The sequence below is a fragment of the Tamandua tetradactyla genome, chromosome X (assembly GCF_023851605.1).
Source record: "Tamandua tetradactyla isolate mTamTet1 chromosome X, mTamTet1.pri, whole genome shotgun sequence".
Lineage (NCBI taxonomy): Eukaryota > Metazoa > Chordata > Mammalia > Pilosa > Myrmecophagidae > Tamandua > Tamandua tetradactyla.
The window spans coordinates 116,568,608-116,712,786 of NC_135353.1; the positions used below are offsets into that span (position 1 = coordinate 116,568,608).

At 43.8% G+C, this 144,179-nt stretch overlaps 1 long non-coding RNA gene and 1 pseudogene across 3 annotated transcripts; one reads left to right on the forward strand and one right to left on the reverse strand.

Annotated features, from left to right (window-relative positions):
- Nucleotides 1–7,498: 7,498 nt before the first annotated feature.
- Nucleotides 7,499–72,358, reverse strand: LOC143670863 (uncharacterized). Of its 3 annotated transcripts, none has more exons than XR_013169464.1 (3): nt 71,338–72,358; nt 63,125–63,441; nt 7,499–7,598 (listed from the first exon to the last, which is right to left on the reverse strand). It is a non-coding gene; the product is annotated as an uncharacterized LOC143670863 (long non-coding RNA). The 3 variants fall into 3 exon arrangements; XR_013169465.1 differs by lacking the exon at nt 7,499–7,598 and adding an exon at nt 36,879–37,250; XR_013169463.1 differs by lacking the exon at nt 7,499–7,598 and adding an exon at nt 52,727–52,758.
- LOC143671002 (STE20-like serine/threonine-protein kinase pseudogene) lies at nt 31,501–33,180 on the forward strand (annotated as a pseudogene).
- Nucleotides 72,359–144,179: the final 71,821 nt, after the last annotated feature.

Below are 144,179 nucleotides of genomic sequence, written 5' to 3' on the forward strand. Positions count from 1 at the left end.
TCCAACAATCACAGGGAGGTTGGGAAAACAGAAATCAAGGCTTGGGGAAAATAAGTGATCCAGGTGAATGCCATGTCTAGCCAGAGGCAGTGTGAGGGCCCGGGATAGTCTCGTTTGGAAAGTAGAAATAACATGCACATATGATTTGATAGAATTGCATGTTGGGTTCGAGAAATACTGACCTATCCCAGAATTTTTGTCTCCTTCTCTTAGAAACCCATGGTTGAATTCAACCATTATCTGATAACTTACATAACACAATCTGCATCCTGAGGCAAGGGATTCAGAGTGAGAAAAAATTGTTCCATTTCTGAAAAATGTGAACCTGGTTTGACAGGTTTTTAACTTTACCCAGTATTTCAGTTACATTAGACACACACTGGGATCACATGTCAGGTGGTGAGTTTTTCTATAACTGGGGCAAGTTTTTCTGGAAAACGTCAACAGACTAGGACCCTTTGCCCTCCCTACTGAGGGATATTTCCCATATCACCCTCCATCTCACACAAAGCCACACTCTATACATGGTCATGGATTCCCCCACCTGCACAGTATCAACACCCTTGCAGGAAAGCAGCAGACAACAGAACCACTGTACCCAGTGCTGGAAAAAATTCCTTGTCATTGACAGGTCAGATTGTCAGAAACTGGCCTTCCTGCCTCAGCCCTGCTCACTGTTGTTGTCCCCAATGCTCCCATCAGCAGGCAGCCCTGACAAAGCAACATGCCACGGAGTACTGGAACACGGTGGCGCTGCTGCCCAACACCGGGCACAGGCGGCTCTCCTTGGGGGTGAATGCCAGTGATGGGGGGTTCTAGCAGGTGTGCGATTAGATGACTATTAGATGCCCATTTCTTCACCCTGAGGGTCCTCAGAAGTGTAATTTAGGTAAGTAAACTGCCGGAATCTCCAGGGTCAGCACTCTAAGATCTTTTAGGCATATACATGTTCCTAACTATGTAACACTGCCTGGGTTAAGGCAACCCGGGGCTCTTCTCACTCGATACTGAAACAAAACAGCCTGGAGCATACAGTGACTGTATTATTTATGGACTTGGATTGGAAACTCAGCAAATACTCACACTGGGCCAAAAGTTGGAAACAAGCCAAATGGCCTTCCACACTGTCAAACAAAAAGTTGCACGGGACAATGTTAAAAAAGCAAGGGTGACTTTGTTTATTGCCTGCTGGAGCAGGGAAGAGAGACTAGAACTCAACTTTATCCAGACAAGGAGAGCAGGATTTTTTAGGTCAGAGGTAGGCTAGTGGAAAAGTCCTTAGATAATGTTAAGGGAGCTTGGTTGATTACTGGGTAGGGTGAGTGACTTACTGAGATTGCAGTTACCGTCATTTGGTTTGGAATTTGTTTCCTTTTACTGTGATTATGCTGTACCTTGTAAGAAAGGCCAAGAGAGAGGAACAGGGAGATAAGGAACTACCTAATAAGGTGCCTCTCAAATGCCTGGAGACCTTAAGATCCTGGCATGATGAGCATCAGGTGTCAGGAGTTCCTCAGAAACCTGCCTGAAGTTTATACAAGGACCTAGACAAGCTAAAGGGAATTAAAAGGAGTCATGGTCAGAAGGATAATGGATAAAGAAACGGTGGTAACAACATATAATGGGAGATTATTTGGCAATAAAAGGAATGAACTATTCACATGGGCAACAGGTTGTAAGAATCACTTTATCACTGTAGTGTGTTAATGGAAAAATTTTAAAACCATGTAGGAAATGTTTTATAATACCTCGATCCCAATAGTACTGAAAGGTACATTATGTTTATAGAGACAACAGGAAGAAAGCAGATAGGGTTCATTTATTAAACAAATGTATATTGAGCGGATGCTACCAGCCAGCGCTGTCCGGTTCTTGTGCTGACAGGAGCACTGGGGAGCAAAAAGGAAGAAAGACAAGTACAGCTCTTTCCTCAGGAAGGTTCCACTATGATATTTTCCTTTGAGACAAGAGGAGGGAGGGGCAATTTCTCCATTCAACTAGATTACAATTAATTTTTACCACTTCCAGACTAAGCTTCCTTTTATGAAGAAAATGAATAAAAATATCTGAACGTCCCTGTCTAGCGATTTTTATCGCAGGCGGCCTTTGATGTTGTAAATGGGAGTTTGAAAAGCGGGAAATTGAAGTCCCGATGCAGTATGGATCTCATCATGTTTAAAATGCACCTTATAAATGAAAGACCTCCTGGGAAAGGTGTCACAAAGTATTATTAATGGTCACCCCTCGGTGGTGGGATTGTGGATAAGAGAAGCTTTGCTATGATTTATCAGTCTTCTAAATTATCTATGTTGAATGACTTCTATACTAAAAAATATATTGCTAAGAGTCCATAAACCCCAGCACAAAGTTGGGGAAGGATTCTGACAAAATCAAGTAGAGAAGCAGAACAAGACGCCCAGGCAGGGCCCCAAGAGGAAATGCCAATTGGAGAGTGTTGTGGAACGCTCGGAAAGAGAGACCACATAATTCAAAACTGCAAGCCAATTTAGAGTCTTTATTAGCTGGCCAGCGACTGTCTCAGAAACTTCCAAGAAGGAAGATTCAGAAAGCAGCCCCCAGAGGTTTTCAAGGTGTGCTTATAAAGGCTAAAATCCTGTTGTGGTTTTGCAGTTGCTAGCAAGCAAGCGTATCATAGAAGTAGAAAAATGCCATTAGCTGTTGCCAAAACACATCCCGTTCTCTCAGTTTCCTAACATTGGTTATTGTTTAACTCTTGGGGACATTCCGCCCCAATGTTGTGGGGACTTTCCCTGCTTGGGCCTGATTGATTGCTTCTGGCCCTCTACAGAGAGCAACACAGTTCTCATTCCTTGCAGTGAGGGATCCACCCCCTTTATAGTGTGTGTTGGGCGTACGGCTTAGAACTCAGGAACTGGTTTCTGTTTCCTTAAGTGATTCTGGCTTGTTTTTTCCAGCACAAAAGGCGGGGCAGGAGCGAGGCGGACGCCCTCTAAGGTGCACCAGCGCCATCTAGCGGCCACAGAGACAGAACGCGGACATTACAACAGTGCGAACAACCCTTTCTGCTGGTTTCCTATCCACAGCCCTCGGGAGCTTGGGTAAAGAAGCGCAGCACGGAAAGCTAAAACTGGACACTGGACTGGGCCTGGCTGAACTGACTCCCACAACGCCCCAACTAGCAGGAAGCCCCCTTCCCGGCGGCCCCGGAGCCATAGCAACGGCCTGAGAAGGGTCCTCCCCCTCCCCGGGACCGGCCGGGAGGGCGGGGCGGACCGAGGAGGGGCCGGTTCTGCGCGTGCGCGCGGGCGGCCCCAGCGGTCCTGGCGCGTCTTCCTCCTGGAGTCCCCCGGGAGGTGACATTCCCAAAGCTGTTGTAACAGGTCGGGGAGGGATGCGACTCGGCCCGTGGGCCCTGCCGCTCCACGAGCGGGACCTCTGCCAATGCCCTGGCCATTCCCACCCTCCCCCCGGCCCCCCTTGAACACGCTCGTCCAGGTCCGAGTCGTAGTCTGCACCCTCACTCCGCGCACCCCGCTTGGCCACCTCAGCGTCCCCCAGCTCAGTGGAAGGGGCTGAGAAGGGAAGGGTTCAGGATAAGCGGAGGCAGCTTTGCTTTGAAGAACACCAGGTAAATGTGCGGTAGTTGCGGAAGCACAGATGGGAAGGGTGGGTTTTATTTCCCCTTTTTCTTATGGACCATTGAAGTATACAATAACTAATTGATGATTGAGGAGAGAGGACAATGGCAGGACAAAGCCCTTGAGATGGAAGGTCTGGGGCCCTGAGCAGAGGTGGAAGGGCTGGTTTCAGTCAGTAGCATTGTAAGCAGGGAGGTGGCTAAAAACTTGGGGAATGAGGGGTGCCTGATAGGAGAATCTGAGGACCCTGAGCTGTGTTTCTCTCTCCCCATTTAGTTTGTTTTGAGATGTTTGAATTGTGGGCTTCAAAGTTTGAGCTCTGTGACTTTTTCGCTGTTCTGTGTCCAGGTTGTGAGTTCTCTGACCTGTTCTTTCCCGGGTCTGACCCTTGCATGCTCCGTTATTACAGAACAGGTTTGAGTCAGAAAGACAATAGAAGATACAATTCCTGAATCTCGGCCCTTCCCAGCCATCACACAGAGGTTGAGAAAACAATTCAAGGCTGGGGGAAAAGAAGTGATTTCAGGTTAATGCCATCTCTAGCCGGAGGTAACATGTTGGCCCATGAATGTTCCAGTTGGAAATTAGAAATAATGTGTGCATATATGATTTGGAAGAAATACACATTGGATTTAAGTAATTATGTTCTTGTCTCCTCCTATAAGAAACCCAAGCTTTAATTCCATCATTACAGGAGAACTTACAGAGCACACTTTGCATCCTGAGGCAAGGATTCAGAGGGAGAAAAAACATTGTTCCTTTTCTGAAAAACTACAACCTGGTTAGAAGAGAGACAGGTGTTTTTTTTTTGAGAACCCTTCTTATTTATTTATTTATTTTTTTACAATATGAACATTCTTTTTTATCACATAATTGTATATTCATCATCATGATCATTTCTTAGAACATTTGCATCAATTCAGAAAAAGAAAAAGAAAGCAAAAAAGTTCATACATGCCATACCCCTTACCTCTCCCTTTCTTGATCACTATCACTACAATCTAAATTTAACATTTGTTCCCCCTATTATTTAATTTTATTCCGTATGTTTTACTCATCTATTGACAAGGTAGATAAAAGGATCATCAGACACAGGGTTTTCACAATCACACGGTCACATTGTGAAAGCTGTATCATTATACAATCATCTTCAAGAAACATGGCTACTGGCACACAGCTCTACATTTTTTAGGCAGTTCCCTCCAGCCTCTCTGTTATGCCTTAACTAAAAAGGTGATACCTATTTAATGTGTAAGAATAGCCTCCAGGATAACCTCTCGACTCTGTTTGGAATCTCTCAGCCATTAACACTTTATTTTGTCTCATTTCTCTCTTTCCCTTTTCGGATGAGGTTTTCTCAATCTCTTGATGCTGAGTCCCGAGCTCATTATAGGATTTCTGTCCGACATTGCCAGGAAGGTCCACACCCCTGGAGTCATGTCCCACGTAGAGAGGGAGAGGGCAGTGAGTTTGATTGTCGTGTTGGCTGAGAGAGAGAGAGGCTACATCTGAGCAATGAGAGGTTGAGAGACAGGTTTAAACATTACTCAGTATTCCATTTTCCTTGCACCCGCTGGGATCACAGATCTGGTGATGAGTTTCTCTACAAAACTAGGGCAAGTTTTTCTGGACAACTTCAACAGAGCAGGACCTATGCCCTCCCCTCTAAGGGCCGTTTTCAGTGTCACCTCTGTCTGATGCAAAGCAACCCTCCATCATGTGCATATGTTCTCCAACCTGCAATGTATCGAAGCCTTTGCAGGTGAGATGTCGGCCAGAGCAAGAGGCAGGCTGGACCACATGCTGGCCTCGCTGCGGCCACAGCTGCACCTTCGTCTGCGCCCTGGAGGATAGCCTGGCGGCTTATGGCTGTGCAGACTGCATGGGACTGTGAGACCAAGTCTGCCCTTATGTGAAAAAAGTACATGAACTGCCATGAAGAATTCGGTGTGTTGACAGGGTGCCTGGGGCCTGGTGGGAGGCAGAGGTCCCTGCAGAGATTCTGAGTAGGCTGTCGTGTGAACCCCATGCTAGCCAGAGCTGTAGGGTCTCACGTTAGATTGGTGTCATTTGCAATTCTGTTCAGGACACTCCCAGCCACCATCCTGGTGCGTAGGAGGCCTCAATGCACCCTGCTCTCTTTGCAAGATCAGCTGTAATAGGTGTCTTCATAGTAACAGGCAAGGCTGAGTCTTAATGCAAGTTCCTGGAGGATGAAGTAAGTCCCACCATATGGGTCAACCTAGTTTGGGCCAGGAACCCTTTCCTTCTCCAAGATGCCCCTCCGGGAGGGCATGAATGAATGTCTTCCCATCTAGTTTCCCAGGAAAATAGAGAGTGCCCAGTCCAGCATTGGGGGGTCAGACTCCCACCATCAGAGTATGTGACAGCCCATCTGCTTGCCTACAGTGCCAGGGAACATTTGCTATAGTGCGTCAGTTGTATTTTCCCTTCAAAGTCAGGGCTGCTTCAAAGAACCGGCTTCCCTGTGTGGGCTGCAGCTTCTCTCCACCTCTGGGCACTCCAGTGTGCAGGAGCTCAGTGCCATCAGCCCTGGCGACAGGCGTGTCTCCCTGGAGACCAGGGGGCTAGAGGGAAGAGAGGATGTCAGCAGATAGGCAGGCCGTGACTCCAGATGAAAGGAGAGCCGGGGCTCCATCCTGTCTGCCCCAGACCAGGGCCCCTGTCTCACCAGGTGGCATCCTGCATTCCTTCCAGGGGCTCTGAGAGGGGTCTGCTCTGGAAACAGGGGGAACTCCACCCATAATGCTACCCTCTGTGCCTTCAGCTCAGTAACCAGACACCAGGAATTTATGTAGGTTTTATTTCTGGCTCCAACTTGGCTCTGTTTCCTCCCCAAGCACAGTATCAGGCAAGAATACACCTCCTCCCCTCTTGGTCCCCTCTTAGTCAGAGAGGCAGACCCGTTCCTCCCACCTTCATATGTTTATTGATCGCCCGCTGTGTACAAGGCAGTGCACTACGTATTTCATATCCACCAATGAACCAAACCGCGCAAATCCCTGCCCTGGATTTCACGTTCTCTGAAGGGGAAGTGATAGGTGACAGGCAGTAGACCGTCAAGGATTTATTAGTCAACTGCACAGTATGTTAGAAGGTGATAGATGCTGTGATAAATGATATATAGATCAGGACAATGAAATGAGGAACTTGGGCAGCAAGTGAGTGAGGCACGTGCTACAATATTCCACAGTCACCAGGGAGCATTTAATTGAGAAAGTGACCTTTCAGCCAAGAATTGAAGGGGTGGAGGGACTCAGCCATGTAGATATCTGGGCTTAGGGCTTTCCAGACCAAGGTTGCAGCTGGGGAAATGTGTTTGACACAGAGGCTGTCAGACACAGTCCAGACACTGCAAGGAGGCCAGTGCAGCTGGAGAGCAGAGAGGGAGAGGTGAATGGAGGGAGGTGAGGTCAGGGGCTACTAGGTGCTACATCCTGTTGACCGGGGAAGCTTCGATTCTGCTAGCTACACAGAAAGGCACAGCCAAGGGTTATAGGAGCCATATTAAATCTGGGCAAGGCTGTAACATGAGTGTAAAGAGGAACACGGGAACAGAATTCAGCAAAGACGGTTTGGATAAATGTTGGGAGGAAAGCAAGGAGGAGCATCTCCTTGTGAAGGTGAAAGAGCGCGCCTGGACGGGACATACCCAGTCATCAGTGGGCTCACAGCCTTGTCTCTGTGGACATGAGAATCAACCCACCAATTTGCAGGTCGGTACAGAAACCTTAGGTAAAGTCCTGCTCAGCTGTTATCTCTTAAGCAAGTCCTAATTTCAAGACGAAGGACTCCAAGTCCGTTGGCTTCTGGGCACCTGTTCTGAGGTCAGACACAGATTTTCTCAGAAGCCTTGAGCGTTGCTTTGCTCTGCTGGATGCCTGTGCTTCACAGGTGGACATGATGTTGGGGCGAAGATGCCCATCTCACCATGGAACAAAATCCACATCTCGGCACCTGTAATGTGAGCAAAGCGTCTCCTAGTAAGTGGAGAAAGGACCAGCATTGGAGTCAGACCGGGTTGTGACTCCCAGATTCATCCCGTTTTGTGGATTAGTGATTGTCAAAGAAAAAACTGTACCAGGAAATGTAACACAGGCAAGGATATGTTTATTCAAAGCTTACATTCACTATAGAGGGGAGAAACCAGGAGTTTATTGTGTGAGGAGAAACCAAAAGGCTATCACAAGAAGGGAGAGAAAGTGGGCTCAACTCCCCTGAGGCAGAGGGCAGGAGAGTTAAGGTCTGGGAAGAGCTAATGGAAGAGTACTGCAGAGGGGCGGCCAGCGATGGGGGTGTCCCTTACAGGATGTTATCTCCTGAGGTCACTGTGGAGGCCAGGCCGAGCAGGTTCTAAATGGATTCTGTGAGGGCCAAGGTCAGGGCAGTCGGGGGCACAGAGCCAGGAAGAAGCCTGTCTGAAGATTAGTCATGCTATGGGAAGTTAAGGCTGCGTGATCCATAACACAAAGGATAGGGATTTAATAACTTACACTATTTTCTAAGATTGCAAAGTTCAGGTAAAATTCAACACTCCCATGATTTAACCTATTTTAGTTTTTTTCCCCCCTTATTTGTAGATTTGGTAATGTAATACTCATCTCTCAGGATGTGTGGGAAATAAAAACTGCATATGCCTAGAACACATTAGACTGTCAATAACTAGGGTCCGGGAAGATTTGTTCACACTCTGCCCTGTGTTAGCCAAACAACAGTGTGTAGAGAAGCAGGCCAGATTTCCCTGGGAGTCTCCTCTACCGCTCAAGCCAAGGATGGGGGTTTGGGGCAGTGCTGGCAGAATTCATGCCATTTTCATAATTTGTGTTTGTTGTTGTTCACAGGTGCAAGGTGCACACTTAATTTCTTACTTAGGTGTGCCGTGCAGAGAGGGGTTAAAATAAGATGCACTTAATCCTCCCAGATCTGTCTCTAGCAGGTATTGCCCACATAGGATCACACTTTCCATTAGATGTTGTAGGAACTAACATAGTTTGTGCCAGGGTTTATGGCACTTGTTGGGTACACTTAAGGAATGGGTGAAGGTGTCTTCAGATTCTCAGGGAGGATCCTGTTTCGATTTGCTAAAGCTGCCGGAATGCAATATACAAGCAATCCATTGGCTTTTACAGTCTGGATTTATTAACTTACAATTTATAGTTTTTAGGCCATGAAAATGTCCAACTCAAGGCATCAACAAGATGATACCTGGACACTGAAGACATGCTGCTGGCATCCGGGAAACCTCTGTCACATGAGAAGGGACATGGCTGGAGCATGCTGGTCCTTCCCTCCTGGGTTTCATTGCTTTTAGCTTCTGGTTCCAGTGGCTTCCTCTCTAAATCTCTGTGGGACTTCTCAAGTCCCCCAGGTTTATTCTCTATGAGTTTCTCTTAAATTCATCTCTGTGCTTCTAGATGTATTTTCTCCTCTCATAAAGGACAACAGCAACATGATCAAGACACACTCTGATGGGGTGAGTCACATCTCTATTGAAATAACCTAATCAAAAGGTCCCACCACCACTAGGTTTCCACTCACAGGAATGGATTGAAAGAACATGGCCTTTCTGGGGTCCATAACAGCTTCAAACCACGGCAGTCCCACGCAGTGGGCAGGAAGCTGATTCTGTCCCTGATGACTCACAAGGACCAGAAATCAACCCACGTGCAGAGGGAGGACGGCTCAGTGAGTATCTGCTCATAACAGAACATCTGGACGATCCTTTCACTTCTAAGGAATAATTTTCTCCTTAAAAAACAGTCCACAGGTAGCAGTCCACGTGTAGGGCAGTCCAGGTCCTATTAATCTGCTGAGTAAATGATGCCATAAAGTGACAGATTCTTTCCATGTTACACTTACTCTTCTCCATGGCAAGGCTTGTCCTTGATTTGGATCCCTGCACGGTACCAAAATTGCTTTTCCAATTCCAAACTCCATACTCAGATGCAACAGTGGTCCAGTGAAAATGTGTGAAACCCTTGCTGTCTTTATCTCTTTTTTAAAAAAGTATTTTTATTTTGAAATCTTCACACATATACAGTCCATATATGGATGGATACCTGGTGTACAGTCAATGGGTCACAATATCATCACATATTTGTGTATTCATCACCATGGTTGTTTTTAGAACATTTGCATCCCTCCAGAAAATAAATAAAGAGAAAAAAGAAAAGACTCATACATTCCATACCCCTTACCCCGCCCTCTCATTGTCTACTAGTATGTCAGTCTACACAATTCATTTTAACTCTCATCCCACTTATTATTTATTATATATTTTTTTTACTCATCTGTCCATACCCTGGATAAAAGGAGCATCAGACACGAGGTTTTCACAATCACACACGTTGTAACAGATAAATTTTTATACAGTAATCTTCAAAAATCAAGGCTACTGGAACACAGCTGGACTGCTTCAGGTACTTCCCACCAGCCACTCTACTACACCATAAAGTAAAAAGAGATATTTATATGATGCATAAGAATAACCTCCAGGATAACCTCAACTCTGTGTGAAATCTCTTTTGCTGTCTGTGTCTTAAAAGAGCAAAGAAACCCGTCCCAGAAACAGCCTGCTCTAACACTGCATTTCTTGTTAGCTCATTTTCAACCTGAATAAAACGTTTGTCCATTGGAGAATTTTTACTGAATCTCTACCATGTTCCAGTCAGTAAGAGTCTCAAGTGTTAACTGGGCTTTTTCATCCTGGGACTCCCCAGCTGAATGGAAATTGTTCTACTTAACCTGAGAGCTGAAGGGAAGCAGGAATGAGGCAGAAGGAGGGGAGGAGAAGTGCACCAGACAGAGCAAGAAGCCCTGTGAGGTTGTGGAAATGAGAGAGAGGAAGGCGGCTGAGGAACACAGGGGCCTTAGAGTGGCTGGAACACAGAGTGTGGGTGGGACAGAAGGAGGGGCCTGCTCCAGATGAGGTGCTTTGGGGTGAGCAGGCCTGATGGCCCCAGACCAGGGGCCCGGATGTTACCCTAAGAGCAGCAGGCAGCCCCGGCAGAGTTTGGGGCAGGAGGGACATGACCCACTGGATGAGGATTTAAGAAAGGTCCCTCAGGCAGTGGGACAGGGAGGGGGGAATGGGTCAAGGCTGGTGGCAGCAGGACCAGCTGTGAAGTCATGGTTGTCCAGGAGAGAGATGAGGGTGACCTGGAATAGAGAACCGACTGTGTTTGGAAGAGAAATCAGCTCAATTATTTTATTACAAATATTAGGAAGTAGGCACGGTGATGGTGGGGTCTGAGGAGGCAGAGGGAAGAATCAGGGATGGCTTTAAAGATCTCTGGCCTAAGCAGCTGGGTTAGGGACCATAGAGGAGGTGCAGGTGTTGTGCGAAGTGGGGGTGGATGAGCTCCGCTGTGGACACATTTAGTCTTAGTTGTCCTTAGGCCTCTACCACTTTCTACATTTGTGACTTTGGGGAGCTACCGTAAACTCTGTGCCTCAGCTGTCTAACCCATGAGAATGATGACATTTTAGAAAAATGACTGATTTTGGTTTCATTTATTCAGTCTAAGAGCATGTTCTCGTTGTATACAGCAGAGTGCTGGTTTATTGCCAGTTACCTCTGAGGTAAGATGGGATTTTCTCCACTAAGTATATATCTCCTTGGGTTTACATATCAGCTTTGTGTATTTTCCTGAAGCAGCGTGCACTCTCAATACAAAATGAAAATGAAGAAATAAACTCAAGGTGACAGGTGCTTATTATCACGCGTGTGCACTCGAATAGGAAAAATATCAAAAGCCTCTCTTGCTGAGAAGCTCATCTTCCCACCCCACCACCAGCCCTTTGAAATCCTCCAGACTTCATCCTCTAGCCCTTCTGTCCTTCCATGGGGTGGGGGTAGAGCCTTTGGAACTCAGCTTCTCTAATGCTTCCCTTCTCTGTGAAGTCATCTCCCCTTCCCGGGAGGGTACCTTGGACTTGTTCAGTGCAGTCTGCCTGTGGGACGGTCAGTTACACCAAGAGGTCTGTAGTTTAAGAGAGATGATTAAGCTGGATATATGGATCTGGAAATCATCAGTACATGGCCGCATAGTGGGGGAGGGGAGATAAACCAGGATTCTGGATGCAAATCAAGGATCCACCATTTATTCCCTGTGTGACTCTGGGAAGGTTTATCTCTCTGTGGCTCAGTTTTCTTATCTGTAAAATGATGATGATTATGATATTCTGTGACATTTCCCCAATTTTGCATTCTTGATTTATACCACGAAAATGTTACCTTTTCATGACTATAAACTGCATCAGTGTGGTTACTCCCTCAGTAAAATGGTCATCTCCCAGTGGAATGGAATTACGTGTTCAGAAACAGACCCTCTCATCTATGGACAATTCATTTTCCTTAAGGCCCCCGTGTCCACTCACTGGGAGAGAGTAGCCTCTTCAACAAATAGTTCTCAGAGAACTGGATATCCATATCCAGAAGAATGGAAGAGGACCCCATCTCATACCTTATACAAAAATTATCTCCAAATGAATCAAAGACTTAAACATTACAGCTGGGAACATAAAATGTTTAGAAGAAAATGTGCAGAAATATCTTTAAGTTCTTGTGGTAGGAGGTGGTTTCCTAGAATTCTACACTCAGAGCGCAAGCAATGAAAGAAGAAATTGCTAAATGGGATGTCCTCAAAACTGAATACTTATGCACGTCAAGGGGCTTTATTTGCAATTGCGAGTATAGAAGATACATGGTTGTTAGTTTTAGAGATGCCTGTTGCTCATAAAATTTAGCTACTATTAATGAAATTCATATGTAAATAAATTTTAAATTAATTCAACAGGTTTTACCAAATTTTATTCCATTTAATAACACTTATTTCATCTTTCACACTGTAAAAATCCTCTGGGCAGTTTGTAGTTGTTAACGCTAGCTTCTTATCTCTCCTGCAGTGGTTTAATAAAAATACCTCAGACATTTTCTAAAAATATATATAGAAAAAGGGTAATCTCCTTATTTACCTTTAGGCTTGCTTGGTCAGGCATCACAGATAACAGCAATGATGAATTTCACCTGAGCTCTAAAAAGAGCACTGGTTATGAAATCTCTCCCACCATTCAGTGTTCTGGAAAATGGCTTACTCCTAAAGAACTATACCCTTTCTCTATATCACTAGGATAATACTTGCTGTCCAAGCTTTTTAAAAAATTGCCTACATATCGTTAATAAGAATCATGCATTCTATTAATACCCACATGCACACAGATCCACAGGAACAGGCTGCAGAGGTTCTAAAACCCTTAACTTCAGACTCCTCTAGGACTGGGGATAAGGTTTGCTTTCCCAGCTGGTGACCTCCTTTTGCTCTGACAGCAATGGGCTCTGGGCGCAGCATGGTCACTGCTCTGGACGGGTCTGGCGCTCTCTCCCAGCCCTGAAGATGTTCTCAGCACGCCTGGACAGCCTTGGACTCCAGGAGCCTGGAGAGGTGTTGGCAAAAGCTGCTGGGGGTCGCGAGTCAGGGGGCTGCAACATCACGCCTCAGCTCCCCAAAGTGTCGTCCAAGGGAAGGCCTCCATCTGTGCCCCAGCCCTTAACACCCACCACCCTCCCTGCCAAAGGAAGTCCAGGCCTGAGCCTGGGGGCCTGGGCTTGGCCTGGCCATGGGGCGCTATTTTTCTGAGGTGGAAACGCACCAGAAGCCGGTGGATGGCCTTGGGGTGTGGGGAGTTATTCCGTAGCTGTGGGTTTGAGTCATGTGGGCGTTAAATTCATTTCAGAGATGGTGTCCTCATGCTCTCCAAGGACTGCTGCGAGGGTTTAGTGGGCAATAAGTGGGAACCCTTGGTATAAAGAGAGGAAATGGCAGCCACTGGTCATAGTTTTAAGGCACACGCTGCTTTACCCATTGAAAAGAGACCCTCCCAGCCCAGAGACTTTAATGGGGGGGGGTGCTCAGAGAATGAGTATTGGGAAGGTTAGACCTGGTTAGATGCGTCAGGGAAAGGCTGAAAAAATTTTTTCTTAATAAATAAATGCAGTTTTACTGAGATATATTCACACACCATACAAAGCATCCTAAGTATACAATCACTGGCTCACAGAATCATCACATAGTTGTGCATAGAAACCCATGATCAAATTTACAATATTTTCATTACTTCGGATAAGAAATAAAAATTAAAAAGAAACCCCACATCCTTCCATACCCCTTATCCTAATCTATTATTGTCAATGATATAAGCCTATCTTGAGCTTCAAGGTGTCAAATCATTGCTTAAAAGTGGAGAAGGCAGGCATCAATCCTGCTAACTCTCACATGCTAAGCTAGCACTCTACCATTTGAACTAATTCCCCCATGCGGGAAGTATGTCTTGAACACTCATTTACCTGTGACCCGCCAACTCCCCAATTTGCCTCATGAATGATTAGCTCAGATTACAATTTTGTCCCCCTTAAACTACCTAGACACATAAACATTTCCTGTTCAGTTCACTGACGGAGACCGCCCCGATTGCAAAAGTAATCCCAACTGCACGTCACACCACCTCTAACTTGTCTACTCCTCATGGGGAAGTATAAGGCAAAACCAAACTGCTGAGATACTCTGATCTTCAGACCTGGGGTGCTTTCCCGATTGCAACAGCCTGAATAAAATCAATTTCCCAACTAGTTCAGTTCATGTGCTTATATTGTATATCCAATTTCCTATGCAAACTAAAACACAAAATAGACATCAACATTATCAAAGGATATAGCCAGTATTGAAAAACTGGCACTTCCTCACAAAGTTAAAATATGTTACTAACATGTGACCCGGCAGTCCTACTTCTATGTATATACTTAGGGAATTGAAAGCAGGGACTCAGACAGATATCTGTATATTAATATTCATAGCAGCATTATCCAAAATAGCGAAAAGGTAGAAGGGAAATGGTCCTTAATAGACGAGTGGATTAAGAAAATGTGGTATATACACAATTGAATATTATTGAGTCATGAAAAGTAATGAAAGTCTGATATTATACTACAACATGGATGAACCATGAAGACATCATATTGAGCAAATGGACAAATACTGATACTGTATGATCCCACTTATATGAGTAAACTAGAATATGCAAATCCATACAGACAGGAATATTACAGGTTACCGGAGCAGACGTGTGGGGATGGGTGGGAGGTTGGTGAGTAGCAAGTTAATGGTTAGTGTGTACAGAGTTTCTGTTTGAGGTAATTGTAACTATTTTTAAATATTAATGTACTTGCACATTTTTATTTTAAAAAGATACACACAGAAAAGTGTACCGCCCAATCATATAGCACAAAGTGAACACGCGCAGGAAACCACAGACCAGATCAAGAACTAGAATGTTAGCAGCACCCAGAAAACTCCCTCGTACACCCAGACAGTACTCCCGTAAGATTAAACTTTGTTTTGCTGTAATGTATGGGTCAGATTAAATTATCTTAATCAATGGGTGATTTTTGTTGTTAATCACCATAATTGTATTTTGAAAAAATTTTTAAAAATATTTTTATTGAGGAATCTTCACATACATACAGTCCATATATGGTATACAATCAGTAGTTCACAATATCATCACATAGTTGTGTATTACTCATCAGGAACTTCTTTTTTTTCTCATCAGGAACATTTTTAGAACATTTGCATCACTCCAGGAAAAGAAATAAAAAGAACAAAGAAAAAAACTCATACAGCCCATATCTCTTACCTCTCCCTCTCCTTGTTCACAAGTATTTCAATCTACCCAATTTTTTACCCTTTATCCTCCTTTAATTAATTTATTTAATATCCATATTTTTTTACTCATCTGTCCATACCCTGGATAAAGGCAGCCACAAGGTTTTCACAATCACACTGTCACACCGTAAAAGTTTTATAGTTATACAATCCTCTTCAAGAACCAAGGCTACTGGAACACAGCTCAACAGTTTCAGGTGCTTCCTTCCAGCCACTCCAATGCCCCATAAACTAAAAAGAGTTATCTATATGATGCATAAGAATAACTTCCAGGATAACCTCTCAACTCCGCTTGAAATCTCTCAGCCAATAAAACTTTATTTTGTCTCATTTCTCTCCTCCCCCTTCTGGTCAAAAAGGCTTTCTCAGGAGGTGATGGTTAACTTTTGGCAGCGGCTGGTGGTGATGTTAGCACAACACTGGGCATGTAATTACCAGCAATACATTGTTTATATGAAAGTGGCTGAAATGGGAAATATGTTGAATTATGATCACTATAAAAATTTTGTTCAATCACATGGGTACCTCTCCTCATCTGTGCACACTATAACAGAAATGGCAAAAAGAGCCAGTCACAGAAGCCCCTCCTTTCAATGCCTTGAGCCCCGCACCCACGACCCTTCTCTAGGAAGCCCCCACTGACCCGGAAACTCTTCCTCTGGGCTCCGGGAACCTTCTTCCTCCATCAACAGGCCCCTGGGGAGGAGCGCCTTGGGGCCGCCAAGGGACTTTGCCTGGAGGACCCATCTCAGCCCCTTCTCGCCGCGGAGCAGAACTTTACTTCGCGTGTTCGCACAACCCAACCCGTCTCTCACACACGCAAAATCGCCTGTGCCCGAACCCCCTGCCCCACCTGGCGACGAAGGCGGCAATTTAGAACTCTAACGGGTCGCGTCCCTGTGACGTCATGGCCAGCGACCGCACTGTGCTCCTTCCTGGATGTACCTTCTCTAGGCGCTCCGGAGGACTGCTCCTCTCTGTGGTGCTTTCCTTTTTCTTTTTCTTTTTTTTTTTTGCGATATCTTAACGCACTGTCCAGGCCGTCCAAATTTTAAACTGCGCATATGAAATATTCTCTTTTGCCATTTGGGGATGTACATTTTAAAGTGGAGAAATACGATATTTAAACTTCCTCGACGCATTAAGAACTAGGGAGATAACTGCGTTAGACTCTGTTCAAGAGCTTCAGAGTTTCCTCACCCCAAATCCCTCTCCTCTCCCCCCACGAAACAATTCAGAAGAATTCAGGTGTTTCCTAAGAAACTCCATATCCCATATTGAAATCATCAGATTACCTCTTTCTAGAAAGTTTGAGTGTGAGGTCGATGGTGACATGATATATGAATAAACGTTTTAATATGCTGTGTGATTCCTGGTTGGCATGCAGTCATTTCGACGGTGTTGTCAAATACAAGGGTCAGGGTAACATATTTAAAGGAGGAGGGCGTCTTCGCTTGTCTGGTTTGCTGGAGTATGGCAGATTCTGGGCAGTAAAACTCTACTGTGATCAGAAATTTGGTTTCATGTTTACTTCTTGATTTACATTTGCATCCCTGATACAATTTTCCTATATATACAGACCCCTATTTATGGGTAGGATGTGTCCTGACTTATAATTGTGCATGTGTGTTTTCAGAATTCTTTTGCTTGTTGGTTTTGTCTAAAAGGAAACGTTACTGACCTTGCTTGACTGAGCCTCTCAGAGTACCAACAATGGAGAGAAAGGAACAAAAAGACAGAATTTCCATATGGTAACTAGCAGAATTTCACCAACTCCCAATCAAAGGAGTCGTGCCTGACAAAGAAAGTCTTGGCATTTGGAACAACGTTTTTTGCATAGTTTTCTCCTGAAGGTACAGTAAAAACAGTTTTACTGTTTTTAGTTGCATATATGATTACGTTTCCAACTTATTTAAGATTGAGTGTTATAGACAAGCTAACACAGTACAGCGTAGTCATCCATTCTCATTACTGTGGTGCAATACAAACTCAAGTAAATGGGCAGAGCTAAAGCGCATGACAAGGAAGAATTTACTTTTAAAAGTCAAGAGGCCTGATACAATTCAACAAAAATCTGTACTGTATTTACTAGGTTATAAGAATTTTAGTGGTAAAGAGAGCTACGGATAAGGAAGCCAAGGGTGCACACTGTCCAAAACAGGTGACAACATTAAGAGGGAGAGATTGTTCTAATGAGTAGTGCAGAGACCTTTGTATGAGAACACATCTAAGTGGAAAATGGTCACCAACAATATTCAGTCGCGTGACCTTGAATTAGTTACTTAACCTCTCTGATACTCATCTGCATATGATGGTAATAATATTGCATAACATTATATCACCCCTTGTTAGAAGTCGCTCCTGACCACCTGGGATACAGATTTCTCTTCTGTGTTCCAAGCATCTCCTGTTGGCTCACCCCTGTCCTGGCTTTCTTCCTGCTTGTTTCATATATGTGAGCTGTTTGCTGACTGTTATCCTGCATGAAACGAGCCTGTGTGCACCACGTCACCAAAGCCTGGATCCTGGAGCCTGAACCCCAGCAGGTGCTCAGAGCACTTTTATCATAATAGTGCTGATGACATGTGCTACCCACTCCATGCAGTATAGGTATTGTTATACCATGAATGTGTTCATTGGAAAGTATATTGTAAAGGAGTAGATAGAGGAAATCCCTCTGCTCATTTTTCTGTTAACTCAGAGGCTGTTTGTGCCAGTCTTCATTTAGAACCTTTTATACCAGTGTAATACACATCTTCAACACTTCAGAACAAGAAAAACATTGGAGTAATTACAAACCCTGATTTGAAAATTTACTTATAAAATGGAAGTAATCAAGATAATGTTATAATGGAACAGAGTATAAATAGGCCCACACATTTGAATAATTCAGGCAATTCAATGGGGAAAAGATTTTTTTTCAACAAATGGTGTTGAATCATTTACAACCATATGCAATAAAAAAAGAAAAAGCGTGATCAACAGTAACTAACCTACATAGCTGGTGAAATTGGAGAATGGAACAGCTCAGAAAATGGTTCCTATAAAGTTAACATACACTTATCATATGACAGCAAACACACAGCTGGGTACTTATCATAGAGCAATGAAAAGTCACGTTCACACAAAACCCAGCACAGGAATAGTTATACGAGCTCCACCCACACTGGGCCAAAAATTGGAAACAAGCCATATAGCCTTCCACACTAAGAAAAGGTTGCATGGGACAGTGTTAAACAAGCAGCGGTGACTTTATTTGTGGACTGCTGCAGCAGGGGAGAGAGACTGGAACTCAACTTCATCCAGACAAAGGACAGCAGGACTTTTAAGAGTGGAGGGAGGCTAGTGGAAACGTCCTTAAAAAATATTAAGGTGGGTTGGTTGATTACTGGGTAGGATGAGTGATTTACTGAAATTGCAATTAGGACCATTTGGTTTGGAATTTGTTTCCATTTGCTGTGATTATGCCAACTGTACTTTGTAAGAAAGGCCAAGAGAGAGGAAGAGGGAAAAAAGCTACTACCTGTTAAGGTGCCTCTCAAATACCTGGAGAGCTTAAGATCCTGGTGAAATGAGGGTCAGGTATCAGGGGTCCCTGAGAAGCCTGCCTGAAGTTCAGACAAGCTAAAGGGAAGTTAAAGGAATCTTGGTCAGCAGTATAATGGGTAAAGAGATTGTGGTAACTACATACAGTGGCAGATTATTTAGCAATAAAAAGAATGAACTATTGACATGGGCAAAAAATGGGAAGAATCGCCTTCCCTTTGAGACGGGAGGGGTCTGACTTAATTTTTAACACTTCTAGACTATGCGTTTTTGATGAAGAAAAATGAATAAACATTTTCGAAACACTGTTCGAGGATTGTAATCGCAGGTGTCCTTATATGCAGGTTAATGTGCGTTTAAAAACAGGGAAATTGAAGTCACGATGCAATATGAACCTCAATATGTTAAAAATGTACCTTATAAATGAAAAAGCTCCTAAACATGTCACAAAAGATTTTTAGTGGTCATCCCTGGGTGATGGGACTGTAAGATTAGGTTTCTTTGATATACTTTCGTTCTTCCAATTTTCCCTCAGTGACGTTGAATGACTTCTGTACTGAAAGAATATATTGCTAAGGACCTAGACTACCCCAGCACAAACCTGGGGAGAAAGAACCACACGAGCAAGCAGAAATACAAGGGAGGAAATGCCAATTGGAAAGCAAAGGTGTTTTGCCCAGACACTGATGTGCCTAGACAGACCCACTTCACTCCCACAAACTGGCAGAGTGCAGAGCCAGTAAGAATCGGATTCTGTTCACTGAAAAAAGAGTCCGTTTCATTTTTTCGAGCACAAAAGGCGGGGTAGGAGCAAGGCGGCCGCGGTGCACGGTGCACTAGCGCCATCTACCGGCTAGAGAGACGGAGAGCGATTATTGCCGCCGGAAGAACAATTTTTTCCGCTGATATCCGACTCAGAAGCCTCAGAATTTTGGCTGACGAATCGCAGCAGGTAAAGCAAGGACCAGACACTGGGCTGCTCCTGGCCGGACTAGCCCCCTACAACGCCCCAAACAACAGGAAGTCCCCCTTCCCACGGCCCCGGAGCCATAGCAACCGCCGCAGGCTGCTCCTCCTCAGGACCCGGCCTGGAGGGCGGGGCGGGCCCAGGAGTGGCCGGTTCTGCGCCTGCGCGCGGGCGGCCCCAGCGGTCCTGGCGCGTCTTCCTCCTGGAGTCTCCCGGGAGGGGACCTTCCCAAAGCTGTTGTAACAGGTCGGGGAGGGATGTTGCTCGGCCCGTGGGCCCTGCCGCTCCACGAGCGGGACCTCTGCCAATGCCCTGGCCATTCCCACTCTCACCCCGGCCCCAGGTTCCCCCATGAACACGCCTGTCCTCTGCACCCTCACTCCGCGCACCCCGCTTGGCCACCTCAGCGTCCCCCAACTCTGCTGAAGGGGCCGGGGAAGGGAGGGTCTCAGGGTAAGTAGAGGCAGTTTTGCTTTGAAGGGCGACAGATAAACGTGCAGGAGCTGCGGAAGCACAAATGGGAAAGGCGTGGGTTTTATTTTTCCTTTCTCTTTTGGACCATTAAAATATACAGTGACTAATTGAAGATTTAAGAGAGAGGAAAATGGCAGGACAAAGCCGATGAGATGGAAGGTCTGGGACCCTGAGCAGGGGTGGGAGGGCTGGTTTCAGTCAGGAGCACTGAAAGCAGAGAGGTGGCTAAAAACTTGGGGAATGAGGGATGCCTGGATTTGAGAATCAGGATTCTGAGCTATGTATGTGTCTCCCATCCTATTGATGAGTTTTGAGGTGTTTGAATTGTGGGTTTTAAAGTCTGAGCTCTGTGAAATTTTCGGTGTTCTGTGTCCAAGCTGTGAAGTCTCTGAGCTCTTCTTTCCGGGGTCTGACCTTTTCTTACTCAGGTGTTATGGAACTGGTCTGAGTCAGACGGACAATATAAAACCACAAAATCACACTCCCGGTATCTCAGCCCATCATGTTCACGGATTCCCCACCCGCACAGTATCAGCACCCTTGCAGTAAAGCAGAGAGCGGCACCACGTGACCCAGTGGTGGGAAAATGTCCTCATCATCTAAACTCACGTTTTAAGAAACTTCCCTTCGTGCCTCTCAGCCCTACTCACTGCCGCTGACATGAGCTGACAGCCGGGACAAGGCGGGATGACCCCGCAGTACCGGGCCGTGGTGGCGCTGCCCAACCGGGAGCAGACATGGCTGGCCGTGGGGGGAATGTCACGGGTGGGAGCTGCTGCAGCAAGTGTGCGATGACATGGGCCTCGGTGTCGTTGGAACTGTAATTCAGATACAGTAAGCTGCCGAAGTCTCAACGGTCAGCACTGCAGAAACTTTTACACCTACACATATGCCCAGCTATGTAACCTAGCCCGCGTTATGTCCACTCCGTGCCTTCCTGTCTGGCAGTTGAAATAAATCAGCCTGGAGCATACAACGGGTATATATTTATGGGCTTGGCTCAAAAGCTAAACAAATGCTTCTCAGATGACTGGGAGAAATATATATATATTAAGGAAACAAGATATCCAGCGCTTCTTTTGTTGCCTCCCTTAGACCACAGTGCTGTGTGGAAAATGGAAGGGTTTTAAGGACAAAACCGCCGGGCGCCTGTACTACCGGCACCTGAAGGAGGATGTGCTGAGGTCAGAGCCGCCCCCCATGAAGAGAGCTGCTTCCTGCTGGCACCTAGGGGTCCAGGCTGACCCGGGGAACCACAGGGGCTGCCACGTGGGGAAGAGCTCTGAACTGCACTCCCGTTTCCTGCAACTGATGGACACCATGCCCCTTTGCCTCTTCAAGCTTCAAAAGGATAAGAAGAAAGATCGACTTACAGTTGCCCTGGGACTAACCCCCAAAGGAATGCACGTCTACCAGGAGGTGACCCACACTCAGCAGCTGCTCTGTGATTCCCCGGGTCCCATGTGGGGAAACTGGCATTACTGGGGAAGAGTTGGAGACTCAGCCCAAGGGCCTGCCCTGCTGGGGAAGCTGGTTTCCTGCACTGCTGCCCGTTCAGCTCCCAGCACCGGCGGCAGCTCCTCAGCCCCAGCCACCGGCTCTGCCTCAGCCTCCAGCCCGTGCCCCAGCAGCTCCAGCACTTGGAGGTGCAGGAGGGAAGAGGCTCTCCCGCGAGTCCTACATCAGCGACACGCGGGAGACGGACCTGGGCCCACCCACCAGCAGTCCCGGCACTCGTTAGGAGCCGGACAGCGCCCTGCACCGCCCCGCCCGCTCTCCACCGCTCCAGGGTCAGCTGGGGCAGCCCCACCCTCAGGCATCGGGGCTGACCGTTGGCACCCTGTGTCCACGGATGAGCCCTTTGGGATTGAGGTGGCCATAGCAGGGAGCAGTCGGCAGTTCCACCGTCAGCCAGGGCAGCTCTGGCTTAGACAGCGGCAGCAAGGGCAGGGCCAAGGGGACGCCCGGGCCAGGACTGTCCCCCCACCAGGAGCCCTTGCCGTGGGGTACATCACGCGTGGCAACGAGGCCCTGCTCCAGCTGCGCCATGTCAGAGCCAGGGATGACGCGACCAGCTGAGCCAGAGCGTGGGCGACGGCTGCCTCCATGGGCACCACCGCCCCACGCTGGGCCCCACGCTGTCCTCGCCGCGGCCACAGCAACACCTTCGTCTGCGCCCTGGAGGACAGCCTGGTGGCCTGTGGCTGTGAGAACTACATGGGGCTGGGAGACCAAGGCCGTTCCCTATGGAAAGACGTCCATGAATTGCCCTGAAGGATTCAGGGTGTAGACTGTGCCCCTGGGGCCTGATGTGAGGCGGATGGAAGGCTGGGGAGGATTCAAGGCTTAGAGCGTCCTCCATCAGCCCTCACCCTCCCTCTTCCCACATCTGAAATATGTGGGGTTCTTCCACGTTTTTAACCCCATCAGAAATGTAATGGTTGATGCGATAGTGATTTCACAGTCAACCACGTCGCCACATGACGTGACCTACACCGCAGTTGCTGTGTTGAGAACCAAGCTGCATGTTCAAAGGATGATGGCCGTGTGAGTCCCCAGGACTGAGGCTGAGTGTCCAGCCTTAGTGGTCAGACTCCCACAATCATCAGAAATGTAATGGTTGATGCGATAGTGATTTCACAGTCAACCACGTCGCCACATGACGTGACCTACACCGCAGTTGCTGTGTTGAGAACCAAGCTGCATGTTCAGAGGATGACGACAGTGTGAGTCCCCAGGCCTAAGGCCTAGTGTCCAGCCTTAGGGGTCAGACTCGCACCATCAGAGTATGTGACAGACCATCTCCTTCCCTGCAGTACCTGGGAATATTTGCTATAGTGCCTGGTGGTATTTTCCCCTCAAGGTCGGGGCTGCTTCAAAGCACCGGCTGCCTTGTGTGGGCAGAAGCAGCTCTCTCCTCCCCACCTCCGGGTGTCCCAGGGTGCAGGAGCTTAGTGCCATTAGCCCTGGTGACAGGCGGGTCTCCCTGGAGACCAGTGGGCCAGAGGGAAGAGAGGATGTCAGCAGACAGGCAGGCCGTGGCTCCAGATGAAAGGAGAGCCAGGGTTCCATCCTCTCTGCTCCAGACCAGGGACCCTGTCTCACCAGGTGGCATCCTGCATTCCTTCCAGGGGCTCTGAGAGGGGTCTGCTCTGGAAACAGGGGGAACTCCACCCGTAATGTTACCCTCTGTGCTCTTATACCAGACACCAGGGTGTATATGTAGGTTTTAATTTATTTGTGGCTCCTCCTTGGCTCTCTTTCCTTCCCAAGTACAGTATCAAGCAAGAGCACATTTCCTCCCCTGTTCGTCTAGATTGGATTGATGTGTATTTTAAATATTCAGGTGTCTAGAGTATTCAAATGGAAACACTGTGAAGCCCTTGTTGTGCAAGACTTCTATAGCCCCTGACATGAGGAGCCTCTTTGCAGGTCTCTTACTAAATCCTGACTACTGCAGTCCACTTGTGTCACTAATCTTAAGCTCCTTATGGAGATGGAAGGGCAGGGTTTTGAGTGTACTGTGTTTTATGGCTGCTGGACTGCACACCGGAATGGGGGCAGGTTCGTGTTTCTCTGACCTGTAGAGGGTCTCTCCTTTCTGTGAAAGGAACTTTGTGCTTTTGTACTGTGTCCTGTAATAAATAGCCTCAACTGGAAAAAAAATGAAGAAGGAAAATCCATACAGCGTTTTAACTATTTGACCTTGGCCTAACAAATTTAATCATAAATGTTGAGTGTCGAAGTGTTTCAGAAAGTGCCACATGTTTAATTTTCAAATTAGCATGCCAAGAAATAACTTGGGTTTCCAAAGTAAAGCAAAAACATTGAATAAACAAAATTCCTTTAAAATTCAATGTGTAGGATTTGAAATAACACCAGGCAGCCCTCGAGTCCCAGATAACAGGGCTACTGGGCAGCAGCTGTGGATGAAATGGATGCTGCTGTGGACAGACAGGCCTTGTCCCTGAGCTGAGCGAGGGCCCATCCTTCTTTCCATGGACAGAAGCCTCGGGGCCTCACACCCAAGTTGGAGAGGCAGACCCGTTCCTCCCACCTTCATATGTTTATTGATCGCCCGCTGTGTGCAAGGCAGTGCACTAGGTATTTCGTATCCATCAATGAACCAAACCGCGCAAATCCCTGCCCTGGATTTCACGTTCTCTGAAGGGGAAACAGGCAGTAGACCGTCAAGGATTTATTAGTCAACTGCACAGTATGTTAGAAGGTGATATTTGTTGTGATAAAACAAATATAGATCATGGTAATGAGATGAGTAGCTTGAGTAGCAAGCGGGTGAGGTGCATGCTATAATATTCCACAGTCACCAGGGAGCATTTAATTGAGAAAGTGACCTTTCAGCCAAGAATTGAAGGGGTGGAGGGACTCAGCCAGTGCCAGACACAGTCCAGACACTGCAAGGAGGCCAGTGCGGCTGGAGAGCAGAGAGGGAGAGGTGAACGGAGGGAGGTGAGGTCAGGGGCTACTAGGTGCTACATCCTGTTGGGCTGGGGAAGCTTCGATTCTGTTAGTTAAACAGAAAAGCACAGCCAAGGATTATAGGAGCCAAGTTATAAGTCTGGCCAAGTGTAGCGTGAGGGCAAAGAGGAACACAGGGGAGTAGAAGCTAAAGAGAGCTTGGGCAAACTGTTGGGAAGAAAGCAAGAAGGAGAGTCTCCTTGTGAAGGTGAAAGAGCTCACCTGGACGTGACATACCCAGTCATCAGTGGGTTCACAGCCTTGTCTCTGTGGGTGTGAGAATCACACCCACCAATCTGAAAGGTCTGTACACAAGTGTTAGGTAAAGTCTTACTCAGCTGTTATATCTTAAGCAAGCCTTACTTTCAAGACGAAGGACTCCATGTCCATTGGCTTCTGGGCAGATGCTCTGAGGTCAGACACAGATTTTCTCAGAACCTTTGAGCATTTCTTTGTTCTGCTGGATGCCTGCATTTCATATGTGGACATGTAGTGACAAAGATGCCTATCTCATCATGAAACAATCCCTTTTTAGTATATGGTGTACTCGAGTGACTGGAGGGTAGTATATGAACTGTTGCGCTGTGTTCCAGTAGCCTTGATTCTTGACGATGATTGCATAACAATATAGCTTTTGCAATGTGACTATGTGATTGTGAAACCTCATGTCTGATCCTTTGATCCAGGGTGGGGAGAGAGGAGTAAAAAATATGGATAACATATAAACTAGTAATGGGGGGGGCAAAGGTTACAATAAATTGTGTAGATGGAAATAGTAGTGGTCATTGAGACGGAGGGGTAGGGGTATGGTATGTATAAGTTCTTTCTTTCCTCATTTTGTTTCTTTTTGTGGAACGATGCAAATATGCTAAAAAGGATCATGGTGATGAATACACAGCTATGTGATGATAGTGCAAGCCATTGATATGTACAATATGTATGAAATGTTTGCGTAAGATTTATCAATAAAACTATTTTTAAAAAGCTCCCATCCAGGAATTTTGAATGCAGATTAAGCAACATGGCTTTTCTGGGTACATAATAGATTCCACTTGGCACTACCACCACCCCTTTCACGTCCTTCTCACCCTCCATCCTCTAGCCCCTCTGTCCCTCCATGGGGTGGGGGTAGGGCCTTTGGAACTCAGCTTCTCTAACGCTTCCCTTCTCTGTGAAGTCATCTCCCCTTCCCGGGAGGGTACCTTGGACTTGTTCAGTGCAGTCTGCCTGTGGGACGGTCAGTTACACCAAGAAGTCTGTAGTTTAAGAGAGATGACTGAGCTGGATATATGGATCTGGAAATCATCAGTCCATGGCTGCCCAGCAGGGAGAGGATAAGCCAGAAATTTCTGGATTCAAATCAAGGATCCACCACTTATTCCCTGTGTGACTTTAGGCAGGTTAATCTCTCTGTGGCTCAGTTTTCTTATCTGTAAAATGATGGTGATCATAATATTCTTGGGTAATTCCTCATTTTTGCATCCTTCATTTAGACCATGAAAATTTTACCTTTTGAAAACTATAAAGTGCCTTCGAAGTGGGGCTATTTTCTTGGTAAAAAGTTAATCTGTCAGTTGATTCAAATTGACTGTTCAGATATAGACCAACTCATCTACATATAATTGATTTTTGATAAGGCAGACAAGTCCACTCAACTGGGACAGAGCAGCCTCTTTAACAAAGGTTCATGGAGAACTGGATATCTATTTACAAAAGAATGAAAGAGGACCCCTATCTCATACCTTATACAAAAATGATCTTGAAATGGATCAAATACCTAACATTAGACCCAGTAACATAAAACTTTTAGAAGAAAATGTACGGAAAGATCTTAAAGTTTTCGTTCTCATAGGAATCAATTTCCTCAACTTTACACACAGACTGCAGGCAATGGAAGAAGAAATAACTCAATGGGATGTCCTCAAAATTGAATACTTTTGCACATCATAGAATTTCATCAGTAAAGTACAAACGCAGTTACTCAATGGGAGACCATGTGTGGAAACCACATATTGGATAGGGGTTTAATATCCAGAATACGTAAAGACATGCTACAACTCAACAAGGAAAAGACAAACAACCCAATTTTAAAAATGGGCAAAAGACATGGATAGACCTTTTCCAAAGAAGAACTCCATATGGCTCAAAAGCATATGAAAATATGCTCAACTTCACTAGCAATTAGGGAAATGCAAATCAAAAACCACAAAGAGATAGTGTCTCACAACTACTAGAATGGCCATTCCCAAAAAACCCTGAAAACTCCATGTTCTGAGAAAATGCAGAGGAATAGGCACACGGGTTCACAGTCGGTGGGGATGTAGAATGGTGCAGCCCTTCTGGAAGGCAGTTGGGTGGTTCCTCAGGAACCTAAATATAGATTTGCCATATGATCCAGCAATCCCATTACTAGGTACGTACTCGGAAGAACTGAAAACGGGGACACAAACAGACATCTGCACACTGATCTTTATAGAGGCATTATTCACGATTGCCAATAGATGGAAACAGTCTCTGGACAGCTATGGACAATTGTTATAGTACTGCTTTAATAATCCTCCTGAAATTGTAACAAATGTAACTACTTTAAAAATAAGAGAATTACAGAAAAAGTGTTATCAGATTTTCCACACCAATGGAAGTGTTGGTGGTGGGGTGGTTTAAGGGGATCCTGTATTTTATGCATGAGAGGTTTTCTTTAATTTTATAAATCAAAGTTTAATGGCATAAATAAGACCTTTCACAAGAAATTTAGGTATGAATCCAACCTCCATATTTCAGTTAACTTTAAACGTTGTTTCAAAGTATCCTTTCCAAGTTCTGATAATATACCGAAGAGAGCAACCAGTAATTTTTGACTTGTAAAAAATAATTTCAATCTAGGAATTTTATCAAGTTGTAAATGAGGAAACAAGGGAAATGTAAAAATATTCCAAAACCTTAAGCTTCTGCTTATTAGAGGAGTTTGAAAAAAATTAATCATTTTGTGTCCCAATAACAGAATGCCTTTTTTTTTTAAGATAAAAATTCGACAGCAGATGTTTACTAATTAAATCATATTCAGCACAGTATAATTCTATGTATGACACAGCCCTTTTAGATGGGGAAAATAGTGGAAGAAAAGTTCTGCAATTCACAATAGTAAAGTACTAGTAGAGTAAATCCTTATTAAATCCTGTGAACCATGAGTATATTTATGGCTTATAACTTATGCACAGACATTTATTAACAAAGAGAAAGTTAGAAAACATTATCAGGATTAAAAACAAAAAGAACTCAAACAAAAATTTAGGAGTGAAAACAAATTTTGCTTATTCATTCTCCTACATATTTATTCAGTTTGCTGAGTCCAGAAAAATTCTATTAAGAATAATAGGCTGGAATCCCCATTTCACCACAATATTGTCTACTAAGAACAGTAGAGATTTCCATCCCCATCTACACAGGCACTGCCATCTAGTGGCACTTTTCCCCCTGCAATTTCAAAAAAACATTTGACACAGATTTGGTAACAAATAGTAGACACTGATGGTTTGTCAAATAGTAATTCTGCCAAGAAAGCAAATGAATTTTGTACACAAACTCTGTGCCACCAGTCTAACTACTGACTGGTTATTTATCAAAAGAAAAGGTAAAAATATAAATAAACCTCTTAGGAATTATTCTAACTGTATTTAGCGTGAATTTCTTCTGACTTCCCCCTCCACTCCATGCTATCTAGAGATGGCTCTCAGATAATAATGCATCAAAGAAAAGCAAAGAATTGCAAACTTCTATAAGCAATAATAAAACATAATCCTCAAATGCAATAATGATCTGGGTAACCTATGAAATTGAACTCCTGACCTGTCTTTCATGTGGCACACAAAAACAGCCAATGTCATAGAAACAGAAGATAAACTCTTAATGAATACCTTTTTTGTTGTTGTTGTTGTTGTTTTTGCTGGTGAGCTGTATAATTTTTTTTAATTTATGAAGCATAACCACATACAAACACAAACATTCTTACCATATGATCATTCCATTCTTATTATATAATCAGTAACTCACAATATCATCACATATTCATCATCATGATAATTTCTTAGAACATTTCAATCAATTCAGAAAAAGAAATAAAAAGAAAACAGAAAAAAAACATACATACCATACCCCTTACCTGTCCCTTGCATTGATCACTAGCATTTTAATCTACTAAATTTATTTTAACAATTGTTCCCCTTATTATTTATTAATTTTTATTCCATACGTTTTACTCATCTGTTGGTAAGGTAGATAAAAGGAGCATCAGACACAAGGTTTTCACAATCACAAACAGTCACATTGTGAAAGTTATATCATTATACAATCATCTTCAAGAAACATGGCTACTGGAACACAGCTCTACATTTTCAGGCAGTTGCCTCCAGCCTCTCTATTACATCTTGACTAACAAGGTGATATCTATTTAATGCATAAGAATAACCTCCAGGATAACATCTGGACTCTGTTTGAAATCTCTCAGCCATTGACACTTTATTTTGTCTCATTTCTCTCTTCCCCCTTTCAGTCGAGAAGATTTTCTCAATCCCTTGATGCTGAGTCTCAGCTCATTCTAGGATTTCTGTCCCACATTGCCAGGAAGGTCCACACCCCTGGGAGTCATGTCCCAGGTAGAGAGGGGGAGGACAGTGAGTTTGCTTGTCATGTTGGCTGAGAGAGAGAGGCCACATCTGAGCAACAAAAGAAGCCCTCTTGGGGGTGTTAGGCCTAATTTTACGTAGGCTTAGCCTATCCTTTGCAGAGTTAAGTTTCATATGAACAAACCCCAAGACTGGGGGCTCAACCTATTACTTTGGTTGTTCCCACTGCTTATGAAGATATCAAGAATTCTCCACTTGGGGAAGTTGGATTTACCCCCTTTCTCACCATTCCCCCAAGGGGACTTTGCAAATACTTTTTATTCACTGTTCAAATCACTCTGGGATTTATGGGGGCATCACTCTGGACAAACCTACAAAATCTCATGCCCTACTCAAGGTTCCAAGTATTATGGTGTTCAATTAAAGCTGTCCACATAAGTTATATTAGGAAATGCACTAGTCAAAATATAAATTTTGTACAAATACACATTTTTTGCTTTAGTCTCACACATAAAGTTTAAAATATTATCATCTACTTTCAACACGCTGCAGTATTGACAATTCCTTTGTTCTTCTCATGCAAAAAAATTTTCAAATTTGTACATTTAATCACTACCATTATATACTCTAGGCATTCCTAGATTATACCATCTCGATCTTTATTGTCTATCTTTCCCTCTGATTTTATTTGTGCCCCCAGGACTCCTCCCTCGATCATTCTCACATTCAGCTTTATTCAGTTTTCTAAAATTGTTGTTGTGTTACAGTTAGGTAATGAATACCTTTTTTATATAAAGATATAAATAAGAAAGCTAATGTAATTTATAACATTGATCTCAAATTTAGAAATAGAAACTAAAAAAATATTACGAATAAGATATTTTTCATGAGGTACTGCTTTGTAGAAATTACTAGATGTGATCAAAACTAATAGGAAACCGTTATCTCCTGTAATTCCAAAGTCTTTTAAGTGATATGGGTTAAAGAGGCTTCCCAAACTTTTTCAAGTGGGGCCACACACAGAAAATGAGATCTGTACACACATTGGTAAAATATGCAATAGCCTGGTCTCAGTATCTGGTTCACAATCAACGGGAACCTCCATGACAAATGGTCACATTACGAAAGTACTAATACATGAGGCCCAGTAGATGGAGGTGGCTGAAAGGTGCACTGACCGAGAAGTAGACTGGCGAATGATGGTATAAACCTATGATCGAACACGGTGCTGCTACAAGAAGGAACGAAGCTGTGAGGCATGCAGCAATGTGAATGAACCAGTGGGACATTTGGTGAGGCAAAATAAGCCAGAAAGAAAAGAGCAAATGTTGTATGATTTCATTTAGAAAATACAAGAAAACTGGGGCCTAGACTGTAAGCTCTTACAGGAGGCACATTTAATCCGGAGGGGTAATTGTTATTTCTGCTTATTAAGGGGCTGTTTTAAAAATGTATAACCTGAAAACCAAGAAACTGTTGACATTAATTCTGTTGATGAAGAAAAAGAGAAAAACAGAGTAATAACTTTAGAAACAACTATTGACTATAACTTGACATCTGAGGAAGAAAGAGATCAGGAAAAGCAACAAATATTGGAAAATAAGCTTATAAAATCTGAAGAAATTAAAGATACTTCTGTTCAAACACTGGATTTAGTTTCCCAAGAGACTGGAGAAAAAGAGGCAGATATACAGGCAATTGATAATGAAGTGGGTTTACAAAGGAAGACACCCAAGAAAAATTGGGAAAAGATGACAAAACTCAAAAAGATGTCATCAGCGATACAAGCAATGTAGAAACAAATGAGGCAGTAGATGTTGCTCAGAAATCTGTTAAAAGCAAACCTGATGATGCTCAGAATAATGATTGGAAAGAAGTGATTGAAGGAGACAAGAAATTAGTAAGTAAGCTTAAGGAAAGTCCTAAGGCTGGTGGTACTGAGGAAGTTCCTATTAAAGAACTAGTTGAAACTAATGAGATAGATACAAAATTGATAGAAGGTGAAAATGAGAAACAGTTAATGAACAGTTCGGAAAACATATTGAAGACCGATGAGGAACCAATGGTAAATGAAGTTGACATTACTGAGTCAAGTAGCACTGAAGAAATAGATGTCAGAAATGCAGAGGTGTATACTGACAAAAAAAAACAGTAGAAAGTGAAACTCTGAATGATCATAAAGATATAGAGCAAAAAGAAATCCCATATGAAGTGCCATTTAACCCAGAACCTCAAGTTACTGCAGCTTCACAACCCAATGAACCTCAGCCTGTTCCAATACCTAGTATTAATATCAATTCTGAAGATGCAGAAAACAAAGGAGAAATAGGTGCTTTATCAAAAACTGAAACCATGCTTCTCCCAAAATCTGAGACTTAAAGGGAAAATGATACTGATTCCTGCACTGGTTCTACTGCCAATAATAGCAGCGTTGACTTGAATTTATCTATCTCTAGCTTCCTAAGTAAAACTAAAGACAGTGGGTCCATATCTTTACAAGAAACAAGAAGACAAAAAAAAAAACATTGAAGAAAACACGCAAATTTGTTGTTGATGGTGTAGAAGTGAGTATAACAACATCAAAGATAGTTACAGATAGTGATTCCAAAACTGAAGAACTGAGGTTTCTTATATGTCAGGAACTTCGGGAATTAAGATTTCTTCAAAAAGAAGAGTAGAGAGCCCAACAACAGCTTAATAGCAAACTGCAGCAACAACGTGAGCAGATTTTCTGGCGCTTTGAGCAAGAAATGATGGGTAAAAAGCGACAATATGACCAAGACATTGAGAATCTAGAAAAACAACAGAAACAGACTATAGAACGTCTAGAACAAGAGCACACAAATCGCTTGCGAGATGAAGCCAAACGCATTAAAGGAGAACAAGAGAAAGAGCTGTGCAAATTTCCAAATATGCTAAAGAACCGAAAGAAGGAGGAACAAGAGTTTGTTCAGAAGCAACAACAGGAGTTAGATGGCTCTCTGAAAAAGATCATCCAACAACAGAAGGCAGAGTTAGCCAATATTGAGAGAGAGGGCCTGAATAACAAACAGCAGCTCATGAGAGCTCAAGAAGCTGCAATCTGGGAACTTGAAGAACGACACTTACAAGAAAAACACCAGCTGCTCAAACAGCAATTTAAACACCATGAGAAGGAAATGGAACAAATGCAGCGTTACAACCAGTGACTTATTGAGGAATTGAAAAACAGACAAACTCAAGAAAGAGCAAGACTGCCCAAGATTCAGCGCAGTGAAGCCAAGACTCGAATGGCCATGTTTAAGAAAAGTTTGAGAATTAACTCAACAGCCACGCCAGATCAGGACCGTGACAAAATTAAACAGTTTGCAGCTCAAGAAGAAAAGCGGCAGAAAAATGAGAGAATGGCTCAGCATCAAAAACATGAAAATCAAATGCGGGATCTTCAATTGCAGTGTGAAGCAAATGTCCGAGAACTACATCAATTGCAGAATGAAAAATGCCACTTATTGATTGAACATGAGACTCAGAAACTGGAGGAGTTAGATGAGGGACACAGCCAGGAACTAAAGGAGTGGAGAGAAAAATTGAGACCTAGGAAAAAGACACTGGAAGAACAGTTTGCCAGAAAACTGCAGGAACAGGAAGTATTCTTTAAAATGACTGGGGAGTCAGAATGCCTTAATCCTTCAACACAGAGCAGGATTTCCAAATTCTATCCTATTCCTAGCTTGCACTCCACTAGATCATAACAACACAGACCATTTTGTGGTTGGGTTTGGTTTTTTAAATACGTTATTTTGTTTTCTTCATCTGCCATAGTCTATATCAGATAGCTCATAAAGACAATCACCTGCCTAATCTTCTAGGTGTTTTTTTGTTTGTTTTTAAAGCAAAGATGAAAGGAAAAGGAAAGAGGACAGATGCTAGGCCATGTTGGCAAAGTGGCATCTTATAGTAATTCCCTAAGGTGATTTTGTATATAATCTAAAAATTTTGTTCTTTAAACACTGTTACCTGAGAAACTGTTAGAAAAATAATGTTTAAAGTTATTTTTAAAAAAAAGAACAACAAAACTGTTACATCACTAAGTATTAATGAATATCTTTTTACCTGAAAAAAAAGTATAACCTGCTATTTAGAGCTAAGAATGGAGCCATTTGGGTTGGGATTAAGGTAATTCAGAATGCACGGGTAAGGAAGACACTGCCTGTATTTTAGAACTTCACCTACTCTTTGACACCAAAGGAAGAAAGTTTTATAATGTCCAGAACCTAAATATTTCATAGCATATAATCTAATGCAACCTGTCTGGTTAGATCCTTTAAACAATTCCAACACAGGGAGCCCAGAATAAGAATGAGAGTTTTAATCTTGCATAACTTACTGTAATGCCTGGATACATCTCAGAGATATAAATTAGATAATAAAAAAGTATTCACAAAGTCTCTTAAGGGAAGGGAGAAAAATTATGGAAGTATTAAACTTTACCACTGGGGAAACCCTGGATACTGTACCAAACGTTAGGACACCCAAATTAATAGGCCAAATTAATAGTTAACACCCAAATTAATAGTTATACAGAGAACGGTAGGGTTTAACATATGAATATGATTGCTGAAACATTATATCGATATTTCTTTTTGTCTCCAGTATCTTAGAGCTGCTAGAAGAAAAACCTAAAATTGTGAAATTGTAACCCATATCAAACTCTGAAAACTACTCTCCAATTAATTGTTGCGATGTGCTTTGAAATTTATTGTTTTACTGTATATATGATCTTTTGACAAAAACAAAGGTAGATTGTAGTGATTAAATGCACAGCTATATAACATTGCCAAAAAATTATTTTAACCATGTAAACAATAAAAACAAGATACTAAGAAAAAAATGAAAATCCATCTTGATCTTCAGCTCTAAATTTTGCTAATAAAAAAAACGGAGAACACAGGCATCGATCCTGCTAGGCGAGCACTTGACCTAACGCCCCTTATGGACCAGCAAACCTCGTGAACACTAATTTACCTGCGATAAGCCAACTCCCCATTCTAGCTCATGAATAATCAGCTCACCTTAGAAGTTTGTACCCGAGAAATTACCTAGACACATAAACAATTCCTGTTCAGCTCCTTAACTGAGACTGCCCGGGATTGCAAAACCAACCAAAACTGTACTGCACACACCTGTACCTTACTTACTCCTTCCTATGAAAATATAAGGCAAAACTCTGATCTCCGTACCCGTAGTGGTCTCCAGATTGCAATATCCTGAATAAAATCAATATCCCTACTGGTTCGGTGTATGTACATGTATTGTGTATGCACTCGCCTATGCAATGAAAAATAAAAAAAATAGAAATAAACGTTATCAAATTGCAGAATGTAGCCACTGTTGAAAACTGGCGCTTCCTCACAAAGTTAAATATAGAATTACCACATGACCCAGTAAACCCAATTCCAAGTATATGCCCCAGGGAATTGAAAGCAGGAACTAAAGCAGATATATGTATACCAATGTTCACAGCACCATTATTCAAAATAGCCAAAAGGCTGAAGCAAAGTGCCGATAAAGACAATGAGGTATATGCATAATGAAATATTATTCGGTCGTGAAAAGAAACGAAGGTCTGATATATACTACAACATGGATGAACCACGAAGACATAATGTTGAGCAAAATAAGCCAGACACAAAAGGATTAATAGTTTATGATCCCACTTTTATGAGTAAACTGGAATATGCAAACTCATGGAGAAAAATACTATAGGTTATCAGGTGTGGGAGTGTGGGGATGGGTGGGTGGTAGGTTGGTGAGTAGCAAGGTGGTGCTTAGCGTGTACAAAATTTCTATTTCAGGCGGGCCGCGGTGGCTCAGCGGGCAAGAGTGCTTGCCTGCCGTGCCGGAGGACCCCGGTTCGATTCCCGGCCCCAGCCCATGTAAAAAACAAACAAACAAACAAAATATAATAAAACAAGAAAATGTTTCCCTTTCTTCCTCCCTTCCTTCCTTCCATCCTTCCTTCCTTCTCTGTCTTTCCTTCCTTTCCTCAAAAAAAAAAAAAAAAAAATTTCTATTTCAGGTGATGGAAAATTTTCACAGTTTATAGTGGTGATGTTAGCACCAAATTGTGCAAGTAATTACCAGCAATACCTGTATACTTACAACTGATTAAAAACGTGAAACATGTTGCATATATTACCACCATATATTTAAAAAATCTAATAGTATGTACTTCTCATCTGTGCACGCTATAACAGAAACTGCAGACTGAGCCGGTCACAGAAGTCCCTTCTTTCAACGCCTTGGGCCCCGCACCCAGGAGCCTTCTCAGTGAGGCCCCCACTGACCGGAAACTCTTCCTCTGGGCTCCGGGACCCTTCCTCCGCCATCAACACGCTCCTGGGGAGGAGCGCCCTGGGGCCGCCAAGGGACTTTGTCCGGAGGACCCATCTCAGCCCCTTCTCTCCACGGAACAGAGCTTTACTCCGCGTGTTCGCACAACCCAACCCATCTCACTCACTGCTTTTGCCCGAACCCGCTGTCCAACTTGGCGATGAAGGCGGGAATTTAGGACCCAGTTTCTCTCACGGGTCGCGCCCCTGTGACGTCACAGTCAGCGCCCGCATTGTGCTCTTTCCTGGGTGTAGTTTCTCTAGGCGCTCCGGAGGACTGCTCCTCTCTGTAGTCCTTCTATTGTTTGTTTAATATTTTTATTGCGATATCTTCACATACTGTACAATCCTTCCAAATTTAAAATGGTTGTATAGCACATTATCTTTTTGCATTTGGGGATGAGATTTCTTAGTGGAGAAATACGATGCTGAAACTTCCTATGAGCATTGTTTAAGCATCAGAGAGAGACCTGCATTAGGATCAGCGTTCAAAAGCTTCAGAAGTGCTGTAAGGGATGGTGGACTCCTTTCACTCATATAAGGAAGTTATTTAAATCTCGACCTCCTAACCTGGACCACATTCCTGTCAGCATATGTTAATAACGAATTGTTTACGATAATATGATAGATGCTTAGGGTAAGAGGCTTCCTTGATTGGTCCCCCTCTATATAAAGGCAGTCATATGCAAATGAGGGATTCAACATACCCTAATCTGTGATTGGCCAAGTATGAAGTGTAATTGATTAATCTGCTATATATAAGGGCAGTTGGATATGCAAATGACGGATTCAACACACCCTACTCTGTGACTGGTCAAGTATAAAGCTACTGGATTGGACCCCTCTATAGAAAACTGCTCGATATGCAAATGAAGGATTCAACATACCCTAATCTGTGATTGGTCAAATATGAAGCTTACGTGATTGGTTCTCCTCTAATAAGAATAGTCAGTTATGGAAATGAAGGATTCAACATAGTCTAATCGATGATTGGTCAAAAACTACATGAGTGATTATGATAATAAGGTGTAGAAAACTTGCTTTTGATTGGCTCCTTTCCAAGTCTAGACCTTCTAAATAGCCAGCCAAGGGTGACCCGGGGAGGGACTAATTTGCCTTGCGGACAAAGATAAAAGGAGCATGCGCGTTCCTGTACTTAGTGTTCTCCGGCTGCTTTTCATTGCCAGTTCCCTTCTTTCTGAGAAAGAAATAAAAGAGATCCTAGGTATGAGAACTTACTTGAGCTGGTAGCAGGGCTTTATGCAGTCCCTTACTCTTTTTGTACATCACTCCCTCTAAAAGAACGTAAAGAAAAATGTTTTCAAGGAAATCATTTATTTCATATTAAAGTTGTCAGGTCAGTGTAATGGTGGGTCAGTGGCAGAATTTTCACCTGCCATGCTGGAGGCATCTGGTTCGATTAACAGAGCCTGCTGATACCAAAAAGAAAAAAATTGTCAGAAAGCCCTTTTCTGGAAAGTTTGTGAGTATAAAGCCAATCGTGACATGATCTATGAGTAGACATGTTTTAATATGCTGCGTGGTTCCTGGTTGGTATTCAGTTATTTAGACAGTGTTGTCAAATATAAGGGTCGGGGTAACATATTTAAAGGAGAAGGGCGTCTTCCCTTGTCTAGTTTGCTGAAGTAGGGCAGATCCTGGGCAGTAGAACTCTTCTGTGATGGTTTGGTTTTATGATTTTTCCTTGATTTCCATTTACATTCCCGATACAATTTCCCTATATATACAGACCACTGCTTGTGCGTAGGAGGTGTGCTGTGCACCTGTGTTTCAGAATACTTTCACTTACTGGTTTTGTCAAAAAGGAATAGGATATGGCCTTGGCTTGCTTTGCTGTGCCTCTCAAAGTACCAGCAAGGGAATGAAAGGAACATAAAGAAATGCTTTCCCTATGGTAACTAGCAGAATTTCAACAACTCCTTATCAAAGGAGTGGTATCTAAGAAAGTCTTGGCGTTTGGTATAATGTTTTATGAATAGTTTTCTTCTGAAGGTACAGTAAAAAGTTTTCCTGTTTTTAATTGCATTTTGATTAGGTTTCAAATTTATTTATGATTAGAGTGATATAGACAATGCAGCAGAGTCAAGCACAGTCATCCATTCTCGTGGGTGTAATACAACCTCAAGAAAATGGGTGTACCTAAAGTACCTGACATGGAAAAATTTACTTTTGTAATGTCAAAAGGCCTGATGTGTTTCAACAAAAATTTGTATTGCATTTTCCAGGTTATGAAAATGTGAAGGGGAAAGGAGAGCTAAAAGTAGGGAAGCCAAGGGTGCACACTGTATCAAAAGAGGTGACAACATTAAGAGGGAGAGATTGGTGTAAGGAATAGTGCAGAGGCGTTTGTATGAGAACACACCCAAGTGGCAAGTGGTCACCAACAATACCCAGCGATGTGACCTTGAGTTGGTTGCTTAACCTCTCTGATACTCATCTGCATATGATGATAATAAAAACATACCACCCCTTTCTAGAAGGCGCTCCTCATCCTCTGGGATACAGATCTCTCTTTTATGTTCAAGCCTTTCCTACCGCTCACCCCTGTGCTGGCTTTCTTTGTGCTTGTTCATTAATATGTGAGCTGTTTGCTGACTCTTATCCTGCATGAAACGGGCTTGTGTGCACCACGTCACCAACCTTGGATCCTGGAGCCTGGACCGCAGCAGGTGCTCAGGACTCGTTTATAGTACTAGTGCTGATGACACGTGCTGCCCCCTCCATGCAGTGGAGCTATTATTGTACCATGAACGTGTTCATTGGAAAGTATATCGTAAATGAGTAGATAGAGGAAATCTCTCTGCTCATATTTCTGTTAACTCAGAGGCTGTTTGTGTCATGCTTTGTTTAGAACATTATATGCCAGTGTTAATACCCACCTTTCCACTTTCTGAACCAGAAAAAATTGGAGAAATTGCAAACCCTGATTTTAAGATTTACTTATAAACCTGAAGTAATCCAGATGTTATAATGTGGAGTGCAAAAGAGCCTAGAAATAGGCCCACACGTTTGAACAATTGATTTGTGACAAACGGGCAAAGGTGATTCAATGGAGAAAAGATTGTCTTGTCAGCAAATTGTGTTGGATCAACAACCATATGCAATTAAAAAACAAACAAACAACAAACGTTACTAACAGTAACTATCATACATAGCTGGTGGAATTGGAGAATGGAAAATGGTTTCTCCATTTCCTGTAAAGTTAACATACAAATACCAGCAAATACACAGCTGGGTAATTATCCTAGAGACATTAACAGTCATTTTCACACAAAACCCAACGCAGGAATACCAACTCCAATCCCACTGAACAAAAATTGGAAACAAGCCAAAGGGCCTTCAACCCTGTCAAACTGAAAGTTGCACGGACGGTGGCACACAAGCAAGGGTGACTTTATTCATGACTGCTGCAGCAGGGAAGAGACACAAGAACTCAAATATCCCCCAGACAAAAGACAGCAGAATGCTTAATGGCAGAGGTAGGCTAGTGGAAAAGTTCTTAGATAATGTTAAGGGGGGTTGGTTGATCACTGGGTAGGGTAAATGAGTTGCTGAGATTGGAGTTAGGGCCTTTGGTTTGGAATTTTTCTCCTTTTGCTGTGATTGTGTCACCTGTACCTTGTAAGAAAGGCCAAGAAAGAGGAAGAGGGAGATAAGGAACTCTCAAATGCCTGTGTATCTTAAGGGCCTGGTGAGATGAGGGCCAGATGTCAGGAGTCCCTGAGAAGCCTTCCTGAGGTTTGGAAAAGCTAAAGTGAATTAAAGGGAACCTTGGTCAGCAGCATAATGGGTAAAGAAATGGTGATAACCACATATAATGGAAGATTATTTCGCAATAAAAAGAATGAACTATTGACATGGGCAACAGATGGGAAGAGTCGTTTTAATCAGGACAATGTACTAAATGGAAATAAATGTTAAAGCGATTTAGGAAAATGTTTATATAGTCCGATCCTAGTAGCACGGAAAGATACATTGTACTACAAAGAAAGGCACCTGAAAAGAGATAACATGCTCATTTATGAAGCAAATATATATTAAGCACACGCTAAGTGGAGGGTGCTTTTCGGTTCTTGTACTGACAACACTGGTGCGCAAAAGGAAAGCAAAACAAGCACAGGTCTTTTCCTTAGAAAGGTTACACTATGATGTTTACCTTTGAGACAGGAGGTGGGAGGGGCCATTTCTGCGTTCATCTGAGTTATAATCAATTTTTAACACTTCCGGACTATGCGTGTTTTATGGAGAAAAATGAATAAAAATCTTTCAATATCACTGTTCGATGATTGTTATTGCGGGGATCCACTTATGATGGTACATGTGCATTTAAAAAGAGGAAAATTGAAATCACGATGCAATATGAACCTCATTAGGTTTAAAATGTACCTAATAAATGAAAAACTTCCCAGGAAACATGTCACAAAAGATTATTAATGGTCATCCCTGAGTGATGGTATAGTGGATAAGACTTGGTTTCTGTAGTATACTTTCGGATTTCCGAATTGTTTACAGTGACGTTCAAAGACTCCTATGCTGAAAGAATATATTACTGATGGTCCAGGATACCCCAGCATAAATTTGGGGAGAGAAGAGAACAAAAGCAAGTAGAGAACCAGAACTACGGGGGCCCAGGCAGTGCCCCAGGAGGAAATGCCAAATGGCTAGCAAAGCAGTTTTGTCCTTGGCAATGAGGGATCCACCCGCTTTGTCCAAGCGGACCGGGTTTGGGCTTAGAACCAGCGGGAACTGGTTACAGTTTCCTGAAATGGCTCTGCTCTGTTTTTTTCGAGCAGAAAAGGCGGGGCAGGAGCGAGGCGAGTGCCCTGCACGGTACACCAGCGCCATCTAGCGGCCAAAGAGACGGAGGGCGGATGTTGCCGGGTGAAGACCAACATTTTCCATTGCTTTCCTGTCCACAACCTTCGCGATCTTGGCTAAAGAACCGCAGCCAGGAAAGCAAAACCCAGAAACTTCACTGGACTTTACCTAACTGCCCCCCGTAACACCCCAACCGCAAGCCCCCCTCCCCACGGCCCCGGAACTATAGCAACGGCCTGGAGGGCAGGGCGGGCCCAGGAGGGGCCCGTTCTGCGCCTCCGCGCGCGACCCCTGCGGTCCTGGCTCATCTTCCTCCTGGAGTCCCCCGGGCGGTGACCTTCCCGAGGCTGTGGGGAGAGGTCGGGGAGGGATGCTGCTCGGCCCGTGGGCCCTGCCGCTCCACGAGCGGGACCTCTGCCAATGCCCTGGCCATTCCCACACTCCCCCCGGCCCCAGGTCACCCTATGAACACGCTTGTTCTCAGCACCCTCACTCCGCGCACCCCGCTTGGCCACCTCAGCGTCCCCCAGCTCTGCTGAAGGGGCCGAGGAGGGGAGGGTCTCATTTGAAGAGCAACAAATAAATGTGCAGAAGCACAACACATGGGAAGGGTGGGTTTTATTTCCCCTTTCTCTTTTGGACCATTAAAATACACAGTGACTAACTGATGATTCAGGAGAGAGGACAATGGCAGGAGAAAGCCCTTGAGGTGGAAGGTCTGGGACACTGAGCAGGGGTGGGAGGGCTGGTTTCAGTCAGGAGCACTGAAAGCAGAGAGGTGGCTAAAAACTTGGGGAATGAGGGATGCCTGGATTTGAGAATCAGGATTCTGAGCTATGTATGTGTCTCCCATCCTATTGATGAGTTTTGAGGTGTTTGAATTGTGGGTTTTAAAGTCTGAGCTCTGTGAAATTTTCGGTGTTCTGTGTCCAAGCTGTGAAGTCTCTGAGCTCTTCTTTCCGGGGTCTGACCTTTTCTTACTCAGGTGTTTGGGAACTGGTCTGAGTCAGAAGGACAATATAAAACCACAAAATCACACTCCCGGTATCTAAGCCCATCATGTTCATGGATTCCCCACCCGCACAGTATCAGCACCCTTGCAGTAAAGCAGAGAGCGGCACCACGTGACCCAGTGGTGGGAAAATGTCCTCATCATCTAAACTCACGTTTTAAGAAACTTCCCTTCGTGCCTCTCAGCCCTACTCACTGCCGCTGACATGATGACAGCCGGGACAAGGCGGGATGACCCCGCAGTACCGGGCCGTGGTGGCGCTGCCCAACCGGGAGCAGACATGGCTGGCCGTGGGGGGATTGTCACCGGTGGGAGCTGCTGCAGCAAGTGTGCGATGACATGGGCCTCGGTGTCGTTGGAACTGTAATTCAGATACAGTAAGCTGCCGAAGTCTCAACGGTCAGCACTGCAGAAACTTTTACACCTACACATATGCCCAGCTATGTAACCTAGCCCGCGTTATGTCCACTCCGTGCCTTCCTGTCTGGCAGTTGAAATAAATCAGCCTGGAGCATACAACGGGTATATATTTATGGGCTTGGCTCAAAAGCTAAACAAATGTTTCTCAGATGACTGGGAGAAATATATATATATTAAGGAAACAAGATATCCAGCGCTTCTTTTGTTGCCTCCCTTAGACCACAGTGCTGTGTGGAAAATGGAAGGGTTTTAAGGACAAAACCGCCGGGCGCCTGTACTACCGGCACCTGAAGGAGGATGTGCTGAGGTCAGAGCCGCCCCCCATGAAGAGAGCTGCTTCCTGCTGGCACCTAGGGGTCCAGGCTGACCCGGGGAACCACAGGGGCTGCCACGTGGGGAAGAGCTCTGAACTGCACTCCCGTTTCCTGCAACTGATGGACACCATGCCCCTTTGCCTCTTCAAGCTTCAAAAGGATAAGAAGAAAGATCGACTTACAGTTGCCCTGGGACTAACCCCCAAAGGAATGCACGTCTACCAGGAGGTGACCCACACTCAGCAGCTGCTCTGTGATTCCCCGGGTCCCATGTGGGGAAACTGGCATTACTGGGGAAGAGTTGGAGACTCAGCCCAAGGGCCTGCCCTGCTGGGGAAGCTGGTTTCCTGCACTGCTGCCCGTTCAGCTCCCAGCACCTGCGGCAGCTCCTCAGCCCCAGCCGCTGGCTCTGCCTCAGCCTCCAGCCCGTGCCCCAGCAGCTCCAGCACTTGGAGGTGCAGGAGGGAAGAGGCTCTCCCGCGAGTCCTACATCAGCGACACGCGGGAGACGGACCTGGGCCCACCCACCAGCAGTCCCGGCGCACGTTAGGAGCCGGACAGCGCCCTGCACCGCCCCGCCCGCTCTCCACCGCTCCAGGGTCAGCTGGGGCAGCCCCACCCTCGGGCATCGGGGCTGACCCTTGGCACCCTGTGTCCACGGATGAGCCCTTTGGGATTGAGGTGGCCACAGCAGGGAGCAGTCGGCAGTTCCACCGTCAGCCAGGGCAGCTCTGGCTTAGACGGCGACAGCAAGGGCAGGGCCAAGGGGACGCCCGGGCCAGGACTGTCCCCCCACCAGGAGCCCTTGCCGTGGGGTGCATCACGCGTGGCAACGAGGCCCTGCTCCAGCTGCGCCATGTCAGAGCCAGGGATGACGCGACCAGCTGAGCCAGAGCGTGGGCGACGGCTGCCTCCATGGGCACCACCGCCCCACGCTGGGCCCCACGCTGTCCTCGCCGCGGCCACAGCGACACCTTTGTCTGCGCCTCCAGGAGAGCCTGGTGGCCTGTGGCTGTGAGAACTGCATGGGGCTGGGAGACCAAGGCCGTTCCCTATGGAAAGACGTCCATGAACTGCCTTGAAGGATTCAGGGTGTAAACTGGGCCCCTGGGGCCTGATGTGAGGCGGATGGAAGGCTGGGGAGGATTCAAGGCTTAGAGCATCCTCCATCAGCCCTCACCCTCCCTCTTCCCACATTGAAATATGAGGTGTTCTTCTACGTTTTTACCTCATCTGAAATTTAATATTTGATGCGATAGTGATTTCATGGGCAACTGCGTCTCCACATGACTGGACCTCCACCGCAGTTGTTGTGTTGGGAACCAAACAGCATGTTCAGAGGATGACGACAGTGTGAGTCCCCAGGCCTAAGGCCTAGTGTCCAGCCTTAGGGGTCAGACTCGCACCATCAGAGTATGTGACAGACCATCTCCTTCCCTGCAGTACCTGGGAATATTTGCTATAGTGCCTGGTGGTATTTTCCCTTCAAAGTCAGGGCAGCTTCAAAGCACCGGCTGCCCTGTGTGGGCAGGAGCAGCCCTCTCCTTCCCACCTCCGGGTGCCCCAGGATGCGGGAACTCAGTGCCATCAGCCCTGGCAACAGGCGGGTATCCCTGGAGACCAGGGGGTGAGAGGGAAGAGAGGATGTCAGCAGACAGGCAGGCCATGACTCCAGATGAAAGTAGAGCCGGGGGGGTCCATCCTGTCTGCTCCAGACCAGGGCCCCTGTCTCACCAGGTGGCATCCTGCATTCCTTCCAGGGGCTCTGAGAGGGGTCTGCTCTGGAAACAGTTTTTTCATCCCTAGGAGTTCCTAGTTAAATTGTTCTACTTAACCTGAGAGCTGAAGGGAAGCAGGAATGAGGCAGAAGGAGGGGAGGAGAAGTGCACCAGACAGAGCGAGAAGCCCTGTGAGGTTGTGGAAATGAGAGAGAGGAAGTCCGTCTGAGGAACAGAGGGGCCTTAGAGTGGCTGGAACACAGAGTGTGGGTGGGACAGAAGGAGGGGCCTGCTCCAGAGGAGGTGCTTTGGGGTGAGCAGGCCTGATGGCCCCAGACCAGGGGCCCGGATGTTAACCTAAGAGCAGCAGGCAGCCCCGGCAGAGTTTGGGGCAGGAAAGACATGACCGACTGGATGAGAATTTAAGAAAGGTGCCTCAGGCCGTGGGATGGAGAATGAGGGGGACGGGTAAAGGCTGGTGGCAGCAGGACCAGCTTTGAAGTCGTGGTTGTCCAAGAGAGAGATGAGGGTGACCTGGACTAGAGAACCGACTGTGTGAGGAAGAAAAATCAGCTTAAAAATAGTATTAGAAATTAGAAAGTAGGCTTGATGATGTTGGGCGGGTGGGGAGGCAGAGGGAGGAATCAGGGATGGCTTTAAAGATCTCTGGCCTAAGCAGCTGGAGAGGCAATGGGAAGAAAGGAGATAGGGTTAATTTATTAAATAAATGTATATTGAGCACCTGCTCCGGGGCAGTGCCGTCCAGTTCTTGTGCTGACAGGAGCAGTGTTGAGAAAAAGGAAGCAAAACAAGCACAGCTCTTTTCCTCAGGACAGTTACACTATGAGGTTCTTCCTTTACGACAGGAGGAGGGTGTGGCAATTTATCCGTTCATCTCATTACAGTTAATTCTTTTTAAAAAAAAAAATTTTTGATTAAAAATTCTACATATATAATCAGTAATTCTTAATATCACATAGTTGCATATTCATCATCTCTTAGAACATTTGCATCAATTTTATTACAATTAATTCTTAACACTTCTAGACTACACTTTGTTTTATGAAGAAAAACGAATAAAAATATCTGAACATCTGTGTCCAGCGATTTTTATCGTGGGCGGCCTTTTGTGTTGTAAATGGGAGTTTAAAAAGCGGGAAATTGAGGTCACGATGCAGTGTGACCCTCATCATGTTTACAATGCACCTTATAAATGAAAAACCTTCCGGGAAACATGTCACAAAGATTATTTAAAGGTCATCCCTGGGTGATGGGATTGTGGATAAGAGAAGTTTTGTTATGATTTGTCGGTCTTCCAAATTGTCCACGTTGAATGACGTCTATACTGAAAGAATATATTGCTAAGGGTCCATAAAACCCCAGCAGAAACTAGGGGAAACATTCTGACATGAGCAAAGAGAGAAAGAGAAATACAAGGGGCCCACGCAGTCCCCCAGGAGGAAATGCAGGTTGGAGAGCAAAGCAATTTTGTCTCACGCTGTGAGAGATCCACTCCCCACCTAGAAGCACGCAAAGTACCGGGTGTAGAACTAACCGGAAGTGATTTTGTTTTCCTGATCTGGCTGTGCGCATTTTTTACAAGAAGAATGGGAGGGGTAGGAGTGAGGCGGGAGCACTCCACAGTGCACTATCGCCATCTAGTGGCCATAGAAACGAGTCCGCCGTTGCAGCCGGAAGTATACCTTTTTTTTAAGAGTTCCTTTTTCACAATCCTCGGGACTTTGGCTGAAGAACCGCGAGAGGAAAGCAAGGTCCCCACAGTGGTCTGGCACGCCCCAACTAGCAGGAAGCCCCCTCCCCGCGGCTCCGGAGCCATAGCAACGGCCTCAGGCGGGCCCTCCGCCCTCCTCGGACCCGGCCTGGAGGGCGGGGCGGGCCCAGGAGTGGCCGGTTCTGCGCCTGCGCGCGGGCGACCTCTGCGGTCCTCGCGCGTCTTCCTCCTGGGGTCCCCCCGGGCGGTGACCTTCCCGAGGCTGTGGGGAGAGGTCGGGGAGGGATGCTGCTCGGCCCGTGGGTCCTGCCGCTCCACGAGCGGGACCTCTGCCAATGCCCTGGCCATTCCCACCCTCCCCCCGGCCCCCCTTGAACACGCTCGTCCCGGGCCGTGTCGCCCTCTGCACCCTCACTCCGCGCACCCCGCTTGGCCACCTCAGCGCCCCCAGCTCAGTGGAAGGGGCCGAGGAGGGGAGGGTCTTATTTGAAGGGCAACAAATAAATGTACAGAAGCTGCAGAAGCACAACACATGGGATGGGTAGGTTTCATTTCCCCTTTCTCTTTTGGACCATTAAAATATACAGTGACTAATTGATGATTCAGGAGAGAGGACAATGGCCCGAGAAAGCCCTTGAGGTGGAAGGTCTGGGACCCTGAGCAGGGGTGGGAGGGCTCGTTTCAGTCAGGAGCATTGTAAGCAGAGAGGTGGCTAAAAACTTGGGGAATGAGGGGTGCCGGAATTTGAGAAATGGCAGACTCTTAAGTGTGTTTGTATCTCTCTCATTTAATTTGTTTTGAGAGATTTCAATTGTGGGCTTCAAAGTGTGACTTCTGTGTATTGTTCGGTTTCCTGTGTGCAAGTTGTGAGGTCTCTGAGCCCTGCTTTCCTGGGTCTGACCCTTGCATGCTGGTGTTATGTAATTGGTCTGAGTCAGGACTATAGAAACACTCCCTGAATCGTAGCCCTTTCCAGCAATCACAGAGAAGTTGGGAAAAATAAATGATCGAGGTGAGTGACATCTGAGGCCAGATGCAAAACGTGAAGGGCCAAGACAGTCTCATTTGGAAAGTAGAAATAACATGCACATATGATTTAATAGAATTGCATTTTGGATACAAGAAATTTTGACCTATCTCAGAATTTTCTTCTCCTTCTATAAGAAACCCACGGTTTAATTCAATTATTATCTGAGAACTTACACAACACAATCTGCATCCTGAGATGATTCAGAGGGAGAAAAGCATTGTTACATTTCTGAAAAATTTGAAATAGGTTGGACAGGCTTTTTAAAATTATTTAATTAATTAATTTTTTAAACATAACATACAAACACGAACATTCTTACCATATGATCATTCCATTCTTGATATGTAATCAATAACTCATATTATCATCACATAGTTGTATATTCATCATCATGGTCATTTCTTAGAACATTTGCATCAATTCAGAAAAAAATAAAACGAAAACAGAAAAAAATTCATAAATACCATATCCCTTACCCCTCCCTTTCATTGGTCACTAGCATTTCAATCTACTAAATCTATTTTAACATTTGTTCCCCCTATCATTTATTTATTTTAAATCCATATGTTTTACTCATCTGTCAATAAGGTAGATAAAAGGAGCATCAGACACAAGGTTTTCACAATCACCCAGTCACACTGCGAAAGCTATATCTTTATACAATTATCTTCAAGAAACATGGCTATTGGAACACAGCTCTACATTTTCAAGCACTTCCCTCCAGCCTCTCCATTATAGCTTAACTAAAAAGGTGATATCTATATAATGCATAAAAATAACCTCCAGGATACCCATTGACTCCGTTTAGAATCTCTCAGCTATTGACATTTAATTTTGTCCCTTTTCTCTCTTCCCCCTTTTGGGGGGGTCGAGAAGATTTTCTCCATCCCTTGATGCTGAGTCCCAGCTCATTCTAGGATTTCTGCCCCATGTTGCCAGGAAGGTCCACACCCCTGGGAGTCATGTCCCACGCAGAGAGGGGGAGGGCAGTGAGTTTGCTTGTCGTGTTAGCTGACAGAGAAGGGCCACATCTAAACAACAGAAGAGGTTCTCTTGGGGGTGACTCTTAGGCCTAATTTTAAGTAGGCTTAGCCTATCCTTTGTGGGGATAAGTTTCATGTGAACAAACCCCAAGATTGGGGGCTCAGCCTATTGCTTTGGTTGTCCCCACTGCTTGTGAGAATATCAAGAATTCTCCACATGTGAAAGCTGAATTTTCTCCCTTTCTCGCCATTCCCCCGAGGGGACTTTGCAAATACGTTTTTATTCAGTGTTCAAATCACTCTGGGATTTATCAGGACATCACTCTGGACAAAGCTACAAGATCTCATGCCCTACTCAAGTTTCCATGTACTTATAGTGTTCAGTTAAACTGTCCACATAAGTTATATTAGGAAATGCACTAGTGAAAATATAAATTTTGTACCAAATAAACATTTTTTGCTTTAGTCTCACACATAAGTTAAAGTTTTAAAATATGAATTACCATATTTTTCGACACCCTGCAGTATTGAGATTTTGTTCTTTCTCATGCAAAAACATTTTTAAATTTGTACATTTAGTCACTGTCATTATACACTGTAGGCATTCCTAGATTACACCATCTCAGTCTTTATTGCCTATCTTTCCTTCTCATTTCATTTGTCCCCCAGCCCTCCTTCCTCTATCATTCTCACATTCAGCTTCATTCAGTGTTCTAACATTACAGTTAGGTAGTATTGTGCTAGCCCATTCTGAGTTTTTACAATCAGTCCTGTTGCACAATCTGTATCCCTTCACCTCCAATTATGCAATATCTATCTATTTCCTTCTCCTGACGGTCTCTGTTCTTAACTGAAATTCTCCAAGTTCTTTCACTAATGTTAGTTCATACCAGTGAGACCATACAGTATTTTGGATAGGTTTTTAACTTTACTCAGTACTCCAGTTTCATTGCACACGCTGGGATCACATGTCAGGTGGTGAGTTTCTCTATAACTGGGGCAAGCTTTTTGGAAAACGTCAAGAGACCAGGACCTTTTGCCCTCCGTACTGAGGGATCTTTCCAGCATCACCTCCATCTGACACAAAGCCACACTCTATACATGGTCATGGATTCCCCAACCTGCAGTGTCAACACCCTTGCAGGAAAGCAGTAGAAACAGCCCCACTGTACCCAGTGCTGGGAAAAATTCGTCGTCATTGAGAGGTCAGGTTGTCAGAAACTGGCCTTCCTGCTACAGCCCTGCTCACTGTCGCTGTCCCCAGTGCCCCCATCAGCAGGCAGCTGTGACAAAGCAACATGTCCCCAGAGTACTGGAACATGATGGTGCTGCTGTCCAACCTCGAGCAGATGCTGCTGGCCTTCAGGTGAATGTTGCGCTGGAGAATATTTAAAAAGGAAGGTTGACTTATAGTTGGCCTGCTGCAGCAGGGAAGAGAGACTAGAACTCAACTTTATCCAGGCAAAGGACAGCAGGAGTTTTAAGGACGGAGGTAGGCTGGTGGAAAAATCCTTAGATAATGTTAAGGGAGTTTCTTTTCTCACTGGGTAGAGTGAGTGATTTACTGAGCTTGCAATTAGGACCATTTGGTTTGGTATTTATTTCCTTTTGCTGACAACCTGCAACTTGTAAGAAAGGCCAAGAGAAAGGAAGAAGGAGATGAGGAACTACCTAGTTAGGTGCCTCTCAGGTGCCTGGAGAGCTTAAGATCCTGGTGAGATGAGGGCCAGGTGTCAGGGGGGCGTGAGAAGCCTGCCTGAAGTTTAGACAAGATAAAGGGAATTGAAGGGAGTCTTGTTCAGCAGTCAAATGGATAAAGAGATTGCGGTAACTACATATAATGGAAGATTATTTCACAATAAAAGAAATGAAGTATTGACATGGGCAACAAATTGGAAGTATTACTTTATCACGACAACATGCAAAATGGTAAAATTTTTTTTGAACGGAACACTATTTATCAAACCAAAGCAAATATTTATACAAGCAGACTTCTCAAATTGAGAATTGATGTTATAATTAATCTAGGATGAATCTTTCAGATGTATCCCAATTAACCACTGTCTTTCTTAGAAATAAATCTGTTACTAATGCTTCCTCAGCCAACCAGCTGCAAAACCATACACTATTCTTTGAAGCAGGAAGACAGAAAACCAACTTATTTCCTGGAACATATGGAAGAAGTATCTAAAAGCCCAATTATTGAGGTGATAAGAACTGAATAGGCGCTTTTTTTAAAATAATAAGCGAAAAAGAGGCAGGGGTGGGGTGGAGGACTTTAAAACATACAAATTGAACCATTTGCATACTATCACTTTGCCTATTTATAGCAAAGCATTAAAGATTATTCACATCATTAAATCTGTCAAATTAAATTACTATTTTTTTTGATGCATCGCCCGGGAATGGAACCTGGGTCTCCCACATGAAAGGCGAGCATTCAAACCACGAAACTACCCGTGCACCCAAGTTATTTGATTGAAACACTGACCTCCTTTTCAAAGATTCTCAGTGTTAATACTTTGTTGCTCATATAGTTTTTCTATATGCTCACAGATTTTAATATAAGATGAAGAATCGATGCTGATCTAGAAATTGGTGGCAAATTTACCTTGTACAATTAGGGGTAGAGGCAATGGCAATGAATATGACTAATAGCTTCACTTTCTATTAAGCCAGCTTATAAAATTTGGGGGAAAGATGGTGGTTGCAGAGTTGTCTCCCAAAGCATCACATGGAAAACATTTTAACAATCTCTTTGGGCACCTAGTTAAACTTTAATTTCTGATACTCATGGTATTGAAAGACCATGGTTTCATTACATAATGTTTTCCTAAAAATTATACACAAGTTGAGTATGAGGAAGTTGAATACATTTATGTTATAATGGGTAGTTCTGTTTCCAGAAAATAAAAAAGTTACACTAAATTACACCTTACCATCCTTGATAACACAGGCCTAGGGTTTCATTAAAATTCTTTCATTTTCTTCTTTTCCTTTATGATTGAACACAAAACCCACCTGCTTGCGATATCAGTGAACATCCAATGAGGCTTTAAGATTTACCACTTTTGACTTGATGTGCCAAATCATTTCCAGCCATGCCTCTAGTGTACCATCTTCAAAAGACCCATACTTCCCATGAGCACTTTTACATTTACATTTTCTCCTTATTCTCATATAAGCATACAATGCAAAACAAATTCAAATATTGCACAAAACATGCTATACAAACAAAGATGGTAACACCATTGCCTCGCAGGAGGTTGGCCATGTTACTGATCTAAAGGTTTGTTTATTAGAGACTGTACAATCTAAATTTGTCATCCAAAAGGGGCCTTAGAGGTGCTGAATGTACAAAAGTGTAGGTTTCATCAAAGTCAAATGTGCTTAAAATGGAGACTGTCTATAAATAACAAGAAGGAGTCATACCAATATTATAATTTCTGGTTCTCCTTTTATCTCACATTACCCAGCAGAGTGACTGGCACGTAGTTGCCATTCTGCAAGTGTTCCCTCACTGGTCCCTTTACTCTCCTTGTCAGTTATTTGTAAGAAATAGAGTAAATTTGTACAATCTCCAGATTTACATGGCCAAAAATGGTAAATTTTTAAAGCCATGTCGGAAATTTTTTATAATCCTTCGATTCCAGTAGTACTGCTACATTATATTTATAAAGACAGGCAATGGATCTAGAGCAGATAGAGTTCATTTATTAAACAAATGTATACTGAGCACCTGCTATGGGCCAGTGCTGTTCGGTACTTTTGAACAAAAAGGAAGCAAAACAAGCAGAGCTGTTTCCTCAGGACAGTTACACTATGATGCTTTCCTTTACGACAGGAGGAGGGCGGGGCAATTTATCCGTTCATCACGGTTACAATTGTTTTAACATTGCTAGACTGCGCTTTGTTTTGTGAAGAAAAATGAATAAAAATATCTGAAAGTCTCTGTCCAGCGATTTTTATCGTGGGCGGCCTTTCATGTTGTAAATGGGAGTTTGAAAGGCGGGAAATTGAGGTCACGATGCAGTATGACCCTCATCATGTTTACAATGCACCTTATAAATGAAAAACCTCCCAGGAAACATGTCACAAAAGATTATTTAAAGGTCATCCCTGGGTGGTGGGATTGTGGATAAGAGAAGGTTTCTTATGACTTATCGGTCTTCCAAATTTTCTATGTTGAATGGCTTCTGTACTGAGAGAATATATTGCTAAGGGTCCATAAAACCCCAGCACAAACTAGGGGAAAGATTCTGACACGAGCAAGCAGAGAAGCAGAAATACAAGGGCCCAGGCAGTGTCCCAGGAGGAAATGCCAATCAGAGAGCAAAGCAGTTTTGTCCCTGGCAGTGAGGGATCCACCCGCTTCCAGGAAGCAGACGGGGTGCTGGGTTTAGAACCGCAGAGAACTAGTTTCTTTTCTCTGTAATGGCTCTGCAGAGTTTTTTCAAGCAGAAAAGGAGGGGCAGGAGCAAGGTGGCAGTCTCCATGGTGCACCAGCGCCATCTAGCGGCCAGAGAGACCGAGCGTATACATTCCGATCGGAAGAATATTTTCAATTGTGTTACTACCCACAATCCTCGGGATCCTGACTGAGGAACAACAGCAAATAAAACATGGAACGCACTATGGACTAGGCCTAGCCTTAGCGGCTCCCTACACTCCACCCCCCCGCAACGCCCCAACTAACAGGAAGCCCCCCCCTCCTCCGACGGTCCCGGAGCCATAGCAACGGCCTCAGACAGGCCCTCCGCCCTACGCAGGACCCGGCCTGGAGGGCGGGGCGGGCCCAGGAGGGGCCGGTTCTGCGCCTGCGCGGGGGCGAACTCTGCGGTCCTGGCTCATCTTCCTCCTGGGGTCCCCCGGGCGGTGACCTTCCCGAGGCTGTGGGGAGAGATCGGGGAGGGATGCGACTCGGCCCGTGGGCCCTGCCGCTCCACGAGCGGGATCTCTGCCAATGCCCTGGCCATTCTCACCCCCGCGCCCCCCCCCCTCCCCGAAACGATTGTCCCGGGCCCTGTGGTCCTCTGCACCCTCACTCCGCGCATCCTCGGCCACCTCAGTGTCCCCCAGCTCTGTGGAAGGAGCCGAGTTGAGATAATTTTGCTTTGAAGGGTAACAGATAAATGTGCAGGAGCTGCAGAGGCACATGAGAAAGGCGTGGGTTTTATCTCCCCTTTTTCTTATGGGCTCTTCGTATGTACAGTGACTAATTGATGATTCAGGAGAGAGGACAATGGCAGGACAAAGCCCTTGAGATGGAAGGTCTGGGACCCTGAGCATGGGTGGGAGGGCTGGTTTCAGTCAGGAGCATTGTAAGCAGAGAGGTGGCTAAAAACTTGGGGAATGAGGGGTGCCTGAATTTGAGAATCTGAGGAGTCTGAGCAGTGTTTGTGTCTCTCTCCCCATTGAGTTTTTTTTATTAATTAAAAAAAATTAATAAAACATTAAGATATCATTCCATTCTACATATACAATCAGTAATTCTTAATATCATCACATAGTTGAATATTCATCATTTCTTAGAACATTTGCATCAATTTAGAAAAAGAAATTAAAAAACAGAAAAAGAAATAAAACGATAACAGGGAAAAAAAGATTATACATACCATACCCCTTACCCCTCGCTTTCATTGACCACTAGCATTTCAAACTAAATTTAACATTTGTTCCCCCTATTATTTATTTTTATTCCATATGTTCTACTCTTCTGTTGATATAGTTGCTAAAAGGAGCATCAGACATAACGTTTTCACATTCACAGAGTCTCATTGTGAAAGCTATATCATTGTTCAATCATCATCAAGAAACATGGCTACTGGAACACAGCACTACATTTTCAGGCAATTCCCTCCAGCCTCTCCACTACATCTTGAACAACAAGGTGATATCTACTTAATGCGTAAGAATAACGTCCAGGATAACCTCTCGACTCTGTTTGGAATCTCTCATCCATTGACACTTGGTCTCATTTCACTCTTCCCCCTTTTGTCGATAAGGTTCTCTCAATCCCTCGTTAATTCTCAGCTCATTCTAGGGTTTTCCCATTGAGTTTTGAGGTGTTTGAATTGTGGGCTTCAAAGTCTGAGCTCTGAATTGTTCTGTGTTGTCCTAGTTGTGAGGTTGCTGAGCTATTCTTTCTGGGGTCTGACCTTTGAATTCTCAAGTTTTATGGAACTGGTCTGAGTCAGAAGGACAATAGAAGATGCACTCCCTGAATCTCAGCCCTCTCCAGCAATCACACAGGCTGGGAAAACAGAATTCAAGGCTTGGAGAAAATAAGTGACCAGGTGAATGCCATCTCCAGCAAGAGGCAACGTGTGGACCCAAGAATGTTCCAGTTGGAAAGTAGAAATATGGTAGACATATATGATTTGATAGAATTGCACATTGGGTTTAAGAAACTATGAAGTCTTGTCTCCTACGCTAAGAAACCCATTATCTGAGAACTTACATAGCACATTTTGTATCCTGAGGCAAGGATTCAGAGGGAGAAAAAAATGTTGTTCCTTTTCTGAAAAATTACAACCTAGTTAGAAGAAAGGCAGGTGTTTAACTTTACTCAGTATTCCATTTTCCTTGCACCCACTCGGATCACATGTCGAAAACTGATGATAAGTTTCTCTACAAATCTGGGGCAGGTTTTTCTGGACACCTTCAACAGAGCAGGACCTATGCCCTCCTTATTAAGGGCTATTTCCAATGTGACCTCTGTTTGATGCAAAGCAACCCTCTATCATGTTCATGTGTTCTTCAATCTGCAAAGTATCAACGCCCTTGCAGGTGAGATGTGTGGGCCAAAGCCAAAGGCACGCTGGGGCAACGCGCTGTCCTTACCGCAGCCACAGCTACACGTTCGTCTCCACCCTGTAGACAGCCTTGCCGCCTTTGGCTGTGAGTACTGAATGGGACTGCGAGACCAAGTCTGCCTTTACGAAAAAAAAAGTACATGAACTGCCATTAAGAATTCAGTGTGTAGACTGGGTGCCTGGGGCCTGGTGGGAGGCAGAGGTCCCTGCAGAGTCTCTGAGTAGGCTGTCACCTGAACCCCATGCTAACCACAGGCCAGGGGTCTCAGGTCAGATTGGTGGCTTTTGCTTTTCTGTCCAGGACAGTCCCAGCCACCCACATGGTGCACAGGAGGCCTCAATGTACCCTATTCTCTCTGCAGGGCAGGTCAGCCATATTGGGCATCTTCATTGTAAGAGGCAAGGCTGACTCTTAACGCTAGTCCCTGGAGGGTTGAGTAAATCCCACCACATGGGTCCAGCTAGTTCAGGCCAGGAAGCCTTTCCTTCTCTGGGACGCCCCTCTGGGATGGCAAGAGTCAGTGTCTTCCTGTCCAGTTTCCCAGGAAAATCGAGAGTTGTCAGTCTAAATGTCATTCATTGTCATTTGGGCTGGAACATCTTCATTGGGCCCAGACATTGGAGAGAGACCCCTGGATTCTCTCTGCCACCAACTCATTGGGAGATGGTCTGTCTGAAGGTAAGAGCACAGGCCTCTGCTGTGCAGCAGCTTCTCTGTGAGGTACCTGGCATAGCTTTGTCACCCCCCCCCCCAGACTCCATCAGGTGATTCTACCCCATCCTTCTTCTGAGGGTCTGACACCACAGAAAGATGTGGGGCCTGAAGCTTTCTCCCACATCTTAGTGAAATCTGCTCTCCCATGGAGCTGGTGTGCTGTCCAAAAGGGCAGTTACTGCCAGCCAGCGAAGTGAGTATCAAATGATCCCTACTTCTCTGTTAATCTGTATACATTTTGTTTTTTGCCAGAAGAGAGAACATTAAGAGGAAGGATTAAAAATCCAGGTGCTATTTTGAGTTTCTCTCTGTTTTAGAAACTTGATTTGTAGTTTTCTTAAAGGAGGAGATAGGCCATTTCCCTGCTCATCCCCTAAATATGCACTCTAAGGGCATCAGGGCATGAGAAAAGGGTGTCAGCTGTGACCTATCGCCACCAGTGGGTGTAACCCCAGCCAGGAGGCCTGGGGAGTAGAACCTGGCGACAGATCGGAGCTGGTCACACCGCTAAAACGTTCATGGCCGTTGCATCTCCAGTTTTTGCAAAGAGACAGATGCAATGCTGGGAAGGGGGCAAAGATGCGAACATCCTCCATCAGCATTCATCCTCCCACCTCCCAAACTGAGGGAAGAAAGATTCTGCGATTTTCACTTCATCTGTAGTTGGTGGTTGGACAACCAAATCCCCAGCTGTGGTGAAATTTAATAGTCGATGCCATAGTGATTTCCTGGGCAACTGTTTCCTTACATGACTTCACCTCAATCACAGTTGCTGTAATGAGAAGTTAGCAGTATGGGCAACGGTGACGGCAGTGTGAGTCCCCAGGACCGAGGCCGAAAGTCTAGCCTTAGGGGTCAGACTCCCACCGTCAGAGTATGTGACAGCCCATCTGCTTCCCTGCACTGCCTGGGAACATTTGCTGTAGTGCCTGGTGGGATTTTCCCTCCAGCATCAGGGCTGCTTCAAAGAACCGGCTGCTCTGTGTGGGCAGGAGAAGATTTCTCTCCACGGCCGGGTGCTCCAGGGTGCAGGAGCTCAGTGCCATCAGCCCTGGTAACAGGCGGGTCTCCCTGGAGTCCAGGGGCCCAGAGGGAAGAGAGGATGTCAGCAGACAGGCAGACCGTGACTCCAGATGAAAGGAGAGCCGGGGCTCCATCCTGTCTGCTCCAGACCAGGGCCCTGTCTCACCAGGTGGCATCCTGCATTCCTTCCAGGGGCTCTGAGAGGGGTCTGCTCTGCAAACAGGGGGAACGCCACCCGTAATGCTACCCTCTGTGCCTTCAGCTCAGTAACCACAAACCAGGAATTTATGTAGGTTTTATTTCTGGCTCCAACTTGGCTCTGTTTCCTCCCCAAGCACAGTATCAGGCAAGAATACACCTCCTCCCCTCTTGGTCAAGATTGGACTGATGTGGATTTTTACTATTTAAGTGTCTAAAGTATTCAAATGGAAACACTGTGAAGCCCTTGTTGTGCAAGACTTCTGTACCACCTGACATGAGGAGCCTCTTTGCAGGTCTCTTACTAAATCCTGACTACTGCACTATTGAGAGCATGTAGGTGATCTCAAGCTCCTTTTGGAAATGAAGGGTTGGGGTCTGAGTGCACCGTGTTTTAAGGCTGCTGGTCTAGACACCAGGATGAGGGCGGGTGCATGTTTCTGTCCTACAATGGGTCTCTCTTTCCTGTGATAATAACTAGAGTCCTAGAAGAGTCATTCACACTTTGCCCTGTGTTAGCCAAACATCAGTGTGTGGAGAAGCAGGCTAAATTCACTAGGAGTCTCCCCTCAAGCCAAGGATGGGGGTATGATGCAATGGTGGCGGAATTGGTACCATTTCCATCATTTGTTTTTGTTGTTCACAAGTCCAAGGCGCACACTTAATTTCTTACTTAAGTGTGCCATGCTGAGAGGGGTTAAAATAAGAGGCTTTAAATCTAGTTGAACACCATAAATACATGGAATCTTGAATAGGGTGTGAATCTTTGTTGGTCTGCCAGGTTAATATGATGCCCCGATATATCTCAGAGTAATTTGGGCAGTGAATAAAGAATTATTTGCAAGGTCCCCTTTGGGGCACTGGGGAGAAAGGAGGAAATATTCAACGTCATCATTTGGAGAATTTCTGATATTCTTACAAGCAGTGGAGACAACCAAATCAATAGAACCCCTTGATCTTGGGGTTCGCCCCTATGAAACTTATTCCTGCAACGGACAGGCCAAGCCTACTTAAAGTTAGGCCTAACAGTGACCCCCCAGAGAACCTCTTTGGTACTCAGATGTGGCCTTTCTCTTTATGCATAGGCTTTTTTTTTTTTCCTCGCTTGGGCAGGCACCGGGAAACTACACGTTGGCTTTTACAGTGGGGATTTATTAACTTAAAATTTACAGTTTTCAGGCCATGAAAATGTCCAACTCAAGGCATCAACAAGATGATACCTGGACTCTGAAGACAGGTTGCTCACATCTGGGACACCTCTGTCATGTGGGAAGGCACATGGCCAGAGTATGCTGGTCCTTCACTCCTGGGTTTCATTGCTCAGCTTCTGGTTTCAGTGGCTTCCTCTCTGATTCTCTGTGGGACCTTTCTTACCTCCCCTGGGTTTTTCTCTATGATTTCTCTTAATTTCATCTCTTTGCTTCTGCACGGATTTTGTCCTTTCATAAAGGACAACTGCAAGCGGATCAAAACCCAGTCTGAGGACATGAGGGCAAAGACACAAATGGACATTTGCACACCAATGTTTATAGTAACATTATTTACAATTGCCAAGAGATGGAAATAGCTCAAATGTCCATCAACAGACGAGTAGCTTAACAAGCTGTGGTCTATACATACGATGGAATATTACACAGCTGTAAGACAAAATAAAGTCATAAAGCATATAACAACATGGATGGGCCTTGAGGACATTATGCTGAGTGATATTAGCCAGAAACAAAAGGACAAATACTGTATGGTCTCACTGATATGAACATTAATGAATGAACTTGGAGAATTTCAGTTAAGAACAGAGGCCATCAAAAGATAGAAATAGAGTAGATTTTGGGTAATTAGAGCTGAAGGGATACAGATTGTGCAACAGGACTGACTGTAAAAATTCAGAAATGGATAGCACAATACTGCCTAATTGTAGCACGATAATGTTAGTACTCTGAATGAAGTACTCTGAATGTTAGAATGATAGAGGGAGGAGGGCTGGGGGCACAAATGAAACCAGAAGGAAGGATAGACACTAAAGACTGAGATGATAAAATCTACGAATGCCGAGAGTATACAATGATAGTGACTAAATGTACAAACTAAAAAATGTTTTTGCATGAGGAAGAACAAAGGAATGTCAGTATTGTACGTTGCTGAAAATAGATGGACATTCATATTTTAAAACCTTAACTTTTGTGTGAGACTAAAGAAAAAAATGTTTATTTGGTACAAAATTTATATTTTGATTAGTACATTTCCTAATACAACTGACATGGACAGCTTAATTGAACACCATAAGTACATGGAACCTTGAGTAGGGTATGAGATTTTGTAGGTTTGTCTAGAGTGATCTGAACAGCGAATTAAAAAGGTCCAGAGTGATCTGAACAGTGAATAAAAAAATATTTGCAGGGCCACGGTGGCTCAGCAGGCAGAGTTCTCACTTGTCATGCCAGAGACCCGGGTTTGATTCCCCGTGCCTGCCCATGAGAAAAAATAATAATAAGTATTTGCAAAGCCCCCTTGGGGGGATGGCAAGAAAGGGGGAAAATTCAACTTCCCCATGTGGAGAATTCCTGATATTCTCACAAGTAGTGGGGACAACCAAATCAATAGGTCGAGCCCTCAATCTTGGGGATGTTCATATGGAACTTATCCCCACAAAGGATAGACTAAGGTTACTTAAAATTGGGTCTAAGAGTCACCCCCAAAGAATCTCTTTTGTTGCTCAGATGTGGCCTCTGTCTATAGCCAATACAACAAGCAAACTCACTGTCCTCCCCCTGTCTAAGTGGGACATGACTCCCAGGGGTGTGGACCTCCCTGGCAACCGGGGACAGAAATCCTAGGATGAGCTGGGACTCATTTCAAGGGATTGAGAAAATCTTCTTGACCAAAAGGGGGAAGAGGGAAATGAGACAAAGTGTCAATGGCTGAGAGATTCCAAACAGAGTCGAGAGGTTATCCTGGAGGTTATTCTTATGCATCAAGTAGATATCATCTTGTTATTCAAGATGTAATGGAGAGGCTGGAGGGAACTGCCTGAAAATGTAGAGCTGTGTTCCAGTAGCCATGTTTCTTGAAGATGATTGTGTAATGATATAGTTTTCACAATGTGACTGTGTGATTGTGAAAACCTTGTGTCTGATGCTCCTTTTATCTACCTTGTCAACAGAGGAGTAGAACATATGGAATAAAAATAAATAATAGGGGGAACAAATGTTAAAATAAATTTAGTTTGAAATGCTAGTGATCAATGAAAGCGAGGGGTAAGGGGCATGGTAGGTATAATTTTTTTTTTCTTTCCTGTGTTCGTTTCATTTCTTTTTCTATTGTCTTTTTGTTTCTTTTTCTGAATTAATGCAAATGTTCTAAGAAATGATGAATATGCAACTAGGTGATGATATTGTGAATTACTGATTATGTATGTTTTATTTTGTTTCTTATTTTTTAATTAATAAATAAATTAAAAATAAATAAATAAATAAATAATAAGGGGAACAAATTTTAAAATAAATTGAGTAGTTTGAAATACTTGTGAACAATGAAAGGGAGTGGTAAGGGGTATAGAAAAAAATAGGGGAACATAGGTTAAAATCTATTGAGTAGATGGAAATACTAGTGGTCAATGATAGGGAGGGGTAAGGAGTATGGTATGTGTGAGTTTTTTCTTTTTATTTCTTTTTTTGGAGTGATGCAGATGTTCTAAAAAATGATCATGGTAATATATACTACTATGTTGTGATATTGTGAGCCATTGATTATACACCATACATGGAATGTTTGTATGGTAAGAATTTTCATATTTGTATGTTGTTTTGGTTTGATAATACAAAATAAACCAAAAAAAAAATACTGAGAGAAAAAAAACCCCACTCTGTATGAAATGGGTCACATCTCCATTGAAATGACCTAATCAAAAGATCCCACTGACGTTAGGTTTCCACCCACAGGAATGGATTGAAAGAACATGGCCTTTCTGGGGTCCATAATGGCTTCAAGCCACCACAGTCCCATACAGTGGGCAGGAAGCTGATTCTGTCCCTGATGACTCACAAGGACCAGAAATCAACCCACGTGCAGAGGGAGGACGGCTCAGTGAGTATCTGCTCATAATAGAACATTTGGACTATTCTTTGACTTCTAATGAATAATTTTCACCTTAAAAAACAGTCCACAGGCAGAGCAGACCAAGTCCTAGTAATCTACTGGCGAAGCTTGTCCAAAACCTGGATCCCCTCATGTACCAAAATTGCTTTTACTATTCCAAACTTCATATTCAAGTGCAGCAGTGGTGCAGTGAAAGTGTGTGAGGTTCTTGCTGCATTTTTTAAAAAATATTTTTATTGTCAGATCTTCACATATATACAGTCCATACATCGTGTACAGTCAGTAGCTCACAATATCATCACATATTTGTGTATTCATCAATATGATCATTTTTAGAACATTTGCATCACTCCAGAAAAGTAATAAAAAGAAAAAAGAAAAAACTCATACATCCCATACCCCTTACACCTTCCTCTCATTGTCTACTAGTATATCAATCTACCCAATTCGTTTTACCCCTTATCCCCCTTATTATTTATTTTTATCCATATATATTTTTACTAATTATCTATACTCTGGATAAAAGGAGCATTAGACACAAGGTTTTCACAATCACATATTCACATTGTAAAAGCTATATTTTTATACAGCCGTCTTCAAGAATCAAGACTACTGGAAAACAACTCAACGGTTTCAGGTATTTCCCTCCAGCCACTCCAATGCACCATAAACTAAAAGGGATATCTGTATAATGTATAAAAATAGCCTCTAGGATAACCTCTCAACTGTTTGAAATCTCCCTCCTTGTCTGTAACTTAAAAGAGAAAGGAAATTCTTCTCAGAAACAGCCTTCTCTCAAATTACATTTTCTCCTAGCTCATTCTCAACCTGAATAAAACATCAATATATTCGAGAATTTTTACTGAATCTCCTCCATGCATGTTCCAGTCAGTAATAATTTCAACACTGATAGCTGGGTTTTTTCATCCCTAATCCTTCATTAGGATTCCTTAGTTAAATGGAAATTGTTCTACTTAACCTGAGAGCTGAAGGTAAGGAGTGAGGCAGGTGAAAGGGGAGGATTGCACCAGACAGAGCGAACAGCTGCATGAAGTTGTGGAAATGAGAGAGAGCAAGGACCTCTGAGGAACACAGGGGCTTTAAATTGGCTGGAACATAGAGTGTGGGGTGGGACAGGAGGGGCCTGCTCCAGATGAGGTGCTTTGGGGTGAGCAGGGCTTGATGGATGTTACCCTAAGAGCAGCAGGCAGCCCCTGCAATTTGGAGGAGTGACATGACCAACTGGATGAGGATTTAAGAAAGGTCCCTCAGGCAGTGGGATGGAGAATGGGGCGGGGGTGGGGGAGAACGGGTCAAGACTGGTGGTAGCAGGACCAGCTGTGAAGTCTTAGTTGTCCAGGAGAGAGATGAGGGTGACCTGGACTAGAGAACCGACTGTGTGAGGAAGAGAAATCAGCTCAAATATCTTATTAGAAATACTTAGGAATTAGGCTTGTTGATGGGGGGAGGGGGGCGTGAGATAGAGGGAGGAATCAGGAATAGTTTTAAAGATCTGTGGCCAAAGCAGCTGGGTTAGGGACCACTAGAGGAGGTGCAGGTGTGTGCGAAGCGGGGGTGGTGAGCTCAGTTTTGGACACATTTAGTATTGGTTGCCTGTAGGACTCTATCACTTTCTACGTGTATGACTTTGGGGAACTGTGCCTTAGCAGCCTCATCTGTAATATGGGGATGATTATAATTTGGAAAGATGACTAACTTCGGTTTCATTCATTCATACTATATGATCCCACTTTTATGAACACACTGGAATAAACAAATTCATAGACAGAAAATTTAGGTTACCAGGGCCTGAGGTGGGGGTATGGGTAGTAGGTTGGTGAGTAGCAAGTTAATGCTTAGTGCGTACAGAGATTATGTTTGCGGTAATGGAAGGTTTTGGCAATGGATAGTGGTGATGTCAGCACAACACCTGGTATGTGATTACGACCAATAAATAGCATACATGTAAGTGGTTGAAATGGGAATATGCTGAATATATGACTATAAAAATTTTTGTTTAATCACATGGCTAATTCTCCTCATCGGTACACGCTATAACACAAACAGCATAATAAGCCAGTCACAGAAGCCCCTCCTTTCAATGCCTTGAGCCCCGCACCCACGACCCTTCTCTAGGAAGCCCCCACTGACCCGGAAACTCTTCCTCTGGGCTCCGGGAACCTTCCTGCACCATCAACACGCTCCTGGGGAGGAGCGCCCTGGGGCCGCCAAGGGACTTTGCCAGGAGGACCCATCTCAGCCCCTTCTCTCCACGGAGCAGAGCTTTATTCCGCGTGTTCGCACAACCCAACCCGTCTCTCACACACAAAGCCCTCTGCACCCAACCCCCTGCCTCACCTGGCAACGAAGGCGGGAACTTAGGACTCAATTTCTCTAACAGGTCACGTACCTGTGACGTCACGCCCAGCGCCCGCATTGTGTCCTTGCTGGGGTGTAGCTTCTCTAGGCATTCCGGAGGACTGCTCCTCTCGGTGTTCTTAACCCTTCGCTTCCGAGGGGCGATCTTGGGCAGAGGAGAAGCTGTAGCTCTGGGAACCGTCAATACCTAACATTTGACGTCGTGTTCATTAATTCCGTCCAGCTCCAGCCCAGGAAAGTCGGGGCTACTCAGGGTTTGGGAGCAGCCTCAATACGGGCAACTTGTAACTTGTAGGAAAGGCCAAGAGAGAGTAGCATTATTCACGATTGCCAATAGACGGAAACAGCCTAAGGAAAAGTGTGGAAAACAATTATAGTATTACTTTAAAAATCGTTCATCAATTGCAACACACGTAACTATTGTTAAAAAAATAGTAGACACTAAAAAAGTGTGATAATCAATTGAAACATTTTCCACACTAATGGAAGTGTTGAAGGAATATGGGAATCCTATATTATACGTATGAGAGTTTTATAAACCCACAAGTTCTCAACAAAAATTTTTTCTTAAGTGAAAAAAGAAAAAGAGACTATAAGGAGAAACGATTGTTCAACCATCAGATTGGAAAAATTCAAACCTGGACAATGGTGATTCTGTTGGGAAAGAGACACGCTTTTATATTGCTGGTGATAATGCAAAACGCTGCAAATTCTAAATACGGGAATTTAGCAACATCTAACACAAATATATACACATTTCCTCTTTCTCCTACTATCTGCCTTCTAGGAATTTATCCTGAACATATAGACCAATAATAAAGAAATACATTTCAGCATTATATGCAATTGCAAAACGTTTGAATGCCAAGTACAGAAGATACATGGTTGAATAAACTATGATGGAATCATATCAACATTCCATGTAGCTGTAAGATGAATAAGGAAGATTTCTAGTTTATAAGGCTATCAAGGATTTGTGAATCCTGCCTTAATTGTGGGAAATGTGAAAAATTTTTAGTTTTAGAGATGCCTGTTGCTCATAAAATTTAGCTATTAATCAAGTTCGTAGATAAATTTAAAATTAATTCAATGCGTTTTTCCAAATTTTATTCCACTAAATATTAGTTATTTCATCTTTCACACTATAAAAATCCTCTGGGCAGTCTGTAGTTGTTAAATCTAGCCTCTTGTCATCTCCTCTGCAGTAGTTTAATAAAAATGCCTCAGACATTTTCTAGATATATATATATATATAAAGGGTAACCTCCCTCCTTAACAATATGCTTGCTTGGCCAGGCATGAAAGACTGTCAACAATGTTGAATTTCACCTGAGATCTAAAAAGAACCATGGTTATGAAATCTCTCCTACCATTCAGTGTTCTGGTAAATGGCTTACTCCCAAAGAACTATATCCTTTATCACTAGGATAATACTTGCTAACCACTCTTTTTTTAAAAAAAGCCTACATATCGTTAATAAGAATCATGCATTCTATTAATACCCACACGCACACAGACCCACAGCAACAGGCTGGGATGTTCTAAAACCCTTGACTTCAGACTCCTTTAGGACTGGGGATAAGGTTTGCCTTCCCAGCTGGTGTCCTCCTTTTGCTCTGACAGCAATGGGCTCTGGGTGCAGCTTCCTCACTGGTCTGGATGGGTCTGGAGCTCTCCTCCCAGCCCTGAAGAGGTTCTCAGCACGCCTGGACAGCCTTGGACTCCAGGAGTCTGGAGAGGTGTTGGCTAAAGCTGCTGGGGGTCGAGACTCAGGGGGCTGCAGCATCTGGCCTGAGCTACCCAAAGTGTCGTCCAAGGGAAGGCCTCCATCTATGCCCCAGCCCTTAACACCCACCACCCTCCCTGCCAAAGGAAGTCCAGGCCTGAGCCTGGGGGCCTGGGCTTGGCCTAACTATGGGAGGCTAGTTTTCTGTGGTTGAAAGGCACCTGAAGTTGGTAGACGGCCTTGGGGTGTGGGGAGTCATCCCATAGCTGTGGATTTGAGCCCCTAGGGGCTACATTAATTTCCAGAGATGGTGTCCTCAAGCTCTCCAAGGACTGCTGCGAGGGTTTAGTGGACAGTGAATTGGTGTAGAGGCAGGAAATGGCAGCCACTTGTCATAGTTTTGTTTTAACTTTTTTATTGTATATATAACATGCATACAAAACAAAGAAATAAAAAAGCAATAGTTTTCAAAGCACTCTTCAACAAGTAGTTATAAGACAGATCCCAGAGTTTGTCATGGGCTTACCATACCATCCTCTCAGATTTTTCCTTCTAGCTGCTCCAGAATATAGGAGACAAGAAGGAATATATATATTTTTTATCATGACAATCAACTATTTTTCGTTTTTGTGAGACATGACATCAAAAAAAGCAATAAATTTCAAAGCACAGCACAACAATTAGTTGTAGAACAGATTTCAAAGGTTGGTATAGGTTGCAATTCCACAATTTTAGGTTTTTTACTTTCTAGCTGCTCTAAGACACTGGAAACTAAGAGTTATCAATTTAATGGTCCAACAATCATATTCATTTGTTAAATCCCATCTTCTCTGTATAACTCCACCATCACCTTTGATCTTTCCATCCCTCTCTTTAGGGGTGTTTGGGCTATGGCCATTCCAATTTTTTCATGTTATCTGGACCAGGTACCCATCTGGAGATTGTGGGTTTCTGGAAAGTTACACTAGTGCATGGAACCCTTTTCAAATCTTACAGATTGCCCTAGGTGATCTTTAGCGTTGGCTGATATGGTCCTGGTTGTGGTTTGGCAGGTTATAATAGGTACCAGGGTCTAACTGAAGCTTGCGTAAGAAAAATCTCCAGAGTAGCCTCTCAACTCTATTTGAACTCTCTCTGCCACAGATACTTTTTTTTTAACTTTTTTTATTGAATAGTATAACATATATACAAGGCAAAGAAATAAAAAAGCAATAGTTTTCAAAGCACTCTTCAAAAAGTGGTTACAGGATAGATGCGAGTTTGTCATGGGCTACCATTCGATCCTCTCATATTTTTCCTTCTAGCTGCTCCAGAATATAGGAGGCTAGCGGGCTTAAATACTTTTTTATCGTCACAATCAGCTTTTTTTCCTTCTTTTTTTAGGAACAATAACATATATACAAAAAAGCTATAAATTTCCAAGCACAGCACAATTAGTTGTAGAACATATTTGAGACTTTGACATGGGTAATAATTTCACAATTTTAGGTTTTTACCTCTAGCTGCTCTAAAATACTGGAGACTAAGAGAGATATCAATTTAACAATTGAGCATTCATATTCATTTGTTAAGTCCTATCTTCTATGTATAACCCCACCATCACCCTTGATCTTTCCATACCTCTCACCGGGGTTGTCTGGGCTACAGCAATTCTAAATTTTTGATATTGGAAAGGTCTGTCACTAATATGGGGTAGGGAGATGGAAGTATCTGATGTTCTGGAGAGGCTGGGTTAGGTTTCAGGGTTTATCTGGACCAGGGATCCATCTGGAGGTTGTAGGTTTCTGGCAAGTTACTCTAGTGCCTGGAAGCCTTATAAATTGCCCTAGGTGTTCTTTAGGATTGGCTGGAATGGTCCTGGTTGGGGGTTGGCAGGTTATGATAGGTAGCAAGGTCTAACTGCAGCTTGCGTAAAAGCACCTCCAGTGTAGCCTCTCAACTGTTTTTGAACTTTCTCTGCCACTGATAATTTATTAGTTACACTTCTTTTCCCCCTTTTGGTCAGGATGGAATTATTGATCCCATGGTGCCAGGTCTGGACTCATCCCTGAGAGTCATCTCCCACGCCGCCAAGAAAACTTTCACCCCTGGACATCATGTCTCATGTAGGGGGTGGGCAATGATTTCACTTGCAGAGTTGGGCTTAGAGAGAGTGAGCCCACATTTGAGCAGCCAAACAGGTCCTCCAGAAGTAACTCTTAGGCATACCTATAGGTAGGCTAAGCTTCTTCGCTACCTTCATAAGCTTCACAAGAGTAAGCCTCAAGATCAAGGGTATTGCCTATTGATTTGGGTGTCCCTAAAGTTTGACACAGTATCAGAGGATTCCCTGATGATAATGTTTAACAGTTTCTTATTTTTTCTACCATCCCTCAAGGGACTTTGCCAATACTTTTTGATTATCTGCTTAATAAATTCTAGGATGTATCCAGGCATTACATTGAGCTATATAGGTTTAAAGGCCCTCTTTCTTATTCTGGGCTGCTTGTGTTTCAGTTGTTGAAATGAGCTATACAGATAGGTTGAGATTATGTGCTACAGAAAATTTAGTTTCCAGACACAATAAACCTTTCCTTCTTTGGTCTCACAGAGTATGTGTGGTTCTAAAATATAGACAATGTCTTCCTTACCCTTGTGTTCTGAATTACTTTAACTCCGACCTGATTGGCTTCATTCTTATCTCTAAATACCAGGTTTATACACACACACACACACAATAGCCTCCCAAAATCCAGAAATAATAATTACCATTCTGGACTAAATGTGTCTGCTATAAGAGCTTACAATCTAGATCCTGTTTTCTTATAAGCATTTTCTAATGGAGACCATACAATAATTGCTCTTTTATTTCTGACTTATTTTGTCTCACCAAATGTCCCACATGTTCATTCACATCGTTGCATACCTCACGACTTTGTTCCCTTCTGTAGCAGCACAATATTCGATCATATGTATCCACCATCGTTCGTCAATCTACTTCTCAGTCAGTGCATCCTTCAGGCACCTGCATTCATTGGGCATCATGTATAATGCCCAAAGTCCACAGTCCAGCAACACTCAATTTTAGATAATTTCATGGTTCCCAAGAGAAAGATAACCAATAATCACACCCTCACCAAATAGAAAATCTAAACCTCCTCTTAACTCTTGTTCCTCCCCCCATTATTTACTTCTGCTGTTGCTGTAATGGTGCTGATGTTTTCCTTTTTAAACATAGCCCATAGTATGCAATAGCAGTTTTCCCCTGTACCCTGGACTTAAACACTCTTTGTACACGAATCATACCTTTGAGGTAGTTCTTGAAAGATCTAATTTATATTTCTAGTGTTAATCAGTGGGACACATAGGTCTATATATTTCCTTTCAATCATGTTCACCTTCAATATGGTAATACTACTTATAGACACACTAGAGAACCGCTTTCACGTCTATCTATTCAACCTCATTACCTAACAGTTGACCCATCTCTAGCTTCTATGTTATCTCTGAGTTCTCTATATTCTGTATTATAAGCCTCTGATTTTACCTTTACCATGGTCATAAAACTGGAATCATACAGTATCTATCCTTTTGTGTCTGGCTTATTTCACTCAGCATTATGTCCTCAAGGCTCATCCATCTTGTCATGTACTTCAGGATATCATTTTGTCTGAATGCTGCATAATATTTCGTCGTATGTATATTCCACATTTTGTTAGTCCACTCATCTGTTGATGGGCATTTGGTTTGTTTCCTTCTTTTGGCAATTAACACTACAAATATAAATAAGTTCTTGTATTAACTACTGCACAGGTATGAATCTTGAACAAAGAGTATATAATTTCGGGGTATGGAGGAAAAACTACATTGCATGCTATGGGCTATGTTTAACAGGAAAACATCAACAGTATGGCAGCCATACCAGGGGTACATAATAGGTGGAGGGACAAGAGGTAGGGGGAGGTTTGGATTTTCTATTTGGTGACGGTGTGTTTTCTGGCTATCTTTTGCCTGGGAACAATGAAATGATCTAAAATCGAGAGTGTTGATTTTAGACATTATACATGAGACCCAGTAGATGGATGTGGCTGAAGGGTGCACTGACTGAAAAGTAGACTGGCAAATGATGGTGTAAATGTATATGATCAAACTCGGTGCTGTTACAAAAAAGAACGAAGCTGGGAGGCATGCAGCGATGTGAATGAACGAGTGGGACATTTGGTGAGGTAAAATAAGCCAGAAAGAAAAGAGCAAATGTATGATTTCATTTAGAAAACACAAGAAAACTGGGGCCTAGACTATAAGCTCTTACAGCAGGCACATTTAGTCTGCAGGGGTAATTGTTATTTCTTATTAAGGGGCTGTTTTAAAAATGCATAACCTGGTATCTAGAGCTAAGAACGCAGCCATTTGGGTTGGGATTAAGGTAATTCAGAATGGACGGGTAAGGAAGACATTGTCTGTATTTGAGAACTTCACCTACTCTTTGACATCAAAGGAAGAAAGTTTTATTCTGTCTAGAACCTAAATTTTCCGTAGCACATAATCTAATGCAACCTGTCTGGTTAGATCATTTAAACAATCCAAACACAGCAAGCCCAGAATAAGAATGAGAGCTTTAATCTTGTATGACTTAATGTAATGCCTGGATACATCTCAGAGTATATTAAGCAGATAATAAAAAAAGTATTCACAAAGTCCCTTGAGGGAAGGGAGAAAAATTATGGAAGTATTAAACTTTACCACCCAGGAAACCCTGCATACTGTACCAGATGTTAAGACATCCAATTTAATAAGCCAAATTAATAATTAACACTCCAATTAATAGTTATACAGAGAAGGTAGGGTTTAACATATGAATATGATTGCTGAAACATTATATCGATGTCTCCAGTATCTTAGAGCTGCTAGAAGAAAAATCTAAAATTGTGGAATTATAACCCATATCAAACTCTAAAATCTGTTCTACAATTAATTGTTGAGATGTGCTTTGAAATTTATTGTTTTATTGTATATATGTTATTTTTCACAAAAATAAAGCAAAGGCAATTTAGTGATTAAATGCACAGCTATATGATGATCTTACCAAAAAATAAATATTCTATGTAGAACGGAATGATCAAAATAGGAATGTTTCCGTTTATATGATTTTTTTGTATTTAAAAAAATTTTAAAAATTTAAAAATTTTAAAACTTAAAAAAAAATTAATTCCTTTAACCATGAAAATAATAAATACAAGATACTAAGAAAAACAAGAAAAGAAAACCCATCTTGACCTTCAGCTGTCAATTGTTGCTTAAAAAAAACAAAACAAAACAGAGAACACAGGCATTGATCCTGCTACCTCTCGCATGCTAAGCGAGCACTTGACCTAACGCCCCTTATGACAAGCAAACCTCGTGAACACTAGTTTACCTGCGACAAGCCAACTCCCCATTCTAGCTCAAGAATAATCAGCTCACCTTAGAAGTTTGTACCCAAGAAACTACCTAGACACATAAACAATTCCTGTTCAGCTCCTTAAATAAGACTGCCCAGGATTGCAAAACCAACCAAAACTGTACTGCCCACACCTGTACCTTACCCAGTCCCCCCTATGGAAGTATAAGGCAAAACCATCCTGTCGCGACACTCTGATCTCTGTACCCATAGTGGTCTCCCGATTGCAATATCCTGAATAAAATCAACATCCCTACTGGTTCAGTGTATGTACATGTATTGTGTATGCACTCGCCTATGCAAAAAAAATAAAAAATAGAAATAAACATTATCGAATAGCAGAATGATGTAGCCACTGTTGAAAACTGGCGCTTCCTCACAAAGTTAATGGTAGAATTACCAAATGACCTAGTAAACCCACTTCCAAGTATATGCCCCAAGAAATTGAAAGCAGGGACTAAGGAAGGTATATGTATACCAATGTTCATAACAGCAGTATTCAAAACAGCCAAAAGACTGAAGCAATGTGTGGATAAAGACAATGTGGCATACACATAATGGGACATTATTCAGTCGTGAAAAGGAATGAAGGTCTGATATATACTACAACAGGGATGAACCATGAAGACATCATGCTGAGCAAAACAAGCCAGACACAAAAGACCTAATACTGTATGATCCCAGTTTTATAAATAAACTGGAATACGCAAATTCATTGAGAAAATATTACAGGTTGTTGGGGTGGGCGTGTAGGGATGGGTGGTAGGTTGGGGAGTGGCAAGGTGGTGCTTAGGGAGTACAAAATTTCTACTTGAGGTGATGGAAAATTTTTGCAGTTTATGGCGGTGATGTTAGCACATCATTGCGCAAGTAACTAACACCAATACATGTATACTTAAAACTGATTAAAAAGGGGAGATATGTGTTGCATATTACCACCATACATTTTAAAAATCTAAGAGTAGGTATTTCTTCCCTTCTGTGCACGCTATAACAGAAATAGCATAATGAACCTGTCACAGAAGCCCCTCCTTTCAATGCCTTGAGCCCCGCACCCACGACCCTTCTCTATAAAGCCCCCCCGTGCCCCCCCACTGACCGGGAAACTTCCTCCGGGTTCCGGGAACCTTCCTCCACCATCAACACGCTCCTGGGGAAGAGCGCCCTGGGGCCGCCAAGGGACTTTGTCCGGAGGACCCACCTCACAGCCCCTTCTCTCCAGGGAGCAGAGCTTTACTCCGCGGGTTCGCACAACCCGTCTCTCTCTCACACACACACACACGCACACACACACAAAAGCTGCGTGTACCGGAAGGTCTCTCTCACACACACACACACACACACACAAAAGCTGCGTGTACCGGAAGGTCTCTCTCTCTCTCACACACACACACACACACACAAAAGCTGCGTGTACCAGAAGGTCTCTCTCTCACACACACACACACACACAAAAGCTGCGTGTACCGGAAGGTCACACACACACACACACACACACACACACACACAAAAGCTGCGTGTACCGGAAGGTCTCACACACACACACACACACACACACACACAAAAGCTGCGTGTACCGGAAGGTCTCTCACACACACACACACACACACACACACACACACACACACACACACACACACACACACACACAGACAAAAGCTGCGTGTACCGGAAGGCACTGCCCTACTTGGCGACCAAGGCGGGAATTTAAGACTCAGTTTCTCTAACGGGTCGCGTCCTTGTGACGTCACACCCAGCGCCGGCACTGTGACCCTTGCCGGCTGTAGCTTCTCTAGGCGCTCCGGAGGACTGCTCCTCTCAGTGGTCCTTTTATTGTTTAATATTTTTGAGATCTCTTCACGCACTGTACATTTCATCCAAATTTTAAAATGTGTGTATGAAATATTATCTTTTTCCATTTGGGGATGGATGTTTCTTAGTGGAGAAATACGATATTGAAACTTCCTACGCGCATTGTTTAAGCACTAGAGAGAAAACTGCGTTAGAATCAGCGTTCAAGAGCTTCAGAGGTTCTGTAAGGGTCGATGGACTCCTACCACTTAGGACTCCTACCACTTATATAAGGAAGTAACTTAAGTCTCGACCGCTTAAGCTGGCCCACATTCCTGTCAGCATATATTAATGACGAATTATGTTTACTAGAACATGACAACTGCTTAGGATATGAAGCTTACTTGATTGGTCTCCTCTAATAAGGGCAGCCAGTTATGCAATTAAAGGATTCAACATAATCTAACCTATAATTGGTCAAGTTTGAAGCTTAATTGATTAGTCCCCTGTATATAAGGGCAGTCAGATATGCAAATGAAAGATTCAACATATCCTAATCTGTGATTGGTCCTCTTTATATAAGGGAGTCATATATGCAAATGAAGGATTCGACTTTCCCTAGCCAGTGATTGGTCAATATGACGCTTTCTTGATTGGTCCCCTCTATATAAGGCAGTCGGATATGCAAATGAAGGATTCAACACACTCTAATCTGTGATTGGTCAAAAACTAAATAAATAATTACGATCGGAAAAGGTAGGAAACTCACTTTGTGATTGGCTAGTTTCTGAGATTATATTGTAACTCTTAAGTAGCCAGCCAATGGTGAACCCCGGGAACACTCCGTTGTGTTAGGGATTAAGATAAACGAAGTATGCGCGCTCCTGTACTTTGCACTTGGTGGCTGTTTGTTTTTGTGAGTGCTTTTTCTCAGGAGAAAGAAATAGAACAGTTACTGCTATATGTATCTGAGGAATTTGGTTCATCTGGTGACACTGAGGTGGTAGTATTACTCCTTAACACTGCGTCGTTTCGTTTCCACCTCTTCCTCGTGGGTATTCAGTTATTTAGATGGTGTTGTCAAATACAAGGGTTAGGGTAACATATTTAGAGAAGGATGGTGTCTTCGCTCCTCTAGTTTGCAGATAGTAGGGCAGATTTTGGAAAGTAGAACTCTGTGACCAGGAATTTGGTTTTAAGATTTACTCCGTGATTTCCATGTACATTCCCGATGCAATTTCTCTATATATACAGTCCCCTATTTGTGGGCAGGAAGTGTGCTGGCTTATAATTGTACACGTGTGTTTCAGAATTCTTTTGTTTGTTGGTTTTGTCAAGAAGGAATAGGAAATGACCTTCCTTTGCTGAGTCAGCACCAGCAATGGAGAGAAAGAAACAAAAAGGAGTTCCATATGGTAACTAGCAGAATTTCACAATTCCCTATCAAAGGGGTGGTGTCTGACAAAGTCTTGGCATTTGGTACAATGTTTTATGAGTAGTTTTCTCCTGAAGGTACAGTAAAAGTTTTCCTGTTCTTAGTTGTATATTGATCAGGTTTCAAATTTATTTAAGATTCGGGTGATATAGACAAGCCAGCAGAGGAGAGCATAGTCATCCATTCTCATTGTGGGTGCAATAGAAACTCAAGAAAATGGGTGTGGTTAAGGTGCATACAAGGAAAAATGTGCTCTTATAATATGAAGGCCTGATGTGGGCGGTGTGATGGTGGCTGAGTGGCAGAATTCTCACCTGCCATGCTATAGACACCGGTTCGCTTCCCTGTGCCTGCCCATGCAAAAAAACAAAACAAAACAAAACAGAAAAACGCCTGATGTGATTCAACAAAAATCTGTAGTGCATTTTCCAAGTTATAAGGATTTCAGTGGCAAGGACAGCGACGGGTAAGGAAGCCAAGGGTGCATACTGTATCAAAACAAGTGACATTAAGAGGGAGAGAGTGGTCCAATAAATAGTGCAGAGACCTTTGTATGAGAACACATCTAAATGGAAAATGGTCACAAACAATACCCAGCCGTGTGACCCTGAGTTGGTTGCTTACCCTCTCTGATACTCGTCTGCATATGATGGTAATAATATTGCATAATATTATACAGCCCCTTGTTAGAAGTCGCTCCTGACCCCCCTGGATACAGATCTCTCTTTTACGTCACAAGCTGCTCCTGCCGGGTCACCCTGGTATTGGCGTTCCTCCTTCTTGTTTCATATGTGTGAGCTGTTTGCTGACTGTTTTCCTACATGAAACGTTCTATGTGCACCATGTCACCAACCCTGGATTCTGGAGCCTGGACCCCAGCAGGCGCTCAGGACACGTTTATTGTACTAGTGCTGATGACATGTGCTACCCAGTCCATACAGTGGAGGTATTTTTTTTATTATTAATTTAAAAAATTAACAACAAACAAAACAATAAGATATCATTCCATTCTACATATATAATCAGTAATTCTTAATACAGTGGAGGTATTTTTATACCGTGAACATGTTTATTGGAAAGTATGTATTGTAAATGAGTAGATAGAGGAAATCTCTCTGCTCATATTTCTGTTACCTTAGAGGCCCTTTCTGTCATGCTTTGTTTAGAACCTTATATACCAGTGTAATACCCACCTTTCCACTTTCAGAACAAGAATAAAATTGGAGAAATTAAAAACCCTGATTTCAAGATTTACTAATAAACCTGAAGTAATAAGATAATGTTATAATGTGGAGTGCAAAAGAGCCTAGAAATAGGCCCACACATTTGAACAATTGATTTGTGACAAATGGGCAAAGGTGATTCAATGGAGAAAAGATGTCTTGTCAACAAATGGTGTTGTATCATTTGGACAAACATATGCAATTAAAAAAGAGAGAGAGAGAGAAATGTGACCAACAGCAACTATTACACATAATTGGTGGGATTGGAGAATGGAACGTCCTTGTGGAAAATGGTTTGTCAGTTTCCTATAAAGTCAGCATATACTTACTTTATGATCCAGCAAATACGCAGCTGGGTACTTATCCTAGAGACATTAAAAGTCATGTCCACACAAAACCCAACACAAGAATAGTTAACAACAGCTCCAATCACACTGAACAAAAATCTGAAACAAACCGTAGGGCCTTCCACCCTGTCAAACTAAAAGTTGCACGGGACGGTATCACACAAGCAAGGGTGACTTTATTCCTGGACTACTGCAGCAGGGAAGAGAGATAAGAACTCAACTTCCCCCACACAAAGGACAGCAGAATTTTTAACAGCAGTGGTGGGCTAGTGCAAAAGTCCTTAGATAATGTTAAGGGGGTTTGGTTGAGTGACTTACATTGCAATTTGGCCATTTGGTTTGGAATTTTTCTCCTTTTGCTGTGATTGTGTCACCTGTACCTTGTAAGAAAGGCCAAGAAAGAGAAAGAGGGAGATCAGGAATTACCTAGTTAGGTGCCTCTCAGGTGCCTGGACAGCTTAAGATCCTGGTGAGGTGAGGGTCAGGTTTCAGGATTACCTGAGAAGCCTGCGTGAAGTTTAGACAACCTAAAGGGAATTGAAGGGTCTTGGTCAGCATTATAATGGGTAAAGAAATGGTGGTAACCACATATAATGGAAGATTATTTGGCAATAAAAGGAATGAAATACTGACATGTGCAACAAATGAGAAGAATCGCTTTATCACGACAATGTGCTAAATGGAAATAAATGGTAAAGCCATTTACGAAAATGTTTATATAGTGCGATCCTAGTAGTATGAAAAGATAGGTTATACCTACAAAGAAAGACACCTGAGAGGAAGGAGATACATGCTCATTTATGAAGCAAATATATATTGAAAATACGCTAAGTGTTCTGCTATTGACAAGAACATCAGTGAGCAAAAGGAAAACAAAGCAAGCACAGGTCTTTTCCTTAGGAAGGTTACAGTGTGATGTTAACCTTTGAGACAGGAGGTGGGAGGGGTCATTTCTGCGTTCATCTGAGTTATAATCAATTATTAACATTGCTGGACTATGCGTGCTTTATGAAGAAAAATGAATAAAAATGTTTGTCACTGTTTTATAATTGTTATCGCAGGGGTCCTTTTATGCTGGTAAAAGTGCTTTTGAAAAGAGGGAAATTGAAGTCACTATGCAATATGAACACATTAGGTTTAAAATGTACTTTATAAATGAAAAATCTCCCAGGAAACATGTCACAAAAGATTATTAATGGTCATGCGCCTGGGTGATAGTATAGTGGATAAGATTAGGTTTCTTTATTATACTTTCGGTTTTCCAAATTGTTTACAGTGACATTAAATGTCTTCTAGGCTGAAACAATATATTGCTTAGGGTCCAGAATACTCCAGCACAGACTTGGGGAAAGAGAATGACAAGACCTAGCAGAGAAGCAGAAATACAAGAGACCCAGGCAGTGTGCCCCAGGAGGAAATGCCAAATGGAGTTTCATTCCTGGCAGTGAGGGATCCACCCCCTTAGCAGGAGCGGGCCGGGTGCTAGGCTTAGAACCAGCGGGAACTGGTTTCTGTTTCCTGAAATGGCTCTGCAGTGTTTTTTTGAGCAGAAAAGGAGGGGCAGGAACGAGGCGGGTGCCCTCTACGGAGCACTAGCGCCATCTAGCGGCCACAGAAACGGAAAGCGGACGTTGCCGAATGAAGAGCAACATTTTCCAACGGTTTTCTGCCCACAAGCTTCGTGATCTTGGCTAAAGAAGCGCAGCCGGGAAAGCAAGAACCAGACAATCCACTGGCCTTGGCCTATCTGCCCCCCCCGCAACGCCCAATTGCAAGCCCCCCTCCCCGCGGCCCCAGAGCCATGGCAACGACCTCAGGCGGGCCCTCCGCCCTCTGCGGGACCCGGCCTGGATGGGCGGGGCGGACCCAGGAGTAGCCGGTTCTGCGCCTGCGCGCGGGCGACCCCTGCGGTCCTGGCTCGTCTATCTCCTGGGGTCCCCCGGGAGGGGACCTTCCCGAAGCTGTGGGGAGAGGTCGGGGAGGGCTGGTTTCAGTCAGGAGCACTGTAAGCAGAGAGGTGGCTAAAAACTTGGGGAATGAGGGATGCCTGGATTTGAGAATCAGGATTCTGAGCTATGTATGTGTCTCCCATCCTATTGATGAGTTTTGAGGTGTTTGAATTGTGGGTTTTAAAGTCTGAGCTCTGTGAAATTTTCGGTGTTCTGTGTCCAAGCTGTGAAGTCTCTGAGCTCTTCTTTCCGGGGTCTGACCTTTTCTTACTCAGGTGTTTTGGAACTGGTCTGAGTCAGACGGACAATATAAAACCACAAAATCACACTCCCGGTATCTAAGCCCATCATGTTCATGGATTCCCCACCCGCACAGTATCAGCACCCTTGCAGTAAAGCAGAGAGCGGCACCACGTGACCCAGTGGTGGGAAAATGTCCTCATCATCTAAGCTCACGTTTTAAGAAACTTCCCTTCGTGCCTCTCAGCCCTACTCACTGCCGCTGACATGAGCTGACAGCCGGGACAAGGCGGGATGACCCCGCAGTACCGGGCCGTGGTGGCGCTGCCCAACCGGGAGCAGACATGGCTGGCCGTGGGGGGAATGTCACGGGTGGGAGCTGCTCCAGCAAGTGTGCGATGACATGGGCCTCGGTGTCGTTGGAACTGTAATTCAGATACAGTAAGCTGCCGAAGTCTCAACGGTCAGCACTGCAGGAACTTTTACACCTACACATATGCCCAGCTATGTAACCTAGCCCGCGTTATGTCCACTCCGTGCCTTCCTGTCTGGCAGTTGAAATAAATCAGCCTGGAGCATACAACGGGTATATATTTATGGACTTGGCTCAAAAGCTAAACAAATGCTTCTCAGATGACTGGGAGAAACATATATATATTAAGGAAACAAGATATCCAGCGCTTCTTTTGTTGCCTCCCTTAGACCACAGTGCTGTGTGGAAAATGGAAGGGTTTTAAGGACAAAACCGCCGGGCGCCTGTACCACCGGCACCTGAAGGAGGATGTGCTGAGGTCAGAGCCGCCCCCCATGAAGAGAGCTGCTTCCTGCTGGCACCTAGGGGTCCAGGCTGACCCGGGGAACCACAGGGGCTGCCACGTGGGGAAGAGCTCTGAACTGCACTCCCGTTTCCTGCAACTGATGGACACCATGCCCCTTTGCCTCTTCAAGCTTCAAAAGGATAAGAAGAAAGATCGACTTACAGTTGCCCTGGGACTAACCCCCAAAGGAATGCACGTCTACCAGGAGGTGACCCACACTCAGCAGCTGCTCTGTGATTTCCCCGGTCCCATGTGGGGAAACTGGCATTAGTGGGGAAGAGTTGGAGACTCAGCCCAAGGGCCTGCCCTGCTGGGGAAGCTGGTTTCCTGCACTGCTGCCCGTTCAGCTCCCAGCACCGGCGGCAGCTCCTCAGCCCCAGCCGCCGGCTCTGCCTCAGCCTCCAGCCCGTGCCCCAGCAGCTCCAGCACTTGGAGGAGCAGAAGGGAAGAGGCTCTCCCTTGAGTCCTACATCAGCGACACGCGGGAGACAGACCTGGGCACTGCCTCGGAACATTTGCTATAGTACCTGGTGGTATTTTTCCCTTCCAAGTCAGGACTGCTTCAAAGCACTGGCTGCCCTGTGTGGGCAGGAGCAGCCTTCTCCTCCCCACCTCCAGATGCCCAGGATGCGGGAGCTCAGTGCCATCAGCCCTGGTGACAGGCGGGTCTTCCCTGGAGTCCAGGGGGCCAGAGGAAAGAGAGGATGTCAGCAGACAGGCAGGCCGTGACTCTAGATGAAAGGACAGCTGGGGCTGCATCCTGTCTGCCCCAGACCAGGGCCCTGTCTCACCAGGTGGCATCCTGCATTCCTTCCAGGGGCTCTGAGGCAGGACTGCTCTGGAAACACAGCTTTTTCATCTCAGAATTCACTAGTTAAATTGTTCTATTTAACCTGAGAGCTGAAGGGAAGTAGGAATGAAGCAGATGAAGGGGGAGGAGGAGTGCACCAGACAGAGGCATTTGCAGTGTGAGGTTGTGGAAATGAGAGAGAGAAAGTCTGTCTGAGGAACACAGGGGCTTTAGATGGGCTGAAACACAGAGTGTGGGTGGGACAGTAGGAGGGGCCTGCTCCAGATGAGGTGCTTTGGGGTAAGCAGAGCAGCACCTGATGGCCCTAGTCCAGGGGCCCTGATGTTACCCTAAGAGCAGCAGGCAGCCGCTGCAGAGTTTGGGGCAAGAGGGACATGACTGACTGGATGAGGATATAAGAAAGGTCCCTCAGGCACTGGGATGGAGAATGGGGGGGACGGGTCAAGGCTGGTGGCAGCAGGACCAGCTGTGAAGTCGTGGTTGTCCAGGAGAGAGATGAGGGTGACCTGGACCAGAGAACCGACTGTGTGAGGAAGAGAAATCAGGTCAATTGTCTTATTAGAAATACTTAGGAATTAGGCATGGTGATGGTGGGGCTTGGGGAATCAGACTGAGGAATGAGGGATGGCTTTCAAGATCTCTGGCCTAAGCAGCTGGGTTAGGGACCATAGAGGAGAGGCAACAGAAAGAAAGCAGATAGGGTTCACTTATTAAGCAAATGTATATTGAGCACCTGCTAGGTGCCAGCGCTGTCCGGTTCTTGTGGTGACAAGAACACTGTTGAGCAAAAAGGAAGCAAAACAAACACAGCTCTTTTCCTCAGGAAGGTTACACTATGATGTTTTCCTTTGAGACAGGAGGACAGCTGGGCAATTTACCCGTTCATCCCGGTTACAATTAATTTTTAACACTTCTAGATTATGCTTTATTTTATGAAGAAAAAGGAATAAAAGCATTTGAAAGTTACTGTGCAGCGGTTTTTGTCGCGGGCAGGCTTTTATGTTGTAAATGGGGGTGTGAAAAGTGGGAAACTGAAGTCACGACGCGATATGAACCTCATCATATTTACAATGCATCTTATGTCACAAAAGATTGTTAACTGTCATCCCTGGGTGATGGGATTGCGGGTAAGAGAAGTTTTGTTATGATTTATCAGTCTTCCGAATTGTGTACGTTGAATGACATCTATACTGAAAGAATATATTGCTAAGGGTCCATAACCCCAGCACAAACTAGTGGAAAGATTCTGACTGGAGCAAATAAAGAAGCAGAAATGCAAGGGGCCTACGCAGTGCTCCAGGAGGAAATACCAATTGAAGAGCAAAGCAGTTTTGTCCCTCGCAGGAGGGAGCCACCCCTTTCCCAGAAGCCAGCGGGCAGCCGGGGTTAGAACTCGCGGGAACTGGTTTCTGTTCCCTGAAATGGCTCTGGCTTCTTTTTTCGAACAAAAAGGGAGGGGCCGGAGCGAGGGGCGAGCCTTCCACGGCGCACTACCGCCATCTAGCGGCCACAGAAACCGAGGGCGCGCACTGCAACCGGAAGACCAACATTTTCCTGTGATTCCTGGATCATAACTCCCGGGATCTTGCCTGAGGAAGCACGGCCGGGAAAGCAAGGATCGCACAGTGGACTGGGCCTGGCCGAACTGGACCCCGCAGCGCCCCAACTAGTAAGAAGCCCCCTCCCTGCGGCCCTGGAGCCATAGCAACGGCCTCAGGCGGGCCTTCCGCCCTCCGCGGGACCCGGCCTGGAGGGCGGGGCGGGCCCAGGAGGGGCCGGTTCTGCGCCTGCGCGCGGGCGACCCCAGCGCTCCTGGCGCATCTTCCTCCTGGGGTCCCCCGGGAGGTGACCTTCCTGATGCTGTGGTGAGAGGTCCGGGAGGGATGCTGCTCGGCCCGTGGGAGGTGCACTGAAGGCCGGGAGGGCTCGAAGATGAGCGTCCTCCTTCAGCCCTCACCCTCCCTCTATCCCAGTCTGAAAAATGAGAAGTTTTTGGACTTTTCACCTCATTTGTAATCGGTGATTGCCCCACCAGTTTCCCATCAGTGGTGGAGTTTGATAGTTGAGGTGATACTGATTTCATGGGGCTCAGTGTCTCCACATGGCGTGATTTCACCGTGGTTGCTGCATTGAGAGACTTGCTGCCCGGGTAGGGCGCGTCGGCAGTGTGAATCCCCAGGCCTGAGGCCGAGTGTCCAGCCTTAGGGCTCAGACTCCCAGCATCAGAGTATGTGACAGCCCATCTGCTTCCCTGCACTGCCTGGGAACATTTGCTATAGTGCCTGGTGGGATTTTCCCTTCAAAGTCACCAGGGGTAAATAATGGGGGGAAGGACAAGAGTTAAGGGGAGATTTAGCTTTTTCTATTTGGTGCCGGTGTGTTTATTGGTTATCCTTCTCTTCGGAACAATGGAATTATCTAAAATTGAGAGTGTTGATGGACTGTTGACTTTGGACATTATACATAATGCCCAATGAATGGAGGTGACTGAAGGAGGCACTGACTGAGAAGTAGATTGAGGAAGGATGGTGGATAGATATGATCCAATATTGTGCTGCTACAAAGGAACGAAGTTGTGAGGCATGCAACATTGTGAATTAACCCTGTGTATTTGATGAGACAAAGTAAGTTAGAAACAAAAGAGCAACTGTTGCATCATTTAGAAAATACTCATAAGAAAATGGGGGCCTAGATTGTAAGCTCTTATAGCAGTCACATTTAGCCCGGAGTGGTAATTATTACTTCTGGATTTGAGAAACTGTTTCATATATGTATAACCTGGTATTGGGAGTTAAGAACCAAGCCCATCAGGTCGGGATTAAGGTAATTCAGAAAACAGGGGTAATGAAGATATTGTCTATATTTTAGAACCTCATCTATTCTTTGAGACTAAAAGAAGAAAGGTTTATTTCATCCAGAATCTAAATTTTCTGTAGCATATAAACCAACTCAACCTATCTGATAGATTAAACAATCCTAACACAGGGAACTGAGAATAAGAATGAGGTCCTTCAAACCTGTATAGCTTCATGTAACGCCTGGATATATCCCAGAGTATATTAAGCAGATAATCAAAAAGCATTGGCAAAGTCCCTTAAGGATGGGAGAAAAAATATTGAACTATTAAACTTTACCAACAGGGAAACCCCAGATACTCTGTCAAATATTGGGGACACCCAAATCAATAGGCCAAGCCCATGATCTTGAGGCTTGCTCTTGTGAAGCTTATTTATGTACCACATAAGCTTAGCCTATTTTATAGGTATGCCTAAGATTTACTTCCGGAAGACCTCTTTTCTTGCTCAGATGTGGCCTCTCTCTTTTTAAGTCCAACACCCTTTGCCCTCCCCCCTACATGGGACATGACATCCGAGGATGAAAGTCTTCCTGTCACCATGGGAGATGACTCTCAGGGATGAGTCTGGCCCTGGCACCATGGAATCAACAATTCCATCCTGACTGAAAGGGGGAAAAGAAGTATAACAAATAAGGTCTCAGTGGCTGAGATAGTTTAAATAGAGTCGAGAGGCTACTCTGGAGGTCACTCTTATACAAGCTTCAGTTAGATATTGCTACCTACCATAACTTGCCAAAAACATTCTATCCTATCGCAAGGAATACCTACGGCATTATATAAGATTTTACAAAAGTTCCATGCACTAGAGTAACTTTCCAAAAACCTACCAGCTCCAGATGGCTCCCTGGACCAGATAAGTCCTGAAATGCGGAGGGGCCAGCCTTGCCAGAATATCAGCTAGTTCTATCCCCTATGGCGTTTTACAGACAGCCCCTTCCAACATGAGAAAGTTAGAATAGGCATAGCCCCAACACCCCTACAGGGTGGGATAGAAACATCAGAAGTGTTAGTGGAGTTATATAGAGAAGGTAAGGTTTAAAAAACAAGTATGATTGCTGAATCATTATATTGATATTCTTTTAATCTACCGTATTTTAGAGCAGTTAGAAGTAAAAACCTAAAATTGTGCAGTAATAACCTATGACAAAATCTGAAAGCTGTTCTCTATTTATTATTTGTTGAAGTGTACTTTGAATATTGCTTTGTCATTCTTTTCTATGTATATATGTTGTGTTTAATAATTAAAAACCTTTAAAAAGACAAAAACTCGGGGCTGCTTCAAAGTACTGGCTGCCCTATGTGGGCAGGAGCAGCCTCCTCCTCAGTGCCATCAGCCCTGGTGACAGGCAGGTCTCCCTGGAGTCCAGGGGGCCAGAGGAAAGAGAGGATGTCAGCAGACAGGCAGGCCGTGACTCCAGATGAAAGGAGAGCCGGGGCTGCATCCTGTCTGCCCCAGACCAGGGCCCTGTCTCACCAAGTGGCATCCTGCATTCCTTCCAGGGGCTCTGAGGCAGGACTGCTCTGGAAACACAGCTTTTTCATCTCAGAATTCACTAGTTAAATTGTTCTGTTTAACCTGAGAGCTGAAGGTAAGTAGGAATGAGGCAGAAGAAGGGGGAGGAAGATTGCACCAGACAGAGGCATTTACAGTGTGAGGTTGTGGAGAGGAGAGAGAGGAAGTCCGTCTGAGGAACACAGGGGCCTTAGATTGGCTGGAACACAGAGTATAGGTGAGACAGAAGGAGGGGCCTGCTCCAGATGAGGTGCTTTGGGGTGAGCAGAGCAGCACCTGATGGCCCCAGACCAGGGGCCCGGATGTTACCCTAAGAGCAGCAGGCAGCCGCTGCAGAGTTTGGAGCAGGAGGGACATGATGGACTGGATGAGGATTTAAGAAAGGTCCCTCAGGCAGTGGGACAGGGAGGGGGAATGGGTCAAGGCTGGTGGCAGCAGGACCAGCTATGAAGTCGTGGTTGTCCAAGAGAGAGAGGGTGACCTGGAATACAGAACCGACTGTGTGAGGAAGAGAAATCAACTCAGTTATCTTATTAGAAATATTTAGGAAATAGACATAGTGGTGGTGGGGCGTGGGGAGGCAGAGGGAGGAATCAGGGATGGCTTTCAAGTCCTCTGGCCTAAGCAGCTGGGTTAGGGACCACAGAGGAGGTGCAGGTGTGTGCCAAGTGGGGGTGGATGAGCTCAGCTGTGGATGCATTTAGTATTAGTTGTCCTTAGCCTCTACCACTTCCTGTGCTTTTGAGTTTGGGAAGCTACCTTAAACCTCTCCATGCCTCAGTGACTCATCGGTAATATAAGAATGATAATTGATAAAAATGACTAATTTTGGTTTCATTCTTCAGTCTAGCAGCATGTTCTCATCGTATACAGCAGAGTGCTGGTTTACTGCCAGGTACCTCTTAGGTAAGATGGGATTTTCTCCACTAAGTATATATCTCCTGGGTTCTACATATCAGCTCTGTGTATTTCCCTGAAGCAGCATGTGCTCCCAATGCTAATAAAACTGAAGAAATAAACTCAGGTAACAGGTGTTGATCACATGTGTGGACCCTAATAAGAATAATATCAAAATCCTGCCTGGCTGAGAAACCCATCTTCCCGCATCACCACTGTTTTAGTTTGCAGAAGGTGCCAGAATGCAATATACAAGAAATAGAATGACTTTTTAAAAAGGGGAGTTTATTAAGTTGCAAGTTTATAGTTCTAAGACAGCAAAAATGTCCAAATTAAGGCAAGGCTTCTCCAAACTAAGAAGGCCATGAAAAGATCCCTTGGTTCAAGAAGGCCGATGATGTTTGGGGTTTGTCTCTCAGCTGGAAAGGCACATGGTGATGTCTGCCAGCTTACTCTGCAAGCTTCTTCAAGGGCTTCCCTGGGCTGCTTTCTTTATGTGTCTCCAAAGTTCTCTCGCTGTGTTGGCCCTGCTGGGTGTAAAGCTTTTTCCAAAATGGTTCCCTCTTAAAAGACTCCAGTAAGCCACCCCACCAGGAATGGGTGGAGATGCATCTCTATGGAAACCACCTAATGAAAAGTTATCACCCAAAATTGGGTGGGTCACATCTTCATGGAAACAATCAGAAAGGTCCCACCAGGCAAAACTGAATGAGGATTAAAGGACATGGCTTTTCTGGGGTACATAATTAACTTCAAACTGGCACTACCACCACCCCTTTCATGTCCTCCACACCCTCCATCCTCTAGCCCCTCTGTCCCTCCATGGGGTGGGGGTAGGGCCTTTGGAACTCAGCTTCTCTAACGCTTCCCTTCTCTGAAGTCATCTCCCCTTCCCGGGAGGGTACCGTGGACTTCTTCAGTGCAATCTGCCTGTGGGACTGTCAGTTACACCAAGAGGTCTGTAGTTTAAGAGAGATGATTGCGCTGGATATATGGATCTGGAAATCATCAGTGCATGGCCGCCCAGCAGGGAGGGGATAAGCCAGGATTCCTGGATTCAAATCAAGGACCCACCACTTATTCCCTGTGTGACTTTGGGCAGATTAATCTCTCTGTGGCTCAGTTTTTTATTTTATTTTATTTTTTTAAATACCAAAAAAACACCAAATAAATGCAAACATTCCGATTTTGATCATTCCGTTCCACATATATAATCAGTAATTCACGATATCATCACATAGTTGCATATTCAGCATCATGATCATTTCTTGGAACATTTGCATCTATTCAGAAAAAGAAATAAAAAGAAAACAAAAAAAATTGTATATACCATACCCCTTACCCCTCCCTTTCATTGATCACTAGTATTTCAAACTAAATTTATTTTAACATTTGTTCCCCCTATTATTTATTTTTATTCCATATGTTCTACTCTTCTGTTGATACAGTAGCTAAAAGGAGCATCAGACACAAGGTTTCCACATTCACAGAGTCTCATTGTGAAAGCTATATCATTGTTCAATCATCATCAAGAAACATGGCTACTGGAACACAGCTCTACATTTTCAGGCAGTTCCCTCCAGCCTCTCCATTACATCTTGACTAACAAGGTGATATCTACTTAATGCGTAAGAATAACCCCCAGGATAACCTCTCGACTCTGTTTGGAATCTCTCAGCCATTGACACTTTGTCTCATTTCACTCTTCCCCCTTTTGGTCGAGAAGGTTTTCTCAATCTCTTGATGCTGAGTCTCAGCTCATTCTAGGGTTTTTCTCAATCCCTTGATGCTGAGTCTCAGCTCATTCTAGGGTTTTTCTCAATCCCTTGATGCTGAGTCTCAGCTCATTCTAGGATCTCTGTCCCAAGTTGCCAGGAAGGTCCACACCCCTGGGAGTCATGTCCCATGTAGACGGGGAGGGTGGTGAGTTTACTTGTTGTGTTGGCTGGAGAGAGAGGTATGGCTCAGCTTTTTTTAACCTGTAAAATGATAATGATTATAAATATTCTGGAGTGTGGAGGAATAGGCACACTTATCCACTGTTGGAGGGAATGTGGAAAGGTGCAGCTGCTCTGGAGGGCAGGTGGGTGGTTCCTCAGGAACCTAAGTATAGATTTGCCATATGATCCAGCAATCCCATTACTAGGTACATACTCAAAAGAACTGAAAGCAGGGACATGGACAGACATCTGCACACCAATGTTTATAGAGGAATTATTAACAATTGCCAGTAGATGGAATCTGCCTACGGACAGCTATGGACAATTGTTATAGTATTATTTTAATAATCCTTCAACAATTGTAACAAAATAACTACTTTAAAAATAATAGAATTATGCGGGCAACAGTGGCTCAGTGGCAGAGTTCTCACGATTCCTGGAGCCTGCCCATGTCAAAACAAAAAACAAAAAAACACCACCGTTATTGTCAATTGTAACAGATTTCCCATACCAATGGAAGTGCTGGTGGTGGAGTGGTTAAGGGAATCCCATATTTTATGCATGAGAGCTTTTTTTTGTAAATTTGAAAATCAAAGCTAAATAACCTACACAAAACCCTTCACAAAAAATTTAGGTATTACTCCAACCTCCATATTTCAGTTAACTTTAACTACTGTTTCAAATTATCGTTTCCAAGTTGCAATAATATTCCAAAAAGAGCAACCAGTAACTTTTGACTTGAAAAAAAAATTACAACCCAAGAATTTTATTAAGTTGTAAATGAGGAAACATAGGGAAATGTAAAAGTATTCTAACACCTTAAGCTTCTAATTTTTAGGAGTTTGAAAAAAATGAATTACTTTGAGTCCCAATTACAGAACCCCTTTTGAAGATAAAAATTCTACTGCAGATTTTTACTAATAAATCATATTCAGCACAGTGTAATTCTATGTACAACACAGCCCTTTTGATGGGGAGAATAGTGGAAGAAATGTGCTGTAATTCACAAGAATAAAGCAGTAGCAGAGTAAATCCTTATTGAAAGCTGTGAACCACCAGTATATTTATGGCTTATAACCTTATGCACAGAAATTTATTTAACAGAGAGAAGGTTTAAAAAAAGAGTTTTGTAAAACTAAAATTTCCCTAATAAAACTTTTTTCTTAATTAAAAAATAACTATAATGAGAAACAATTGTTCAACCATCAGATTGGGAAAATTCAAAATGTGGACTATCATCTGTTGATGATGCGGTTGGGAAGAAGACACACTTTGATATTGCTGGTGAGTATGTAAAACATGCAACCTCTAAATAGGGGAATTTAGCAACATCTAACGCATCTCCCCATTCTCCCATCAACGGGACATGTAGGAATTTATCCTGAACACACTAGGCCATCAATAAGGAAATACGTTTTGGCATTCTTTGTAATTGTAAACATTTGAATGCCAAGCATAGAAGATACATGGTTGAATAAAATATGATAGAACCATATATCAAAGTACGTTCCATGTAGCTGTAATAAGAATAAGGAAGATTTCTAATTTATAAGGATGACAAGGATTTATGAAGCATGCTACAAATAAATGTGGGAAATGTGAAAAATTGTTAGTGTTAGGGATTGCTCATAAGTTTTAGCTTCTATTAATGAAATTCATATTTAAATAAATTGAAGATTAATCCAATGGGTTTTACCAAAATTTATTCCATTTAGTGTTAGTTATTTGATCTCTCACATTATAAAGATCCTCTGGGCAATTTGTAGTTGTTAAGTCTTGTTTCTTATCATCTCTGCAAAGGTTTAATAAAAATGCCTCAGATATTTTGTAAATCTGAAAAATAGGGTAATCTCTGTATTTATCCATATGCCTAATTGGGCAAGACAGAAAGACACCTTGCTTCTTTTTTACCACGTCAACAATGTTGAATTTCACCTGGGCTCTACAAAGGCCATGGTTATGAAATCTCTCCCACCATTCAGTGTTCTGGGAGATGGTTTAGCCCAAAGAACTATGCCCCTTCCCTGGATAATACTTGTTGTCCACTCTTTTTTTTAAAAGAAAAAGAATAAATGCCTACATATCATGAATGAGAATCATGCATTCTATTAATACCCCCCTACACACACACAGATCCACAGCAACAGGCTGTGGATGTTCTAAAACCCTTGTCTTCAGACCCATTAAAGACTTGAGATAAAGGTTTGTTTTCTCAGCTGTGTCCTGGTTTGGCTCCTGACCCACCAATGTGCTGGGGAAACAGCTTCCTTGCTGCTCTGGATGGGTCTGGAGCTCTCCTCCCAGCCCTGAAGAGGCTCTCAGCACGCCTGGACAGCCTTGGACCCCAGGAGCCTGGAGAGGTGTTGGCTAAAGCTGCTGGGGGTCGTGAGTCAGGGGGGCTGCAGCATCACGCCTGAGCTCCCCAAAGTGTGGTCCAAGGCAAGGCCTCCATCTGTGCCCCAGGCCTTAACACCCACCACCCTCCCTGCCAAAGGAAGTCCAGGCCTGAGCCTGGGGGCCTGGGCTTCGGCTGGCCGTGGGGGGCTATTTTCTGTGGTTGAAACCTCAGGTGCGGCACCTGAGGCCGGTGGATGGCAGGTTGGTTTATGGTGTGGTGACTCATTCCACAGCTGTGGGCTTGAGTCCCTGGGAGTTAAATTCATTTCCAGAGATGGTGTCCTCATGCTCTGCATGAATTGCTGTGAGGGTTTAGGGGGCAGTGAATGGAAACCCTTGGTATAAAGACAGGAAATGGCAGCCACTGGTCATAGTTTTAGGCCACATGCCAGACCCTCCCAGCCCAGAGACATTAATGTGTGGGGGCTGAGAGAGTAGGGGGATGTATAGGGCTGTTCAGATGTGTCAGGTAATGGCCGCACATTTTTCTTAATAAGTAAATTCAGTTTTCTTGAGATATATTCAGATACCATACAAAGCATCCTAAGAGTATAATCACTGGTTCACAGTACCACATAGTTGTGCATTCAAACCCATGATCCATTTTACCAAATTTTCATCACTCCAGATAAGAAATAAAAATGAAAAAGAAACCCCACATCCTCCCATAGACCTTATCCCCATTTTATTGACAATGATAAAAGCCTATCTTGATCTCCAGTTGTGAACTGTTTCTTAAAAATGGAGAATGCAGGCAACGATCTCACTACTTCTCACATGCGAGGTGAACGATGTATCATTTGATCTAATCCCACTCCTCACAACCATACTTCGTGAACAATAATTTACATATCATGTGCCAAATCCCCATTCTGTCTCATGAATGATTGGCTGAGATTAGAAGTTTGCACTACCTAGACTCATAAATTAGCTAGACACTTAAACAATTCCTGTTCAGTTCACTGACTGAGAGTGCCCCAGATTGCAAACGCCATCAAAACTATGTCACACCACCTCTAAAATCTCTACTCCTCCCTATGGAAGTATAAAACAAAACCATCCTGCGGAAACCCTCTGATCTTTGGACCCAGGGTGCTGTCCCAATTGCAATATCCTGAATAAAATCAATTTCCCTACTGGTTTGGTGTATGTACATATATTGTCTATGCACTCGCCTATGCAAACAAAAATAAAAAATAGAAATAAACATTATCAAATAAACATTATCAAATATCAGAATGATGTAGCCACTGTTGAAAACTGTTTGGCACTCACAAAGTTAAATGTAGAATTACCATATAACCTGGTAAACTGACGTCCATGTATATACCCTAGGGAATTGAAAGCAGGGACTAAGGCAGGTATATGCACACCAATGTTCATAGCAGCATTATTCAAAATAGACAAAAGGCTGAAGCAACGTGTGGATAAAGACAATGTGGTATGCACGTAATGGAAAATTATTCAATCATGAAAAGGAATGAAGGTCTGATATGTATTACAGCATGGATGAAGCACGAAGACGTCATGTTGGCCGAAATAAGCCAGACACAAAAGGACTGGTACCGTATGATCCCGCTTTTATGAATAAGCTGGAATAAGCAAATTCATTGAGAGAAATATTACACGTTATCGGGGTGGACCTGTGGAGATGGGTGGCAGGATAGTGAACACCAAGGAAGTGCTTACGGTGAACAAAGAGTCTATTTGAGGTGATGGAAAATTTTGGCAATTTATGGTGGTGATGTTAGCACATTTTACATATAATTAACACCAATACGTTGATACTTAAAACTGATTAAAAAGGGGAAATATATGCTACATATATTACCACCACACATTTTAAAAATCTAATAGTAGGTATTACTCCTCCTCTGTGCACACTACAAGAACAGCCTAATGAGCCAATCACAGAAGCCCCTCCTTTCAGTGCCTTGAGCCCCGCACCCACGACCCTTCTCTAGGAACCTCCCACTGACCCGGAAACTCTTCCTCTGGGCTCCGGGAACCTTCCTCCACCATCAACACGCTCCTGGGGAGGAGCGCCTTGGGGCCGCCAAGGGACTTTGCCCAGAGGACCCATCTCAGCCCTTTCTCTGCACGGAGCAGAGCTTTACTCCGCGGGTTCGCACAACCCAACCCGTCTCTCACACACGCAAAATCGCCTGTGCCCGAACCCCCTGCCAACGCTTGGTAACGAAGGCGGGAATTTAAGACTCAGTTTCTCTAACGGGTCGCGTCTTTGTGACGTCACGGCTAGCGCCGGCACTGTGCTCCAGCCTGAGTGTGGCTTCTTTAGGTGCTCTGGAGGCCTGCTCCTCTCGGTGGTCTTTTTTTTTATGTTTTTATTGAAATATCTTCAGGCACTGTACTGTCCATCCAAAATTTAAAATGCGTGTATGAAATATTCTCTCTTTCCATTTGGGGATGGACTTTTTTTACTAATTAAAAAAATTAACAACAAACAAACAAAACAATAAGATATTCCATTCTACACATAAAATCAGTAATTCTTAATATCATCACATAGTTGCATATTCATCATTTCTTTGAACATTTGCGTCGATTTAGAAAAAAATAAAGACAACAGAAAAAGAAATAAAATGATAATAGAGAAAAAAAGATTATACATACCATACCCCTTACCCCTCGCTTTCATTTACCACTAGCATTTCAAACTAAATTTAACATTTGTTCCCCCTATTATTTATTTTTATTCCATATGTTCTACTCTTCTATTGATATAGTTGCTAAAAGGAGCATCAGACATAACGTTTTCACATTCACAGAGTCTCATTGTGAAAGCTATATCATTGTTCAATCATCATCAAGAAACATGGCTACTGGAACACAGCTCTACATTTTCAGGCAGTGGGGATGGACATTTTTAAGTGGAGAAATGCGATATTTATTGTCTATTTTTCTTTCTGACAATCTGCATCTTGATCAAACGATTCAGAAGGAGAAAAAAAGTTACATTTCTGAAAATTTTGAACCTGGTGTGACAGGTTTTTAACTTTACTCAGTATTCCTGCTCATTGGACACACTGGGATCACAGGTTGTGAGCTTCTCTATAACTGCGGTATATTTTTCTGGAAAACCAGACCAGGACCTTTTGCCCTCCCTACTGAGGGATATTTCCTGTATCACCCTCCGTCTGACACAAAGCCACACTCTATACATGGTCATGGATTCCCCAACCTGCACAGTGTCAACACCCTTGCAGGAAAGCAGTAGAAACAGCCCCACTGTACCCAGTGCTGGGAAAAATTCGTCGTCATTGAGAGGTCAGGTTGTCAGAAACTGCTCTTCCTGCTACAGCCCTGCTCACTGTCGCTGTCCCCAGTGCCCCCAGTCACAGGCAGCCCTGACAAAGCAACATGACCACGGAGTATTTGGAACGCGGTGGTGCTGCTGCCCAATCCCGAGCAGATGCGGGTGGCCCTGTGGTGAATGCCGCTGGTGGGAGCTTTTCCAGCAAGTGTGCGATTAGAAGAGTATTAGACACCCACTTCTTCAGCCTCTTTCCTCAGTAACCTGCCAGAATCTCAAGGGTCAGACTCCAGGATCTTTTATGCCTGGCTATGTAACTCTGTCTCGGTTAAGGCAACTTGGTGCTCTTCTCATTTGATATTGAAACAAAGTAGCCTGACGCATACACTGAGTATACATTTATGGACTTGGATGAGAACCTCAACAAATACTCACAGGGGCCAGAAATTGGAAACGCGCCTAATGGCCGTCCATACTGTCAACCAAGAAGTTGCACGGGAGAATGTTGAAAAAAGCAAGGGCAACTTTATTCATGGACTGCTGCAGCAGGGAAGAGAGACTAGGACTTAACTTTATCCAGACGAAGGACAGCAGGACTTTTAAGAGTGGAGGTAGGCTAGTGGAAAAGTCTTTCGATAACGTTAAAGGGAGTTTCCTTTCTCGCTGGGTAGGGTGAGTGACTTACTGAAATTGCAATTAGGGCCATTTGGGTTGGAATTTGTTTTCTTTTGCTGTGATTATGCAGTCTGTAACTTGTAAGAAAGGCCAAGAAAAAGGAGAAAGGATTAAGGAACTACCTAGTTAGGTGCCTCTTAGGTGCCTGGAGAGCTTAAAATCCTGGCGAGATGAGGGCAGGTGTCAAGAGTCCCTGAGAAGCCTGCCAGAAGTATAGACAAGCTAAAGGGAATTGAAGGGAGTCTTGGTCAGCAGTATAATGGGTAAAGAGATTGTGGTAACTACATATAATGAATGGAAGATTATTTAGCAGTAAAAGGAATGAAGTATTGACTTGGTCAACAAATTGGAAGAATCACTTTATCACGACAACGTGCTAAATGGAAAAATTTCAAAGCCAGGTAGGAAACTTCATAGTACTTCGATCCCAGTAGTCCTAAAAGGTACATTATATTTACAAAGAGAGACAACCGAAAGAAAGCAGATAGGGTTCATTTATTAAGCAAAGGTATATTGAGCTCATGCTACAGGCCAGTACTGTCCGGTTCTTGTGCTGACAAGAGCACAGGGGAGCAAAAAGGAAGCAAAACAAGCACAGCTCTTTTCCTCAGGAAGGTTACACTATGAGGTTTGAGAATGGAGGAGGGCGGGGTAATTTCTCCGTTCAACTCGGTTACAATTAATTTTTAACATTTCCAGAGTACGCTTTGGTTTACGAAGAAAAATGAAAAAAAATATTTGAAGGTCAGTGTCTAGTGATTTAAAAAAAATTTTTTTATTAATTAAAAAAATTACAGAAAGGAACACAAACATTCCGAATATGTCCAGCGATTTTTATCGCAGGGGTCCTCTTATGTTGTAAATGGGAGTTTAAAAAGCGGGAAATTGAAGTCACGATGCAGTATGACCCTCATCATGTTTCAAATGCACTTTATAAATGAAAAACCTCCCATGAAACATGTCACAAAAGATTATTAATGCTCATCGCTGGGTGACCGGATTGTCTAAAAGAGAAGCTTTGTTATGATTCATCGGTCTCTCAAATTTCCTACGTTGAATGACTTTTATACCGAAAGAATATATTGCTAAGGGTCCATAAAACCCCAGCACAAAGTAGGGGAAAGATTCAGACCTGAGCCAGTAGAGAAGCAGAAATACAAGGTGCTCACGCAGTGTCCTAGAATGAAATACCAATTAAAGAGCAGTTTGGTCCTGGTGGTGAGGGATCCACCCCTTTTGCAGAAGCTGGCGGGTTGCAGGATATAGAACAAAGAACTGATTTCTGGTCCCTGAAATTCTGTGCAGTTTTTTCCGAGCACAAAAGGCGGGGCAGGAGTGATGTGAGGGTCTTCTACAGTGCACCAGCGCCATCTAGCGGCCAGAGAGACGGAGTGCGGACGTTACCGCCGGAAGTGCAAGCTTTTCTGCTGGTTTCCGGTCCACGATCCTTGGGACCTTGGCTGAGGTAGCGCAGCAGGGAAAGCAAAGACCGGACACTGCACTGAGAATGGCAAAACTGGCCCTGCAACGCCCCAAGTACCAGGAAGCCCCCCTCTCTGCGGTCCCGAAGCCATAGCAACGACCTCAGGCGGGCCCTCCGCCCTCCGGAGGACCCGGCCTGGAGGGCGGGGCGGGCCCAGGAGTGGCCGGTTCTGCGCCTGCGCGCGGGCGACCCCTGCGGGCCTTGGCGCGTCTTCCTCCTGGTGTCCCCCGGGTGGTGACCTTCCCGAGGTTGTGGGAAGAGGTCGGGGAGGGATGCTGCTCGGCCCATGGGCCCTGTCGCTCCACGAGCGGGACCTCTGCCAATGCCCTGGCCATTCCCACTCTCCCCCCGGCCCCCCTTGAACACGCTCGTCCCGGGCCCTGTGGACCTCTGCACCCTCACTCCGCGCACCCGGCTTGGCCACCTCAGCGTCCCCCAGCTCTGTGGAAGGGGCCGAGGAGGGGAGGGTCTCAGGGTAACTTGAGGCAGTTTCGCTTTGAAGGGCAACAGATAAATATGCAGTAGCTGCGGAAGTACAAATGGGAAAGGGGTGGGTTTTATTTCCCTTTTAGCTTGTGGATCATTGTAATATACAGCAACTAATTGATGATTGAGGAGAGAGGACAATGGCAGGATAAAGCCCTTGAGATGGAAGGCCTGGGATACTGAGCAGAGGAGAGAGGTCTGGTTTCGGTCAGGAACACTGTAAGCAGAGAGGTGGCTAAAACTTGAAGAATGATGAATGCCTGAATTTGAGAACTTGAGGATTCTGAGCTATGTTTGTCTCTCTCCCCATTTATTTTGATTTGAGATGTTTGAATTGTTGTCTTCAAAGTCTGAGCTCTGTGAATTATTCGGTGTTCTATGTCCCAGTTATGAGCTCTCTGACCTGTTCTTTTAAGGGTCTTACCATTGAATGTTTAGGTATAATGGAACTGGTCTGAGTCAGAAGGACACTAGAAGATACACTCCCTGAATCTCAGCCCTTTCCAGCAATCACACAGAGGTTGGGAAAACAGAATTCAAGGCTTAGGGGAAATAAGTGATCCAGGTGAATGCCATCTCTAGCCAGAGGCACCATAAGGGCCCAAGACAGTCTCATTTGGAAAGTAGAAATAATGTGCACATATGATTCGATAGAATTGTATGTTGGGTTCAAGAAATTTTGGCCTATCCCCGAATTTTTGTCTCCTTTTATAAGAAACCTGTGGTTTAATTCAATCATTGTGTGAGATCTTACATAACACAATCTGCATCTTGAGACAACGATTCAGAAGGAGAAAGAACAGTATTCCATTTCTGAAAAATTTGAACCTGGTTTGACAAGTTTTCAACTTTACTCAGTATTCCAGTTTCATTGCACACACTGGGGTCACATGTCAGGTGGTGAGTTTCTCTATAACTGGGGCAAGTTTTTTCTGGAAAACATCAACAGACCAGGACCTTTTGCCTTCCCTACTAAGGGATATTTCCAGTGTCACCTCTGTCTGATACAAAGCCACACTCTATTGCTTTCCTGCAAGGGTGTTGATACTTTGCAGGTTGGGGAATTCATGAACATGTATAGAGAACAGCACCTCTGTACCCAGTGCTGGGAAAATGTCCTCATCATCTACAGGTCAGGTTTTCAGAAACTGCCCTTGCTGCGTCTCAACCCTGCTACACTGTCGCTGTCATAAGCTGACATCCGGGACAAGGCGGGATGACCCTGCAGTACCGGACCCTGGTGGCGCTGCTCAACTGGGAGCAGATGCGGCTGGCTGTGGGGGAAATGTCTGGTGGGAGCTTCTCCAGCAAGTGTGCAATGAGATGGGCATTAAAGAAGACCAATATCTCAGCCTCAGTAGCATTGGAAGTGTAATTTAGATACAGTAAACTGCCGGAATCTAAGGGTAAGCACTCCAGGATCTTTTACACATATACATATGCCCAACTATGTAACAGTGCCTAGGTTAAGGCAACTTGGTGCTCTTCTCATTTGATATTGAAACAAAGCAGCCTGGAGCATACAATGAGTATATATTTATGGACTTGGATTGGAAGCTCAGCAAATACTGACACAGGGCCAAAAATTGGAAACTAGCCAAATGGCCTTCCACGCTGTCAAACAAAAAGTTGCATGGGACAATGTTAAGCAAGCAAGTGTGATTTTATTCATGGATTGCTGCAGCAGGAAAGCGAGACTAAAACTCAACCTCACCCAGACACAGGACAGCATAAGTTTTAAGGGTGGAGGTAGGCTAGTGGAAAAGTCCTTAGATAATGTTAAGGGAGTTTGGTGGATCACTGGGTGAAGGTGAGTGATTTACTGAGATTGCATTTAGGGCCATTTGGTTTGTAACTTGTTTCCTTTTGCTGTGATTAGGTAACCTGTACCTTGTAAGAAAAGCTAACAAAGAGGCAGAGGGAGATAAGGAACTATTCAAGTTGGGTGCCTCTCAGGTGCCTGGACAGCTAAAGGACCACTAAGATGAGGGCCAGGTGTCAGTAGTCCTTGAGAAGCCTGCCTGACGTTTAGACAACCTAAAGGGAAGTTAAGGGAATCTTGGTCAGAAGTATAATGGGTAAAGAAACGGTGGTAACAACTTATAATGGAAGATTATTTGGCAATAAAAGGAATGAACTATTGACATGGGCAACAAATTGAAAGAATCACTTTATAAGTATAATGAACCTTTAAGTACTACTGGGATCAAACTATTATAAAAATTTTCCATTGAGCATGTTGTCCTGATAAACAGAGGCAATAGAAAGAACGCAGATAGGGTTCATTTATTAAACAAATGTATATTGGGCACATGCTACGGGCCAGTACTGTTCAGTTCTTGTGCTGTCAGGAGCACTGGGGAGCAATCTATTGCTAGGGGTCCATAAGCCCCAGAACAAACTAGGGGAAAGATTCAGATGTGAGCAAGTAGAGAACCAGAAATATAAGAGGCCCAAGCAGTGCCCCAGGAGGAAATGTAATTGGAGAAGAAAGCAGTTCTGTCCTAGGCAGTAGGGAACCTTCCCCTTTGCCTGGCTTTGCACAGCAAAGAACTAGCCAGAATTCATTTATGGTCTCTGAAAAGGAACTTTTTTCGAGCAAAAAAGGAGGGGCAGGAGCAAGGTGGCGCTCTCCACGGTGCGCCGTCGCCATCTAGTGGCTACAAGAACGGAGCGCGAACGTTGCCGCAGGAAAAGCAACCTTTTTTCCTGTTTTCCTGCTCACAGCCGTCGAGATCTCGGCTGACGAACCGCAGCCGGAAAATCAAGGACCGGATTCTGGACTGCGCCTGCCCGAACTGCCCCCTCAGCAACGCCTCAACTACTAGGAAGCCCCCTTCCCACGGCCCCGGAGCCATAGCAACCGCCTCAGGCTGCTCCTCCTCCGGACCCGGCCTGGAGGGCGGGGCGGGCCCAGGAGTGGCCGGTTCTGCGCCTGCGCGCGGGCGACACCAGCGGTCCTGGCGCGTCTTCCTCCTGGGGTCCCCCGGGAGGGGACCTTCCCGAGGCTGTGGGGAGAGGTCGGGGAGGGATGCTGCTCGGCCCGTGGGCCCTGCCGCTCCACGAGCGGGACCTCTGCCAATGCCCTGGCCATTCCCACCCTCCCCCCGGCCCCCCTTGAACACGCTCGTCCTGGGCCGTGTCGCCCTCTGCACCCTCACTCCGCGCACCCCGCTTGGTTTGAAGGCAAACAATAAATGTGCAGTACCTGAGGAAGCACAAATAGGAAATGGTGGGTTTTATTTCCCCCTTTAAGCTTGTGGACCATTCTAATATACAGTGACTAATTGATGATTCAGGAGAGAGGACAATGGCAGGACAAAGCCCTTGAGATGGAAGGTCTGGGACCCTGAGCATGGGTGGGAGGGCTGGTTTCAGTCAGGAGCACTGTAAGCAGAGAGGTGGCAGAGAATACCAGAACCAGGAAAGGTAGATGGGGTTTCGGAGATGTCAGTATTATCAGCCAGATTGCCTCTGCCTCCTCCATGAATAATCGGGGGGTCATTATAATGAAGGAGGGTTGCTAGCGACTGTGCTGGAATATTGTTGTGTAGTTAGGATGAGAGACCCGTTTTCTTATGGTCATGACCTTAAGATCACATAATTAGGTAAGGTTTGGAGGTTTTGTCACACATGCCCCGGTGCTCAGATACACGCCCGGAGTTTATGAATACGGTGCTGCAACTGGAGAGCAGGGAGGAGGAACGAGAAAGGAGCGAAAGAGATGTGTTTGGGAGAGGTGTTATCTCTGGGGCATCTGGGTAAGGAAGGGCTGGTGGACGAGCAGGAACATGTGTGGTGAGTGTACTAAGGTGTCCATGAGAGGAAGGCTGTCCATGCAGGGGCATCACAGGGAATGAGCTGGAAGGACAAGAGGTAGGTTGTTTTTTTTTTAATTTTATTGTATGGTATAACATATATAGAAAGCAAAGAAAAAAGCAGTAGTTTTCAAAGCACTCTTCAACAAGTAGTTACAGGGCAGGGTTTGTCAAGGGCTACCATATCATCCTTTCAGATTTTTACCCCGTTACAAGCCTGTTCAGAGGGTGGCGGTGAACTTGGGGCTGGGCGGCGCGGGGCTGAGCGGAGTGGATGGCGCTGGGGAGGGACACAGGAAGGCGCGGGGCGGGGCGGACGGCTGGGTAGGATAGCCAGGGCATTGGCAGAGGTCCCGCTCATGGAGCGGCCGGGCCCACGGGCCGAGCAGCATCCCTCCCCGACCTCTCCCCACAGCCTCGGGAAGGTCACCTCCCGGGGGACTCCAGGAGGAAGACGCGCCAGGACCGCTGGGGCCGCCCGCGCGCAGGCGCAGAACCGGCCACTCCTGGGCCCGCCCCGCCCTCCAGGCCAGGTCCTGCGAAGGGCGGAGGGCCAGCCTGAGGTCGTTGCTATGGCTCCGGGGCCGCGGGGAGGGAGGCGTCCTGGTAGTTGGGGCGTTGCGGGGGCCATTTCGGCCAGGTACAGTCCACTGTCTAGATCTTGCTGTTCTTGCTACGGTTCCTCAGTGCTGATTTTCTTGTGAGCCGGAAACCAGCAGAAAAGGTTGCAGTAACGTACGCGCTCTGTTTCTAAGGCCGGTAGATGGCGCTCTTGCGCCGTGGAAAGCGGCCTCCTCGCTCCGTGCCCCACCCTTTGTGCTCCAAAAAAGATAACCAGTGTCTTTTCAGGAAACAGAAACAGCTTCCGGCTGGCGCTGATCCCCGCCCGCGGCCTACTTCCTGGAGATGAGTAGGTCCCGGACCGCAGCTCACTGCCTGGGACACAAGGCCTTTGCTTTCCAATTTCCCTTTCTTCTTGGGGTACTGCCAGGTTCCCGTGTATTCCTGCTGCTCTGAAAGGTCTTGTCATTCTCTTCACTCATTTTTGTCCTGGGATTTTATTGAATTTATTAATATATTTTTTCTGAATAGAAATTATTCAACATCAGCGTAGAAAATTTGGAAGACCAATAAAATATGATAAAGAAATCTAACTTAATTCACGGTCCCACCACCATATCTCTTGTGATATGTTTCCTGGAAGGATTTTCATTTATAAGGTACATTTATACATGATGAGGTTTATATTGCATCGTGACTTCAGTTGCCCTCTTTTGAAATTCTTATTTACAGCTCAAGGGAAACCTGCAATCTCAGTAAGTCACTCACCCTACCCAGTATCATCAATCCCCCTGAACGTTACTTCCAGGACTGTTCTGGTAGCCTACCCCTGTCCTTTAAAATCTTGCTGTCCTTTGTCTGGGTGAAGTTGAATTCTAGTCTGTCTTCCTTGCTGCAGCAGTCCATGAATCAAGTCACCTCTTTAACATTGTCCGCTGCAGCCTTTTCTTCGACAGTGTGGAGGCCATATGGCTTGTTTCCAATTTTTGACCCAGTGTGATTGGAGCTGATACAAATATTCCTGTACTGGGTTTTCTGTGAACATGACTCTTCATTTCTCTAGGATAAGTACCGAGCTGTGTGGTTGCTGGGTCATTTGGTAAGTGTGTGTTAACTTTATAGGTACCTGGCAAACCATTTTCCATGAGGATGTTCCATTCTCCAATCCCACAAGCTATGTAGGAGAGTTGCAGTGGGTCACATTCATTCTGTTTTGTTTTATTGCATATGGCTGTCCAAATGATCCAACACAATTTGTTGAAAAGACAGTCCTTTCTCCATTGAATTGCCTTTGCATCCTTGACACAAATGAATTGGTCCAATAAGTGTGGGTCTATTTCTGCACTCTCTTCTATTCCACAATATAATTATTCTTGATTATTTTTACAAGTAAATCATAAAACCAGGGATTGTAATTTCTCCTATTTTACACTTGTTACAAAATTGGTTTAGCCATTCTCAATCCTTGCCTTTCCATATAAACTTAAAAACAACCAGCCTATATCTACAATATATCCTGTGATGTTTGATTGCAATTACATTAAAGCTACATATAATTTGGGGAAGAATGTTTACCTGATACCAAAACCAGACAAAGACATTACAAGAAAAAGCTACAGACCAACATCTTCCTTGAATATAGATGCAAAAGTCTCTAACAAAATTATCAGCATAGTCAATCTAGCAATGGATAAAAAGAATTATATGCCACGACCAAGTGGGTTTCATTGCAAAATTTAAGGTGGTTTTAACATGCAAAAAACAATGTAATCACCCTATCGATAGAGTAAGGAGCAAAAACTACATGATCACCCCAATAGATACAGAAAAAACTCTGTCCAAAGTTCAACGCCCCCCCCCCCCACCACCACCATCATAAAAATAGGAAGTCAAAGTAGTTTATCTCTGGTTGTTTTTCCCTTTGGTTTAGTAACTGACCTGACTCTCTGTTACCAAACAACTTAATGACTTTCAGGAATACAACTGTTCTGGTCAAGGCCAGTAAATTGGTTTTTAAGAAATGTCAATGACAGGCAAATACTGATTACAAAATGAAAATTGAAAAAAATCATGTGGAAAATGGTTGCTATAATGTGTCAGTGCTAAGAAAACATGGATTATATTTGTAAATTTAAAAGACTTAAAAAGTAAATGTTAATGTTCTTATTTCACCATATTTCTTGAGCGCCCACCAAATGCAAAGCACACTTACAAGTGCCAAGGGTAAGAGTGAAGCAAACATACACCACAGATCCTGTCCTCATGAAGAGTACACAGTGATGGTTGTCTTTGCACTTTATCAATGAAACATTAACATATTTACAATGTGTTTACATTATTTCTCATGGACTAAAAATCCGAAAATGATGCTTCAAAAATGATAAACTCAGTGTAAAAATGGGAAGTTGAAACCACAGTGAATACGAACCTCATCATGAATAATAAACATTTTTATGAATGAAAAGGTTCCCAGGAAAAATATCACAAAGGATCATTAATGTTCAGTGCTGGGGACAGTGGGGCCATCGGTCAGATGAACTTTCCTTATAATACTTTATTGGTATAAATCACACTGGGTGCTGATGGCTTCCCCTACCTCCAACTCTACCAAAGAAATCTCAGCAGAGCTGCAGAGCCTGTATAGCCCAAGGTGACAGGAAACCTCTACTTTAATGTCCCAGAGACTCGAAATCAACAGGTGACATCAACCTTGTATTTACCTGTCTCATGGCTTGGCAGTGCCATCCACCCCATTCCTTAGTCCAGACACCTGGGAATGCCACTAGCTTTGCCTTTTTTTTTTCCTTCTTTATTAGAGAAATTTTGGATTTACAGAAAACTCTGTCATAAAATACAGGATTCCTACACACCACCCTATTATTAATACCTTGCATTGGATTGGAACCCTAGGTTTTCTCTTGGCCTTCTCTGGAAAAGCCCAGTCATGATTTCCATATTGTCACCTTTGTGCATAAAGTCTCCTGTGGGGGCTGCGCTGTGGGCAGAGACCTCTGAATGCAGCCCTAGCAGAAGCAAATGCACAGGGGAGGGTGGGGGCCCCTCAGGAGCTCTGAGGAGAAGAGCTAGGTCTGTGATTTATCTGAGAGATTGAAATCATCGTGTTCTGTAATAAGAAGTCAGCAGGTAATGTCTAAATTCAATACATCAGGACATAGTACTATAAACCCACTGTTTAGTAATATGGAAATTAATCCCGCAGGAATAGGTAAAAAGGAAAATTTGTGCAGGTGGGTCTCCATGGGTCTGCACGAAGCACGGGATTGCTGAATTTTATTTTTCATCATGAAATTCCCCCCCCCCCCCCCATGGACAGGCACTGGGAATTGAACCTGGGTCTCTGGCATGGCAGGCGAGCCATCGCATCATGAATTTTGTGGTACTATTTGACCTTTGTCCAAGCACAGATAATCATTTGATAACTGTGTTAGCTTCACGGCTGCTAAAACAAACACCCTAGAGGTTCAGAGGTGAGGCTTGCTTCCTCCTGGGGTCTATTTCTTCAGAGTTCCTTGGCTTTTCTGTCTCATGGCAGTGCACAAGGCAGCGTCTTCTTTCTCTTCCGGGTTCCACTGACTTGCAGCTTCTGACTGCTCCCCAAGGCTTCTCTCTCTGCCAGAATTGCATTCTGTTTATAAATGACCACAGTAATCCCTGTTAGGGCCCAACCTAATTCAATCCGGTCACACCTTAAGTGAAGTGACAGCTTCAAAGGTCTCACTGCCACAGGACCAAGCAGGGGTTGGGACCTGCACATGCCTTTCATAGTAGACATGAGTCAATCTCCAGCAATGACAAGTTATTATAAAAAATGCAATTTGACAAGTTTAAAAAATGAAGCCTAATGGCTAATTCACCTACATCCCTGTTCTAGTTTTCTAGCTGCCAGAATGCAACACACCAGAGATGGATTGGCTTTTAATAACAGGGGATTTATTTCATTAGTTCTTCAGAGGAAAGGCAGCTAACTTTCATCTGAGGTTCTTTCTTACATGGGAAGGCTCAGGGTGATCTCTGCTGGCCTTCCCTCCAGGCCTCTGGGTTCCAATAACTTTCCCTGCAGTGTTTTCTTTCTGCATCTCCAAAGGCCTGGGCTGAGCTGCAAGTGCTCAGATGAGGTATGCTGAGCTGCTTGGGCTGTGCTATGTTGAGTCTCTCATTTAAGCACCAGCCAATTAAGTCAAACGTCATTCATTGCAGCAGGCACACCTCCTAGCCGACTGCAGACGTACAGCAACAGATGAGGTTCACGTGCCATTGGCTCATGTCCACAGCAACAGAACTAGGTACCTTCACCTGGCCAAATTGACAACTGAATCTAACTACCACATGTCCACCCCTTGTCAACTTGGCAACTATACGCATCACCTTCAACAATATTAAGGTGCAAAAAATTCTCTTGTAGCTGTGGACCTATGAATCTCAAAACAAGTTTATCTGGTGCCAATATGCAAAGGAGGAGTCACAGGATCCATAGGGAGAAACTGGAAGGAAAACCTGCAGGGCAATCACCATCCGATTTCAAAGTCTGAAAGTCATTCATCTTTCGACTTTAGAAAGTGGCAGTCCCACCCTTTCTGAGGGCCTATGCAGTGGCCCGCCTCTTTCCAAATCAACCTCGGGGGACATTGAGGAGACCACCTTTTTCTTGGCTCCACTCTCTCCAGGCATCGGGGCCACCCTTGGGCTCTCTGCCATTTCCGGGGCACATGCTCAACCCCTCCATGTGGGGTCAGCCAGGCTCTCCCAAGGAGCATGCTCTACCTTCTCCAAGGCCTGAGGCTGCATGACTCTTCCACTGCAACAAGGTGAGAGACTCATCCTCACCCTTCAGGGTAAACTCACCCTCTCCATGTATATGGGCGGGTCCACTCTCCTGGTTCTCACTCTGCAAACTCCAATTTTTCCCTTTTGTGTCCACCTTTGTCCAGGTTGGCAGTGGTTCTGTTTACAACAACAGTCTCTTCAAGCACTCCAGGACTTCTCCATCATTCTCTTCACAGTTCCTTCATCAGCCATCCAAAAAACCGTTCCAACATACCTGGTATTTGCACACTGCAGCAGCACCCCACTTTCCAGTATCAAACCTGTTCTAGTTTGCTAGCTGCCAGAATGCAACACATCAGAGATGGATTGGCTTTTAATAATGGGATTTATTTCATTAGTTCTTCAGAGGAAAGGCAGCTAACTTTCATCTGAGGTTCTTTCTTACATGGGAAGGCTCAGGGTGATCTCTGTTGGCCTTCTCTTCAGGCCTCTGCATTCCAACAACTTTCCTCGGGGTGTTGTCTTTCTGCATCTCCAAAGGCCTGGGCTAGGCTGAGCTGTGAGTGCTGAGATGAGGAATGCTGAGCTGCTTGGGCTGTGTTGAGTCTCTCATTTAAGCACCAACCAATTAAATCAAACATCATTCATTGCAGCAGGCGTGCTTCCTAGCTGACCCGCAGATGTAATGAGCAACAGATGAGGTTCACAGTACCATTGGCTCATATCCACAGCAACAGAACTAGGCACCTTCGCCTGGCCAAGTTGACAACTGAATCTAACTACCACAATCCCTTAATACAAATTTGAGCCATCTTAAGTTTTTAAACAATTACCTTTATGGCTTACTAATTATCTATGCAATGTTCTACAAACTGTGAAAGTAATGCAGGCATAAGGATCTTTACAAGAAACAAAAGTAGCATGTTTCATTAGCAGATGAGGTGTTTCACCTTTAAAATCTTTGATTTTAGGAATATAGAGGACAGCAAGTTCAATGAAAGTTTAAAAACATACATTTATTTCTCTTCTTGGCCTAACAGATCTCTCTAGCACAGCATTTAATGGTTAAAACCTGGATTCCTTTCTTAAAGTGGAGCTTCAAGTCTCTGATTTTGGATTTCCCTCTACAAGGAGAGTTCTGGTTACATCAGTTCAATCTAGACTTTCATACGAGGAATTCTGGAATAATGTTCATGCAGGGGCCACATTCCAGACCTAGTAAGTCACAACCTCGGGGACTGCGCCTGCCCCTCCTCCCTGCCCTCACATCTGCTCCCTGAAAAACGCTCCTTGGGAGACTGGATGCACAGCCGAGATTGAGAAGCGCACACTCACACTCCATTTCACTTGTCCTTGTTTTTAAATGCAATCTTCACCTTTATAGACAAGTTTGATAATACAGAAAATTCAAAATATTTTGTGATTATGTGTCATCCATCTGAAGAGCTATTTTTTGACAAATTTACCGTATTCTGCAGCCATATTTAGAAGAAATACAAGGACTCTCGAGTGTGTTTATACCACAGACTCCCCTTTCTTACTCGAGGGGAGGGCGCAGGGCATGGCAGGTGGAAAGGGGCCCGGGGCTCCACTGTCCTGGTCCCTGCTCTCCTGCTCATCCCCACCCAGTCCTCAGCTCAGGCAGGGACCCCTTGTGGATGGGACAAAACTACACACGGCCCCAGCCCCACCCGCTATCTAGCCCCACCCTCTATCTTCCTGTGACCAGACCCTGAAGCTCAGGGGTGAGCTTGGGTACCAGGGAAACTGGAGCCGAGTTCGTCAGATTCCTAAGGAATAGAAAAACACGCAGAAATGTAAGACATGGGAGGGAATTCGGGAGCCTGCACACAGATACGGAATTGTGAGTCCCAATAGATATGTTCATGCAAAGGGTTCTTGCACAAACACACACACATGTGAACACATGTGCTCTCACAAACGTTCCCTGTGCCCAGATGTGCACAGCAATTCCATCTGGTTGGAGCATCAAGTACACGCGGAGGAGGCAGGCAATGAGCCTGGCATTATAGATAGGACCTAGTATGCGAAAAAGGAGATGGGAGATTCCTGTTACCAAGAAACAAACAAAAAAACCTACCACATACCTTTTCCTCCATGGCTTACTTTGATATTTGCATTATATTTTTACAAAAGCTTTCTTGAGGTATAATTTACATACCACAACATTCAGGCATTTAAAGTGTGCAATGCAGTGACTTTTAGTAAATTAACAGACTTGGGCACCATCACCGCAAGCTGGTTCTAGGATGTTTCTATCACCCCTGACAGATCCTTTCGGCCATCAGCAGTCAGTCCCCGTTATCACCCTGGGCCCAGGCAAGGACTGATCCTCTCCCCATCTCTGTGGATTTGCCTTCCCGGGCCTTTCCTATCCACTGACTCAAGCTCCATGCGGTCTTCTTCTGAGCGCCTCCTTTCACTTAACATGAAGGCTTCGAGGGTCATCCATGTTGCAGCAAATGTCACACTCCTGCTCAACTGCACGGCTAGACCATATTCTCTCAACCCATTCATTATCTCACCAACAACTGGAGAGCGTCCACTTTTTGCCTTTTGTGAACAGTGCTGCTATGGAGATCTGAGTACAAGTCCTGGGTGGACATATGCTTTCATCTCTCTTTTCCTTGTGCTCCCTTTCTTTTCTGGCATGATTGCAGTGGCTAGAACTTCCACTACGATGTGGAATAGAAGTGGGGAGAGCAGACATCCTTGCCTTCTTCCCGATCTTAGGGAAACGCATTCAGTCTTTTGCCACTGCCTAGGATGTGAGTTGTGGGGTTATCACGTTGGGGCCTGTTCTACTTTGCTAGCTGCTGGAATGCAATATACCACAAACGGAATGGCTTTTTAAAGGGGGAATTTAATAAGTTGCTAGTTTACAGTTCTAAGGCTGAGAAAATGTCCCAATTACAACAAGTCTATAGAAATGTCCAATCAAAGGCATCCAGGGAAAGATACCTTGGTTCAGGAAGGCCATTGAAGTTCAGGGTTTCTCTCTCAAGTGAGAAGGCACATGGCGAACACAGTCAGGGCTTCTCTCTCGGCTGGAAGGGCACATGGCGAGCACGGTGTCATCTGCTAGCTTTCTCTCCTGGCTTCCGGTTTCATGAAGCTCCCCGGGAGGCGTTTTCCTTCTTCATCCCCAAAGGTCACTGGCTGGTGGACTCTCCGCTTCATGGTGCTGCAGCATTTTCTGCTCTCTCTGAATCTCTCTCTCCAAAATGTTTCCTCTTTTATAGGACTTCAGAAACTAATCAAGACCCACCCAAATGGGTGGAGACATGTCGTCACCTAATCCAGCTTAACAACCACTCTTGACTAAATCCATCAACCAGGGAGATGATCTCATTATAGTTTCAAATATACAGTATTGAATAGGGATTATTCTACCTTTATGAAATGGGGTTTATATTAAAACATGGCTTTTCTAGGGGGCATACTTCCTTTCAAACCAGCACGGGGCCAATTCCCTTTATCCCTAGTTGTTTGAGAGTTTTTATCCTAAATGGGCGTGGACATTATGCAAATGCTTTTACCACATATATGGAGCTGATCCTTTGGGTTTTCACCTTTGTTACGTTAATGTGGTATATTGATTTACATGAGTTTTGAATGAATGTTTAAACAATCTTTCATTCCTGGGCTAAATCACGCTTGGTCATAGATATCATCATTCCCATATGTTTTTTGTTTGTTTGTTTTTGTTTTAGTGTTTAAACTCAGCTGCTTTATTTTTCATCCAGCTTTCTCTTGGGTCCACCGCTTTTATTATGATTTTTAAAAACTTTTTAAATTGTATAGTATAACATATTACAAAGGAAAGAAATTAAAAAGCAATAATTTTCAAAGCACTCTTCAAAAAGTGGTTACAGGACAGATCCCAGAGTTTGTCATGGGCTACCATACAATCCTCTCATAATTTTCTTTCTAGCTGCCCCACAATATAGGAGGCTAGAGGGCTTAAATACTTTTTTTTATCATTACAATAAACTTTTTTTCCTTCTTTTTTTTGTGAACAATAACATATATCAAAAAAGCTATAAATTTCAAAGCACAGCACCACAATTAGTCGTAGAACATATTTCAGACTTTGACATGGGTTACAATTTCACAATTTTAGGCTTTCCCCATATGTTTTTAGATGCAGTTTGTTAATATTTTCTGGAGGAAGTTTACATCTATATTCTTGAGGGATATCAGTCTATTTGCTGTGACGTCTTTGTCTGGCTTAGGTAGCAGACTAATACTGTTCTCATAGAATAAGTTGGGAAAAGGTCCCTCTTCCTCTATATTCCAGAAAGACTGGCATTATTTCTTCTTTCAATGTTTGATAGAATTCACCAGTGAAGTCATAAAGTCACGTCAGCCTGGGCTCTTTCTTGTGTGGGAAGGTTTGTTCGTTTGTTTTGCATGGGCAGGCACCGGGGACCAAACCCGGGTCTCTGGGCATGGCAGGCGAGAACTCTGCCTGCTGAGCCACTGTGGCCCACCCTGTGGGAAGGTTTTTAATTTACTGACTTTAATTTCTTTTCTTCTTAAAGGTCTATTCAGATTTTTAATTTCTGTCTTACATTTTAACCTCAGATTTCTTATTTGTCTCTGCCACTTTAACTCAGCCTTGTTCCTGTATTTTCCCCCCTCCTGGTCCCTGTGCTGTGTGGTCTCTGGTCTGCACTAGACATGCTGGACCTCTCTGCACACCAGGATTTCTGCTGCTAATCTGTATCTCTGGACAGCGAGCTGTCTCAGGGATGACCCCGGATCCCCACACACGGGTGTGGGGAACACAGACGTGTGTTCACAGTGGGCACGTGGATGGGATGCCGACTCCCCCATTACACCAGGTGAGGGTGACACTCACCCCTTCTCCAAGTGCCCTCAACCATGGCCGTCCCTGCCACTTCCCCCAGCAAGTCCCCCCTTCCCCTGACCTTATGTGGTCCAACCCTGATCCTTCTCACTCCTCTCCCCCATTGCTGGCCGTGACACACAGGGGATCAGTTATGTGCAGTCTAAGGCATCCTCGGTTGTCAGGTCACTCTCCCTGATGAAATGCACATTACCCAAGAGCAGGCACTGTGTGTGCAATTGCTCGTCCTTTCCCCATCATAGAGTGGGGAAGAGGTAAGGGGAAAAACAACCTCAATGATTATTTGAATGACTCATTTGTCTTTGGAAGGATTGGGCTGGTGTGGCTGCAGCACTGACTTGTAGAGTCTTGAGAGAGCATTTCGGTGTTTAGGAAATAAGACAAACACTGTGAACTCTACAAACTGGGGCCAATAATTATACTGGCCTTACTACACTGTGGTGACGACCCAATGAGGTATCTTACCAAGACTGGGTGCTACCAGCTGGGAAGTTTCCACTGAGTCACTAGCTCTTTGGACTTCACCACCACCCTTCACAGAGGTTATAGTCTAGGAACTGGTTAGAGTGTGAGTTCTGAATCCAGACTGTCCAGGTTCCTAAGGCACCTCCCGCTCTTACTGCCTGTGTGACCTACAGCAGGTTACCTAACCTCTCTGTTCTCAGCTTTCCCAATTCATAAATTGGGATTGAAAGTGTTGCTAAATGATGGATCTGTGGAAGAGAATTAAATGATCTAATACACAGAAATACGTAAAACATTTTCTAACACCCAATAAATAATCAATAAGAAGGAATTGCCACTTTTACCCCTTCCAAACATACCCCAATTCTCCATTTCAGATGCAGGCCTTTGAGTTTCAGGTAAAGAAAGTCCTGCTTTTTATAACTTCTTCCTTTGAACTAGGAGACAAGGTTCTATTTAACTTTCAACTTTCTCTGATGAGATTACATGGTCAGAATCTAACAAATTTACCTGGTCTCCAGCCACATTTGTGGACAGAAGGCTTGTAGATTTCGACATCCAAACAGCTCTGGGGTCTGCCTAAAACCACAGGCTAATACAAAGCTGAAATTGTTTTCAAAGCAGAAGAATCTCATGGTCACTTGCTGGGAACAAACCATCGGAATGTGCATGGAGAAATCAGGTTGATTCAATCAGCTAAATGTCCTGAAATTAAATGACATATGCCTAAACCCAATGCAATCTTCACGTAACTCGATGCTGTGGGCCTCAAGCCCCCAGCCAGGGACAGCGACACCAAACGGCGGGTGCCCACATTGTGTGCAGCAGACCCTGCTTCCACCGGGCCTGCCTGGCTCATCTGACAGCTGGTCCTTTTTCATGGGCAGCCACGTGGTGGTTCGGCTGAGTTCTGTGCTGTCCTCCCTCCTCTCCTGTTCCAAATCTACAAAGTTTAGAGCTCCCCTAGAGAAACTCTGAGCAGCTCATCTCAGATAACAACCTCATTTGTGAAGATAGTTTCCTTTTATATGTGTATTTACTTGGTGTTGACATCTACAGTAAACCGCCAGAAATTCCTTCATAGGCGAATACCGCTCAGTTGTTAAGGAGAAAGACATATTCACTTACTGTGCTGGTTTGAAATGATGTATGTTACCCTAGAAAAGCCATGTTTTAACCCTAATTCCATTTTGTAATGGCAGCCATTTCTTCTAATCCCTATTCTGCATTGTATGGTTGAAACTATAATTAGATCATCTCCCTTTAATGTCCTTTAATCCTCCTTAAATATTGCTGGCTGGGAGCTTTTGGATTGTCCCCATGGAGATGTGACCATGGAGCTGTGACTTTTAATTAGATGGTTTCCATGAAGGTGTGTAGGAGCCAAAGGGTTAATAGAAAACCTGCAGAATTTATTGGGAGTGACTGGCTTCAAAGTGGCCTTGAGCAGGTCTGCTGCAAACAGCGAGCTCCCAGCTGTGAGCCTTATCTGGGGATGAAGGGGAGGAACATGGTATGCAAACAGACTTGCTTTGTTCCTACTTTCACACACGAAGTTTGGAATGTTCCCTTTTTGCTACCCAGATATCCAGGAGGCTAGATTGAAAATAATCAGCAAAAAAGCTATGCGAAATGATATAAAATAAAGCAGCTGGAGCTCTTCGGGGCTGCAGTCATCTTGTCTGTCTTCTGTGTGTGTCTGTGTGACTCATTCCGCAGGAAGCGTCCGCGTCCCTATCTTTTATTTCGCAGGGGTTGCTGAAAGACTGCAACAAAGGTGTGTCTCCACCCATTCAAGGTGGGGTTGCTTACTGGAGCCCTTTAAGAGGGAACCGTTTTGAAAAGAGCTGCAGAGTCCTCGCAGCCAGAGACCTTTGGAGATGAAAGAAAACGTCCCCCGGGGAGCTTTATGAAACAAGGGGCCTGGAGAGAAAGCTAGTAGATGCCATCATGTTCACTAGGTACCTTTCCAGTTGAGAGAGAAACCCTGAATGTCATCGGCCTTCTTGAATAAGGTATCTTTCCTGGTTAATTTAGATTGGACATTTTATATACTTGCTTTAGTTGAGACATTTTAACAGCCTTAGAACTGTGGACTTGCAACTTAATAAATTCCTCTTTTTAGAAAGCCATTCTGTTTCCAGTATATTGCATTCCGGCAGCTAGCAAACCAGAACAGGGGGATTAAGTTGCTAGTTCACAGTTTTAAGTTCCAAAGCCAAGAAAATGTCCCAATTAAAGCAATTCTATAAAAATGTCCAAATTAAGGCACCAACAATAGGTACCTTCACTCAAGAAAGGCAGATGAAGTACGGGAGCCTCTGAACCAGCCTGTTGCTTCCCTGCTACATCTCTTGTAGGTACTTCTCCTCTCTCTCTGGAATGAATTTAACTCCCAGGGATTGAAACCCACAGCTGTGGGATGACTCCCAACACCCCAAGGCCATCCACTGGCCTCCAGTGTGTTTCAGCCACAGAAAACTAGCTCCCCACGGCCAGCCCAAGCCCAGGCCCCCAGGCTCAGGCCTGGACTTCCTTTGGCAGGGAGGGTGGTGGGTGTTAAGGGCTGGGGCATTTGGAGAGCTCAGGCGTGATGCTGCAGCCCCCCTGAGTCTCAGCAACAACAGCTTTAGCCAACACCCCTCCAGGCTCCTGGAGTCCAAGGCTGTCCAGGCGTGCTGAGAACATCTTCAGGGCTGGGAGGAGAGCTCCAGACCTGTCCAGACCAGTGAGGAAGCTGCACCCAGAGCCCATTGCTGTCAGAGCAAAAGGAGGACACCAGCTGGGAAGGCAAACCTTATCCCCAGTCCTAAAGGAGTCTGAAGTCAAGGGTTTTAGAACATCCCAGCCTGTTGCTGTGGGTCTGTGTGCGTGTGGGTATTAATAGAATGCATGATTCTCGTTCACCATATGTAGGCTTTTTTTTAAAAAGAGTGGTTAGCAAGTATTATCCTAGTGATATAGAGAAAGGATATAGTTCTTTGGGAGTAAGCCATTTACCAGAACACTGAATGGTAGGAGAGATTTCATAACCATGGTTCTTTTTAGAGCTCAGGTGAAATTCCACATTGGAGATGTAGTATAAAGAAGCAAGGCATCTGGATAAATTGGGAAATTATCCTTTATATTTATGTATATATTTAGAAATGTCTGAGGCATTTTTATTAAACCCTTGCAGAGAGATGGTAAGTTAGAGTTAACAACTACAAACTGCCCAGAGGATTTTTATACTGTGAAAGATTAAATAACTATCACTAAATGGAATAAAATTTGGTAAAATCTACTGAATTAATTTAATATTTATTTACATATGCATTTGATTAATGGTAGCTAAATTGTATGAGCAATAGGCATCTCTAAAACTGACCATTTTTCACATTTCCCACAATTATTTAAAGCATGATTCACAAATCCTTGACATCCTTATAAACTAGAAATCTTCCTTATTCATTTTACAGCTACATGGAATGATGATATATGGTTCTATCATAGTTTATTCAACCATGTATCTTCTATACTTGGCATTCAAATGCTTTGCAATTGCAAATAATGCTGAAATGTATTTCCTTATTGTTGGATTGTTGGTCTAGTATGTTCAGGATAAATTCCTAGATGTACCATTAATGGGAGAAAGGGGAAATGTATATATATATTTGTGTCAGATGTTGCTAAATTCCCCTATTTTGAAGTTACACCGTTTTGCATTATCACCAGCAATATAAAGCTGTACCACTTTTCCAACAGCATCACCAACACAGTATGTTGTCCAGGTTTTGAATTTTCCCAATTTGATGGTTGAGCAACTGTTTCTCATTACGTTTTTTTTTTTTTTAATTAAGAAAAACTTTTATTAGAGAACTTTTGGATTTACAAAACGCTTATGCATATAATACAGGATTCCCATATACCACCAAAAGTTCCATTGGTGTGGAAAATCTGTTACAAGTGATGATCACACTCCTCTTAATAAAAGTGTCATCTTAATAAAAGTGTGATCATCACTTTTATGATGATTCTACTTTTTAAACAGTAGCTACATGTGTTATAATTGATGAAAGATTATTAAAGTATACTATAATTACTGTCTATAGTTTGCCATAGTCTGTTTCTATCTATTGGCAATCATGAATAATACCCTATAAACATGGGTGTGCAGATAGATGTCTGTTCCTGTCCCTGCCTTCAGTTCTTCTGAGTATGTACCTCGTACTGGGATTGCTGGATCATATGGCAATTCCATACTTACATTCCTGAGGAACCGCCAAACTGCCTTCCACAGTGGGTGCACCATTTGACATTCCCACCAACAGTGGATGAGTGTGCCTATTCCTTAACATCCTCTCCAGTACTTGTGGTGTTATGATTTTTTTGCTAATGGCCATTCTAGTAGGTGTGAGATGATATTTCATTGTGGTTTTGATTTGCATTTCCCTAATAGCTACTGAAGTTGAGCATCTTTTCATATGCTTTGGAGCCAGTTGTGTGTCCTTTTAGGAAAAATTTCTAACTGTTTTTGTTCATCTCTGTTAATTGGGTTAGATGCCTTTCTATTGTTGAGCTGCGGGTTGTCTTTATATATTCTGGATATTAAACTCGTACCTGATAATGGTTTCCAAATATTGTCTCCCATTGAGTAGTTGCCTTTTTACTTCACTGACAAAGTCCTTTGACGTGCCCAAGTATTCAATTTTGAGGAGATCTCATTTAAACCTAAACCTTAGGAAACTACCTCCTATGACAGCAACAAATTAAAGATCTTTCCCTACATTTTCTTCTAAATATTTGATGTTCTTAGCGCTAATGTTTAGGTCTTTGATTCATTTTCGGATAATTTTTGTATAAGGTATGAGATAGGGGTCCTCTTTCATTCTTTTGTATATGGATATCCAATTCTGCAGGAAACATTTGGTGAAGAGGCTGCTCTGTCCCAGTGGAGTGGACTTGGCTGCCTTAACAAAAATCAACTGTCCATGGCTTCTCTCTCTCTAAGTCCAGCTCTGCAACTGAAACCATTCAATTCCCTCATAGGTGGGACGCGACATCCAGGGGTGAAAGTCTCCCTGGCGACATGGGAGATGACTCCCAGGGATGAACCTAGCCCTGGCACCATGGGATCAACAATTCCATCCTAACCGAAAGGGGGAAAAGAAATGTAATAATGTATCAGTGGATGAGAGAGTTCAAATAGAGTAGAGAGGCTACTCTGGCACGTGTCAGTTAGACATTGCTGCCTATCATAACTTGCCAAACCCCAACCAAAACCATTCCAGCCAATCCTAAAGAACACCTAGGACATTATATAAGATTCTATAAAGGTTCCATGCACTAGGGTAACTTTCCAGAAACCTACAACCTCCAGATGGGTCTCTGGACAAGATAAGTCCTGAAATGCAGAGGGGCCACCCTCTCCAGAACATTAACTAGTTCCATCCCCCTATCCCATGTTACCGACAGCCCCTTCGAACATGAAAAAGCTAGAATGGGAATAACCCAAATACCCCTAAACAGTTGGAGAAATTTTAAAGGTGATGGTGGAGTTATACAGGGAAGGTAGGGTTTGACAAACAGGTATGATTGCTGAATCATATTGATAATTCTTTTAGTCTCCAGGATCTTAGAACAGGTGGAAGTAACACCCTAAAATTGTGGAATTGTAACCCATACCAAACTCTGCAATCTGTTCTACAAGTAACTGTTGGGATGTGCTCTGAAATTTATTGCTTTTATGTATTTATGTTATTTTCACAAAAAAAGAAAAAATATTTCTTCTAGTCTCCAGTATTTTGGAGTACCTAGAAGGAAAAATCTGGACTAATGGAATGGGAAAACATAAATTCTGAAATCTGTTCTGTATCTCCTTGTTGAAATGCACTTTGAAAATCATTGCTTTTTCTTTCTGTTCTTTCTGTATATGTTATATTTAATAATAAAGAACAGTTAAGAAAAAAAAGTCAGGGCTGCTTCAAAACACCGGCTGCCCTGTGTGGGCCGGAGCAGCCTTCTCCTCCCCACCTCCAGGTGCCCCAGGGTGCTGGAGCTCAGTGCCATCAGCCCTGGTGACAGGCGGGTCTCCCTGGAGACCAGGGGCCCAGAGGTAAGAGAGGATGTCAGCAGACAGGCAGGCCGTGACTCCAGATGAAAGGAGAGCCGGGGCTCCATCCTGTCTGCCCCAGACCAGGGCCCTGTCTCACCAGGTGGCATCCTGCATTCCTTCCAGGGGCTCTGAGAAGGGTCTGCTCTGGAAATGGGGAACTCCACCTGTAATGCTACCCTCTGTTCCTTCAGCTCAGTAACCAGACACCAGGGGTTTATGTAGGTTTTAATATATTTCTGGCTCCTCCTTGGCTTTCTTTCCTCCAAGCACAGTATCAGGTAAGAACACATATCCTCCCTTCTTTGTCTACATTGGATTGATGTGCAGTTTTACGGTTAGCCTCATTTACTCTTTTTTTTTTTTTTACATGGGCAGGCACCAGAAAATAGAACCCGGGTCCTCTGGCATGGCAGGCAAGCGTTCTTGCCCCTCACTTACTCTTAAGCTCCTTTTGGAGATGGAGGGGCAGGGTTTGAGTGCACCGTATTTTATGGCTGCTGGCCCGGACACGGGGATGGGGGCAGGTTTGTGCTCCTCCGTTATGGAATGGGCCTAAACTCTTGTTTATATATAATGGGATCTATAATAAAAAGCTTCCATGGAAAGAAATGAAGAAGGAATACACGCAGATTGAAGCATTTGATGTTGGCCCAAACAAAATTAATAACCAATATCAGATGTCGAAGTGTTTCAGAAATTGGCACATTTAAACTTTTCAATATAGCATGCCAAGAAATCACTTGGCTTTCCAAACCAATAGAGCTGCCAGGAAAATATGTCTGAGGCAGAGCCTGCCAGACACAGTCCAGACACTGCAAGGAGGCCAGTGCAGCTGGAGAGCAGAGAGGGAGAGGTGAACGGAGGGAGGTGAGGTCAGGGGCTACTAGGTGCTACATCCTGTTGGCTGGGGAAGCTTCGATTCTTCTAGTTAAACAGAAAAGCACAGCCAAGGGTTATAGGAACCAAACTGTAAGTCTGTGGAAGGCTACAGCATGAGTGCAAAGAGGAACGCAAGGGAGCAGAAGTCAGCGAACAGGGTTTGGGCAAAATGTTGGGAGGAAAGCAAGGAGGAGCGTCTCCTTGTGAAGGTGAAAGAGCTCAGCTGGACGTGACATACCCAGTCATCAGTGGGTTCACAGCCTTGTCTCTGTGGACATGAGAATCACACCCACCAATTTGCAGGTCTGTACACAAATCCTAGGTAAAGTCCTGCTCAGCTGTTATTGCTGAGGCAAGCCTTACTTTCAAGACGAAGGACTCCAAGTCCATTGGCTTCTGGGCACCTGTTCTGAGGTCAGACACAGATTTTCTCAGAAGCCTTGAGCATTGCTTTGCTCTGCTGGATGCCTGTGCTTCACAGGTGGACATGATGTTGGGACCCAGATGCCCATCTCATCCTGGAACAAAATCTGCATCTCAGCAACCGTAACATATGCAAAGTGTCTCCTAGTGAGTGGAGAGAGGACCAGCATTGGAGTCAGGCCAGGTTGTGACTCCCAGATTCATCCCATTTTGTGGATTAGTGACTGTCAAAGAAAAATTGTACCAGGAAATGTAACACAGGCAAGGATATGTTTATTCAAAGCTTACATTCACTATAGAGGGGAGAAACCAGGAGTTTATTGTGTGAGGAGAAACCAAAAGGCTATCACAAGAAGGGAGAGAAAGTGGGCTCAACTCCCCTGAAGCAGAGGGCAGGAGAGTTAAGGTCTGGGAAGAGCTAATGGAAGAGTACTGCAGAGGGGCGGCCAGAGATGGGGGTGTCCCTTACAGGATGTTATCTCCTGAGGTCACTGTGGAGGCCAGGCCGAGCAGGTTCTAAATGGATTCTGTGAGGGCAAAGGTCAGGGCGGTCAGGGGCACAGAGCCAGGAAGGAGCCTGTCTGAAGTTCTGTCAAGCTAAGGGAAGTTAAGGCTGCGTGATCCAAACACAAAGGATTGGGGAGTTAATAACTTACACTGTTTTCCAGGATCGCAACTTCCAGGTAAAATTCAACCCTCTCATGGTCTAACCTATTTTGGTTTTTTCCTTATTTGTAGACTCGGGAATGTAATACTCATCTCTCAGGATGTGTGGGAAGTAAAAACTGCATATGCTTAGAACACATTAGACCCCCCATAACTAGGGTCCAGAAAGATTCATTCACACTCTGCCTTGTGTTAGGCAAACCTCAGTGTGTAGAGAAGCAGGCCAGATTTCCCTGGGAGTCTCCTCTACCCGCTCAAGCCAAGGATGGGGGTTTGGGGCGGTGCTGGCAGAATTGGTGCTGATTTACATAATTTGTATTTGTTGCTGTCACAGGTTCAAGGCACATACTTAATTTCTTACTTAGGAGTGCCGGGCTGAGAGGGGTTAAAATAAGAGGCTGAAGTGAATGAACTTAATCCTCGCAGATCTGTCACTAGGTGTTAGTTCCAGTGATAGTTTCATGGTCTCCATTAGATGTTGTAGGAACTAACATCGTTTGTGCCACTGTTTATGGGACTTGTTGGGTACACCTAAGGAATGGGTGAAGATGTTTTCAGAAGGGAGGGTCCCTGTTTCGATTTGCTAACGGTGCCAGAACAGGGGTTACGAGGGTAGTTCAGTGGTAGAATTCTTGCCTGCCATGCGGAAGACCCGGGTTTGATTCCTGGCTCATGCACTTCCCAAACAAACAAACAAATTCAACACATGGTGCTGCAATAACGGGATACTCACATGGAGATAGAATGAAATGTGACCCCCACCATACAGCATACAAAAAAATTTTTAAAGTAATAATAAATAAATAAAGGTGCCAGGATGCACTGGTCTTGGTTTTAAGTCACAGGCTGCTTTACCCATTGAAAAGAGACCCTCCCAGCCCAGAGGCGTTAATGTGCGGGGGCTGAGAGAGTAGGGGGAAGGTTAGGGTTGGTTAGATGTGTCAGGGAGGAATGGCTGCAAATTTTTAAAAAATAAATAAATGCAGTTTTATTGAGATATATTCACACAGTATAGTAAGCATCCTAAGTATGCAATCACTGGCTCACAGAATCATCATAGATTTGTGCACAGAAACCCATGATCAAAGTTATAATATTTTCATTACTCCAGATAAGAAAAAAAAAATAAAAAAGAAACCCTTCATCCTTCCATACCCCTTATCCCCATCTATTGTTGACAATGATAAAAGCCTATCTTAATTTTCAAGGTGTCAATTACTGTTTAAAAACGGAGAATATGGGCATCCATCCTGCTACCCCTTGTATGCTAAGCCATTTGAGCTAATTCCCCTTCTGACAAGGATATATCCTGTGACCCACAGGCTCCCCATTCTGTCACTTGAATGATTAGCTCAGATTACTTAACTATCTAGACACGTAAACATTTCCTGTTCAGTTAACTGACTGACACTGCCCCTGATTGCAAAAGTAATCCCAACTGCACGTCACACCACCCCTAACGTGTCTACTCCTGACTGGGGAAGGATAAGGCAAAGCGTTATACTTAGAGACACTCGGATCTTCAGACCTGGGGTGCTCTCCCAATTGCAATATCCTGAATAAAATAAATGTCCCTACTAGGTTGGTTCATGTGCTTATATTGTGCATCTAGTTGCCTATGCAAACTAACATACAAAATAGAAATAAATATTGTTAAATAGAAGAATAATGTAGCTGTTGTTGAAAACCTTTTGGTGATTCCTCAAAGTTAAATATAGTATTAACATATGTCCCGGCAATCCTACTTCTATGTCTATACCCCAAAGTATTGAAAGCATGAACTCAGATATCTGTATGCTGATGTTTATAGCAGCATTATCCAAAATAGCCAAAAGGTGGAAGTAAGGCAAGTGGTCCTTAATAGATGAGTGGATAAAGAAAATGTGGTATACACGCAATGGAATACTATTCAGTCATGAAAAGGAATGAAGGTCTGCAACATGGATGAACCATGAAGACATCATGTTGAGCAAAATAATCCAGATACAAAAGGACAAATAATGATACTATACAGTATCAGTTATATGAATAAAATGTAATATGCAAATTCACAGACACAGAAATATTACAGGTTACCAGGGGTGGACGTGTGGGGATGGGTGGTAGGTTGGTGAGTAGCAACTTAATGCTTAGTATGTTCAGAGTTTCTATTTGAGGTGATGGGAACTTATTTTTAATAATAATATAGTTACATAGTTGTATTAAAAAAATACATGCAGGAAATGGTACAGTCCAATCCTATAGCACAAAGTGAACACACCCAGGTAAGCACAGACCAGATCTGGAATTAGAATGTTAGCAGCACCCAGAAACGTCCCTTGTACACCCATATGGTATGGCTCAAAATTAAACCTTGTTTTGTTATAATATATGGTTCAGATTAAATTATCTTAATCAGTTGGTGACTTTCTTTATTATTAATCACTACAATTTTATTTTGAAAAATTTTAAATATATATTTTTATTGAGGATGTTCACACAGATACAATCCATATATAGTATATGTGGTAGTTAGATTCAGTTGTCAACTTGACCAGGTGAAGGTGCCTAGTTCTGTTGCTGTGGACATGAGCCAATGGTACATGAACCTCATCTGTTGCTGATTACATCTGCAGTCAGCTAGGAGGCGTGCCTGCTGCAATGAATGACGTTTGACTTAATTGGCTGGTGCTTAAATGAGAGAGCTCAACTTAGCACAGCACAAGCAGCTCAGCATACCTCATCTCAGCACTCACAGCCCAGCCCAGGCCTTTGGAGATGCAGAAAGGAATCACCCTGGGGAAAGTTGTTGGAACCCAAAGGCCTGGAGAGAAGGCCAGCAGAGATTACTCTGTGCATAAGAAAGAACCTCAGTGGAAAGTTAGCTGCCTTTCCTCTGAAGAACTAATGGAATAAATCCCCTTTTATTAAAAGCCAATCCATTTCTGGTGTGTTGTATTCCAGCAGCTAGCAAACTAGAACAGTATATAATCAGTAGTTCACAGTATCATCCCATAGTTGTGTATTCATCATGATCATTTTTAGAATATTTGAATCACTTCAGAAAAACAAATAAAAAGAAAAAAGTCATACATCCTGTACCCTCGACCTCTCCCTCTCATTGATCACTAGTTTATTTCAATCTACCCAAGTTTTTACTCTTTATCCCCCCAACATTGCTTTTCTTACTCATCTATCCCCACTCTGGATAAAGGGAGCATCAGCCCCACTGTTTTCACAATCACAGGCTCACACTGTAAAAGCTGTATAGTTATACAATCGTCTGCAAGAACCAAGGCTATTGGAACACAGCTCCACAGTCTCAGGTACTTGCCTCTAGCCACTCTAATACACCATAAATAAAAAGGGATATCTATAATGCATAAGAGTAACCTCCACGATAACTTCTTGACTCTGAAATCTCTCACTCAATGAAACTTCATTTTGTCTCATTTCTCTCTTCCCCCTTTTGGTCAAGCAGGCTTTCTCAACAGGTTTTGGTAACTTTTGGCAATGGATGGTGGTGATGTGACAACACCTGGCATGTAATTACCACCAGTAAATTGTTTACATGAAGGTGGTTGAAATGGGAAATATGTTGAATATAAGACCACTATCAAAAATGTGTTTAATCAAATGGGTATTTCTCCAAATCTGTGCACGCTATAACACAAACAGCATAATGAGCCAGTCAAACAAGCCCCGCCCTTCAATGCCTTGAGCCCCGCACCCAGGAGCCTTCTCTATGAACCCCCCACTGACTGGGAAACTCTTCCTCTGGGCTTCGGGAACCTTCCTCCACCATCAGCACGCTCCTGAGGAGGAGCGCCCTGGGGCCGCCAAGGGACTTTGCCCGGAGGACAAATAATGCAGATCATCAATTTTATGTGGATATCTGGTATCATTGACATGCCAAATTAATATATGTCACCGGTTTAATTGTGAAAATAATCTCACCTGTCGTCACAGCCTTATCACCTCTGACATGAGATGCAATTCTTTGTTCCGTTGTTCACTGTCTCCCTCCCTACTCTAGAATCCAAACTTCATGAGAGCAGGGATTTCGCATGTTCTGACCAGTGCAGTATTCCCAGCACTTACAACAGAGCTGACACTAGTTATGTGAAAATATTTGCACATGAGTTACCTGATCCCTGGAGCAGCTCTGGACATATGGATGAACCAACAGGCCTTCCCTGCCCGAATTCTCTCCCAGGTGATCCCTCTGCAAGTTAGGCTTTCCGGGAAGCTGAGAATCCAGGCAGAAAATACCAAGGCTGCATGCATCTGGAGTCAGGCAGACCTGGGATGGGATTCCTTTCCTGCTGGTTGTGTGGCCCTGGGGATATTACTTGACTTCTCACAGCAGGAATGTGCTCCTCTGTTACATAGGAAAATATGGATACTGCAGGGGATAGATGTCCTCAGTATATTTATGAGGGGTCCACACTCTCCTTTTTCCATTCTCATACATGTTTGTGACTTACCTACTGTGTCAAGCCTTCCTGCTTGGTGAACAGGACAGAGTCCCTGGCCTCTGTCAGCTCCTAGCCTAGTGGGTGAGACAGGCACATAATCATCTGTTGCCAGCAGTGTTGGACTGGGCTGTAATAGGAAAAATTCAGGGTGTCGTGATGCCTCAGAGGAAGGTTACCTGTGCAGGACGTGGGGAAGAGATCAGAGAAGGCTTCCTGGAGGAAGTGATGTGTAAGCTGAGTCCTGAAGGGTCAATAGAAGCCCCATGTTTTTCTCTGTGACAGTCTTCTCAGCTTTTCCCTCATGCAACCCACCCCGAATCCTGGCTGTTCCCCTCTGGGTGTCTCCCCCTGGGACCCATAAACACATAACATCTTACACTGTGTGGATCAATTGACTTCAACTCCAGCCTAGGAAATCTGGGGCTCTTGGGGTTTGGGGGAAGTCTCCGTGCAGGCAGGAAAATGTGTGATTTTTGGTTGTTGCTCCAGCATGGTATTTGAAGCTCTCCATGGCCTGGAACCTACTGAACTTCAAGCTCATTGCCCTCTACTCCGGAATTCACAGTTTACACTCAGCAGATTCCAGTGCAGACCCTGTCACTGAAGTCAGTTTCTCTCACTAAGCCTCCAGTTCCCAATTTGTAAATTGACAGTAAGCCTGCGTAGTTTAAAGGTCTTTTGGGAGACCTGAATGGGATAATGGATGTAAACCCCTAGCTCATGTGACCTGGCACAGAGAAGGCACTACACAGATGGCAGCTGTCATCTATCACACATCTTTTTGTCTACGTCATCTGGTAGGTCAAGTAAGGATAAGGACTCAGTAAACCTTTTGGGTTGGATGCAGAAAGGTGAGGGATGTGTGGGGAAAACAGTAAACCGAAGGACATCACCCATCAACCTGAAGCTCTGACCAATAACTATTCTTTGGGTTCACTCATGTTCTCTTCTCTTTCTGAAGCCGAGCTGATTTAAGCGGAGATTTGATACAAGATCATTACCCGACTGGGTGAGTGACTGGTGAAGGAATGCGATGGGGTGAGATGAGGAAGGGAGGACGTAACATTTATTGCCCCAGCCGCCTCCCTGCCCCCAAATAGTGGTCTCTGTAATGCCTTCTGTAAAGGATCGTGAGAAATTTCGTGTGTGCGGTTATTATTTCATTTCACATGAAAGAGTGGAGGGAGAAAGAGTGAAAAGAATGAAGAAAAGATGGGTGAGTTGTGAGCTGGTGTTTCTTTGTGTCAGTATTTCTTTATGCAAAGGTGTTTGTGAAATATTTCTTTTGCTCTGAGAATTGGCTTTCTACAAGAAGAAAAATAACCCTAAGAGAGTCCTTGTGATGTGAATTCTAGTGGGGAGCTATGTGGGTTAAAATAATTTTTCAAACGTTCCACACATAAGTGTTTGCTGGGGATAGTGATGGCCCAAAGGATATAAATGGTCTAGTTAATTGGACACATAGATTTCATTTGCTAAAGCGTTAAGAGACTCTCCTTCTAGAATGTATGTTTATGTGTTTACAGCCAGGTCCAGAATTTAAAATATTTGCCATCTGGCCATCTGTTCCGCATTTCTTTCTCTAGTATGTGCTGGTAGCCACAATTTAGTTAATAAAAATTCCTAGTTACCAGCATACTATGAAGAAGAAATTAGTGGATCTCTGGTCTCCAAGTTGGCTGGCATAGACCACAGCCTGGGCAGCCGACCTAAGGTTTTAATGTAGCTTTCAATATATTTTTTTGAAGGAATAGAAAATGAATCATACCCACTATTAAGTTTCTTTACATATCTGTGATTTTTTAAACTTTTAAATTGTATAGTATAATATATATACAAAACAAAGAAATAAAAAAGCAACAGTTTTCAAAGCACTCTTCAACAAGTAGTTACAGGACAGTTTGCCATGGGCTACCATACGATGCTCTCTAATTTTTGCCCCGTTACAAGCCTGGTACGATGGTGAAGGTAAACCTAGGGAAGACAGGGGTGGGGGTGGGGGGGATGGGAATGGCCAGGGCATTGGCAGAGGTCCCGCTCGTGGAGCGGCAGGGCCCACGGGCCGAGCAGCATCCCTCCCAGGGGACTCCAGGAGGAAGACGCGCCAGGACCGCTGGGGCCGCCCGCGCGCAGGCGCAGAACCGGCCACTCGTAGCCCGCCCCGCCCTCCAGGCCGGGTCCCGCGGAGGGCGGAGGGCCCGCCGGAGGCTGTTACCATGGCTCCGGGGCCGCGGGGAGGGGGCTTCCTGCTAGTTGGGGCGCTGCGGGGTCCAGTTCGGTCCAGCCCAGACCACGTTCCTCGCTTTCCCTGCTGTCGTCATTTAGCCAAGATAGCGAGGATTGTGGACAGAAAAACAAATGAAAATCTTGTTGCTGTTCCTGCGGTAAGATCCGAGGGCCGTCTCTTTCGCCGCTAGATGGCGATGATACACCGCGGAGGGCGCCCATTTCCCTCCTGCCCCGCCTTTTGTGCTCGAAAAAAAATTGGAGAGCCATTTCAGGAACAGAAACCCGTGCCCGCTAGTTCTCGCCTCCGCGCCTGGCTCTTTTCCGCAAAGGGGGTGGATCCCTCCCTGTCATTAACGAAACTGCTTTGCTCACCAATTGCCATTTCCGCCTGGGGCACGGCCCGGCCCCTCCTATTTCTGCTTCCCTACTTGCTCCGGTCAGAATCTTTCCCCTATATTGTACTGGGATTTATGGACTCTTAGCAATGTATTCTTTCAGTGTAGACGTCATTCAACACCGAGAATTTGCAAGACCGACAAATCATAACAAAGCATCTCTTATCCACAATCTCACTACTCAAGGATGACCATTAATAATCTTTTGTGACACGTTTCCTGGGAGGTTTTTCATTTATAAGGTGCATTTTTAACATGATGGAGGTCATACTGCATCGTGACTTCAGTTTCTCGCTTTTTAAACTGCCATTTACAACATTAGAGGACCCCCGCGATAAAAATCATGAAACAGTGACATTAAAATATTTTTATTCATAAAACAAAGCTTAGTCTGGAAGTGTTAAAAATTAATTGTAAGCGAGATGAGCGGAGAAATTGCGCCGCCCTCCCTCTGTCTCAGACCTCATAGTGGAACCTTCCTGAGGAAAGAGCTGTGCTTGTTTTGCTTCCTTTTTGCTCCCCAGTGCTCCTGTCAGCACAAGAACCAGACAGCGCTGGCCCGTAGCATGTGCCCAATATACATTTGTTTAATAAATGAACCCTACCTGCTTTCTTCCCGTTGCCTCTTACTTTATAAATATAATGTAGTTTTAGCACCACTGGGATCGAACTATTACAAAAATTTTCTTACATGGCTTTAAAATTTTTCCATTTACTACGTTGTCATGATAACGGATTCTTCCAATTTGTTACCCATGTCAATAGTTTATTCCTTTTATTGCTACATGGCAGACCATTATATGAAGTTACCACAGTCTCTTTACCCATTACACTTCTGACCAAGACTCCCTTAACTTCCCTTGAGCTTGTCTGAACTTCAGGCAGGCTTCTCAGGGACTCCTGACACCTGACCCTCATGTCCAGGCATCTGAGAGGCACCTAACTAGGTGGTTCCTTATCTCCTTCTTCCTCTTTCTTGGCCTTTCTTACAAGCTACAGGTGACACAATCACAGCAAAAGGAAACAAATTCCAAACTAAATGGCCAGAAATGCCGCTTCAGTAAATCACCCAACCTTCTTAACATTGTTTACGGACTGTTTTGGCAGCCTACTCTGCCCCTAAAAATCCTGCTGTCCTTTGTCTGGATGAAGTTGAGTTCTAGTCTCTCTTCCCTGCTGCAGCAGTCTATGAATAAAGTCACCCTTGTCTGTTTAACATTGTCTGATCCAACTTGTTCTTTGAAAGTGTGGAAGGCCATGTGCCTTGTTTCAAATTTTGGGTCCAATTTCAGTGGAGCTGAGATAAGCGTTCAAGTATTGGGTTTTGTGTGAACATGACTTTTCATTTCTCTAGGATAAATACCCAGATGTGTGGTTGCTGAGTCATTTGGTAACTGTATGTTAACTTGGTAGGAACCTGACTAACCAATTTCCAGAGAGGCTGTACCATTGTGCAATCCCACAAGCTATGAATGATACTTACAGTTGGGCATGTTCATTCTTTTTTTTAAAATTGCATATGGTTGTCCAAATGATCCAATAACATTGGTTGAAAAGACAGTCTTTTCTTCATTGAATTGCCTTTGCACCTTTTGCACAAATGAATTTGTCCAATATGCATGGGCCTATTTCTAGACTCTCTTCTATTCCACAATATAACATTATCTCATATGTTAGTGTGATGCCCCAATAAATCCCAGAATGATATGAACAGTGAATATAGAAGTATTTGCAAAGTCCCCTTGGGAAATGGGGAAAATTCAACTTTCCGATGTGGAGAATTCCTGGTATTCTCACAAGCCACAGGGACAACAAATCAATAGGACAAGGCCTCTATCTTGGGGTATGCCCCTATGAAACTTATTCCTGCAAAGGACAAGCTAAGGGGGACATGGACTGGCAGAATGGATTAGGGAACGGGACCCATCTATATGCTGTCTATACTCAAAGGACATGAGGGCAAGGACACAAACGGACATTTGCACACCAATGTTTATAGCAGCATTATTTACAAATGCAAAGAGATGGAAACAGCCAAAATATCCATCAACGGATGGGTGGCTAAACTGTGGTATATACATACGATGGAATATTATGCAGCTGTAAGACAGAATACAGTTATGAAGTATGTAACAACATGGATGGACCTTAAGGACATTATGCTGAGTGAGAATAGCCAGAAACAAAAGGACAAATACTGTATGGTCTCACTGATATGAACCGACATTAGTGAATAAACTTGGAGAATTTCGTTGGTAACAGAGACCATCAGGAGATAGAAATAGGGTAAGATATTGGGTAACTGGAGCTGAAGGGATACAGATTGTGCAACAGGACTGAATGTAAAAACTCAGAAATGGACAGCACAATGCTACCTAACTGTAATACAATTATGTTAAAACACTGAATGAAGTTGAATGTGAGAATGATAGAGGGAGGAGGGCTGGGGGCACAAATGAAATTAGAAAGAAAGATAGACGATGAAGATTGAGATGGTATAATCTAGAAATGCCTAGAGTGTACAATGACAATGACTAAATGTACAAATTTAAAAATTGTTTTTGCATGAGGAAGAACAAAGGAATGTCATTACTGCAGGGTGCTGAAAATAGATGGTAATTAATATTTTAAAATTTCAACTTATGTGTGAGACTAAAGCAAAAAATGTTTATTTGGTACAAAATTCACATTTTGACTAGTGCATCTCCTAATATAACTTATGTAGATAGTTGGTTGAACACCATAAGTATATGGAACCTTGTGTAGGACATGAGATTTTGTTGGTTTGTCCAGGTGATGCCCTAATAAATCCCAGAGTTATTTGATCAGTGAGTGGAAAAGTGTTTGCAAAGACGCTTTTGGCGAATGGTGAGAACGGGGGAAAATTCAACTTCCCCAAGTTGAATTCTTGATGTTCTCACAAGCAGTGTGGACAACCAAAGCTATAGGCTGAGCCCCCAGTCTTGGGGTTTGTTCATATGAAATCAACCCCACAAAGGATAGGTCAAGTGTACTTAAAATCTAGGCCTAAGAGTCACCCCCAAGAGAGCCTCTTTTGTTGCTCAGATGTGGCCTCTCTCTAACCCAACTCAGCATGTGAACTCACTGCCTTCCCCCTACGTGGGAAATGGCTCCTAAGGGTGTAAACCTCCCTGGCAACATGGGACAGAAAGCCTGGGATAAGCCAGGACTTCACATCAAGAAATCAAGAAAGCCTTTTGACCAAAAGAGAAATGAATCAAAATAAAGCTTCAGTGGCTGAGAGATTTTGAATACAGCCAAGAGGTAATCCTGGAGGTTATTCTTATGCACTATATAGATATCCCTTTGTAGTTTATGGTGTAGGGAAGTACCTGAAACTATTGAGCTGTTTTCCAATAGCGTAGATTCCTGAAAAACAATTGTATAAAGATATGTTTACAATATGACAGTGTGATTGTAAGAACCTTGTGTCTGATACGCCTTATATCCAGATATAAATATGACAGATGAATAAAAATGTGGATAAAAATAAGTAAATAAATAATAGGGGAGAGGAAGGGTGAATAAACTGGGTACATGGAAACACTAGTGGGCAATGAGAGGGAGGGGTGAGGGGCATGGTTCTGTATGAGTTTCTTCTTTTTTCTTTTTATTCTGCTGGAGTAATGCAAATGTTAAAAAAACTGATCATAGTGATGAATATACAACTATGTGATGATATTGTGAGGATGGATTGTACACCATGTATGGAATGTTTTTATGTCAATAATATATCTTTGTATTTTGAGTTTTGTTCTAGTTTGCTAGCTGCCGGAATGCAACACACCAGAGACGGATTGGCTTTTAATAAAAGGGGATTTATTTTGTTGGTTCTTCAGAGGAAAGGCAGCTAACTTTCCACTGAGGTTCTTTCTTACGTGGAAGGCACAGGATGGTCTCTGCTGGTCTTCTCTCCAGGCCCCTGGGTTCCAACAACTTTCCCCGGGTTAACTTCTTTCTGCATCTCCAAAGGCCTAGGCTGAGCTGCAAGTGCTGAGATGAGGAATGCCGAGCTGCTTAGCTGTGCTACATTGTGATCTCTCATTTAAGCACCAGCCAATTAAGTCAAATGTCACTCATTGCAGCAGACACACCTCCTAGCCAACTGCAGATGTAAATAGCAATAGATGAGATTCACATACCATTGACTTATGTCCACAGCAACAAGACTAGGTATGCTCACCTGGCCAAGTTGACAACCGAATCTAACTAACACATGTCCACCCCTTGTCAACTTGGCAACTTCAAGCATCACCTTAAACAGGTGCAAAAAATTATCTTCTTGCTGTGGACCTGTGAATCTCAAAACAAATTATCTGATGCCAATATGCAAAGGAGGATAAACACAGGAACCATAGGGAAAAACTGGAAGGAAAAGCTGCAGGCAAACACCATTGGATTTCAAAGTCTGAAAGCCATTTATCCTTTGGCTGTAGAAGGTGGCAGTCCCACCCCTTCCAAGGGCCTATGCAGTGGCCCGCCTCTTTCCAAATCAACCTCGGGGAACATCGAGGAGACCACCTCTGGGCTACACTCTCTCCAGGCATCAGGGCCACCCCTGGGCTCTCTGCCATTTCTGGGGCGCACACTCAACCCCTCCACATGGTGGCAGCCAGGCTCTCCCAGTCCCCCAAGGAGCGTGCTACGCCTTTTCCAAGGCCCAAGGCTGCACAAATCTTCCACTGCAATGAGAGGGGAAACTCATCCTCGCCCTTCAGGGTAAACTCACCCTCTCCATGTATATGGGTGGGTCCACTCTCCTGGCTGAGGTTTCTTGGCTTCAGACCTGAGCTTCCATAGTTCTCACTCTGCAAACTCCAATTTTTTTCTCTTTTGTGTCCTGCTTTATCAAGATTGGTAGTGGTTCCATTTACACCAACAGTCTCTTCAAACACTCCAGGACTTCTTCATCAATCTCTTCACAGTTCCTCCAAAGTCTTCCCCTTAGCCATCCAAAACACCGTTCCAACAGATCTGGTATTTGCAAACTGCAGCAGCACCCCACTCTCGGTACCAAATCTGTTCTAGTTTGCTAGCTGCTGGAATGCAACACACCAGAGACGGATTGGCTTTTAATAAAAGGGGATTTATTTTGTTGGTTCTTCAGAGGAAAGGCAGCTAACTTTCCACTAAGGTTCTTTCTTACATGGAAGGCACAGGATGGTCTCTGCTGGCCTTCTCTCCAGGCCTCTGGGTTCCAACAACTTTCCCTGGGGTGACTTCTTTCTGCATCTCCAAAGGCCTGGGCTGAGCTGCTAGTGCTGAGATGAGGAATGCCGAGCTGCTTAGCTGTGCTACGTTGAGATCTCTCATTTAAGCACCAGCCAATTAAGTCAAATGTCACTCACTGCAGCAGACACGCCTCCTAGCCGACTGCAGATGCAATTAGCAACAGATGAGGTTCACGTACCATTGGCTTATGTCCGCAGCAACAAGACTAGGTATGCTCACCTGGCCAAGTTGACAACCGAATCTAACTAACACAAGTTTTTACAATAAAAATGTTAAAATTAAAAAAAAAGGAATGCAATTACTGTTCTGAATCCCAGCAGAAGAATTCTGATTTGATAAAGCAAAAAAAAAAAAAAAAAAAAAAAAAAATTTGAGACGAGATGGCGTCAATTCCAGATAAACAACAGCTCAGGTTCTTTCTCACTACTAGGCATAACCCACAAGCAATACTAACGGGAGTTCTTCAGATGGAAAGGAAAGGACATTAGGAAGTTCATCGAAGCAGGGTAAAGAAATTTTGAAGTACAGGAACGGTAACCATATGGGTAATTATAAATGCTGCTACTATTGTATTTTTCCTTTTCCTTTTGTAACTCCACTTCTGACTTCCAACAGGTTCTGAAATGCAAATGCATATAAAGCATTTTGGGAGGGGGGTATTCAATTGCAGGTGGACAGTTTTCTGCTTTCAATTCTTTAAAGATGTTGCTCCCTTGTTTTGTTCTTGTCTTTTGTTGCTTGTGATACTTCTGCTGAGAATTCTGCTCTCTTCATTACAGGCTTTGTGCAATCTGATTAACATATAGTCTAGTCTTCTTCAGGTTTTTTGTTTTTGGCACTCATTGTTCTGCATGAATTAGTAGCTTATAGGCTTCCACTACATTTAGAAAACTTTAGGCAATGTTTATTCAAACATTTCTTCTAACCTCTGCCCCTTTTCTCATTCAGGGACTTGAATTACATTTATATATGGCAGTGTGACACTGTCTCATAGTTCACTGATGCTCGATTTTTACACTTTCTAGTTTTCATTTTGGATAGTTGCAATTGCTCTATCTTCAAGTTCTCTAGTCTTTTCTTCTGCAATATTCTAATCTGCCAGTGCCCGTTTGAAAGTATTATGTAACCCAGGAAGCCATGTTTCTTGTAGGGACAACCATTTCTTCTAATCCTAACTCAATATTGTAGGGTAGAAACTTGTTATTAATTTATCTCCACGGAGATGAGACTCGTCCAACTGTGGGTGTGACCTTTTGATTATTTGAAGATGTAACTCTGCCCATTCAGGGTGAATCTTGATTAGTTCACTGGAATCCTTTAAAAGAGGGAACATTTTCGAGAAAACTCAACAATGACAGAGCTGACACAGATGCCAACACCGAGACATGGATGTGTCGAGATGCTTGGAGCCCAGGAGACATTGCCATGAGCTGCTAAGAAAGCCAGGACCTGGAGAGATCCCAGGGAAGCCAAGAGATGAAAGCCAGCCCTGGAGAACCAAAGTGAGGAACCTCCACAGGAACAGAGGCTGAAAGCAACGGAGCCAGGGACCAGCAGACGCCATAACATGACCAACTGGCTGACAGAAGGGACTAGATCCATTGGCCTTTCTTGATTCAATGTATCTTTCCCTAGAGGCCTTGGTTTGGACATTTTTATAGGCCTAGGAATATAAATGTTTTACTTATTAATATTCCTCTATAAAAGCCATTCTCTTTTTGGTATATTTCAATCCAGCACCTTACAAACAATGCACTGACTGGTATTTACGCTAGAGAAATGAAAACTTATGTTCACACAGAACCCTGTGCGTGAGCAGCTTTATTTTAATAGCCAAACCTGGAAACAACACTGTAACTGTGAAATCAGGATTTAAGGGATAATTTTAAATTTTAATTTATTTTTTGAAAAATTTTAACTGATATATAATATATTCACATACCATGTAATCATCCAGGTGTACAATCAATGGTAAACAATATCATCATAGAGCTGTGCATTTTTTATCACAACTTTTTAAAAAGTTTTTCTGTAAAAACACACATACAAAAAAGCAATCAATTTCAAAGCACATTGCAACAATTAGTTATAGAATAGATTTCAGAGTCTGGTATGGGTTACTATTCCATAATTTTAGGTTTTCACTTCTAGCTGCTCAAAGATACTAGAGTCTAAAAGAAATATCAATATAATGATTCAGGAATCATACTCCTCATTTATTGAGCACGTTTTCATGAAAAAATACTGACACTTGAGAAAGAAACGCCAACTCACAACTCACCCATCTTTTTGTCATTCTTTTCACTTTCTCCCTCCACTATTCCGTGCGAAATAAAATAACCACACGCATGAAATTTCTCACAATCCTCTACAGAAGGCATTACAGAGACCACTATTTGGGGGCAGGGAGGCGGCTGGGGCAATAAATGTTATGTCCTCCCTTCATCATCTCACCCCATTGCATTCCTTCATCAGTCACTCACCCCAGTCGGGTAACGATCCTATTTCAAATCTCTGCTTACATCAGCTCTGCTTAAATCAGCTCCCAGAAAAGGATGTTTAAATCAGAAAACGTCCAGTGATGCCCACCTGAGTGTGAGGGGAGAAATGAAGAGACTAATGACACATGGTCCTTGCCATGGGGAATAAACTGGCCATAGACAGTTCCAGACAGGGTGGAGAGAGAACACACAACGCCCTCTCCCTTCCTTTAACGAGCAGAAATCTGAGCACAGAGATTTCCTACCTTCACTTATTTATAGTGTATTATTTCCAGTAGTGTTCTAGTTTGCTAGCTGCCGGAATGCAGCACACCAGAGATGGACTGGCTTTTAATAAAAGGGGATTTATTTTATTAGTTCTGCAGAGGAAAGGCAGCTAACTTTCATCTGAGGTTCTTTCTTACATGGAAAGGCACAGGATGGCCTCTGCTGGTCTTCTCTCCAGGCCTCTGGGTTCCAACAGCTTTCCCCGGGGTGATTCCTTTCTACATCTCCAAAGGCCTGGGCTGAGCTGCGAGTGCTGAGATGAGGTATGCTGAGCTGCTTGGGCTGTGCTACATTGAGTCTCTCATTTAAGGACCAGCCAGTTAAATCAAACATCATTCATTGCAGCAGGCACGCCTCCTAGTCGACTGCAGATGTAATCAGCAACAGATGAGGTTCACGTACCATTGGCTCAGGTCCACAGCAACAGAACTAACTAGGTACCTTCACCTGGACAAGTTGACACCTGAACCTAAATACCACAAGTAGACAACACAGCTCATATAACATCTATTCACTATGAAGGGGGAAAGATGGGTATTACACTGGTATGATAAGATTCTAGATGAAATGTGCAGGAAAATGACATAAACAGTGAACAGAAATATGAGCAGAGGGATTTTCTCTATCCATTCACTTACAGTGCATACCTTTCAATAAACAAATTCATGTATAACAATAGTTCCACTGCATGGAGGGGGTAGCATGTGTCATCAGCACGTGTCCTGAGCACCTGCTGGGGTCCAGACTCCAGGATCTGGGATTTGGTGCACACAGGCATGTTTCATGCAGGATAAGAGCTGGCAAACAGCTCACATATTGTGAAAGAAGCACGTAGAAAGCCAGGTCAGGGGTGAGCCAGCAGGGGACACTCAGAACAAAGAGAGATCTGTTTCCCAGGTGGGCAGGAGCAACTTCTAACAAGAGGTGGTATAATATTATACAATATTATTACCCCCTGTTCTAGTTTGCTAGCTGCCAGAATGTAATATACGAAGAACAGAATGGCTTTTTTAAAGGGGGAATTTAATAAATTGCTAGTTTACAGTTCTAAGGCCAAGACAATGTCCCAATTAAAGCAAGTCTAGAGAAATGTCCACTCAAAGGCATCCAGAGAAAGATACCTTGTTTCAAGAAGGCTGATGAAGTTCAGGGTCTCTCTCTCAAGTGAGAAGGCACATGACAAACATAGTCAGTATTTCTCTCTCAGCTAGGAGGGCACGTGGTGAACACCGCGTCATCTGCTAGCTTTCTCTCCTGGCTTCCGGTTTCATGAAGCTCCCCGGGAGGCGTTTTCCTTCTTCATCTTCAAAAGTCGCTGGCTTGTGGACTCTCTGCTTCTCGTGGTGCTGCAGCGTTCTCTGATCTCTCCAAATCTCCCTTTCTCCAAAATGTTTTCTCTTTCATGGGATTCCAGTAAACTAATCAAGACCCACCCAAATGTATGGAGACATATCTTCACCTAATCCAGCTTAACAACCACTCTTGATTGAGTCACATCTCCAGGGAGATGATCTGATTACAGATTCAAACAAACAGTACTGAAAAGGGATTAGAAGAAACGGCTGCCTTTACAAAATGGGATTAGGATTAAAACATGGCTTTTCTAGGGTACATACATCCTTTCAAACCAGCACACCCCCATACGCACATGTGGTAACTGACGATCAAAGAGGTTAAACAACTAACTCGAGGTCACACTGCTTGGTAATGGTAGTGACCACTCTTCCCCTTAAGTCTGTTCTCATACAAAGGTCTCTGGATTGTTCATTACACCAATCTCTCTCTTAATGTTGTCACCTGTTTTGATACACTGTGCATCTTTGGCTCCCCTACTCTTGGCTGTCCTTGCCCTTTAAATTCTTATAATCTGGTAAATACAGTACATGCAATAATGAGAATGGATGAGTACACTCTGCTGTGTGCTATATAAAGTCAATCTTAAATAAATTTGAAACATGATCAATATGCAATTAAAGACATAAAACCTGTGCTTCGGGAGAAAAGTATTCACTGAACATTGTATGAAATGTCAAAACATCATATCAAAGATACCACCCCTTTGATTGGGAATTTGTGAAATTCTACTAGTTCCCATATGGAAAACCTTTCTTTTTGTTCCTTTGCTGGTATGCTGAGAGGCTATTTCTTGAAAGGCCATTAACGTTTCCTTTTTGACAAAAACAACAAGCAAAACAATTCTAAAACACACGTGCACACTTATAAGCCAGCACACATCTTACCCATAAATAGGGGTCTGTATATATGGGAAAATTGTATCCGGGATGCAAATGGCAATCAAGGAGGAATCATAAAACCAAATTTCTAATCACAGTAGAGTTCTACTGCCCAGGATCTGCCCTACCCTAGCAAACTAGAAAACGCAGAACGGGCTCCTGTTCTAACTACGTTTGTATTTGACAACACCGTCTAAATGACCGCATACCAACTAGGAATCACACAGTATATTAAAACATGTCTATTCATAGATCAAGTCACCATCGATCTTACACTCACAAACCTTCTAGAAAGAGGTTCTCTGACGATTTCAATAGGGAATATGGAGTCTCCTTAAAAACACCTGAATTCTTTCTCTTTGTTTTGTCCTGGTGGGGTGCAGCGGAGTGGGGAGGGGGTGAGACACCTCTGAAGCTCTTGAACATTGAGTCTACCGCCTGTATCTACCGAGGGCTTAAGACATGCCCGGAGGAAGTTTAAATATCGTATTTCTCCACTTAAAAATGTCCATCTCCAAATGAAAGAAGAGAATATTCCATACATACAATTTAAAATCGCAATGCCGACACTGAAGGCATAGAGCACCTGAGAAATACACTACTCACTTAGAAAGCGCCACTACGGTTCCCCAAAGAGAAGGACACTGTTTCCATTCCCCGAACGACAACTGGCCTGTTCCAAGGGAGACCTGGCTCGCGAGCTCTTGGGGACGCCTTCTTTCCCGGGATCAAGTGCACGTCGCGCAGACACCAGCACTCTGCAGCCTCTCCTCGGCCCACGAAACCAAGACAGACCCTGGGAAGCGAAGGGTTAAGACCACCGAGAGGAGAAGTCCTCCGGAACGCCTAGAGAAGCTACACCCAGGAAAGCACAATGCGGGCACTGTCCGTGACGTCACAGTGACGCGCCCCGTTAGAGAAACTGAGTCGTAAGTTCCCGCCTTCGTCGCCTGTTTGGGAAGGGAGCTGGGGCAGAGGTGGCTTTGTGTGTGAGGACAGGTTGGGTTGTGCGAACCCGCGGAGTAAAGCTCTGCTCTGTGGAGAGAAGGGGCTGAGATGGGTCCTCCGGGCAAAGTCCCTTGGCGGCCCCAAAGGCGCTTCTCCCCAGGAGCGTGTTGATGGTGCAGGAAGGTTCCCGGGGCCCAGAGGAAGAGTTTCCGGGTCAGTGGGAGGTTCCTAGAGAAGGGTCGTGGGTGCGGGGCTCGAGGCACTGAAAGGAGGGGTCTCTGTGATTGGGTCATTAGGCTGTTCTTGTAGTGTGCACAGAGGAGGAGTAATAGCCATTTGATTAAACAAAAAGTTTTATATTGGTCATATATTCAACATATTTCCCATTTCAACCACTTTCATATATATACAATTTATTGGTGGTAATTACATAAGTGTTGTGCTAACATCACCACCATCCATTGCCAAAAATTACCATCACCTCCAGGGAGAGCCTTCTTGATCAAAATGGGGAGGAGAGAAATGAGAGAAGATAAAGTTTCAGTGGCTGAGAGATTTCAAGAAGTGTCGAGAGATTATTCTTTTTTTTAAAACTTTTTTATTGTATAGTTTCACATATATAGAAAGCACAGAAATAAAAAACCAATAGTTTTCAAAGCATTCTTCAAGAAGTAGTTACAGGACAGATCCCAGCATTTGTCATGGGCTACCAGGGGATCCTCTCAGAATTTTCCTTATAGCTGCTCCAGAATATAGGAGGCTAGAAGGAATAAATATTTTTTTTAATCACCACAATCGACTTTTTCTTCTTTTTTGTGAAAAATACATAATATACAAAAAAGCATTACGTTGTAAACCACCACACCACAATTAGTTGTAGAACCTATTTCAGAGTTTGACATGGGTTACGATTCCACAATTTTAGGTTTTTACTTCTAGCTGCCCTAAGATATTGGAGACTAAAAGAGATAACAATTTAATGATGCAGCAGTCATATTCATTTGTTAAATCCTATCTTCTCTGTATAACTCTACCATCAGCTTTGATCTTTCTATTCCTCTCTTTAGGGGTGTTTGGGCTATAGCCATTCTAGACTTTGTCCTGTTGGAAGGGTCTGTCACACTAATATGGAGTAGGAAAATGGAACTATCTGATGTTCTGGAGAGGCTGGGCTAGGTTTCAGGACTTACCTGGACCAGGGACCCATCTGGAGTTTATAGGTTTCTGAAAAGTTACTGTAGTGCATGGAACCCTGGTGGAATCTTATATATTGCCCTAGGTGTTCTTTAGGATTGGCTGGAATGGTCCTGGTTGGGGTTTGGTAGGTTATGATAGGTAGCAATGTCTAACTGAAGCTTGTGTAAGAGCAACCTCTAGAGTAGCCTCTTGACTCTATTCGAACTCTTTCAGCCACTGCTACTTTATTAGTTAGACTTCTCTTCCCCCTTTTGGTCAGGATGTAATTGTTGCTCCCATGGTGTATCCAGGAGATTATTCTTATGCATTACATAGATATCCCTTGTTAATTTATGGGGTATTGGAGTGGCTGGAGGGAAGTACCTGAAAATGTTGAGCTGTGTACCAGTAGCCTTGGTTCTTTCTTTGTTTTTTTTTTATTAATTAACGGAAAAAAAGAAATTAACCCAACATTTAGAAATCATACCATTCTACATATGCATTCAGTAATTCTTAACATCATCACATAGATGCATGATCATTGTTTCTTAGTACATTTGCATCGGTTTAGAAGAACTAGCAACACAACAGAAAAAGATATAGAATGTTAATATAAAGAAAAAAATAAAAGTAATAATAATAGTAAAAAAAAAACCTATAGCTCAGATGCAGCTTCATTCAGTGTTTTAACATGATTACTTTACAATTAGGTATTATTGTGCTGTCCATTTTTGAGTTTTTGTATCTAGTCCTGTTGCACAGTCTGTATCCCTTCAGCTCCAATTACCCATTATCTTACCCTGTTTCTACTCCTGCTGGACTCTGTTACCAATGACATATTCCAAGTTTATTCTCGAATGTCCGTTCACATCAGTGGGACCATACAGTATTTGTCTTTTAGTTTTTGGCTAGACTCACTCAGCATAATGTTCTCTAGGTCCATCCATGTTATTACATGCTTCATAAGTTTATCCTGTCTTAAAGCTGCATAATATTCCATCGTATGTATATACCACAGTTGGTTTAGCCACTCGTCTGTTGATGGACATTTTGGCTGTTTCCATCTCTTTGCAATTGTAAATAACGCTGCTATAAACATTGGTGTGCAAATGTCCGTTTGTGTCTTTGCCCTTAAGTCCTTTGAGTAGATACCCAGCAATGGTATTGCTGGGTCGTATGGCAATTCTATATTCAGCTTTTTGAGGAACCGCCAAACTGCCTTCCACAGTGGTTGCACCATTTGACATTCCCACCAACAGTGGATAAGTGTGCCTCTTTCTCCGCATCCTCTCCAGCACTTGTCATTTTCTGTTTTGTTGATAATGGCCATTCTGGTGGGTGTGAGATGATATCTCATTGTGGTTTTGATTTGCATTTCTCTAATGGCCAGGGACATTGAGCATCTCTTCATGTGCCTTTTGGCCATTTGTATTTCCTCTTCTGATAGGTGTCTGTTCAAGTCTTTTTCCCATTTTGTAATTGGGTTGGCTGTCTTTTTGTTGTTGTGTTGAACAATCTCTTTATAAATTCTGGATACTAGACCTTTATCTGATATGTCATTTCCAAATATTGTCTCCCATTGTGTAGGCTGTCTTTCTACCTTCTTGATGAAGTTCTTTGATGCACAAAAGTGTTTAATTTTGAGGAGCTCCCATTTTATTTATTTCCTTCTTCAGTGCTCTTGCTTTAGGTTTAAGGTCCATAAAACCGCCTCCAATTGTAAGTTTCATAAGATATCTCCCTACATTTTCCTCTAACTGCTTTATGGTCTTAGACCTAATGTTAGATCTTTGATCCATTTTGAGTTAACTTTTGTATAGGGTATGAGATACGGGTTCTCTTTCATTCTTTTGCATATGGATATCCAGTTCTGTAGGCACCATTTATTGAAGAGACTGCTGTGTCCCAGGTGAGTTGGCTTGACTGCCTTATCAAAGATCAAATGTCCGTAGATGAGAGGGTCTATATCTGAGCACTCTATTCGATTCCATTGGTCGATATATCTATCTTTATGCTAATACCATGCTGTTTTGACCACTGTGGCTTCATAATATGCCTTAAAGTCCGGCATCGCGAGACCTCCAGCTTCATTTTTTTTCCTCAAGATGTTTTTTGCAATTCGGGGCACCCTGCCCTTCCAGATAAATTTGCTTATTGGTTTTTCTATTTCTGAAAAATAAGTTGTTGGGATTTTGATTGGTATTGCATTGAATCTGTAGATCAATTTAGGTAGGATTGACATCTTAACTATATTTAGTCTTCCAATCCATGAACACAGTATGCCCTTCCGTCTATTTAGGTCTTCTGTGATTTCTTTTAACAGTTTTTTGTAGTTTTCTTTATATAGGTTTTTTGTCTCTTTAGTTAAATTCTTTTTTTTTTAATACAGTTTTATTGAGGTACACTCCCACACCATACAGACCATCTGGAGTATACAATCACTGGCTCACAGTATCATCATGTAGTCTGCATACTTCCCTATGATCAATATTAGAACATTTTCATTACTCTGGAAAGGAAATAAAAATAAAAAATAAAACCCAAATCCTCCCATACCCCTTATCTGCCCCCCCCCATTGACTGATAGTTTTGGTGTGGTACATTTGTTAACTGATAATGAAAGAATATTAAAATATTACTGTTAATCATAGTCCATAGTTTGCAATAAGTACATTCCCCTGTGTATCCATCTATTATTTTTTAACATTTCTTCCCCCTTTTATTTATTTATTTTTAATCCATGTTTTACTCATCTGTCCATACCTTAGATAAAAGGAGCATCAAACACAAGATTTTCACAATCACACAGTCACATTGTGAAAGCTGTATCATTATACAATCATCTTTAAGAAGTAGCCTTGGTTCTTGAAGACGATTGTATGACGATACAGCTTTTACAATATGACTGATTGTGAAAACCTATGGTTGATGCTCCTTTTATCCAGGGTGGGTAGAGATGAGTAAAAAATATGGATAAAAATAAATATATAATAAGGGGGATTGAAGTGTAAAAAATTGGGTAGATTGAAATACTAGTGTTCAATGAGAGGTAAGGGGTATAGGATATATGAGGTTTTTTTCTTTGTTCTTTTTGTTTGTTTTTCTGGAGTGATTCAAATGTTCTAAAAATGATCAGGATGATTAGTGCACAGCTATGTGATGATATTGTATACCATATATGGACTGGATGTGTGTGAAGATTCCTCAATAAAAATATTTTAAAAAACATTTTTGAATATAAAACTATGGTGATTACCAAAAGAAAATCACCCATGAGTTAAGATAATTTATCTGACCCATGTATTATAACAAAAGGAAGTTTAATTTTGGGGGGGTACTGTGTGGGTATACTAGGGAGGTTTCTGGGTGCTGCTAACTTTCTAACTCTTTTTTTTTCTTTTTACATGGGCCAGCACCGGGAAACGAACCCGGGTCTCGGGCATGGCAGGCGAGAACTCTGCCTGCTGAGCCACCATGGCCTGTCCAACGTTCTAAATCTTGATCTGGTCTGTGGTTACCTGAGTGTGTTCACTTTGTGCTTCATGATTGGCCTGTACCCTTTTCTGCATGCATTTTTTAAATAAAAATATGTAACTATATTATTATTTTAAACAAGTTTTCACCATCTCAAACGGAAACTCTGTACATATTACACACTACCTTGCTACCCACCAACCTACCGCCCATCCCCACACCTTCGCCCCTGGTAACCTGTAATATTTCTGTGTCTATGAATTTGCATATTCCAGTTTATTCTATAAGTGGGATCATACAGTATCAATATTTGTCCTTTTGTATGTGCCTCATTTTGGTCAACATGATGTCTTCATGGTTCATCCATGTTGCAGTATACATCAGACCTTCATTTCTTTTCGTGACTGAGGAATATTCCATTGTATGTATACCACATTTTCTTTATCCACTCGTCTATTAAGGACCACTTGTTTTGCTTCACCTTTTGGCTATTTTGGATAATGCTGCTATAAACATCAGCATACAGGTATCTGAGTCCATACTTTTAATACTTTGCGGTATAGACATAGAAGTAGTTTTGCCGGGTCATATGTTAATGCTATGTTTAACTTTGAGGAAGTACCAAATAGCTTTCAAGGGTGGCTATATCATTCTTCTATTTGATAATGTTTATTTTTATTTTATATTATATTTTGCATAGGCAATTGGATACACAATATGAGCACATAAACTGACCTAATAGGGAAATTGATTTTATTCAGGATATTGCAGTTGGGAGAGCACCCCAAATCCGAAGATCCGAGTGTCTTGGCAGGATGGTTCTGCCCTATCCTTTCCCAGCGAGGAGTAGACACGTTAGAGATGGTATGAAGTATACTTATGATTACTTTTGCAATCAGGAGCAATCTGAGTCAGTGAACTGAATGGGAAATACTTATGCGTCTAGCTAGTTTGAGGGGGACAAACATATAATCTGAGCTAATCATTCATGAGGCAGAATGGGGAGTTGGGTAAATTAGTGTTCATAGGCACACTTGTCATAAGGGGAATTAGTTCAAATGGTAGAGCGCTTGCTTAGCATGCGAGAGATAGCGGAATTGAGCCCGCATTCTCCATGTTTTTAACCAATAATTAACACCTTGAAGATCATGATAGGCTTTCATCATAGCCAATGATAGATGGGGTTAGAGGTATGAAAGGATGTTGAGTTTCTTTTTTATTTTTGTTTCGTATCTGGAGTCATGAAGATATTATGAAATTGATCACGGGTTTATATGCACAAACATGATGATACTGTGAGCCACTGATTATATACTTCGAACGCTTTGTATTGTTTGCGAATATATCTGAATAAAACTGCATTTATTTATTAACAACGACAACAAAAAAAAAACCTTTGAGGCCATTCCCTGACACATCTAACCAGCCTTAACTTTCTCCGTACCCTCTCAGCCCCCACACATTAACGTCTCTGGGCTGGGAAGATCTCTTTTAAGTGAGTAAAGCAGCGTGTGGCTTAAAACTAAGACCTGTGCATCCTGGCACCTTTAGCAAACCTAAACAAGGATCCTCCCTGAGAATCTGAAGACACCTTCACTCATTCCTTAGGTGTACCCAACAAATGCCATAAACCCTGGGACAAACTATGTTAGTTCCTACAGCATGTAAGGGAGAGCATAAACCTATCACTGGTAATCCCTGCTAGAGACTGACCTGCGAGGATTAAGTTCTTTCACTGCAGCCTCTTATTTTAACCCATCTCGGTATGTCACACCTAAGTAAAAAATGAAGTGTGCACCGTGAACCTGTGACAACAAAAACAAATGTTGGAAATGGCAACATTCTGCCATCACTGTCCCAAACCCCCATCCTTGGCGTGAGGGGTAAAGGAGACTCCCAGAGGCATCTGGCCTGCTTCTCTAGACACTGAGGTTTGGTAACACAGGGCAGAGTGGACCCTAGTTATTGAGGATCTAATGTGTTGTAGGCATATGCAGATTTTATTTCCCACATATACCATCAGAGATGAGTGTCAAATACCCCAACTCTAGAGATAAGGAAAAAAACTAAAATTGCTTAGATCTTACCATGGGTGAAATTTACTTCAACCTTGCAATCCTGGAAAACAATGCAAGTTACTAAATCCCCATCCTTGTGCTATGGATCACTCAGCCTTAACCCCCTCACTTCACTAATCCTTAGACAGGCTTCTTCCTGGCTCTGTGCCCCTGACCACCCTGACCTTGGCCCTCACAGAATCCATTTAGAACCTGCTCGGCCTGGCCTCCACAGTGACCTCAGGAGATAACATCCTGTAAGGGACACCCCCATCGCTGGCCGCCCCTCTGCAGTACTCTTCCATTAGCTCTTCCCAGACCTTAACTCTCCTGCCCTCTGCTTCAGGGGAGTTGTGCCCACTTTCTCTCCCCTGTTGTGATAGCTTTCTCGTCTGTCTCTACCACGATAGGCTTCTGATTTCTCTCCTCCTCTACAGTGAGTGCAAGCTTTGAATAAAGTTATCCTTGTCTGTGTTACATTTCTTGGTACAAATATTTCTTTGACAGTCATTAATAAGCCAAAAGGGATAAATCTGGGAGTCACAACCCGGCCTGACTCCAATGCTGGTCCTCTCTCCACTCACTAGGAGACACTTTGCTTATGTTACAGTTGCTGAGATGCAGATTTTGTTCCATGGTGAGATGGGCATCTTTGTCCTGACAGCATGTACATCTGTGAAATGCAGGCATCCAGCAGAGCAAAGCAACACTCAGAGCTTCTGAGAAAATCTGTGTCTGACCTCAGAGCATCTGCCTAGAAGCCAACGGGCTTGGAGTCCTTCGTCTTGAAAGTAAGGCTTGCCTCAGAGATTACTGCTGAGCAGGACTTTACCTAGGATTTGTGTGCAGACCTGGAAATTGGTGGGTGTGATTCTCATGTCCACAGAGACAAGGCTGTGAACCCACTGATGACTGGGTATGTCCCGTCCAGGTGAGCTCTTTCACCTTCACAAGGAGACGCTCCTCCTTGCTTTCCTCCCAACATTTTGCCCAAACCCTCTTCTCTAACTTCTGCTCCCCTGTGTTCCTCTTTGTATTCATGCTACAGACTTCCACAGACTTATAATTCGGTCCCTATAACCCTTAGTTGTGCTTTTCTGTTTAACTAGAAGAATCGAAGCTTCCCCAGCACAAAAAGATCTAGCACCTAGTAGCCCCTAACCTCACCTCCCTCCATTCACCTCTCTCTCTCTGCTCTCCAGCCGCACTGGCCTCCTTGCAGTATCTGGACTGCATTTGGCAGGCTCTGCCTCAGACACATTTTCCCAGCTGCCATGATTTATATATGTTTTATTACAGTACCTATTAACTTCTAACGTACTGTGCAGTTGATTAATAAATCCTTGACGTCTACTGTCTGTCACTTATCATTTCACCTTCAGAGAACATGAAATTCTGGGCAGGGATTTGAGTCAGTTTGGTTTATTGATGGATACCAAATACCTAGAGCCCTGCTTTGCTGTGCTGGTTTGAAAGGATGTATGGACCCTAGAAAAGCCATGTTTTAATCAAAATCCCATTTCGTAAAGGCGGAATAATCCCTACTCAATGCTGTATGTTTGAAACCATAATTAGATCATCTCCCTGGAGATGTGATTTAATCAAGAGTGGTTGTTAAGCTGGATTACGTGACGACATGTCTCCACCCATTGGGGTAGGTCATGATAAGTTTCTGGAGTCCTGTAAAAGAGGAAACATTTTGGAGAATGAAGGAGATTCGGAGAGAGCAGAGAATGCAGCACCATGATGCAGAGAGTCCATCAGCCAGCGCCCTTTGGAGATGAACAAGGAAAACACCTACTGGGGAGCATTGTGAAACCAGAAGCCAGGAGAGAAAGCTAGCAGATGACGCCACGTTTGCCATGTGCCCCTTCAGCTGAGAGAGAAACCGTGACTGTGTTCACCATGTGACTTCTCGGATGAGAGAGAGAGACCCTGAACTTCATCGGCCTTCTTGAACCAAGGTATCTTTCCCTGGATGTCTTTGATTGGACATTTCTATAGACTTGTAATTGGGACATTTTCTCGGCCTTAGAACTGTAAACTAGCAACTCATTAAATTCCCCTTTTTAAAAGCCATTCCGTTTCTAGTATATTGCATTCTGGCAGCTAGCAAACTAGAACAGTGCCAATTTCTGAAACATTTGGACATTCAACATTTGTTATTAATTTTGTCTGGGCCAAGATCAGATGCTTCAATCTCAGTGTGTATATTCCTTCTTCAGTTTT